At 40.8% G+C, this 144,179-nt stretch overlaps 3 protein-coding genes across 5 annotated transcripts in view; 1 reads left to right on the top strand and 2 right to left on the bottom strand.

Annotated features, from left to right (window-relative positions):
- The window catches only part of WDFY2 (WD repeat and FYVE domain containing 2), a 67,155-nt gene extending 17,692 nt beyond the window's left edge, over nt 1–49,463 (bottom strand). The window contains exons 1-4 of one of the 2 annotated variants that reach the window (XM_074566408.1): nt 49,200–49,463; nt 15,180–15,247; nt 9,880–9,953; nt 3,255–3,309 (exon numbers count right to left, since the gene is read on the bottom strand). In XM_074566408.1, the coding sequence (XP_074422509.1) occupies nt 3,255–3,309; nt 9,880–9,953; nt 15,180–15,247; nt 49,200–49,336 (334 nt within the window). In that variant the 5' untranslated portion in view covers nt 49,337–49,463. Of the gene's footprint in view, nt 1–3,254; nt 3,310–9,879; nt 9,954–15,179; nt 15,248–26,989; nt 27,024–49,199 lie in introns of those variants that run through there. The other variant, XM_074566418.1, reaches the window with a different exon arrangement.
- A 19,744-nt stretch (nt 49,464–69,207) lies between these two features.
- INTS6 (integrator complex subunit 6) lies at nt 69,208–115,565 on the top strand. 2 transcript variants are annotated; one of them, XM_074566389.1, is made up of 19 exons: nt 69,208–69,271; nt 69,640–69,800; nt 70,076–70,153; nt 70,954–71,103; nt 89,883–89,972; nt 97,927–98,110; nt 99,111–99,236; nt 100,099–100,253; nt 103,137–103,289; nt 103,426–103,558; nt 104,068–104,162; nt 104,575–104,685; nt 106,321–106,536; nt 106,645–106,771; nt 108,085–108,227; nt 108,890–109,124; nt 109,875–110,246; nt 110,735–110,828; nt 114,980–115,565. In XM_074566389.1, the coding sequence occupies exons 2-19, from the start codon at nt 69,690–69,692 to the stop codon at nt 115,071–115,073; spliced, it is 2,667 nt and encodes an 888-aa protein (XP_074422490.1). In that variant the 5' UTR covers nt 69,208–69,271; nt 69,640–69,689; the 3' UTR covers nt 115,074–115,565. The 2 variants fall into 2 exon arrangements, with proteins under 2 accessions (XP_074422490.1, XP_074422499.1); XM_074566398.1 differs by lacking the exons at nt 69,208–69,271; nt 106,321–106,536 and having other exon boundaries at nt 69,337–69,800.
- Nucleotides 115,566–116,975: 1,410 nt separating this feature from the next.
- SERPINE3 (serpin family E member 3) lies at nt 116,976–138,514 on the bottom strand. Its single transcript, XM_074572576.1, has 8 exons — nt 137,800–138,514; nt 133,261–133,494; nt 131,759–131,956; nt 125,839–126,037; nt 124,687–124,787; nt 121,655–121,741; nt 119,252–119,335; nt 116,976–117,019 (listed from the first exon to the last, which is right to left on the bottom strand). Exons 1-8 carry the CDS (start codon nt 138,059–138,061, stop codon nt 116,976–116,978), a joined length of 1,209 nt encoding a protein of 402 aa, XP_074428677.1. The 5' UTR covers nt 138,062–138,514.
- Nucleotides 138,515–144,179: the final 5,665 nt, after the last annotated feature.

Below are 144,179 nucleotides of genomic sequence, written 5' to 3'. Positions count from 1 at the left end.
GCGCTCCCCTAGCAACACACAGGGTGTGGAGTGGAGAACGAGGAAGCACAACTCTATGGATGGGGATGGTGGGAGGCACTGTGCTGTGGAGCAGCAGCAGCCTCAGGTCATCTGTGTCCTGCAAACAGCAGGGAATCTCTGCTTTGTTTTCCTTCCTTGCACCATCAAAAACCTGCCTGCTGCAATTGCCCCTTGGGACTTTGAGTAACACTTTCCAGTAGAGCTGAGGCAAGCTGAGATTGTCCCTGAGTTGCTGTAGCCTACTCAGTGTCATGTCATTGCTGGTCTGGACAGAGGAGTGGCCCAGAAGCGTTTGTGTAGCTCATCATGGGTTGCCAGCACTGCTGGTAAGCTGGGCAGAGTGTGTCTTCATGCAGAAGCTCTCCTCCATCCCTGTGTCCTGTCTGGCTGTTATGGCAGCTGTCGACTGCTTTTGCAGGGAAAGTTTCCTACCGAATCTGAATGGCCCTTCACTGAGTCTTGTCCCTCCTGTAGCAATGAACTGGGACCTGTCTTTCCCCATCTCAGGTCACCATCTCCATTTGCAGCCCAAACAGCGGTCTGGCTTTCCTAATCCAGAAGTGAGGGGAGAAAAAAGAAAAGAAAAAAAAAGCATCTCCAACAGTACCTGAGGGTGTATTTTTCCAAAACCAAACTTTTGTCGACGTGTCCAGCAATGTGCAGAAAGCAGAACACCAGCTCTAATGCTTCACAGAAGGGATTACTATACAGACACCCCTACACACATGAATTTGGGTGATCCCAGCAGCCTGGGATCACCACGCTTTCTTTCCACTCCCCAAAATAGGTCACTTGCACACTGCCACTATTTTTTAAATTAATGGAAGAGAGTTTTCATCAGCTTAAAATGGGAAAAGAGCAAACATCAAACTCTGGGAGTGAGGGAGGAAAACGTGACTCTCAGGAGTGAGTGTCACATGCACTGGCTTAAGTGCCTGAAGGCAGACACCGTCTGCTGTCAGCAATTGGTATGGTTTGGGCTAGAACTGAAATGATGCCTATTCTGGGCACAAGTATTGCTTCTCTTGACCTAAAATAAGTCCACAGCTTTCAGATAAGATCTTCTAACACATCATCTGACAGTCCTAGCACAACATAACCAGAACTGATCAAGAGCCTTCCCATGCCAAGACAAGCAGCCTAGGAAGAAGATGACTCCAGCCGGGACTGTGATCAGTTGTACTGCCTCTCTGCTGATGTTAATGGATCCTCATTAGTATCCTCTGTTGTCCACCATTTAGGGGATTCCATCTGAACTCCTGGGGTTCTCCCACAGGACAACCCGTGGAGATTCTCTATAGCATCTTCCTATACGAAGGCCTCCTCCAATGCTCTGCAGCAGCAGCATATCTGGCACACTGCAGGAGACGGACATGAGAACAGCCTTCATTTTCCTTTTTTTTTTTTTTTTTTTTAAAATTTTATGTAAGGGTGCTCTCCAGGCCTTGGGTGGGCTGCCACAGTGTCCTGGTTTCAGCTGGGAAAGAGTTAATTTTCTTTCTAGTGATTGCTTTCTAGTAACTTTCTTTCTGGTGATTCCAGGAATGTCAATAATACCTATTGTTTTTAGTTGCTGGTAAGTGATGTTTACGCTATTCGAGGACTTTTTTCATGATGGAATGGCCAATGAAATATTGCATACCATAGACGTCATGCTCAGTATATAAATGGGGGTTGGCCAGGGGGTGGGAATCTACGATCCCTGTTCCAGATGGTGCCAATTCACCGGGCGGTGAGAGTGACCCGTGTCATTATTATTACTGTTATCATTCTAGTTGCCGGTTGGGGTTAAACCAACACATGGTCAACTGGCTGTTCTGCCGTACTGGCAAGATACATGTTCCCACTTCCAAAGTTTTCAGCCTTTTCCCTGAAGAGCTCGGCAAGAAAGGTGGTGTCTCATGCATGTGTTGTTCTGCATATACAGAAGAAAAGACTTCATCTCACCCTTCCTAGGCTGTGATTAGCCTGCAAGACTGAATCCAAGCATGCAAATGGATGACCTAATAACAAAGGGGGTGACAGAACAGTCGGTAGGACTCTTCAGTGCAACAAACCTTAAATGTGAAACTTAGCTGTGTCAAACCTTGGTGACTGCGGAGCAATCACAAATTCGGATACTAAAGATTTGTACTGTCAGACTGCAGCAATCTTATTTAAGATTCACGTACATATTTTATCATCAGTGGATGTTTTTCTTCAGTTTTTACAAGCCAAGAAAAAATGCAGGCATTCTAGCTTAATTTTACAACACACCAGGAATTCATGAAAGACCTGAAGTAAAACACTTGAAAGTCAATGCATGTTAGCCATGCCCTGCAAAAATCAAGATTCTCTTCATACCTTAAAATCTAAATGTTACAAAGTGATCCCCAGAGCCTCAATTTAGACATTTAAATTATCCTCTCAACCTTTCAAGGTATAAAACCCAAAATACATGAGTAAATACATATTTTAAAATACATGTGAGAAATCTCAAGCTAACATGTCAGAGGCTTCTATACAGAAACATAATGCTTAGCATATAATACGATATGATAAATATAATATCATACCACCTCTTAGTCTAATAGTAAAAGAGATACAAGAATAAGTTATTGCATGTGTTTGTTACTTTTACAAGAATACCTGTCCCGAGTGCAGTGTCCTTTCGAGGTTTGACAGGATAAATAGCTAAGTTTCTTAAAACATCACATTAGTGAATATCAGAATATAATTAGAAAAGGTATGGATTAGCATTTCTTGACCTTTTACTACGACAGGTATTCACTGATAATCTTGAGATTACCGAAGCTGACAATTATTGAAATATAAGCAGACTAACCCCCAAAGCTACAGTCCTAAATGCCTCATCCCTAAAAGATGTGTTAGTTTCCTAAATTGTTTAGTTAGATACACTGGATTACTAAAGATTAAAAATTAACACTCTTCTTCTCAAACATGGTCTGGACAGTTTTCTGTCTAGAATGATATTCCAAAGGAACATTTAAAAGGAGAAACAGAACATGAAACAGCTCTTTAGAAGTCTTGCAATCTCAGAACAAAACACATGATTGATCTATTGCTAAAACCAGTATTTACATTAGTTTAAAAAAAAAAAAAAAAATCACTGATCTCAGCAAGTCGCACATGGCTTCAGTGAATGGAGTCAGGGTGGCACCACAACTCCTTAAGAGAACATTAACAAAAATTAATGACAATACAAACCAATTAACACGGATCATGGTTCTTACCCTGGTAATTTTTCACTAGTGTCATCTTGTTGTAATCTTCCGATAAAATGAATTCCTGAGGGAGCGTAAAGAAAAAACAAAAGAATCAGGGTTTAGAGATGTAAAGTGTTTGAGAGTTTTTATTTGACTTTGTTACAAAGGTAAGCTCTCCCTTCTTTGCAAGCACAGCCCTATCTATAGTTTTGCTAATTTTGAGTGCCTCCATCTAAAAAGCTAAATTATTTCACTTTTTAAAGCTGCCTAAGGAACAACATCATGAGTGCTTCTGAACAAAATGATGGAGATAAAAGAGGAACTATTAAAAAAGAAGTCAAAAAAGCTGACAGAAATGGCTGGCTGTGAGGTCGAGGTACCACAAAAAGAGGCCTGAGGTCTGTCATGCAGCAAACACCTATTGCTCAGGACTGCCTGGGCAGAAACCTGCATGTGTGCACAGCTATGTGTGGCACACGCGGGTATGTGTGTATACACACAGAATCATGGAATGTGTGGGGTTGGAAGGGACCTTTAAAGGTCATCTAGTCCAACCCCCCTGCAGTAAGCAGGGACATCTTTAAGGAGATCAGATTGGTATGTATCCAAGTGTGTGCATACACTACACCCACGTGTGGTGTGACCCAGCCTGTGGGCTTGCTCTTGCGGCCAGGGAAGAGCACACCTACAGGGACAGGCTCAACAGTGCTGCTGCCTTGGTGCTGCTGTTTAACCGCCGATATGGCTTTGGCACGAGGAAATGATGAAAACAGTAGCTAAGAGTCTGCATGGCAGCCTTGGTTCCTGGAAAAAGCCTATGTGGTTAAACTGACTGAGCACCTGGATGTCCCTGCCACTGGTTTTGAAGAGGGGAGGCTGCTCAAAGCAGGGGAAACGGAGTGGCCACAACAAAACTCCTTCCTGCAACATCTCTCTGGAGGAAGCACCCAGGCAAAGGGTAGGCTCTGCAGCACCGCCGCATGAATTAGCTTTCAAACTGCTGTCAGGTATCTACGTGCGTACACCATGTACTCAGAGAAACACAAAGGAAGAAACAAGGAGTGCAAAACCACATTATATTAATAATTTATACCTAACTACACAGAAACTCCCTGAATCACATAAACTTCCCTAATCTACCTCAGAGACAGGAGAAGTAAAACCTAACTCATTTAATCTGGAAATGGAGTGAAAATAAGAGAAGAAATATAAACATAAAATAAGCCAAATTTTAAAGCATACAGTTGTGAAATATTAATGTATAAGCACTCCCAAAAGCACTATGCAACAGTAGAGAAGACTGGACTTCAGGAGCCTACAAACCATATCTAAGGCAAACCAAACCTTTAGTGCAAAAGAGCATGAAAAGACATTCTAACCACCAAAAAGCCGCTGTTTACCCACAGTTTCCAACCATGAATTAAAAAAAAAAATAGTCACTCTACGTTTTCTGTGGGGCCACTGTAGGTAATCTTTCCAGTACCAGGATTACCCTAACACATCCTATCTACTGCTTGGAACCAAGGTGGAGAAGCTACAATACTCACCTGCAGAACATCTACAGATCCCAGCTTCCAGGAAAACAACTGTGAGTGAGTTGAGGCAGCCATGCATTTTGCTGTTTCTAGGTTTCTGTTCCTAAATTAGTTATAAATATGTTCTCTTAAATTGCTCTACTTCATCTTCCTTTCCCTAATCTGCTCCACCTCCCATTAGCTTTCCCCAGCAGCTGAGGACTGCAGTGGGGAGTATTATTTAAAAAGCAGTAACAAATCAATTAAGTCCACTGGATTTCTATACCAGGGTCACCTTAACTCTACAAAGCAGAACGTTAAAAATCTGCTATACCTCCCTAGCTACTTACAGGGGAAATGGTTTTCATTAACCGCTGCCTGAAGAATGCTAAACCACCACATGAAATGCTTTACTACAAAGCCTACTTGAAACAAGACCCTTCGCAATGAATGCTAACTTTCTGCTGCTCTTACCTAAAGAAAAACATCTTCAATTACTGCAACACATGGCGGGAGAATATGTCTGCCTTTCCCACCAATTTGTCTGTCCTGGTACTGACCCCAGCTTTCACTGTGGTGCCACACAGATGCTGGTGACTTCAGGGGGGATGAAGAGTGTGGTTTGCATTCTATTTCATTAGGTTTTTTTCATTTTTCCCGTGATAAATTTGATGTGGCCATTCTGTCCCGTGATCTGAACAGTCCCACAATTTCAGTGGAAGACTGAAAAGGCTTTTGAGTCTCTCCATTATAATAACAGTGAATCAAACACAACGGCAGTTTGTAAGGTTTACCCAAGTATTGATTAGCTCTGTATGCTCTAATACAAACCACAGCTATGTACTACTAACATTCTTCTCCATCCAAAGAGATAAACAAACACAGTACAAAATAAACACAGCTCCATTAACCTGAATACTGGATATAATTTTTTTCTTTCTTTCTTCCCCCTCCCCGCCCCCCGAAGACTTCTTCCTTCTCATTTTCTCTTTTGAAAGCATGAGATAATTTGCGATGCATTCTCTTGTTTTGCATTTTCTAATTTTCCTCCAGGTATTTTACTCCCTGCTCCCCTTTACACTATCACATGTTCTTCCATTGCACACATTCCCCCCTCCCTCTCAAGGCCAAATGTTTTAGTTGCGTCAATAGACAGGTATTTTAGCACAGGGCACCTTGCTCAAGAAATTCATGCCCTATTGCACATACATCATGTCATCTGCACTACAAAAACACCGACTACATCTCTTTAACATTGTACCAGTAGAAACTGTTCTTTTTATCCTTCCATACATAGATGTTTTGCTCCTCTCAGAGCTGCTGATGCTCGGTTCTCATTAGGTAGCGTTGTGGCTCTTTTTAACGAGCTAGAAAGGCTGGTGTCACCCACCCAGCTCAGTCGGTACTTGTTAACAGAACAGAGAAAGATTTCCAGTTCCCGTGTGAGCCCTTTTGCACAGGAGGGGCTGGGATATATCAGAGCACTCAAGATGGCAAAACCAAAACGTCTTCTTGCAGAGATTAAAAACATTTTTTTCTGGCAAGATCATTCTCTACTCTTCAGAGGGTGTTTTTGGAGCTACTTTACTACCTTTTTTGCCATACTGAAAATGTTAGTTATCAGTCTTGGCTGTTCCAGGTAAGCGTCTTATTACAACAGTGACTTAGTACCATGAAAGCCTTTATAAAGCAGTAAGGAGAAGTCCTGAGCGTCTGAAAAGACTGTCCAGTCTAAAGCACACTGTTGTACAAAGGCTCAACTATACCTTCATGGAGCACACTCCTTTCACACTGAAATACACACACCCACCACAAACATCTCTTGAGCCTAAGACCTCTGTAAATCCTCATCCTGGCAAAATTATCAGCATCTTGTTTCAAATTACTCTAGTTAAGGCAAACAAAACCCATATTCAAGTGTGTGCCATTTCAGAATCCTTGGCCACAGGGATGGCTGACAAGGCCTAGGGTCTAAGAAAGACGCACACCTTTCCAGAGCTGCAGGTGGATGCCAACTGATGTATCCCCAAATACCACTACAGACCTCTGCTTAGGCAGCTGAATCTATTTCTGAGAGTTAATAATCTTTATTTATTCGTTAGGTGTTATCAATTCACAATCTAGTTCCCGCCCCAGGGAATTTACAGTTTGTACTCTAATAGATGACGCCATTTCGACAGCACACTGCGGATCTCCTTAAAGACTTGACTTTGTCCTGTTAGCACAAGTGAGCAACAGCACTCTCACCATGCCTTCCAGAGAACAACAAACCTGCTTCAGAAATGGAAGAGAATGAAGACTCTTAAATACACTGTCAGACCCTACATCTATGTCTGCTGCAAAGAGAGCTCTATAAAACGACCACAGCATTTTCATTTCATAAAATATAAAAACTGGGAGAGGAACTGGCTGTGGAATTCTCTTGTCTGTTGAAAATAATAGACATTTCCTTCGTTTCTTCTTGTTGTGGTATCTTGAGAGACTTGCACCCATTAAAGTATGTTTTTTCTCCACTTCCAAGCAAGTAATTTATGACCACGATAAAGTCTTTTGGCTTCCAAAAAGGACCTCAGGCAGTCCCTAAGACATAAAGTAACAGAAATGCAATTTCTTCTCAAAAAAGTTTACAAAGTGTAAAAAGAAAGATCATAGAAACTTTTTTTTTCCTTCAGGTGCCACTGCTCTTCAAGCAAGATGCTAGACAATGTTTCGCCCAAGAGAATGGTCTACTGTGCTGCACAAATGTGCAGTGCAGCTTTCATGTTGAGAAGTTACAAAAGGTTGAAAACAATCCCTTCATCTTTGTAGAAGCAAAAATTGTCACCCTGCTTCACAAGGAAAGGTGTCCATACAGGGTCACTACATGGTGGCTTTGCTGGAATGTCTTTCTTTGACAATAGCATTGCTGCCCCTCCTTCTCAAAATGTACCATACACATTTCTGATGTGCCAGGCTCATAAGCAAAATCCATGCAGCTTACAAAAATTTCATGTAAAAGAAAAAAGGCAGTTCCACTTTCTTATCCCCATTTACATCCAAAAGTAAAAGCAGTACTTCCTTGCACTGCAAAAAAGATTAGTTTGAGATTATGTGGCAGTCTCATGAGTATTATATCAGCTCACAGGCCTTGCCAGGAGTCCTTTCCTTCTACACAAAGCAAAGATGCAGAATGATTTTCAGCATTTTTTTTTCATCCTGCACCCAGCATACACAAGAGTGCTGGGCATTACCAGAAGCACTAACATGGAACAGCTGACTAATTCCCAGATATTTTGAGCTGCTCAAGTAAATTGCCTGTACTTTCCCTTTGAGGGCCACACAGTTCAAAGTAAGGGCACTAAGGTCACCTTGTTGGAGTACTCTTATTTTGTAGTCAGTGTGCCCTGCTTGTATACTGCTGTGCTAAACTGATCATCATAGCTGTACCCAGGAAGCAAAACTTATCCTTTCCTCCAGAGGGTGGTTGTAACCCACTTCCAAGTACTTGGGGATTTTATCTTACACCCCAATATTACTGGGACTTGAATATGGGGCTCTTGCTCTTCTTCCATTCCCACCTCCACCACTTCTTGTAGCACATTACACTTGTGGCTTCTCTTACAAGCCTTCGGTTTGCTACAAAGGGAGACATTTCATCGCTTGTGGAAGTTTGTGGAGTACATTTTCTGCACTATCTTCTACCACGCAACTGCCTGCAGCTACAGGGGACTAAATCAACCAACATAGACTAGCCTTTCCCCCCTCCTACGTACTTGTGTCCAGAAGACTGGGAAAAGAAAAGCCCAGTTTAGCAACAAATAGAACCTGCCTTAGACATGGCAATATATACCTATAAGTACCAAAAGTCACATGTTGGTTTATCACCTGCATATCTCATTTACCTTCTTTAGCTTCAGAATGGAAAATATTTGACTCCATTCAGACTCAAGCACGCTGTGGCTGTGACTCTTCAAGGCAAAATTCCCCGAAGACAAAGGACACATCTCTTCCATCATGCCGGAGTATTTAAATACCTTATTTACAGTCCTCACATTCCTCTACATTCTTCAAAGGCCTAGTGAAAACAAAAGTCTCTAGTAGGACTTGCAAATTACAGCTATTTCAGAGTGGGAAGGAGGGAATTTCAGAGGTGCAGGGAATTCTATGGCAGCTGTCCCATCTCCTACATACAAAAGGAGAAATCTACAGGCACAAAAAAAAAAAAATCTCTGCTACTAGCCATTAATAGTTTTACAAGTCAAAACCTTCACATCTTTGATACAGTTCACAGGCAACAGCTAAAAGGGTCACACAGCCTTTTCCAAATACCATCTTGGCTTCAGTGCAGACAGCTGCCTTTATGTCAACCTGCAAACACTCATTCAGTTATAAAGCCCATAAGGCAGAGACAATAGTAGTAAATATCTGAAATGATGGTAAAAACGATCTTAAACTGGAAGAGGAGCCTATTGATGAGGCATAGGTGAAAAACAGCCCTCTGACCCATGACCCTTCCACAAAGTGATATAGCTCTTTAACTCATCATACCACAAGAAAAATTCAGTGAATAAGGTCAACTGCTACCCTCTGTCCCAGATCTAAAAGACAGACTCTTGTTTTAACACCCAGCTTCCTTTCCATGCACATAGATCTCTCTTAGATGTTAATGAACCAAATCTTTCAGCAACAGCACTGCCTGTTAAGAGCAACTCCTCTGAAGAAAGTGAGAAGAAAACAAAATCTGAACCCTGAAGTTTGGGAAAGCAGCTAGACATGGTGCAGAAATCCACTTTCTGCCTCTCTGAAGATGATTTTTCCCCTCTTCATAGTTGCTTTCAGAAATCTTTGGTATGGTATGATTAGCAAGGCAGTCAAATTTAATTAAACAACAGTGGTTTATCGGCGTTATTTTTTTGAAGATATGCAAATTGAGACAGTTTGTTTAATTGCCTAATAAATATTGTAAATCCCACTCAACCTCTTTGTGGCAGCTGGAATGAAATTTGTAATAATCTGCCATTTTCTACACCACAGCTTCAGTTCCACTAGCAGTAAAAAGTCTCTCTCCCAAACACTAGCAAAAATATCCTCACCACAACATCACACATATACTTCTCAAAAGGGAAGCATTTCAACTAGAAATCTTTGGATGTACTTACTGAGATTGTACCATTGTCTAGACCTATGGACAGCCTTCTGGTTTCCGGGTTAAAAGACATGCATGAACATGGAGCTGAAAAAAATGAACATGTTGATGAAGTTAACAAAACTGTGATTCTCATTTTCTTGAAGTTCTGGAAATCCTAAAACTAACTCGCATGCTTTATGATGCTGTTCAGCATTTTGCCCCTTCCAATAGACAAGCATTATAAAAAAAAAAGTGTTCTTGCAATTCATTCAACCCTATCCTATTAGGACACGGAACAATGGCTATTTCTTGCTCCAGCTCCTTCATTTTTTCTTATTAGTTATCTGAAAACAGGCATGTCATACAAGAGCAATGGTGGTGTTTTGATATGAGGAGCCTGACATTTCAGTATAAATCTGAGAAATTACTTAACTGAAGAATTTAGTTTTTTACATTTGCCTGAACTTTACCGACAATAAAAGAAAACACTGTATTATGTCAGAGGCTTGCATCCTATACCTGCAGTAAGAAAGTTAACTTGTAGGAATCAACATATCAGCCAATATTAAGGACTGTGAGTCCGACTGTCCCACAGACAACGCTATGACAGTATCACATACTATGGCCAAATTAAAAGACTGTATTGAAAACTAGCCATTGTTTTATTATATCACTTTCACTCTAATAAACATCAGGATACACTCGTAAATTGCACACGTCAGTCATACTATGTTCCCTCGAGGATCTGGCAAGGTTCACATCAAGGGTAAAACCAGAATTTTCTTGCAAGGATTCAAGAGCTATGCTTGGTTGAATTGAGAAACTGTGAAGTTGCATTCAGAAGGTGGCGATCGTTTTTACTGCTCAACACAGCAGCACGCAGCTGGGAGTCCTGTTGTCCCAACAGAAACCTTCTGGAATCATTTTTCAGCAGCAATTGCCAAGTGCAGCTAGGAGCAGGCATTTTTACTTCTTTGATAGTGATAAGAATGTTTTTTTAAAGCATATTCTTGTGATAAATATAGGGTACAGTCAGATGTGCTTTTAGTTCCGCTTTTCTGCCCCGCCTTCTTGGTTCCTAGTCTCCACTGTGATTACACACAGTGCTTTTGTTACTAACAACCTCGGAGTCCTCTCTCTTTTGCAGTACTATACATCTGGTATATTCTCAAATTGTGTAATGTCTCACATAGGATTAAACAGTCCATAGCTCAGCAAGTCCTCCTTGATAGTTTAGTTGGCAGCAAAGCTACTTGAAGATGAAGACAGTCTATGTATGTTGGCTGTTTAACAAAACTGGTTCTACCTTCAGTATTGACTCCCCCTTGAAACATTTCCTAAAGGACAACCAACGGCAAGCAGAAAGCCTACCACATCCACATCCAGGCAGGCACCTCGATTTATTTATTTCCTGGCAGGGCTGACTGAATTAAATCAAAGAAAAAGCTTCAGTTCAAGGAAACTGCCAGAAGGGAAACACTTAAATTAAGGCTACTAACAGTGACAAAATTGCTGCTTCCTATACCTCTTCCTCAGAAAAGGCAAACTCGAATCATGTCTTCGAATGGTGGGGCATTACTGTTATATTGAGGCTTTGAGGGTTGTATCAGAATGAGACAGGTGTAGGAAAAACAGACAGGGAAAAAAAGGGGGAAAAAAAAAAAGGCAATTCTAAGCAGAAAAACCCATCAAACCCTTTTAAAGGCACTTAATGCCAGAACAGACATATTCTACCTATCAGCTTTCAAACACTAGACACTGTGCATACATTGAAAGAGGTACCAGTAACTCTGAAGGCAATAAACAGCTCGCAGAGAAAGTGTCTCAGGTAAATTAGCTATTTGAAGTATGCTTTTCCCAAATAGCCTGAAACACTTCAGACACAAAAGGTGCAAGCAACTGCTTGACACCGGCTGATTATAAAAAAGTCACTTCTAAATTTCAGCCCTGTGTGTACACAGCCATAGCAGTGTAAAGATACTTATTTTGCTATAACTGTTTTCCTAAGGGAATTCTTCAGTAACACGTGCTCTTGGAAAAATCATTATGTCAGCGCTAAAACTATGTCTACACTAGCTACGCTAATGTCGTTAAAGTGATGCCAGTTGTAACAAGACTGCTGCAGCTTATGCTTTAGTGAAAATAAGATGACATTCAGATACTTGAGCACTTAGACTCACTAAGAAGAGGGGGAGGGAAAAAAAAAAACAACAAAAAAAAACGAACAAAAAAACCACTGAACAACCCCAAACCCTAAGCTTCTGAGATGTTTAAGATCCTTTTGAAATAATAGCCATGAAAAAATAACAGCACTCTGAAGGCCCTCTAGGAAAAATATTGATCTGAACTACTACAGAGGACAGGCAGGATATTACTGATGCAGAAGTCTGACTGCAGTCTTTATCTTAAATACAGGGCACATACACACTGATTTTAGCTTTTGGAAAATTAATTATGGAGGAAAAGCCCAACTACATACCTCATGCTCTCAACAATGTGTCACCGTTATTAGAGGCTGACAGAAGTAGAAGAGAAATAGAAACTCTGTACCTGTGGTTTCAAGGACCACCCTTTGAAGTGCCTGAGGACCGAAGGAGTATGTTTTGCTTTGCAGTTTTTTTAACCTCACATTCAAAGCATAGAGTTAGCTAGGAAAACCATCATAAGACAGTGTATTGTCTTCCTCAAAGACTGCATATGGATACTCCACTGTCCTTCACTACAATAAATCCTTACGCTGTTTCACATCTGTGAGAGGTTTTTGGTTGGTTGGGTTTGGGTCTTTTTGGGTGGCTTTTTTTTTTTTTTGGACAAAGCTTACTTCTTGTGATGACAATTCCTTTCCCTTTCATAAATTTGTGTCTACTAAGTTGGCTTTTTTCTCCTGTACAGAAACTGCTCAAAAATCACACATCTAACCATGGTTACACGTCTATAATCTGTGTTGCACATGTGTAACCAAGGGTACACATCTAACCATGAGGAGGGTTAACCTGCTCGTCAGAGGTCTGTTGTTAATGCAGCTGTTGAGACAACGCTGGCTAGCGTGAAGACAACGCCTTAGCTAGGTTTCCGGCTTACCTAGTTTGCCTTACCAATGATTTAATAGTGTGTGTAACGCCCACGACTCGCTCTTTCTCATGGGCTAGAGGAGATGATCAAATACATGGCCACTGTGTTGTCTAGAATTTTCCAGCTACTGAAACACACATAGGTAGGGCATAAAACTTCATAACTGGGGAAATCCCACCTCTTAACAGCAGCAATTGTCCCTACTAAGAGGGGAACTATAATCTTGATCTTTTTTCCAGGCATTTAGTGGGTTTCACATTCAGAATGCACTGATGGACTCATTTGGGTGTAGAGCTTGACTAAAGCACATGGCTGACTCAGCCCAACTCCTCGTCCTCATCTCCCAGAGTACCCAGAGCACAAACGCAGTTATTAAGGCTACCTGATATCAAATCATGGAAGTGTGTGGGTCATGCATCACCATAACTAAAGTCACAAGTCATGCTAACAGCGTATATATAGTGGAACTACCACTCACAGCTTGCTAAGCAGCACAAAGGCCCCATTGTGCCTACTACATTTTTACACAGAGAACCTCTGTGCAGTTGTTGTTCTCTAGACAACAAAAAACAATGTGAACCTAAAGCAGAGGACCATCAAAAAGGTGTTCCACACAGAAACAGACAGAATGATCATTTCAAGTCAAGTGCAGACTTGTGCAGAGGCTGACTCAGAGCCCTTCCTATGATTTCCTAGCTTGAAGCCATGGCTGATAACAATGTAATTGGCATTGCTCCAGTTGTTAATTATACCTGATCATTCTTGAAATTGGTGAATAACACAGCATAATTTTAATATCTCTTGGTTTAAAAGCTCACCAGCCTTCTACGTGAAGGAGCAGTGTCAGGTGTTCAAATTTTATGAAGGAGCTTTAAAATAGTCCCCTTTGAGTGGATCTGGATCTGCTCCATCATTTCCAGTGAAGCTGTTATTACTGGCAATAATGCAGCCTTGCTAAGATCAGAGGAGGCCCTAACAAGATTTTTAAATGCAAATGTATGCAAAAGCATCACATGGAAAAAGAGAAGTATCATTGCCAAACTGCTAAAATAGCAATTTCATAACAGTTTGACTGGGGAAAACAAAACAGGCCAAGGGAACTCAGGCCACTGCTAGTGACTGTGACAGAGCTCCACAGACTGCCACATCATTAGCTGGTTTCCAATACCTTTTTGTGCAAATTATTGAGCAGGAAGTACCTTTGAGGCTGGACATACTCTTATGAGCTAATCTATCACCAAAGGAAGAAGAGAGGATCCTCCTCTCTAACAAATGAACACTCTCTTAGAGCAGGCAATCAAACACCATGGCCACTCTAGGGTCCCAAACTGATGTTGTGTGGTATTAAAACTTATATTTATTAAATATTTTATGTATCATGGAGACAGATGTCTCTTCCAAATCTAGACATCTTAATTTAAAATAATTCTTTCTCCAGTAAGAATGCCTCTATGGGACTTAATACATACTGCCAAAGCTGTGAATTTAAGCTTCATAAGCTTCCCAAAGACAGGCTAACCCAGCACATCTGAAGCTGATTGAGGAGCACCAGCATACCCCTGCTGCTGGTGACCTGCAGAGTTATACTCCTGCACTCAGCCACAGGCGTTATGGCAGCTAGGGCTGTGATTTCTTCAACCGTCTCTGGCAAAAAATGGACATCGATCTGCAGTTTCTTTTAAAGCGTGAACACTCTCTTTGGGAGAGGAGACAAAACAGCAGATCATACTGGAGGGATCCATCAGGGAGACTTGGTTTTACACATTGAATTCCAGGGGCAAAATGATTCTACTTCTTCACTGGAAGAGATGCCTTCCCTGTCTAGTATCCTCTCTATGATATTAGCTGCCACAGGATATTAAGTTCTTATCAAATAAAACCATTTACCATTGCACTCTAATGGACTGAGCACATGCAGTAGGAAGGGCAGAGTGATTTATACTGGAGACTTACAAAGCTTTATGGCCTCCATTAATGGCAGAATGTAAGCCTACTTTTTGAGCTCCACATCTTTTAATCTATGTTTGCATTAAATGCCTTGCTAGCGTATCTGTATCCTTTTGCTGTTGTAATCCCTGATACCTCTCCGAAGCATTAGCGTGAGACTTGATAAAGCTTCACAGAAACCAAGAGGACTGTTCAAGAATAATATTTAACACAGAATGGTAAGCTTGTATAACATAAACGTGAAGCTTCATCAAAACCAGAAAAGCCATTTTGCAAATACACAGTAGATAGTGAACATCTCCTTATACTTACATGGCATTGCATGGTATATGCTGGGCCAGTACTGCCCACTGTCTCTCTTCAGCCAGACACGAACTGTTCTACAAAAGAAAAAAAACACAACACAGACATGAGGAAAAATGAAAAAGTAACCACGAATGAAAACAAAGTGGTGATGATGAATACACAAGACCTTCTTCAAAATTAAATTATTTTGCTGAGAGGAAAAATAAACATGCAACCTTCTAGAGCAGCCTTATACATCAACCTGATTAACCTCTGTAAGGTGATGAGGGTAGCCCATTCCTTGGTTCCACATAGTACGCAATATCTTGGCTGAACACAACACAACACTATTTAGAAACTGCTATGGGTTTTTGTTCTTTGCCTTTCACAAGGACTGGAACACCACTGTTCATTCAACACCTCAGACGAGGATTTGGGACATCCTAGGTAGCCCAGGAAACCACATCTGTACCAACCCATCCGGTCCCTTGCAGAAGCCTTCCCTCTGCTCTCAGGGTAGGCCTTGGTCCATCTGCTGCCTGTTGTTTTGTTGTTCTGCCTCAGGAAAACTTCTAAGCAAAGGAATGAGGTTCTGAGATTTTCAGCTTCTATTTACTAAGATTATGTCCTTTTGTGACAACAATGAGCTCTTCAGCTTCAGGACCTTCCCCTCTCCTCAGTGTACTCAGAGTGCTATCAGACGCCCATTGAGCATTAAACTGACAAAGCCAAACTCTTATCCTTCTCTGAAGAGGCTGATCAAGGCGACAGGCAGCCTGGCAGTCCTCCTCTGCCCCATCAGTTTGGAGTTGCCATCCTCGAATAGAGGCACCTTGAACCGCACTGTGCTCCAGGTCTCTACACAAACACATCTCTACCAGAAGAGAGGAATATATCCCAATGTATCTCAGAATTACTTTTGCTTTCTCATAATCATGTCATACTGGCAGCTCCCTGTCACTCAATCCATGCCCTTCACACACTTGAGACACCTGTTGCTCGTTTCCTGAGCGGAGGATCTGGACTGATATACCATCTGGGTCATTAAACATTTATTATTTCAGTCATCAGTGTCATCCCCTTGTTTTGGTCCAATCTCTGAAGCCTCTTTCTAATTGAAGCTCTCTCTTAACTTTAGTTCATCAGCTAATTTAATCATAACATGCCTAGTAACAGTGTCATCAGTTAAAGCAGCAGGCAACCAGTAATTTCCTGCTTGTTCCTGCATATCCCACTGACGTCTCAATTACAGCCAACTGTTACCTGCCTTACTTTTCCTCAAATCCTTATCATCGCCAATTTTAACTAGTAAACTTTCCATAGAATACTGTATTCCATGCGTTACTGATTTACACCAAATGGATTAACCTTCTCTAGAAAATTTAGTTATCCAAGACAGCATCATGTTAGCGTAGCACAATCGATTTTAACCCGTCATCCACTTCTATTTAGTCTTTTCCACCAAAGTTAGTATGCAATAGTAAATACAAGAGGGATCTAAAAAACTATTGTTAAACATAAGCCTTATTTTCCTGTAGAAAATTTATAACTTGCACTTGATAGTATTAAGGAGAAAAAAAAAACAACCAAGGATGGCTCTTTCCAGTTCATGAAATGTGGAAATATAGCTTATGGAGAAGACCGCATGGTCATTCCTACTGCTACCTCATTTTCATGGAAAAGTAGATTTCAGCCCTTTTTAGCCAGCAAAAGTTTAGAAAAATAGGTTAATATAATATAATAATGTAATATATTTTTATCTAAGACATCACACACACAAAAGGAATCTGAACAGAGATGCCATGCGATATAATAAAGTAATTAAAGAACTAGTTATCTGTCATGCAAACTTCAAACTAAGGGCTACACCACTATGTGTTCCTGGATTGTATATATCCAAAATGAGGTTTCTGCTCATCCTGCCCTGCATCCAAATGCATTTTTCAGCAAATATTTCAGAGACCTGCGTATTGGGCACTACACAAACTTCATCATTTTAGAAATGTCTCAAATGTACACTTTGACACGGGATGTGTCTCTAAAAACTATTTCACTGGGTCAGCAAGTCCCATGGTTACAAAGCTCTCGAAAATTACTCAAAAACATATAAAATTCAGTATAATTACCTCCTAAGTCTAACGGCCTTTTTGCAGCAGCTCTTCAGCAGATTTGAAGCAAAACCACCAATACTTTTGCAGGGACATTAAATCAGCTGATAACAAGGTTATCGTATTGTTGATAGTGATAGGGCCAAATCCTTCTGTCATTTCTTGCTGTAGCTGACCATAGCTGTTGTCAGAGTGGTACTCTGCATCCAGACCTTAGCACACAGGTCTGGGAAGACGTCCACAGCCACATGGTTGTACACCAGGTTTGGGACAGGGTCCAAAACTTTTGGGTACACCCAAAGGCGTCCACCTTTGCTAAGGAAGTGGTCACTGTAATTCTGGAAGCAGATCAGCTGCTCTGTTTCCCAAACAGGCAAGCTCTTATTAATGTGTTTATCCTCATCAAGTGAAGTTATCATGGGAATGAATGAGCGTGCATAAAAAAAATCATGGGATGAATCACAGAGAGCTGAAATAACTCAATATGAAACAGCCCTGAGGAAGCGCACCAATATCCTGTGAGAGACTTGTCTTTCTTGACCATCCCAATCTATATATTCAGTGCTACCTGTTTCAAGAGTCCCAGGCTTTGACAAAGTTGCCTCTCCTCTCCACTTTAAGGCACTGGCAGATAATAAAACCAGTACAACATCTTACAGATAATTCTGCTTGTTAAAACAGGACTATGTACAAGAAAAAATTCTTTCAAAAGCTGCGGGAAATAAAAATCAATTTTATTTGCAAAAATGGCAATAATTTGGATGCTTTGGGTTGGTTTTGTTGTTGTTTTTTAAACTGTAGCCACTGCAGACTTACTAATTAATTTGACAATTACGTCAATGTTAAGACTGTTAGATGAATGGTATTAAAACAAAAAAAATATTTTCTGCTTAAGTTTAAAAAAAAACCCAAACCTGGTGAAGGTTCCTAGTTAAGAGTGAAACTACTTTTACTAGTGTAAGCCTCTTCTGTAGGCACACAGTACGCTCATTTCTTTACATTGTCAAATATATTTCCATTCAGTGACTAAGTCATGCAAAATGAGAAACAAAGCATTCTAAGAATAAAAAGACTATGAAAAGATGTTATCTAACTCTAAGGTGTGTGAAAGGGAACATAACCAGCGAGTCAGTTCATGTAACTCATTACAGAAATACTTATCTCCCCAGTAAATCATTTTAAATAAAGGAAAACAAAAGATCTCATAAACAATTTATTTTAAATTAAGGACGATTACTATGCATATCTTCAAAACAAGCATCTGAAAGTTATGTTAAGTATTATAATGGAATTCCGATATCTACATAGAAGCTGACGTAAACGTAAAAATTCTTCCTCGTGTCAGAAAACAATGACTCATGATTTTCTTCTCTTAAGATCAGTGGATTAGATAAGGCGTTTTATTGAAAGAAGAAAATCTCACCTCAGTTCATTAAACTTTTCTGGGTAACTTTTTCTCAAAGTAGATTTGGGCTAAAGAACAAACTGCACCAACAGCTGAACTTGGGAAAAGCCAAATGGTCTTAGAAGAAAGATTTTCTTGAACAAAAATAAGATTTTTAAGGATATATGTCACAAAGAGTACTTGCTAGCTGTATGGTTACTGGACTTAAACACGGCACCCACCCCAGGTCAGGATCTGGTCTTCAACTGCTCTAGAGTGATTGAGTTGGCATCACCAAGGAAATGAGTTGTCCCTTCATTTTGTTGCCCCTTCATTTTGTTGCCAGTGAATTGGCTTGGAAAGATTTTTAAAACCTGTCAAATCGATGGATGCTCTTCTAGTCTTTTCGTAACAGAAATGATTTATTTTTAAATGAGACAGGCTATACAGAAGTAATTGCACCACGCAAAAGACAGGCTACGTCTTCATATATTAAGGGGATGTGAAAATGTATATTTTAAAAGAAAAATGGCTTATCTCTGCTATGCTCAAGAGTGTGTGTCTCAAGTCCTGGTGGCTGTGGTTGTACCAGCACATCTCAAACACACTGCTAGGCTGTGCAGGAGGTAGGCTTCAGCTGAGCAACTACGACTCATGGAGGTGCCTATGTCAACAGCAGCATATCCACCTCAGCATGGCAGCTCTGCGCTTCACCATCTACAGAAACTTATTCAAGCAGCGGTACGTGCCACGGTATCTTCTTTCCGATAAAGACATTTTGCTCATACAAATCCTAGCTTGCAGCGTGCTCAATGGACACCTGCAGAATGCTGTCAGGCAGGATGCAAGATTCTCTACTTGATCCCTAGTCTGACCTCAGCATCTTGTCATCTCACGGCTGGAAAACTCAGTGTCGCTTGGAGCTGTGAAGTTGAGTCTCTGTGACTGACTCATAGGCAGGGCTCTCGTCTTTTCTCTTTGGTGCCTTGTGTGAAATTAAGGCAAAGGGAAAAGAAAATACTGGCATTACATAGAGTACAGACATATTGGACATGTCTAAGCGTTGTCCCAAGAATGTCTGCGTGTTGCAATACTGTCAACTCTGTTGTAGGGAGATCCAACACCACCATTACCTAGAGAAACACATTATTCCTATTCCACTTCCTCCTCCAGAATATCCATAAAACTACCAGTTCTAATTGTGAGTGAAGAAATCCAATATATCAGTTCCCACAACAGATCCCTCCTGTCCTGCTTGTGAATGTTTTCCTTCCTCACTCCTGCCTTTTCAAAACATTTATCTTCGCTGAGGTGCACTTGTGTAATGCACTATCGCCTTCATGCCCCAGGCATATGCCAGCTGTATAACAGAGCGGAGGTAACCCTCAACACATACAGTTTACTACAACACTTTGTAGGTATTCTTGGGCTTCAGGAAATTGTTTTAAATGGCATTTTAACATACTCCTCATTATTCTTTATACCTTGGACCATATATTGTGGGTATTTTTGATCTCCTGTCTTGCCAAGGTACCAAGAGGGGTAAGTATCAAACCCAGTACAAGCTTCACAATGAGTTTTATTCCTATTTGTAGTGAGTACCTGGTACAGAAATTTTCATCTGTCACTCTCTAAGTTGTATGAGGCTCATGCAGAGAGCAATGCCTGCCCCATGCGCACTACTGCTCCTTGGGAAAGGGGGGCGGGTCATCAGTGCAAATGGTTAAAAATAAAGACATCCCCTTCTGATAGCTGTCCTAACCACAGAGCCAATTTAACACAGTTACAGAACAGTTTCCAAATAGGAAAAGGAAGACACTAAACTATTCTGGACAAGTCTTTAAAATGCTCATCTAGCTATTTAATTTATAGAAAAGAGATTAGGATAATACTATATCCAGGGTTAGTGCAGTCTGTAAGGTTTCAGGCATAACTAATAGAGTATTAGCACATATTCTCACCATAAATATATTGAAGTCTCCTTTACTGTTGAAACAAAAAAATTAAAAATCTTGCCTGTTCCTAAATATCCAATAATAGACAATTGAGAAATATTCAAAAGCCATGTCTCTCTGGAAACTAAATAACTGCATTGGAAACAGCAAAAGCTTTATCTGCTGTCATTAAATAAACATGACAATAGCAGCATTTGAAGTCCATGTACAGCACTGACAGTTTTACTGCCTTTAACAGAGAGGCATTGTCATTAGAAGTGGGATAAGGAAAAATATTTAACAACTACATTAAAGACACTACAGTACTATAAACCCCCCAACTTCTCGGGGGACTTTTCTGGGCAAGGGATGTGAAGAGATTCTAGCTCCCACCAATTAATGACATGAGCTGCTACTGGGATTTTCTGAAGATCTTTCATGTTCAGTGGCAGCTCATGAACCCCTGTCAGTGTACTGGAACCAGCAACAAGGAGTTTCGTTTCTCTGATAAATTTTGAAAGAAAACATATGAAAGCAAAAGTCAAAACCTGAACTGATTTCTGAGACAGCCTGTGTATCAGGGAAAACAAAAAGAAATTTAATAACAGAGTGTCGAAACCTCAGGCACCAAAAGGACTTTATCTAACAGGTTCCCATCCTATGTCCTCCTGAAACAAACAAACAAACAAACAAACAAACCCAAACCCCCAACTCCTCCACACTATCACCACTCCCAAAGCCAACCCCAAAGACTCAGGAAAGTGTGTGTCTGTGTCTCTCAGGCTCACCCATGCTAGTCCCCACAAAGCCCATCACACAAATCTGACGGAGGGTTCTGCATAAACCCTATGATTTTGGGGCAGATTTCAGGTTCTATTTCATTTTCACTGATTTTGATGAATAAATGTGCAATTTAAAACAAACTAATCAAGGGTTTACTCACTGGACTTTTTCTACGACTATGAGACAGCGTACAGCTGTATACAGTATACATCACTGTAGATCTGTTCAAGGTTCATTCGTATTAAAAAAGGGTAGGTTCAGTTTCTAAAACGAAGTGCAAGAGCTACTAGTTCAGAGAAGGGGAGAAAATATGTGTAGAAAAGATTAAAGAGTTTTGAAGAACAGGCTTTTTTAGAGAGGTTCTCTCTTAGCAGCGATTACGTCAGGGCATTTCTAGAAGATACAATATCTTCATTGTAACCTCAGTCTGTAACTCAAGCATCATGCTTCCTATAAAATAAAAGCCCTTTGAGCAATAATTGCGCTCTACACTCTGTATGCCTCAAGCCCTGCAACAAAGCCATAGGAGCAGTATGGTCGGCTTCAAGAGGAAGCTGGGCCAGCTCCCAGCAGCCAACATCTTTGACATCCTACTGTTGTATCCAAAATGCCACTGCCATTGCCACCAGGCCAGCAACCCTTATGCACAAAGCTCAGAAGCACCAGAGAGACACGACAGCTGCAAGGGAGCCAAACCAAATAATGGCTGCATGCAGTCCTAGACGTGACCAGCACAGGGAGCATGCCAAAAACTCCATGGACCCAGCTGGATCTGGTAGTAGTTGCATAGGCACCAACTGTACTGGGGGAAGAAGTCTGATGAATCCTTGAATGTTAAAGGGCACTGTCAATCCCATCCAGTGATATAAAATCCCCCTGCTTTGAATTTATCCATGCCTAGGCTAGTAGAGAATGTTTTTGGTGAGGTTCATCACTACAGCAATCTCCATGATAATGATCCATGCAGCACTTGTCAGACGTGGTCGATAAAAGTCCAGACTTCTCATTTCTCCTCCTGCCACAAAACGATGATGCCAGATGCAGAATTTACAATGCAAGCACCCACCTGATGCTGAACAGGGACCTCAGGAGCAACTCTACAGCCTGGTGCAAAGAGTAGGGTAGGGGGAAACGCACAAAGCAGTTCACTCATGGGCATCTTCAACCATCAACTGCTGACAACGAATCTGATTTTTGCTACCGTTGATGATCCTCCTTATTAAATCTAAATAGTCTTATTTGGTCTCCTTCATAATCCTCCCCTATGAATGTCTCTTGCCTCATCCATTCTCAAGAGTCACTAGTATAGTTTATTGGCATGGACCCCAGAGAAAGACCCTGATCCTACAAAAAATAAAATATAAAACTTTTGATCATGAATAATCTCATTTTGAGGCAACATCTTCAGTGAAGACAGGGAATGAGCTACTGAAGAGTTGTACAAACAAAGCTCAGAGGTTAATGATCTTGCAGAGCACTTTGCTAGTTCCTTTCTGCGTAGAAGGAACACAGTGGAAAAGTCTGGGAATAAAGCTCAGCGTAAAGGTACACTAGGGAAGAAACTACAGATTTAAAGTGCTGTACAATTACCATCTATCTACAGAAAAAACATTGCACAAAACAGTATGCCAAGTAATCAGGCAGACAGACTGAAAGGCAGGAATTTTTCACCCAGAGCTTACGCAACATCCTAACTCAAACCATGCTTTGTAAGATATTTCCTCATTTAATTCATGCTGCCATAAACTAAATGCAAATGCATATTGCATAACAGGGAAAATGTCAACGTTTTGGTAGGTTATATGCAGCTATAGAATTGCACGGGTTTGTCAAGGAAAAACTGTTATAACCATCAGTGGTACTTAGACCTAAGAGAAAGAGACACCACTTTATTTAACACAGTTTTGGTTTACATAGAGGGCTTTTTGGGTATTTTGTGGGAAGTGACTAGAAAACAAAGATTCACAGGAGACAATCTCAGGAGAAATGGATTTTAATGACTCAAAACCAAATGATAGCAACACAACAGTTTTACTACTCAGCTGTGAAACAGTTTCCACCCATTTTTCAGTTCTCTGGACAATGAGCCACGCAGTTCAGTGATTTTTTTCCAGTTACCCGAGCACATATGCCTAGAAGCAGTGCATGCTCTGCTGTTCAGGCACTGGACCAAAATCAGATTCTGACCATTTTCCACTGCGGAAACTTTGGGCAAGTAAAGAGAGATCCAAAAAATGAACCAGAGGTCACAACCACTGAAAAAAATATTGTGTTACCTTGAGGTTACTAGCACTGCTCATCATGCATCATATAAAGCAGTGCAGTGAGTACACCACATTCCAGCATAAATGCTGTAGGGAAGCTAATTTTATCTGCAAATGCAGGTAAATGCAGGGCTGGAGTTCTCAGTGAGCATCAACCTACAGCTTTGGAAATTATTAGACAACGAGTGTTATATCACACTAGGATTTTTTTTCAAGCAAAGTCTTAAAATTATCTCCTTCATTAAGACCCGTGCATCAGTCTTCCTTACAGAGCTTTGGGGTAATAAAATGATCTTCATCCCTCCCTCTTGCCCACAGACCTCACCCGCCTACGCCCCACCAAATGTGCTTCCAGAACAGATGCAGCTTCTTGTACTGATTGATTCCCGTTTGCATTCGGGAAGCATAAACAGACAACCTTTTGAAGGTAATTGCATTGGATGATTTAATTATTGCAATCCAATTACTTTCACCTCTTTCCCACATTCAAAAGTTTCAGTAATGGAAGTTATTAGAAAGATCCTCATTAGATTAAAATACAGGCCTGCTATGCAATAAGTGACTCAGTGGAACCATGCTAAAAATACCTAGTGGATCAACAATTTGCAAGAAAGCAACTCTCCAGCTCCCCTCTAAATTGTCCACATAGCAAAGGTGAAGAACGAGAATGTACCAGGCCATCAGCCCGCTTCCAGCTGTCCAGTAGGAACATCTGTCCAGAAGAATACAACCCTTTTTTTTTTTCCAAAGCTGCGATGAGCTATCAACTAAGTTAGTGACAATTTTTAAGTTCTGCATGCTTCACTCTGCATAAAAGTGAATTCATTACTCAACAGATGAAAAAGTAAGCTTATGCTTTTGAATCTATGAAGCGAAATCTGGACCTATCCATTTTCAATATGCATAACACCAGCACGACATTTCTTAGAAATTGTATTCATATATAGGTTAATTTACAGGAAGAGTTTGATATTTGATCCCAAACACTAAACTAAGTCCCTAGCTGGAATTTACAACAAACATAAACGCTAGTATGTTGGAGCAGAAAGAATTTCCTTGGATTTACTCTTCTTTGCCGTTCTGGTCTGAAATGATACCATGACATCAGTAAGAAAACAGAACAGCACCTGGGAGGAGAGATGAATGCAGAAGAAAAAAGTCTGCAAGTAATAAAGGGATACAGAGGAAGACAAGAGATCCTGGCTCAAACAGTCATGCCCTTAGGCCTCAATCTATTTTTCATATAAATGTTTTCCTTGGTTAACTATACACTGCAGCATCTAGTAATTTATGCCTTTACTGCGGGGGAAGGAACCCACATTTCCACATCCATAGGATGATGCTCTCTGTCAGCGTTTTAATTTCTGGATGTAAGTCATCTGCATCATCCATTGCTAAAGACTAAATTAAATCATTAACTACTTCACTGCTTCTTGGAGGATATTTGATGTATTAAACAGTATAACCATTCATTGCAGATATTTGAGAATCTTAGTGTAAGGAAAATAGGGTTCTAGCTGCAAAAAGACAAGAGCATGCACAACCTGTAAAAGTGTTATTTTCCACTGACAATATACTTATCACACTCAGTCAGAAAGCACCCAACATTTAATTTATGCAACACAAAGTTGTAGGGGAAAACCTGTTTCCTGGATTTGAAAAGAACATCAATCATATCCCGATGCAAATGAACCCCTTTCCAAGCAAGAAGCTGTTAAGTCCCAACATCCGCAGTTACCATAAAGTTGTTATCTGTCAATTTATACATTTATTTCTGTTGCTATGTGAACTTTCACTTTATTTTCTCTGGTTTTGTACTTCGTGCAAAAAAACCCCAAACAAACAACCCACCAAACCCAACCCAACCCTCACACCGCTATGGTATAGGTAAGTTCCTTAGCCGACAAATAGGACAATCAGCCGGTCACATGCGGCTGTAGATGCTGAAGTCTTACTGAAACACCCTCTCTAAGAACAGATAGGCTATTGTATTTCAAATATTGATGAACAATTATGGCACTGTTTTTCCAGAGACAGCAAACACATCTACTTGGAATGTATTTGCGTACTCTGCACCACAGCAAGGCGCCTCTGGAAATGCTCTACTTTGAGAAGGACTTTCTGCAGAGGAATCCCATTTCCAGTTCCTCCAGTTTACCATTGAACTTGAACAATGATTCATGGGTGATAAAATGTTCCCTCAGCTTTTCTGCTCATTGCTATTTTCCTCTCAGGGCAGCCTGACTCAGAGATGTTTTCACCGTCCTCGCACAAACCCAACTCTCTCCTACCTGCTTTGCTCTGCTAGAGGAGGCAAGAAGCCACCCTGTTGCTCTGACCCAGCAGGACAGCTTTGGTTGAGGAGTCATGGTACTCTCCAGGAAGGAAAGCAGCAAGCCTAGCAGCTTTAGTGACAGCAAAAAGGGACGGAGGAAGGAGGGCAAAGCAATGCAAACCCAACCCTGTCCTGAAAGGTTTGCTCTTCAGCTGCAAAGGAACTGCAGCCCTGAAGTGCCTTGCCAGGGGTTCTCAGATTTCTTCTTATCACACATACTGAGGAGAGTGTCGTGAGGTGCCAGCAAAGCCCAGAGCTCTGATTCTGTAATTTAGAGGTGATCTGGCATTTCAAGGGCTTACAAGACAGTCATAGTTTGTCACCTCTGCATTTCCATAGGAAGATGGAAATCAACACAAGTGAAAAGAAAGGGTCTTCAAATCTGTATCACAAGCCTAAACTTTTGCTTTTATTATTAAAAAAATTCATCTCAAACGTGTCGTCCCTCTTCACATCCAGCTACTTCTTTCATATAACCTCGTTACAGCCTTCCCATTGTTCAGCATCAAACTCCATGCTGTGCTAATTTTATTCTATCATCTTTAAGGTAGTTAATTGTTAATTTCAATGAACATCCTCTTGCTCTTGTGTTACAAGCTTAGAAGTTTCTTTTGTCTCTACTTTCTCCCCTGATTAGTTGCTGTGTATACTCCTATCATTTCTTACATGCTTCCTCTTTAAGGTAATCAATCTTTCCAGTCTCTTGGGAAAGCTGTTCTTGTGTCCTGTTCTCCTTACCTGTCTTCCAGTCCCTCTAATGAGACAATATCCTGTCTGAACTGGCATCTTCTGTACTAAACACAGCAATCCAGACACAGACAAACCTGATGAATTATAAGAGCATTATCATTCTTTTCTTTATCCATCTTCTCCCTGTACATACCCTAGCAGTGTTTGCTTATTTGGCAGCAGCTTTACATGTTTTTTATTCACACTGGCATGATTTAGAAACTTACAAAATATGGGTGAGAGAAAAACGTATATTTATCAGTATTAGATTTTCTCTGCAATACACTGCTGTCCACTTACTATGTTCTCCTGCAGTTCTTCACATCTCTCCAGACCCAATCAGCTTATCTGCTAATTTGGAGCAGACTGCACTGGTAGGGGAGGGAACAGAGGATTTGCCAGCTACAACTTCTAAGGGCAATCCCAGAACCACATGTTCCTGGCAAAGAGAGGTAGAAAGAAAATGATAAAAGAGAGAAATAGGCAGAGGCAATCATGGGCCACAGAAAATCTTGAAGGTATACAACACACTTTCTCCTTGTGAAGATGGGACAGGAAAGCCACATCTACTACATAAGTGTAGGGAGGACACAACCAACTCCCTGCCCAGGTATGGAAAAATACACTATTTGAATGTGAAAACAGTGCAATATATTACAATGTATGACAATAAAGACATCTGATGGAATTGTGTCCGATAGGAGGCCACTGCTTAGGTGACTGCTACCCCTCCACCAAACCCGTAAAGCCTGTAGCAGCTACTGTTTATTTATCTTGTCATTGCCTTATAGGTAACTTCTGCTTTGCAATAAGGGACAGCTTCCAGTTCATGGCAAAAGCATCAAACATTATTAGAAACCCTCTTCTAGCACCTTGTTACTAGCTTATTTCACAAACTTATTTTTGTCTAGAGGGTTACAAGAAGAGTCCTCTGCAATTCCTGTCCAGATGCTGTCTCAGCTTGCATTCTCCAGATCTTTATTGCTGCCATTCATAGAGGAAGTATCAGTCTGATCTTGGAAGAAACAGAGTTGAGGTCTTGAGAAAAAAAAAACAGCTCAGCTGATTTGCCTCTGTTTTGCAACCCCTCACATTTAAATCTTATTCCAAGCTAATACGAAAGGCAACATCCTGAAATTCAAAAGCAGAAAGTTCTTACTAGGTCATGCTATTAGGCATGGTGATGACAATAAAGGTCTTAATATTTATATATTCACAGAAATCAGTGATTTGAGGCAGAGTACTTTCAAAGCAAGGACTTTATATCATTGCTGATTTAACTACTGAGCAACTGTACACATCCACTGGAAAAAGCTGATCAGCTTTCCCCATCCTGAATAAAGACAGGATTCCTTCCTTTCAATAAGCTCCTGCACCAGCCTGCCCGAATTCAGACAGGTAAGGATTCTTGAGCTCACATAAAAGAACACTGACAGATATGGAGATTACAGCAGATGCAAACCACTTCATAACACGTACCACAGAGCTGGCCTACAACAGCAGCACAGCAGGTATGAAGAGTACATCATCCACTGTGCTACACCATCAGAGACAGCGTATGCTGCATGTAAGCACTGTACCACCCACCCCTATCACAGTCAGGATGGTGCTGTGCCTGTTACTACTATTAGCGAATCAGGCAATCCTTGTTAAAGTAAAGTAAAGGTGTGAAGATAATAAGCTATTCTACTAGCAACAAGAGGATGATTCGTATGGTTTCTTTTTAGGAAAGGATAACTTGGTGTTAACCAAGATCACACATCACCAACCTTTGAGTTAAGTAATATTTTCCCAGTGGCCTGAGTTACGTGCGGAGGGGTTGCATGCACATGAACACAGCTTGTTCCACCCCACTTAATCCAGAGATGTTGCCTTCCAGCAGGAGGCCATTAGTTAACACAGGCATGGACAGTGCGAAGAAGGTGTCTGAAATAATGACTTTGGGCTATTGGAGGGCCATTGAAAGCAGAGGATGGCAGCAGATTAAAGCAGACTAGATCTATCATTGACCTTGGCAGAGGACACAAGATTTTAAATGGTAATACAAGGTAGAAGACAGCTAGAGACCACCCATTGGGCAAGTAAATCCTTGTGCTATTAGTTAAAGCGTAAAATCAGATCACAGCATCTGCCAGGGAAAAACATGAGCTGAGATGGGTAAAGGCAGTACATAAGGGAAGGGTCCTTTATGATCCTGCTGCCTTGCAGGCTCAGCACTGCCTGAAACGCTAAATCAGGTTTGTAATTCTGGCTCAGCTATTCACAGGTCAGACAGGATTGCTTCTTACGCGGAGGGCAGGGAGGGGAGGAACAGCTTTCCTTGCAGACAGTTAAGCTACTATGCAAAAAGGCTGAGACGATACATCCAGTTACCTCAAGCCACGAGATACGCTTTCCACAAACTAAAGCCCACTCTTTTGGTTTCAAAATCCATGTGTGTTCTGCTGTGTCAAGCAGTTCCTCCTCCCACTCTCCTGCTCTGGTATCTGAGACATGCTGAAAACATCCAGGTGGAACGACCTGACAGTCCAGTAAGTCTCTTGCACATGTCATATCTAATACAAATGAATTGTGTCTTCTTATCAAACACACACAGTGAGCTTTGGAATACACAATTTGTGAGCAGTTATCAAGAAATGTAAATCATTAACAATCTGCAGCAGTTATAGCAGTTTACTTAATTCGGAGATGTCCCAACTACTGAGAACCCGGAGGGAGGTAGTACACACGAAAGGCAGTATTTTAAAAATTTACTCAGAGGCCAGTAGCAGGTAACAATTTTTATAATCAATTTTTATTTCAGTTGGAGGGGAAGAGGGAGAAGAGATTAGACAGAGCTGTCCTGTGGACAGGGTCTGGCCCCTAAAACAGATCAGCTGGACAGCTTGCTCTAAATCATGCCAATAAACAGGAATAGCAAGTTTACAAGAAAGACCCAGAACAGTTATGACCTTGAACACTGCAGTGAACAAAAGGGTTGTTTTGGAAATACACACAAATTTTCATCATCTGTGCTGCACCATATAAATAAATGCAAGCTAACAAAGGCTCTTAGAAATGCAACAACCAGATCATTTCACAAATGCATCTTTTCCCCCCTGGCACTGCACCTTTAAAATGCTTCATTCACATAAGTCTGAAAGACCAAGGTTTGTCTTTGCTTTTCCTATTGACTATTTTTTGTTGTTGTGCCAGAGCATTTAATAGTTTTGTTTGATCAAATTTTCAAAAGGAAAATATTTCTGTAGTCTGTAGAAGGAAAAAAAAGCTCATGGCATGGCAGCTACATGCTAATTAGATGCCACTGAACATTGGGGATCTACATCCTAGCTTTCCCAGTGGTCAACCAGTAACCCCTACTTCAGACATAGGACCCAAAAAGACAGTCCAGTAGTGTAAACTCCAAATCATGCACTTAAAAGCTTAGAGAAATTTTTCCCATCAGTTCTCCCAGTCATCCCACACTGTCTGCTCCTCTGGCACCCTTCATTTTTATGCACATTTGAACCATGCTATTTCTCTCCCCAGAGTTCTGGCTCCAGCACTCTGGTTCAGCAAGGGATGACAGTGATTTGCAAGTCCTGAAGACTTGGCCTTTTAAAAATACTCATGCTATTGGCAAGAACATAAGCTTTAGATGCGTATGTGTGTGTGAAAGGTGCAGATACTCCCTCTGCATCCCAGTCCTTCTGTTTTCAGGAAACACCTGTTAACCAGCAGATACCAGGCTACCAAGGTCACCTCTCCTTGGCAGTAACAAGCCTTCAGCATTTGTGCACCCTCAAGCAACTGCAGAGGTAGCCCACATACCTGCTCAAGCAGCTGTTGTCTCTTTCCTCACTAAGTCAAACATGGCTTTGAAACGATCAGGCAAAGGCAAATACTGCCATTCCCTCCGTTGCAAAAGAAAGAATCTCTTCCCATTTGATTTCCATTTCTCTACTGCTTGCAGCATCCCAGCCCACTCCCCATCACCTGAAAGGCATCACACATTCACCGTCTCTCAATTACTCAAAACAATTGAATGCATTTTAATAATATTTAAACATGTTTAAAAAAATCCATTAACAAACTGGGAATTATTATGGGCTGCTGATGGGAAAGGAGCTGCTGGAACACAGAAGGATACAATGGGTACTTCAGGTTTTCAGAAGACAACATCTGGCAAATAAAAACTGCTAAACATGCCAAACACCTTTCACATCACCAATGCTCAAGATTATTTTAATCAGATTTCTGGTGCCAGTGTTTTTCCCAATCCAAGCTGCCCCATTTTAACTTTTCATATCAGACGACTGCTTGATATTGGTATTTAACAGCAGTCAGCATTAGGATGTGCAGCTGCTCCAAGAGTTCATGCAGGAAGGAAGCAGCTGTCCTTTTTTGAATTTCTAATTAATAAGACAGGGTCACCAAAAGAATGAATAAACAGGAAGGTGAGGAAAGGAGAGAGTGAGTTGAAAGGAGCTGTGTTAGAGATAAAACATGAATGGGAAGAATAAGCAGTAGGGAACAGGTTATAAAGTATGAATGATAAAAAGCCTGCAGTAGGGACAGCAGCGAGCAGCTGGCTCGGTAATCCCTAGAGAAGAAAACTGAAACAGCACAGTATTTTGGTAATAATCTATCCAAATTGAGGCAACAGGCTGAAGATGAACCCTTCAAACCTCAAGACTCTCCATGCATCCCAGTTACTGGGGTGGGGTATCAAGAAGTCTGCATGAAGTCAGCCCAACCCCAGAAGGGAGAAGTCCAGCTTCATACTTTGTATTTATGAAGCACTGAGGCGGTGTCAAGAGTCAAGAGAGGGTAATGAAAAGCCTTCCAGTTGCACTTGACACCTGAGTATTACCCTGTGAGCAACCTCCAAATATCTAACATGGAAATTGTTTCCTACATTAAGGCTTCTCCAGATAATGCACTTCCACTTACCTTGGTACCTCACAGATAGGATGTTCTGGCTGTGCTACTTGGGACACTAAATCCGTTAGGCTGTTATCACTTTCCTGTTAACAGGATTTTTTTTTTTTTTTTTTTTTTTTGGCATTTAAGGCAAACAAAGGTTCACTATCTATCATTGCAAAATAAGCATAGAGGAAAATAAACGATAGTTTGAAAAAGGAAGTCATGACCAACGCAGACTATCTGAACTCAGTTTCAAGTGATCTTTTCCCAACCGCATACTGCAAAATTTGTACTTGAAATAAAACATTTTCACTGTATATTTTTTCAGGGAGAGAAAACGTTTCACTTCAATTGCCTTCCTCTGAAATGCTCATGGAAAGTTTCAAGTCTCAGCACTGGCTCTTCACAAGTTTCTCCTCTTGTTCCCTCCCCAGCTTGAGTCTCAAGAATAAAACATTTTTTTGGTTCAAAGAAGCTTAGCTTTTGAATAAGTAAACACACACCACAGAGTCAAACTAGGTCCTGTTCATGGATTATTTACAAAATATTACTATTAGTCAAAATTAAAACCCAGATGTTTGAGACCCTTCCAAATCAGTCCTGGACAGGTAGAGAAAGCAGCGCCGTAACCCAGCTTCACAAGAGAACTTAAGGACAGGGATACCAAACACCAGCAGGTCTAAGGTAAGGGCCCAGGTCTGGGAGCGTTGCTCCTACTGAAGAGGTAGGTACTCAAAAATGGGACTTTCGTTAAACATGGCAGTTCAAGCCACCCAACGCAAAATGCCAAGTGTGTGAAATCCCATATCCTCCACAGACCTGGACATACTCCTGCAATCCTAATTGGGACTGTGTAAACACCTGGCTCCCAAATGCTCACCTCCTGACACCCATTTTTACTCCGTAACACTTTAGCTGTAAGAACAGTCAACTAGGAGGACAAGGCAGGCTATAAGATCTCCTGAGCATGCAGAGATTGACACCACCCTCCCCAGAATCAAATCTCAAATACGAGTTGGGGCAGGGGGGATAATTAAATAAGCGGTTGATGCTGAGTCAGCTGGTAGGATGGACATTAGCCTGGCCATTTTCTCCCCAGGAGACTCAGAAGTCACCTGTACCTGCTAAGTTCTTGCAACAGCAACTAACCACTACAGAAACTTATCAAAGCCACAGCAACTAGTTCAACAGCAGTTAAAAACATAACATCGAGACTGGATATGCACCAACAAGAATTAAACTTCTCTGCAAAGGAGGATGGATGATCATATGTTCCCTTCCTCTACAAAGAAACTTTCAATTTCTACTTTCAGCTTCAGCAATTGATTTTTTTTCCCCCCAATTGCCTAATTTTTTTCAGATAATACATAACCATAATGTGTCGCCAAATGACAACACCAGTGTCACTCCGATCTGTGATTTCAGGAAACAATATCAATTTAGTTGCATAGGAGGAAGGGGAGCCAAGTTAAACATCTTGTTCTGTTTATTTCCATGTTACTTCTGCATAATTGATAGCTATCCATAATTTAAGTTTATTTGACTCCAAATCTGCCTCTGTCTCTCTCTTAGTATCTGGTTAAAATTGTTGTTTCCATAAAATTTGATGCAATGGAGGCCGAGTAGAATTTCTGTTTGAGTCCAGAGCGAGAAAGTGCAATCTTGTGGTTCAGCAAAAGCAGTAGATTTTGTAGAAAAATACTATAAAGACTGCTATAAAACCTTTGCGCCCTGAGTATTCAAAGTACACATGATTCTAAAGAAATCTTGTTGCTTTCTTGATCCTCTTATCTTGGACCTTAAAAAAGCAATAATAACCTTATAACAATTTAGAGCTGGGCTAAAATAATCTGACACAATTTCCTTAGTATCAGAGGATGCATACCAGAGGATAATTTCAGACCAACCATCCTGAGAACAGTCAAAATTATATTAAAAACTTACCAAGAAACTTTTCGTAGAAAAGGAGTAAACACAGAAGGCTCTTATAACAAGACATTCCACACAAGAAACCCAAACTAGAATATATAATTTTCCTCACAATGCAGGAGGGAACAATAACGCACCATGAAAGATGAGGAAAACCCAACACTCTTCACTACTGGAAAGCCTGGCTCCAAGACACAAAACCCAGCTTAGCAACCTGGGCCAAGCTCAGGAGCGGGAGGAGAATGCAACCGCCATGGGGTAGCGCCATGCCAAAGAGTGTCAGAACAACAAGGCTACATCCAACACATATTTTCTGACTCCACCACTGCCCCATCCCACTTAGTGTGTCAGTGACAGGTAAGGGATGCCGATCATCCTCCTGCCTACCGCAGCAGCTGTAGATGCACTTCCCCAGTAATGCAAATATCAGCTGCGCTTCTGGAGCGCTCATCTGATCCGCCTCACAATGAGGTCAGCAGTAAAACTCTCAAATGACCCCGGAGCAGGATGAAACCAACCCCGATAATTTTAGTGTTTGCTTATATATTGAAGCAAAAGCAAATTACTACTTCTTCCTAATGGGAGACACATCAGTGTCCCCACATTAGTGGATAAAGAGGTGGGAAAAAAAAGAAAAAAAAAAAAAAAGGACTGAAATAAATACCATATGAATCCTAATCCTCAACCAGCTACCCAAATGGAAACAGCCTGTACAAAAATAAGCTATGCAAGACTACAGAAGAGAGACTTTCTCTCCACAAGCCTTTGCCCCAACGACATATGTAATTTCTGTTACATTATCAGTGTCAGGTAAACTGGACAAGGCAGAAAGACCTACTTAATAGTTACAGAACAAGCATCTCAAGCTGTACAGTGCTTTCTACTGCAAACATGTTTTGAAGATTCCTATACTTTTCTCAGGTAGAGAGCTCACAAGCTACTGAAGTAGCACACTTCCTCTTCTTGGTTCCTTTGTGGCATCACCAGTTTTATTAGGAAATGAAAGTTTCTTATCTTCTGTCCACCTTGAAGCTTTAATACAACCTTCATATCCTGTTAAGAGTTTTCTGTAGTCATTTGGCAGCAACATCAAAGATCTTATTGAAGCATTCATTACATGAAAAGATGTATGTGTGGAAAACAATGCTTGGAGTAAGGTCTGTGGCAACTGTATGCTCAATTTCTTTCAAGTAGTTTAGGGACTGAAAGGAGCAGAAATGTCATTTTTATGACTGAAGGTCTTTTCAAAGATGAAAAGTTTAGGTAAAGCCTCCCTGCAGAGGGTCTCTGGACTTCCTTGATCTTCTCCAAGCTTTTCTCTATATTTGGATCACCTCAATGAAGAATTCTCTCTTCAGCACATAACACCCAACTATATATGTGTTTCAAAGGGGTAGATGATTAGTGGCTTGTATTTCAAAATTGGGCATTACTACAGCTTAGCTCTATGACTTCAAAAATACAGGACCAAAGCTTTCACTTGGCCTGAAACAGCAGAGGGACTGTCACACTTATCAGAAGTGAAGCCTGGACTCTTCTACTGGCAGTATGTGGAGCAGCTCCAGTGCAGATGCATTGGCACCAAGCCCACTGTAAGGATGTCACCCTAGGACCGTGTAAGCAGGGAACAAGCTGGTGTGTAAAGAAATCCACGTCCAGTCTCCCAGACCTACAGGACATGATGAAACAACGTGCTTCTCAACCCAGTCAGAGATACATCCCTGGGTGTCAGAAACAAAGGCTCATGGAGACAAATAATCTTGACGGCTGTTGAGGAACATGAGGAGATGTACTCAGACAGGTTACAGGTCCAATGCCTGGGCCTATGGAGTTGCAGCAAGAGAACACAGTGGTCTGACCAGAGGACGTGGCCACAGAGGCCACGAGTGCCACTTCTGTGCTCCAGCTGGGTTCCAACCCTGGCTGTGGCCTCATGGGTTGCTGGCCGATGTCCCACGCAGGAATTTGGTGGTGCATGCATTTCTTCTCAGTATTGTGGCCCTGGGAGACCTGCCCTCCCCCAGACATCTGGTTGAAGTCAGCCTTAAGAATCTCAAACTATTTTTGGTCTCAGATTCAGACTTTTTATTAAACTTATTGTTACAGATCTCAAACCAGCAGAAATGTTTAGGCAGGCAGACCACTTTTAAGGGCTGTGTCTTGTTTAAACTAGCAGCTTTGGGTTGGGTTGTGTTTTTTTTTTTTTTGGTTGGTTGGGTTTTTTGTGTTGTTTTTTTTTGTTGTTGTTGTGGGGTTTTTTTGTTTGTTTTTTTTTTTTTTAAAAATCACAGAACCAATTTCCCATAGGCAAATCTGACTCCCCACCAGCAGGGACAGCCACGTGATCTGGGTGCCCTGGAGATGTGAAACACACCTGGATTGATAAATGACACAGGGCTGGGACCAGTCTCTGGCAGAAAGGCCACCTGGCGCAGAAACCAGCAGCTGCATCCCAGCTGTGTACGAGGAATGGTCCCTGGTCCAAGCTGACTCCCAGACCCTGTCTGGGAATTGTTTGACACTGTGGGAATTGGCTCATGGCGACAGCAGTGCCTGGTACCAACGAACCATACAGTACAGCCAGCCAGATCTCCGTGCCTGAATACATGTCCTCATGCTACTTAATTTGTTAGAAACACAGTCATTATAGCAAGTGGCCCTGGGTTCAGCTGCCTGTCTCTCCCAGCTGATTCATGCAGTCGTTGAGAAGAGGAACAATATTGATCCTGCTGAAGTCTGCCCTACATACACCACCCTGTGCAATACGGGGCTTGCTTAGAAGAAACAGAAAGTCGGAACAACAAGGGGTTTTCTGTTTCTGCTCACAAGAGTCCTCCTTTCTCGTTATCTTGCACACCGCAATAATATCTCAAGATGGTCCATATTTTGCCATTTTCCACCCTTCATTTTTATTAGCCTGAAGTCAGAGTAAAGGTATTGGCCAGCAACTGAATAAACAGAAATTTCTGGCTTAACTACAGTCATCATACAGCCATAAAGGGAAATCAAACTACGAACAAAAAGAGGAGCATTGCCAGGATAATTCTTCACAGTATCACAACGCCTGGCTTTTAAATTAGGAGCACGCCTGCAAACACAGGCAGTATCATTTATTTCTGGAAGAACACCATTGAGTCTGAGGTGTCAATACATACATACACACCACCTTTGGAAACCACTGTTTGCACTTTTTAATCCACATGCAACACTCTCGAACACAGATCACTAAGCAATTACCCATGTCATTTGCTTTACCTGCATCCAGAATTTTTGTCAAAATGGTTATTTACCTACTTCTCCCACATGACACTGTATACAAAATACTTACCTACATAGTTAGTAGTCCTGTCTTTGTGATTAAGAGCTGAATGACAATTATACTTGTTTCTAAAAGAATCTGGCTCTTTAAACTATGTAAAAATGTCTGTTCGTGTCAAAAAGTGCATGTGAACACAAGCTCAGTTGTAGAGCACAGGAAAGACCATGGAAGACACTGAACGAGGCACACCAACCCATTTGTTAGGTTTAGCCAAGCTTCCTGCTGGTCACCTCAACCTTGGCACTCCTTGGGTTGTTCATTCAGGTGTGTTCACACCTCATAAAAAGCAGACAACAATGTTTATTCCTGATTCCTCAAAAAAGAGTTTCTAAGTCATCAGGTTTTTAGAAGGATGAATATAAGCTGTGACTAAAAGGATGCTGTGGATGAAACTAGTCAGAGATGGAGACTCCTTGGCTTGGTTTCCTGTTAATGAAAACTTATTAAGGAAAACCTCGCCAAGTTTATCTCTTATCTACCAAAGAACCTACTGAGGAGGAGGGAAAGGAGGAGTAAAAACATCCTAAATCACAGAAACTTTCAGAATTCAGATAAAGTTCACACATTTTCAGGCACTACAGCATATAAATTTTTTTTAAACAATCAGTACATTCATAACTCCCTTTTCCTACTGCTTTTTCTGATATCTAAGATTGGTTAGCCAAAGTATTTGAGGAAGAGTCAACCACTGGAAACCTAAAGACCATAACCACCAGCATTTATAGCATTCCTTGTTTAACAAAAAAAACCTACCTTTGCTTTTAATCTTTCACTCCAAAATTAACTTTGGAACTAAAGTGGCAGCACAAGCTACCACGGGATTTCCTACCTTTCTGCTTGTCCTTTGCTCCCTCACCATACAAGCAATGATAAAGAGTGTACAGAGAGGAAGATGAGGGGATACGCAACAGAGATCCCAAATGTTCCCCAGAGCAACGTCCACAGCCTGCAGAAACTCTGCCCACAGCAGGGCTGAGGGCATGTCTCTGCAACAGCCCACCACACTCAACAGGGCTCCTCATCCGCCAGTGCCTCACAGCTCAGCCTGCCATGGGACTCCAAGCAACATAGCATGCTCTCCAAAATTTTACATGCTTTTGCTTTTTGGTTACAAATAAATCTAGCAACAACAGGACTCAGAACATGAACCTGAAAGTTCTGTGTTTGTATGGGTCTGAGCTGATGTCCCTGCTGAAGTCCAGCAGGATCACTTCCTAGTTGATATTTTGAAAGCATGATGATGGATTTATCTATTCCCACTCATTTACTGGCAGTTGCAGAAGTTAGCAAGAAGAGATTTGCTTATGAAGTCTGATTCATTTCCTGAAGGGAAGAGACTGTGCTCTTCTTTGGAAATGGATTAGTACCTATACATTGTGTAACCAGCCATTGCTATGTAATACGCTGTGCCAAGTACAGTGGTCTACCGCCCATCACAGCTGATACTCTCAGGCTAGCTGCTTCTCTTGCTTTCTCCTGCCTGAAGACATCCAGCATATGTCCACTCTTAGCCGTCAATGGCAGCTAATGCAGTCTCAAAAACTTCTATTACTCCCGACTTCAGGTGCAACGCGACCTAGAAAACATGAGGTAATATCAGACAGGCTTTTGCTCATCAGACAGGGCTAAAAGCCTCGGCTACTAAGGCAAGGCTCTGATAGACCTGACACACACTTTTGGAGCTTAATTATAGTTATTCTGACTGAATGGGACATAAAATAGGGCTCAGTGGACAGAATAAAATGTATAATTTCACTTCAGCAAACAGCATCATCTTTTTAATTCCTGTCATTAAATAACTTTAGTCCAGACTTTGGGTACAATAAAGCCAAAGGTGTCAATTTTGACTTGATAGATACATTATCTTCTCACCTCCCACCCTCAGCACAATTCATGTTGGGCCAGCTTTAGTCCTCTCTTTCCCCGTTAACACCTACCATAGCGCTCTATTTCGATCTCTAGCTTTTAGTACAGGCAGAAGCAGGTACTGATGAAGAAAACCATTACCACAGCACACTAAAAACAATCCTTCAGCTCTGGAAGCCAATGCAGGGCTCTTCAGCAAAGGCCCTTCCACCTCCCCTTGAGCTCCTGGCTGGCAGAAAGCAGGCTACACTGAAGCCTGACCAAGGACTCCTGTGCCACAGGAGTTCGAAGCAATGGGGCCAAGAGGACAAGAGCAGGCACAAGGGCTGTATGCCTGACGTTGGAGAACAGGACAGGCATGAGACTTCCAGTAATGACAGAAGTGCAATCGGCCTTTGGCAGCAGCTTATTGCTGGTGAAGCTGCTGAAACAGCCAATAAAGTAGAGCCAGTAAAGGCAAGTCCAGCCAAGACACCATACAGAGGTGTTTCCCCTGACATCAAAACGCTGCAGCTGTCTTTAGTCAACCCTGCATGCAGTAAAAGCTAGGTTGGACCACAGGCTATGTCCTTACCATCAAAGCAGAAGATTTAGAGATCATGGTCACTGTTATAGATTGAGGCCCAATAATTGACAGGAACCAGTCCAATTAATCAAATTACTTTATTAAGCAAGCGGCAACAAGCAAAACAGCGCTGGGCGGCCGGGGAGTCTTTGCTCCGCCAACGGCGCACACCCCTTCCCGAAAGTAGTTGATTATATATACTCTTCTGGTTCCCGTATATGTGTCAATCCTGGTATATTCCGTGTCTGAGCGACGTGTTGCTAGGGGGTCGGTCTTGTCCCGCCTCCTGATGGTCGTGAGGCTGAAGGCTCCTCATCTTTATCAGTGTCCTTGGGGAGACTCTTTTCAGCTTAACTCACAACTTAGCTCTTCCCTTTGAAGTGTTAAAACACACCAGATGCCTGTGATTTAGGCCTTGAGGTGTCAAAGTGCCCCAGACAGCACACCGGATGCCTGTGATTTAGGCCTTGAGGTATCAAAGTGCACCAGATAACACGCTGGATGCCTGCGATTTAAGTATGTGAAGAGTCGAAACAGTGTAAGTTTTCACCAGCCTTTAAGAAAGCCTGATTTGGTTAACAAACATGATTCTATCTATTACAATCACCTTAGAGATTTTACTTTCATCCTGTGCCACGCGCAGGCTACTAGAAAACATGAGGCCTTTGCAATGTCAATTTGAACCACTCATTGGCTGACTCCATAGCCCACATCTGCTCTAGCAAAACACAGAGCTGAGGGGGGGGGTGTCAGAATTTCCTTGTATCAAACAGGAAAACAGGGACAGAGTAGGGGAGTGAGAAGATGCAGCTTAATAACACTAAGTACCAAGCGGAAAATATTAAAAGTGAGGCTAATTCAGCACATAAGTAACTTGAGTGCAAACTAGTTACAAATAAAATCTAAGCCACCATTTCCAGTTTCACAGCGCTGAGATTCCTGAAGTTTCCAACATATATGAAGGGGGCAAAATACTTAATGAGGACCTTGTCTCTTAAAAGAAATAAGAGGCTACTGTTTTAAATGAAAAGTCAATCCCTTCCAGATCTTTGTGCAATAAACTGGCCCCAAAACACCTTACAGAATATTGAGTTCAACACTATATTCAGACAACATCTGCAAGGGAAGAAAACTCAGTGTATATGTTCTTGGAGAAGCGTCCAAATCAGAGGAGACATTTATAAGATAAGCTTTGCTGTTCTGCTTCAGAAAACCTAAACAGCAACAAGAAAGCAAGCAACAGAACAGACTAATTTTCAGTGCTCTCCTGGTTCATCTCATCTTGCATCACAATAAACCTACTGGATTTCCTCTTTCAGTCACTGTCTATATATTTTTTATTCCAAGCCGTGGATAGTGTGGAAGTCGGAGACTGTTGATACCTATACATCTAAATCTTGAAACTATTGTACTAAGAGGATACGTACCACTTATCTGAACCAACTGCAAAACCCTCTCTCATCTCCCATTGTCTAGCATGCATTAGCTTGCATAAATGTAATTATGTTTTTGCTATACCTTATTACCTTTTAAGCTAAAGTAAAAACTTTAGCACCAACTCATGATTAGACCTTACTAGAGCTTTAAAAAAAAAAAAAAGCTGTTTACTTTAAGACCCTAAAGTATTCCACGAGGCAGATGCACCACCTGCTTAAGAATACAATTAAGCCTTTATTTGTTATTATAAGTGAATTTGAAGCCGAAGGTAAATTTATCAACTTTGCACTCTCTGCTGGAGGTGCAAAATCTCATTATCTGTCATGTTCTAAACATAGGCAAGGATCTTCTCTCCACATCCCTTCAAGGCAGGGCACTGTATTTGCTCTATCACCTGAATCCAGATAATTCTAATCCAGATAATTCAACCTAGTGGCAAAATAGGCCAATTCACATTAGGACAGATTTTTCTTAGATTTCTCTCCATGGGACTCAACTCCTATTGAAACTGCTATTACAGACTTGTAAAGGTCAAAAGCATTGCCTTCTGGGGCTGATCAATCACTACCGTTATTTCAAAAACCTGCTAAGAACATCGATCTTTTACCTCACAGTAAGAGGGAACAGTACAGGATTTGGAGAAAAAAAAAAGACAACTTTAGATCAAACTTCTCAGTAAACTTGGCAGCAGAACAGCAGTGCTCTTCTACCCAGAACTGTGCTTTGGCATCGCCTTCGATTCGGTGCTCAAAACCTTAAGAGTTCCCTGAAAAACTTAATTTAAGTGGTGAATACACATGGTATGACAAGCAAAGCCCATATGTTCAAAGTCTGGCCAAGGTTAGTTACACAACACTATTTCCTGCAGCCTGACTAGGAAAAAAATTAAAACACAACTTTTTTTAACCCAGGCTCCACAACTGTTCTCCCTTTTATGAGGATGAAGGCTGCACTTTGTCTATCTAAAATCTCAGTACAGTCTAATTTGCAAAATTTTTTACTTGCTTCCTGATGGCCAAATATCCATTTTGACCATTATTTATGCACAGTTTCAAGCCATCAGGCAGACAGACTGTGACATATGAAGAACCCTGAGAGATGCATATGGTTTCATGATTATGTAAAGCTCCATCCCTGGAGGGCTGCCTTGTAAACTTGCCCTCTCCTGCTTCTCCTTTCACAAAATTGTCCTTTTTCTTCTCCGGGCTTGTTCCAGCCACTCACCCAACCTACTTGCTGGGGTACGTGCTGGTCCTGTGCAGATGTTTGTTTTATAGTTTCCCCATTTACTGCATTTCATACTTCACCTCACAGAAGTATAAAGAAGGAAGTTTTATTTTCTCTTTCCTAAGATGACCCATGCAGGACAAGGCTTTGCTGAACAAGATGCATCCCGCTGCCTGTGGCTATTCTCAGCACCCCATGGCCACTGCTCCCGTCCCCTTCCATGGTGCCCCACCCCAGCCTGCTGCATCCTGCGGCACCACGGCTGCATCCATCACTCCCTCACGCCATATGCAGAAGGGAAACAGCTGTGGTTTTTCTTGCTCCTGTCTTTGCAACAGACTATGCTAGGGACTACTGCAATTCTCATCAAATCTCTGGGCAAATACACGCAGATACTGGCAGAGTTTTATATAAAATGAATCATATTTGACAGGTGTGTGACAGAAGCACCATGGGCAAGGCAATTAAACATGGTTTCTGGGGGGCTTTAATGCAAATGGCCTTCCAATGTCTGAGAGGTTACAGGGCACAAGAACACAGTGATGTACATAAGAAACTTGTGCAAAAGCCAGTTGCTCTCCTTAGGGCATTGCACGTCACTTATGAAGCTTTTAGAGCTCCTGAGCAGAGGAGCAGTAGTGTGCCTGCATTACGCCTTCCCATTTTCTCCTTCCCATTTGTTCTCTTAAGGCTGTTACAAACAACATTTTACAAAACTTGTGCCACTTTCCAGCAGTTCTCTTGCATGTGTTATCACATAGCTGAAAGATGTTGCTGGGAAACCTGTGCACAGGTCACTGTCGGCAGATACCATGCAGAGAGGGAAAGAAAAGAAGAGTCTGCCTCAGTAACCAAAATCCTACAAGGTAGGTCAAACAAGCTACTGACAAATTTCTGTTGTGCTACAACTTCACCTGCTGTTTGAGACCTTCAGTTCACTAAGTGACCCTCAATGAAAAGCCAGCCTTACTGAACTATCCTGCTAGCTTCAAAACTGTTGCAATACCTTTATTTTAAGGTATTGCAGCCATTTAATTCTGTAGCATCACTGCCTCTTCTAGTCATCCTTAGCTTTAGGAGAAAACGCAACAAGTTTCCCGCAACAGTACATTTTTACTTATATGCTGTCTCTGTGTTGCGCATAATCCGTAATCAGCATTTGTTTTTCTTCCAGGGGCACAGGGCACACACAGAGGTGGCATTGTGCAGTCTCCTCTCAGCGAGGAGCGTTGTTCAGCTGCAGAACTGGAGAGGCTGCAGGGGAAGGTCACCAAGCCTGACAGATACAAGACACGCTGATGAGAGAGCCAGTCTCTGTGTAAGCAGATGCCAGTGAAATTAAGACGGGGTCAGGGAAGACAAGAAGAAAAACAAGAACTGGTTAATATGGGAGGCGGATGCTCCATCCTGAAACTTGCTGCAACTCAAGAGCATTGTTCAGCAACGGGCAGAAAAAGAGGCTGCCATAAGGCAAACGGAAGATGTATTGAGTAGCTCTTCTTATTCCAAATAAAGCTTGTAAGATATGAATAATCTCTAAAACACAGAGGTGAGTAAAGTAAAAACCACCGCACCTCTGACTCTACAACACTCGGGCATCTAACGTTCCACTCTATTTTGATGTCTAATTCTGCTGCTGAAATTGGGTCTGTACAAGTCGTGGTCCAAAGCCACATCATATCACATTTTTGCAGCTGCCACCTTGCAGTTAAGACATGAACTTAATACAACTGCAGGAGTTGCACCAATTAGTGCATTGACCTGTATGAGCTAGCAGTTGAAGGATAACTCAAATCAGCAAGGCAAGACTAAATGCTTGTGCTTTAAATCTTTAACTGATACTAAGTACTCGGGGGAGAGCATCGTAAGGCAAGGTGCTTTGGCAAACTTCAAGAAGTCAACTCCTGGTGGTACAAAGGGACACAGGGGGTTAAAAAAAATACATTGAAAGGTCTGCCACAAGATACTAAGTAGAGTTTATCATCCCAAACAAATACTCAGAAAAACATTTTATGTGCTACTCCCAGGATTTTGGCATCTCAACAGGATACATGTTAGTCAAATCAAGAACAGTTGCTTTTCAACATCTGCAACAATTTCTGACTCCAAGAGCTTTTGGACCTTCTGTCTGCTCTTAAACCTCTTGCCAGTATCCACTTCTTTAACTCAAACAGCCAGCACTAACCTCCACCCTGAGCTTCATTCCAAACACAGTCATCAAGTTGCAACACATGCATTTAAAAAAACATTCAGAGCAAACAAGCTGCATCTACAGCAATACGTCTCTTACGAACCTTTGCACTGTTCATGTAGAGTTCCTTCATTTCCTCTCAACAATTTGATCAGTGACTGATGTTTTTATAAAGATTTAAAGAACCTTTAGGCAGGGACATGTCTTTTTACACCTGTGAAGAGCATCCACACCTTCTGTGCTGCTTGAACTACTGCTCATGCTGCAATAACCTGGGTGTGAAACCTACAGGTTTGGACTGATGAACATACACAGAGAGCCAGCATCAAAATCAGTTCTTGCATCACCTGCACCTCTGCTGCAAACCAACAGCCACACACAAAGCAGAGCAGCTGTCAGTGACGGAGCTCTGTGCTTAGATGAGAATGACAAACCTGTATTGAAACCATAGCTCTGCAAAGAAATCACTCTCTACCACTCCACCACAGGAGAAAGGAAACCCAAAGAGCTTACGAACAGGTTGGCAGTTCCTTGCATCCTGCTGGGATGCAGTGCTGAGTGAAGAATCCCACCTTCCATTAGAGGTATTTCACAAGCATGAACAATAATGCTGTATGTTTTATGTTCTGGATCTGGACAAGAAAACCCCCACATTTCTTGTCACACATGCACATTCCCTTTCCTAGTACACCATTAGTTTAGCAAAGTTGAGATTTCACCTACACCAGATGGTCATTCATTTTTTGTACCCCCTAGTATCTGCTAGTTAACCTACCCAGAAGACAAGCCTTGGACAACAGCTGAAGTGCATATCTACATTTAAAAACCTCAAACTGTAACTCAAACCTGGCAATACAAGCTCTGCACAGTTTTCCCTCTGTAAGATGAAGATACCAATATGCACATACATGACAAACCATCCAGGCTCACTGTTTATACAGCAATCCATAAAGAAGCTGAGACATCTCAGTTCAAAAAGAACTTAAAATGACATGAGGTAGGGGAGAAAACAAAGGTCTCTGTTCCCTTATTTAAAATAAATAAATAAATAAATAAAAATCCTATGGCATAAATATTTTTCTCCTAGGTTTTGTCACCTTCTAGGAGACTAGAATGTCTGTTTTTTAAATGGAGAGGATTTTGACCACTTTCAGTTAACTATGAAAACTTTTACCTCCCATGAATACTTCAAGGAGAACAGCTCTTGACTGCAACACTTACATTTCCAAGTTCTGTAGCATGGAAGTGAGCACAGAACTCCCACCCAAAAGAGGGCACAGACCAGAGCTCATAATTATCAGGAAAGTTTCCTACACCAGCACGTGTCTAAGATTTCCTCACCTACAATATAGCTAGTGGAAAAAAAAGATGGCTAGTGGCAAAGCGCAGGTTTACCACGATGACACCTAGCCCCCTCCTGCCAGTCTTGCACGGTGACACACAATCGTCACATAGGACACCCAGCTGAATGAGCACTCACATCACTGGCAGGCTCTTGGGAAATACAGAAGTGTATTTCCCAAGCAGAACTGAAAGCTGTGTGCGTCAGTGCACTTCTCCCACCGTATCCCCATGCTCAGGTAAGATTAATGACACTAAATCTGCTCTGGAGCACAGAGTTGATATGTCTCAACTTGACATGCCAGTGACCTAGTTTTCAGACATGCCCAACACCCACATCTCCCTCTGAAGTCAACAAAAGACAAGGATGTTCGGCAATTTTGAAAAGGTAGTGTATGCTTTTAACACACAGGAAGCTGATGACAACTTAGGGCCAGCTGTGCACATTAGGAAAATCCCATTTTAGCTTCGCATGTAGCACCTAGGGTACTCAATGCTATGGATCACTCAAGACTCTACACGTTCAGATATATGTATCTGTTAGTTCCACCCATTTGCTGGCAGGTGAAAAAGCATGGATGAAAGCTAATAATTTCATTCTTATAGCCCTACTGCATCAGATTTATACATTCTTGGATAACAAATGCTGCCACTCCTTTAACTCTCACCTGCCTAGACAGGTGCATCCCCTTTCCTTAGAAAAAGTTACATGTTATCCCTTCCAATGCACACCAGCTGTACTGTAAGGAGATAGAGGCTCAGACTGTTTTACCCTAGAAAGGAATCAGCCAAATTAATTAAGATTAGGACACAATGCACACCATTCAACTAACATGACTGACTAGGATTCAGAAGAGGAAAAAAATGTAGAGCACAAAGGTGATGCACACTGAAGAGAAACTCCAACCTTGCAGGTTACGTAAAGTTTAGATAATCTAGCTAAATATGTACACACCCCTCCCTGCCCCCACCCCCCCTCCATCCTGGCCCTGCCATGAGATTCTTTCTTTCCCCATCTATGTCATCCTTTATGAGGAATAACCACACTCTCTATTATCACTTGGTTTTCATTTTATTTCCTAAAATATGTGCATGCATGTACAAATACAACGATTCAGGGCTACATAATGCATGACTATGTCTGCAAGCTATAGCTGAAACCACTTCCGTGGCTTTTAAAACCAAATAAAACCACCGGTGTCATAAAAATAGACTAGAGATGGAGCTCCCGCCTTGAAGAGTTTACTGGTATAGAGCCACATCACGCACTGAAGAAAACCTTTAAAGTGGTATCTAGTTGTTGTGTATGTTAAGACTACTAGCAACTTCAACAATGATATATATGTTCAGCCATTAACTAGCAAACCAACGGAGAACTCCTTCCTCTTCATCTCCAGAAGACCCGTCCTCCCCAGCCTGAAGCAAGTGCTGGAGATGGACAGTCATTCCAGCTGAAGTTCCCTGCAAAAGTTTCAGAACATTTCTCTCATATGAGCAGTACATATCACAGGCTGGGAAACACTAACAAAAGACAGATAACATCTCCTGAACCATCCCTTACAGTTTCCAGGAATCTCTAAAAGCTCTCCACATTCCAAGGCCATTAAACAACCGCGTCAACAGTAACACTAGGAGGCAGGTCCAAACAGGAAAAGGTACCATAAGGATCTGCACAAGCCTAACCATAAGTCACAGGTATTGAAAATCTGGTAAACTTTGCTTTCACCCCAGGTATCCCGAAATCTCCAAGCTTAACTCCCAGCCTGCTATTCCAAATAAGTTTTAGACTCTGAACCTTTTAATTACAATAAAAATGCTAATGCAGGTGGAAAAATGAGAGAAAAAGCCATCAATCAACCTCCTCATGCCTAAAGAAATAAAAGGCACGATCGTAGCTTATAGCATCTCAAAGACACTGCAAACCAGCCCCACAAGCAGGCAAATTACCTGGTTAGTTCCTTCAGTCAGAAAATAGCCTGGGAACCTCCAGGCTTACTACAGTATTTTAGTGTCTGTAGAGCTATCCTGTATCATGAGCAAAACTTCAGGTATCTATCAGCACATCTAGCAGCAGATTTCTTCACCCAGTTTCGTCAGCAAGCAGGACCTAACTACACCAGGGGTTTGCCCTGGGATGAGAAGGAATAGGGATGGTTGCTTATGAACTAGCAAGTTTCTTAGTGTGAAACCCCTGGCTTCCACTTCACCACTTGTTTCTTGAACCTGACATCTCAGTTATTGGTGAAACAAAGATCTCTGATCAATCCCTTTCTCTACATAGAAATATCAACTTGGAAAATCAATCTATTCTCAACAAGTCACATGTGCTAAAACAGCAGAAGCTACTTATTTTTTCTGAGATGAGAGGAGAGGCAGAGATTGAGAGACAGACCTATATGAGAGCAAGTGAATTTCAGGAATACTTCACTACAGAGAAAAAGAAACAGCTGAGCAAGCCTAACAAACTAAATGTGCAAAAACACACTGAAGCTTTATTCAGCTTCACAACAAATACATAAAAACCGTAAAGACAATAAAATCATGAACACATAGCAATATAAAACTCTGCTTTAAGTCCCTGTGACAGCGTACTTGTTTTATGTAGCTCAGTTTCTCTTGCTGTGATGCAAGAGAGTTCACCTGAAGACCACAGCTTAGATGAACTTAAATGATCTTAAATTTGCACATATTTGACAACTAGCTGAAGAGTAACTCACAGTGAGGACAAAAACAAGATGAAAGAAATACTGACAGTTTTCCAGAAAGCTAGCAGAGATATAAAAGCAGACACTCAACAGGATAACAGGCATCCAAGAGAAACAGTCCAAAAAAACCCACAAACCCTTGAGAATCAAAACATATTCACACATTTTGGGCAACATTTGTCTTTCAAGCTGGGGACACAGGTTACACCATGCACCCGAGTTGCAAAGAAACTCTGCTTAAAATAATTACTTACGGACTCCGCAAGACAAATAAGCTCTTGCTTTAAAGGAAGGCACCTTCAGGATGGAGTTTTGAAGCTCCGGCTGCAGGGCTGAACGAAGTTTGAGCTCTTTCAGAAGAGACAAAGCTGCCTCTGGGCAGCCTCAGACCCCGGCAAAACGGCCTGAAAACACTCTGCTCTTTGGCAGCTTTACAACACGGGATTTAACTCCAAGATCTTATCACTGACACATGGTATTTTTAAACAATTACCAAGAAACGCTTGGAGAGGGGAAAAGGGAACCAAAACTACTGTTTTAGCCAATGCCACGGCAACCTTTAGGCAAGGTCAAAGATCTCCACAGTCTGCCCCCCGCCCCCCGGCAATTCTTGTGATGAAGGCGATCTCAGATCCCATTTTACCCACGTTAAAGAAGTCACTCAAGTCCTGCAAGTTTCAGCAGCGCCCCAGCCCACCCACCGCCCTGACCCACACGGCGGTGGAGGAGGAGATGGACACCAAGCGAGAGACCCCCGTCCCAAGCTCCTTCTCCTCCAGGACCAGCTGTGGCCGCCTAAAGCCACGTCCCCATGCGGGAACACCGCGACCCGCCTGGACTCCGGTGGTGGAGTCTCCCGTCGCGTCAGTGATGGTGGTGGTCCGTCACCACCACCGCTCGCCGGCGACGGTGGTGGATCACCACTGCAGGACCTGTCACCTCCCGCCATCCCTCGTCGGGGATGGCGGGAGGTGAGAGACCACCGCTACGGCCCCACAGGACCTGTGGACGCCCGCTCCCGGTACCTGTCCTCGGAGACGCTGATGACCCCATCCTCCTTGGGCACTATCGCTGCCATGTTCACCACCTCCTGCGAGCCCTCCACTTTGTTGAGCAGGAGGGGCTTGCGAGTCAGCGCCTTGGGCTGAGGCTCCGCCGCCATGGGCGCCGCGGGGCCGGCGGGCACCGCCGCTGCGGCCGGAGGAGGCTGCGGCCGAGGGGGAGGCGGCCCGCACTGCCGAGGCGGAGGAGGGACTTGCCGGAGCCGGGCGACGCCGTCCCTGGGAAGCAGGAACCAGCGGGGCAGTGGTGGAGGCGGTGGCGGCACCGCCCCCGAGCCGGGCCGGGCCGGGGCGGGGCGCAGCGGTCTGAGGGGAGGAAAATGGCGGCCGTCCGCCGCCATGTCATACGGCCGGGCTGCGGCACCGCGCTTTTGCGAGGGAAAACCTTCGGGCAGACGGCGGTTTAAACACACGTCTTCTTCAATGGCCGCTCTCCCAGGGGTGTGCGTTGTTCGGGCCGAGCGCAAATACCCCTCAGGGGGCAGCCGGGTAAACGCGTCCTGCTTCTGACAAGAGGAGCCTTGTGCTCCTGTCTTGGCACGGTTCGGCTGCCTCGCTGTCCGCCCTGCAGGCACATTGCTGTCAACCCATTTGCGAAAGAAAGGGGAGCAAAGATTAAAAGGGGCGATTTCTTCCCTCTTCTTACATTACTTTTTCCTGTCCGAGTTTATCTTGGGACTGATGGTCAGCACATGAGGTAAAGACGGGATTCCTGCCGTCACAAAACAGCAAACTTGCATTAAACTTTCTGTAGTACGTTCTGCACCATGGAAGGTTTACATGATTGAAAGATTTCTACGTGGATTTCAGTATTCGGTGTTGAAAAGGGGTGAAATAGAACACGGGGCCAGCCCAGGCAGAGGTGAGGGCCGGTAGAAGCCTCGGGCAGGCAGGGCCTGGTAGCAGGTTTGCAGTTTCTACGGTAGTAGAAATTCACCGTCGGAGAGTTTATTCCCAAGGGAAATGCAACAGACTTCCAGCAGCTCATTTTCAGCAAGATGCTACTCTTCACTCCCTTCTTCTGACGGATTCACTGAGGTCCAAGAAGGTCGGATAACTTACCCAAAGCTCTGTGCTAAAGCCAGTGAAAAAGCACTTCCAAAGCACTTCCTCCTGAGGTATACGCCAAACTTTCATAACCTGTCTCAAAAGATTCTGGAAAATCACGCTCAATGTCTGAACTGTTGTCCTACATCGCAGAAGTCGTCAGCAGATTGGAAAGCGTTATTTCAGCTGTAACTTTAAATTTACCCACACTAAGCCGACGAGCAGCAGCTCTCCGTTAAAAAATTCAGTGCTCTTGCCCATCAGCAGAAAAACTGAGGAGACTTTTAAGAGTTCAGGTATGAAAAATTCAAAGATCAAAAGTTTACCTTTTCTCTGTGAGTAATATACAGCAATGTCAGCAACAGAAAAAATCCTGACTGCCTGCTCGGCACTTATGTTGCCTATGTAGTAGGTGTAGGCAACAGAGGAAAGATACAGTAAATTCTTTGGGGCAGAAACAACATTTTCACAATGTTTAGTAATCTGTGTTATACTAAACAAACAAGCAGTATCTGCAAGACTCAACTAAACTATTTGAGGTTCACAAGTGTGCTGTGGAGGGAAAGGTCCGGTCAGCAACAGCCGATGGCTGTATAATGGCTTATAGGAAATGAATCTGCAGTCTCAAGCTATTTCCCAGAGGATGTGTGATTGCACTAGATAACATCTCTTTCTCACAATTCTTAGAAGGGAACTACTACTATAGAAGCAAAGACCAGTCCTCTTACTGCTATGGATGATCCTGCGGTCCTAGGCTAGACCTACAGAGAGAAATGCTTGTCTCACTACTTGATGAGACATGTGAGAGATTCTTTGAAGATGCCCATATACTTGATAGTTTTCAGAATGGATGCGTATCTAAAAACGTCTTTTAAAAATGAAGTCTGGCAAGGTCTGCTGTCTTTGCAGTTGCTTGCATTCAAGACTGGGCACTGTGCATCGCTGACAGTTAAACGGAGACCGACAACGTGCTGGAGACAAGAGACTGCTGGCTCTTGGGAGACCCAGAATACTCTTTGCCAAACAGGCCCTTAAGGAAGCAAGTAATGGAGAAAATTTGTGTCTTGATAGGCAAAGGCGTAGTGTACAGGACTGGAAGTAGCTCCTACATATCCCCCAAATTGGCTGTATTTTCTTCAGTTGCCTATTGAGACATATTACATTTCCCTATTAACCTTGTCTCTCCTATATCCTTAAACAATTTCAGGTTTCACGTCCAACACTATTCCTTCGGGGTTTAAGACACTGTTTGGAGGAAAACACTGAAAGGGGACATGCATTTTGGACCAAAGCCAAATAATAATATGCTGAAATCAAATACATGCTTTATATAAAGGTTTGGAAATAAGTTACCCTTGAGGATAAAAGAACCAAAACCAAAAAACTCAACCAAAAACACAATGCAAGAGAGGCTCCAGCAGCCAGTCAAGATAAAAATCTTAAGGGCATGTTTTAAAGCTTATCTGTAACGGTGACTTCCTCCACAAGACCAGGAAGGCATCTGAATAATAGAAAGGTGTCCTGAGGTCTAGTACATCATTTTACCAGGTGTCTAAGTGTGAGGTCAGTGCTCTACTCTCTCTCCTGTATAAGATTGGTAAACATGGTTGGGAAATTACTGCACACAAAAGCAGTTTTGCTGTGAGTGAGGGAACAAAAAGTAACGCATGGAAAACTGGGGAGAGGAGAAAGGGAATCAGAGAAGAAATAGAAAGATTTCAAAGCGAGACAGACACCTGGAGCTTCCTCCTGCATTCTACCTGACAGGCTAAAAGAATATTGTTGTAATGGTGGAAAAGGCATTGAAATTACTAACAAGACCTGAGTGTTCTCCCAGATCCACCATTGCCACAACAATTCAGTCAAAAACTTAAAAAACAATTTTCCCCTAATGACAAAAAGTAACGGACTAAAAGACTTCAAGTTAGAATCGCTGTAGACATCAAGTTTAATGAGTACCTACAGAAGCAAAATTAGGGTAGTTTAGAAAAGTGTTTCCCCCATATAATTGAAAAAAAAAAGGAAAATGCAACAAAAAAATAAACCTTACAAATACTTCTTAGCAGATTTTTTTCATTTTCTGTCATAGTTTTCAGGTTAAATTGCATGGATTAAAACATTGCTAGGACCAAAAGCAAGATGACTTCGTAACTGAATTTGAAGCCATGAAAAGCAAGCTTATTCAGTTCTTTTTCTACATTCAAAAAATGGTAAGGTTAAGAATTATATGATGCTCCTTTGGTGTGTGCCTTTTGCAGTTAATCATAAAAATTACATGGAAGGAAATACATATGACTACTTCTTTTTCAGGTTCTTTTTCATAAATTCTGCATCAGTAGAAAGTGTGGTTACTAGTATGGTATACTTGTATTATTTGAACTTTCTTGCAAGAAAGTTCCATCCGTAACACGGAGTGAGAAACAAGCTGGAAAATGCGGCTTACTTTATATTTGAATTAATATTACCACCTCTTTGTTTCTTAGTGTCATTTCTCTTACTCCGTGTTTTGGCTTGCCACCATGCTAAATGAAACATCCTTCCCTCTGTTAGTTTTGGCTTGTATTTTCTTGATGCGGGTTGCCTTTCACTCCTTTGATTTGATAGAGCAGAATTAGACTGCCTGCCTATGAGCAATAATAGCAGCTGATGGATTCATGTACAGGACGACGACAGAAGACCTCTGGGAAGAAGCAGCGCTGCTCTGAACCGATGCGTTCACACACTGTGGAACCACTTTCCATGCCCTTGTACCGCACCAGAGTCTTGGGGGACTTTCTCCAATTCCTCATCCGCAGTCTTGCTGGAAGCTTAGGAGTTGGAGGAAACTGAATTCCCCATCTTCTCTGGCAATTTGCTTGAAAAGCTGCTCTCTGGCTCCATCTTCTGTTTTGTTGGTTGGTTGGGGGTTGATTTTCAAAATTTATTTATTTTGGTTTATCAGGGTGAGATTCTTCTGAGTTTTACAAACTAAATTTGTTTTAAAAAGTAGGTAATCGCGTCTTGTGTGACAGTTGAGACGAGCAGGAGAGAATCCAAACCCGCAGGTGAGAGGGTGGCCTAGAGAGGAGGGAGCTGGAGGGTCTCCAGCTCTTCTGTCTGCCTTGTGTTTAGATACTCCTGTCTGCAAAACTGTTACTTCTGTTACAAGAGGAGGGGTAATAAATCCCTTGGCCAAAAATCACAGTAGCATGTTCTGCATTGGCGCAACGTAACTTTCCTGCAAAATTATGATCATTACATGATCTGGCAACATAGTGACATCTTGCATACCTTTCACCTAAAACTGGCAAGCACAGGAGCCACTGAGTAGGAGTAGGACAATTTAATAAACAGGTTGGCCTCTTTGCAGCTACTAAGAAAAACATTCCTTTAATGAAGTGCTCAACAATAATAAGGGTAATATTAATAATCCCAAGAACAGGCCTTTAATAAAGAAAAACTATTTTATGGCGATTAAATTTTAGGCCCAAACTATTCAACCCGTGCCCCTTTGAGCCATTAGGTAATCTGATTCCAGTTGCTCTCACTCTGCAAGAAGGGAACTAGTGTGGGAGCGAAACTGCACTTTGACTGATTCAGTGCTTAAATTTAAAACTGCTCTGTTGACAGCGAGCCAGATTTCGGCTTCTGAGGCCTCTTCCTCAATCACCCATGCAAATCCAAAGAACTTATATCCACAAAAGATAACCACATAAAAAAGGTAAAATCTCCTGGCAACAAGTAGAGCTGCCTCTCAATAGCTGTTGAACATGGCAGTGTTTTATTCCCTCACATGCTTTTCTCCTGTGCCTGTTTGTAAACTAAATGTTTTCCAGCTTTACAGTATATGGGATTTACAATGTCTTCAAAAATTGCCGTTTCATGCAACTGCAAAAATGCATGCTTAAAATTCTCTCCTTTTCCTGTTTGTCAGCAGGGATAGCCTTCATAAGATAGTTACTGAAAAATATTTTTAATTTCAGATGCTACATCATTCTTGGAAGCATGTGGGAAACAAATATAGATGAGCTCTTTATATAGAAAGGCAAACTTCACAGAACACCAAAATGTTCTGTGGAAAATTCACTTGTCCATCTTGCTTAAAAATATGAAACTTGCTGTAAAAATGCACCCTCAAATTTAGACATTGCTTCTAATTTTTCTCCAGGTATTTATCAGTCACACAATGAATAGTACTGCCTATCACATTTCTATTATTAAGCTCTACATGCTCATTATGAGAGGTTTTTTTCTATATTTCATTAGTTTTCTTTTATGTGGGCATTCAGAAAAAGAGGACCTATGAGAAACCCAGTTTGAATCTGCTGTATATCAAAGTTATGGAGAAAAAGATTAGCTTTAAAAAATATGCATGGCAGTATCACTGTGTAGCACCTTATCGAGAAGAAATACACTCATTTTTAGCTGCCATGCAACTGCTGTTGGCTTTATAACTGTGAACATGTGAGAACAAAAAAAGTGATGCTGTGTCAGTGTGTGGGCCGCAAATGAGAACTCCTGGCTCATACATTTTGCCCCATAAGCAATTCTGGCATTGTATGCAGTCTTATTGCTGTTTCCTTTGTCCTCATTGATCCTGCTATAGTATTACTCACACTTTGGGCTCCCGACTTGCTGTAAAAAAACTCTGTAATTTAATTCACTGTCTTTTTGGTGGAACTTTCTGACCACTAATTCTTCTAAGCTCATTACTCTTGCATTTTTCTAGGCCTTAGGACTTCAGCATTTTTTTTTTTTCCCCTAAATCTTCCTTCCCTCTGTGATATTGAAGAATCATGGCATATGATCAATAAGTAAATTTTCTATTTGGAAAATGTATTAAAATCACCTATGTAACCTGATTGAAAGGTAAATAAATTTCTCTTACATAATGCATGAACTATATGAAAGCCTTTAAGTATTTCCTTTTCTTTCATCTAAACTGTACAATTAAGAACAAGTCCAGGGAATATCAAAGAACATTTTCTTCCAACAACTTTTGTCTTTCAGCTATTTTTTAAAATTTTATTTTCTCACCTTTACCACATATGGGCCTACAGTGGATGTTATTAGGTTGACAAAATGCTTTCAACCATCTGAATCCTCATGAAGTTCCACAAGGCCAAGTGAAAGGTCCTGCACCTGGGTCAGGGAAATCCCCAGTATCAACACAGACTGGGGGATGAATGGATTGAAAGCAGCCCTGAGGAGAAGGTCTTGGGGATACTAGTGGATGAAAAATTGGACGTGAGTTGGCAATGTCCAATTGCAGCCCAGAAAGCCAATAGTATCCTGGGCTGCATCAAAAGAAGCCTGGCCAGCAGGTTGAGGGAGGTGATTCTGCCCCTCTACTCCACTCTGATGAGACCCTACCTGGAGTACTGCAATCCAGCTCTGGAGCCCTCAGCACCGGAAAGACATGGACCTGTTGGAGTGAGTGCAGAGGAGGGCCGCAAAAATGGTCAGAGGACTGGAGAACCTCTCCTGTGAAGGCAGCCTGAGAGAGCTGAGGTTGTTCATCCTGGTGAAGAGAAGGCTCCAGGAAGACCTTATTGCAGCCTCTCAATATATAAAGGGGGCTTATAAGAAAGACGGAGAGAGACTTTTTACCAAGGCCTGTAGTGACAGGACAAGGGGCAACAGTTTTAAACTGAAAGAGGGTAGGTTTAGATTGGACATAAGAAGAATTTTTTTTTTTTTTTTTTTTTTTTTTTTTTTTATGAGGAGGGTGGTGAGACACTGGAACAGGCTGCCCAGAGAAGCTGTAGATGTCCCATCCCTGGAAGCATTCAAGGTCAGGTTGGATGGGGCTTTGTGCAACCTCATCTAGTTGAGGATGTCCCTGCCCATGGCATGGAGGTTGGACTAGATGGTCTTTAAAGGTCACTTCCAACGCAAACCATTGCGTGAGTCTATAATCTGAGCATATAAAGAGAAAATCAAACAAGAAAACTACTATTAAACACTGTTTTTTGCTTGCTAATATTGGAAGTATCTTAAAAGTAGGAATGAAGGAATATTTTACAAAAGAAAAAAAAGTCTGATACAACATATGGCCAAAAGATGCTATCAGTGCTATTGCTAACAAAGCTCTGGCATTAGTTTACCATGCATTTTTCCATAGAACATTTTTGGACCTGGGCAGTTTTCTTGAAGTCAAGCCATTTTGTAGATTACCCCTTACTGCAGTTACATGGAAAGCTTCATGTTGTACAAAACAAAAAACTGAGTCTTAAAAAAAAATAGGTAGACCCTCACTAAAGCTGACAATTTTTGTCGACACAAACCTGTGACAAAAGATTGCTTTAAAAACTTGTGGTTCCCGAAGCAGAGTGGCTGAACTCATCCTTTCTGTAGAAAACGATTCCTGAGGAGCAGCTTGAGAGCAAAATTGCAGAAGTTTCAGTGTATACAGGGACTTATGACTCAGTACCATAGGGCTGTTCAAGGAGTTAAAAAAGAATCCCAGACTGTCTAATCAAACTTTTTCATGTCTTATTCTGTGCAAATATTATGAGTCACCTTCGCTTTAGCAGGTAAGTCAGCATTTCTGGCCATCACCGCAGGAAGGGGCTCCTCAGCCTGCGAGTACATATATACGTCCCAGTGATGCCACATTTAGACAAGCACAATCACAGATGGTGCTGTGGAGCATTTGGTTCCCCTATTACCTCATGGCCATTCCTGATAAGCATGATTTTTATTCTAGATAGATTACAGCCAGAATGTCTGATTTGCTTTGAACATCTTGCACAGTAGTAGGCCCATATGTCTGTAGTCAGAATCCACAGAGTGCCCTTTGATTTTGAAGAGAGAACCATATCTGAGTCAGGTTTAGCTGCCTTGGGGAGACATCCTTTGGGACAAGAGTGGGTGTGGAAGCACTGGCCCATTCCAGGACAGCCATCAAATGAGAAAATTCCTGAAAGTGGGAGAAATACTCTTTATTTGTAAAAGAGTAAATGCCCTAGAGACAAGAGGCCACACACATTTGGAAGGGAAAGCCAATTATTCAGTCATGTCCTCATCTGTAACTTGGTGACCTCCTTGTGTAAAAATATTATCTGACAAGATAGTCGAAATACCTTTGTGAAGACTGAGGAACTAGTGAATGTACATCTTGTACCTCTGAAGGTGGATGAGGAAACTCCAGACGGGAAAACAAAGAAAACCCCTGAGTCAGCCCATGTGGAACTGACTGAGAAAAAAAAAAAAGTCTGCCATTCCCAGTAGTTTTGATTAGCCCCTGATGTTCAGGCTAACTGACCCCAGAACAGCCTCTGTATTGTATGCTTAATATGAGCACAGGACAATTTTCACACAGAGGCTCTAAATCAGGTATCAGTCTCAAAAAGAAAAAGGTGCTCAAAAGGCTCCGTATGAGGCCAAGTGATGTTCTTGAAGTCAAAAGAACTTGTCTGGTGTGTTAGATCAGTTACCAGTAATAGGAGTGAGCTAGGACAATAGTTGTTTTTCACTGAACCGCAACAAGAACCATTGTACGTATTGGCCATGTTAGTGCTCCCAAAGTGTTCAAGTGAGAAGACACTGGAGGAGACACGCATGGAAAGACTTTCAATTTGTAAAGAATGAGTGCTGGATTTAGGTTTCTCTATCTGAAAAAACGCGTGGGTAGGTATACATGTATGCACATACTTAAACACATTGAAAAACACCCCAAACCCCCACAAAACCAAATTAAAAAAAAAAAAGAAAGAGAAAAATAAATCTTTCCCTAAAGATAGAGAGTCCAAGACCAAAACTGTAGCAAGAAATCCTGGTACTTGCTCCAGGATGAATCCAGCTCTATTAGCTCATAAAACAGACCAGAGATTGTTCTTTGGGTTCTGAGGATAAACAGCGTGTCCCAGCTTGCATCACAGAAGTACATTTTCTTCTTCCCCCAAGAAAAGAATCATGATGTAAAAGTGCCTTTGGGGAAATGGTCCCTGCTGTCTGCTGTCCTCCAAGCCATGTTCAGGTACCATTTGAGAGCTTGCTAAGACTCGCGTGCCAAAACTGCCAGGTAACGTGCTTACAATTCAATTGTAATAGCAGTGCCTGAGTGTTGGCCTCTGAACCTTACCAGTGTAGATCCAGGTGATGAATCTTTCTCCAGGGTTTTAGTACCTTCCAGTCCCCCAGTTTGGCCACAATGACCCTCCCACTGTAGGAGCAGGTACCAACAAGACATCTAGCAAACTTCTTGGCATTTAGGAGCTACGTGGTGGGAGTTCCAGGCAGCTGCTGGAAGCCTGACTGCCACAGGAGCACTTCTGTATGGGCAGTCCAGCTTCTGTCCTCCACAGTGAAACATAGCGAAGTATGAGCCATCCTCTCAAGCACTTCATGGTGCAGATTTATGTTCTAGGGAGTTTGGCATCTGGCTTGCAGAATCCCTCCATAGGGATGTCTGACTGGACCTGTATCAATCAGCAGTCAATTCCTCAACTCCTCCTGCGAGAGGAGTGCTAGATGCTAGGGACTCTCTTACCTTCTCTTTGATACGATCCTGCCTGGTGCTTTTCTTCTCCCAGGTGCTGATAACTGAGAGAAAAAACAGAAGAGAAACCAGGACAACTTTCCTATGCAGGGATGGGCTCAATCCTGATCTGAATGGGGAGGAGGAAAGAGGGAATGGTTGTGCAGCTGCCGCATGATTTTATACTGTGAACATATCACTGGCTGGGGGTGATGATCTGGCTCCGGTGCCTCCAAATCCTCTTGTTAGACTACATTTGTCATATGTGTGAAAGTGACAGTCGAAGAGGCTTTCCTACCAAGGACCTTTCTAGGCATCTGCTCCTTCCCCAGTTGAAGGCTAGCAGTGTCAGTTCTGACTTGTATTTATGTAAGCGCTTTTTCTTTGAAATTATATTTTGATTAATTTCAGGGGGTTTTATTCATGTAATTTGTTTTTGGTGAGAAAAATATGGAACTATGCGCATTTATGCATGCACACATTCATGAACATGAAGACTCAAAAGAGAGGAAGGGAGAAACACCACTTCTGACTAGGCATAACAATTCTGAAGGGAAAAATTATACACATTTTATGCTTTTGTGTTTTAATAAGAGGTGACATGTTGCCCTAGTGCTGACTTGTAGCAGAAGAGATTAAAAATTCTTGGACCATCAGTAGTAAGAAATCACAGGGCTGCACTTACAGAGGTCATTAACTGTCCAGACATCTGTTGGGTAACAAATTCTGCTAAACATAGATCATGAAACGGTTCTTGAATTATGCAGAGGATAATTTCACAATCCAGAAAACAGGGAATTCAAGCAGAGAAAAAAAGTCGTGTAAGACCGTTCTTATTGCCAGTTGGGGAGGAATTCACTACAATGTCAGAATTACAGGGAAGTTTGGTGCTAGTGGCAGTGGTCTGCTGGATTGCTACCAGTGTGATAAAGAACAGATTTAGACGATGGTCACAATTACAGTTACATACTCCACAAAGTGACTGACATTATAGCAATATTGGCCATATTAATTAGAGGGACACTGTGACAAAAGTCTCCAGCTAACTAGACAAAAGTAAAAACTCCAAATGTCTCAGTGCAAACTACTGTAAAACATGTTAACACGCAAGTAATAGATTTCAGTATAAAAAAGGGAGTTAGGAAACAATGAGCAGATGCAGCAATGGAAAAATTGGTGCTATGGTGGAAACAGGCTGGAGCATTCCAAACAACGTATAAATTACAGCATAACAAACCCTAATTCCCCTTGAAAAAAGGAATACTGTCCCATTCCCCATAAATTAACTGTAGTAGCCGGTTGTGGACTCAAAACTGAGTCCAATTATGCTGCACTGGACTATAATTGGGTTAAAGGGCTGTCACTTACCTCTGAAACAAGAGCTCAAGTGATATCTGTCAACCTTTGAAATCAGGAGTTAGTCTGGAATCAGGAGTTACTTATTAGCTGCTGCAGAAGTCAAGCACACAGCACAACCAATCATTGAAAACGTGGAGAGTGAAAACACTTGTCAGGGCAAATGAGTAGTTTTGGCTTTTTTCCCTTGGCCAGCTGAGGAAAGCCGTACTGAATATCTAAGTAGAAATGTCAAGAAAAACATATTGTAACTTTTGCTGAAGGAAAAAACAAGATGAAGAGGATCTGAAATGGAAGACACGAAGAAAAATAAGAATTGATCAAGGAAAATAAAATAATAAAAAAAATGCAATACCTTGGAAGTAAATGGAATGGATATAAGAGTTAAAAGCCTGATTTTTTTGTCGCCTTTACATTGTTAAGTTTCATCTTCCTTCAAGACCCCAGTTATATAAATCACTGTTAGCTGTATATTCACAACTCAAATGAAACAGCCAACATTAATGCATATAACAGTATCAAGGCCCTAGGAAAACAGAAATAACAGAAAATAGAAATACTTCAAAGGAGGGAAGGAGCAGGAGAATCTCAGAGAAAATCTTACATTCATCACACAATCAGTGTACACAACACACTCTGCCAAACCCAGAGAAACGTACACTTAGTGTCAGCCTGAATTACGGGATGGGCTTTCTTGGACTTGTTCATTTGGACCCATGTTTGGAAAATAACCGTAAACCGTATATTGCCTTAAAAATGGCTTACCAACAGGAAAATATTAGAACTGATCCCGAAACATTTGAGGCTTTCCGATTGCAACATCATGAAATTGAAAGCCATCTCCAACAACAAAAGAACTCATCACTGACCAAAACAGCACTGCTTGGTGAAGACTGTTGTTACGAAAAAGGTTACACCTGTAATTCGGGGTTCATTATAAGCTGATCTCAACTCAGTTCTAACATTTTCCCAATGAGAAATGCTTTTGTAACCACAACTCAGTAAGAATTATCCTTCTGTGCTTTTCAAAGCCATGTTTTAAGTGTCCTTTCTCCCTGATTGAAGTATTTCTAAAACAAGACATTATTTTTCTGCAAGTTGATACAAGACAGATTTGCCCATGGTGGCATCCATTCAAGTTCTCTGTAACAAATAGGCCTTATATCAGGGCTTCAATGTGTGCGTAAAAGTAGGAAAAAACCCTCTCACTTCATTTTAGCGGTATCTTTTGAATAACATGCTCAGTAGACAGTCCCAAACACCTTGCCAAAGGTGCTTGAAGTCAGGGAATACAGATTTCTTCCCTGGATGAAAGAGGCTTTATCAGGTTTGTTTTACTCTAGAAGCCCTATGTCTGTGCTTTATAGATGTCTTTTGTAGAGATTTCCAATTAGCTACTAGTTGAGATTTGGTAAGTTTTCATTAACTGCTGAGTGGCAAAAGACAGACCAACTGGTCTATATTCCATTTGACACCAGTCATGCCAGCTGCTTTGCAGACAGCAACCAAGTGCATCTTTCTTTTAGAGTGTATTTTGATTTTGGGCAGAAGATGGCAATGCATAATAATCACATTTAGAGTAAAAGCTGGATAATAAACTTCTACAGTGCAGTAATATTTCAAAAAGAGAGCTCCCAGCTCTCAAATACCACACGCAGGTGTGATACCTCAGTGGGAAGCAATTTAGGAATGAATGAATAATTCTGTCCTCTTGTTTACCAAGACTATACCCATTACATTGGCCATTAAAAAAGACAAAAAAAACCCAGAAGAAAAATACACCCCATCATTTTTACCTTCATGGGAAGTGCTTATAGAGTATCTTTTAGTTGTGAATGCTTTATACTCCAAGCTGACTGTAGCTGGAATTGGTGTCTCTTAGCTGCTCGATTAGTTAGATAAATTCTGCACGCCTGTGTCTGGGATCCATGGTAATGGAGTTAACGTTGCTATGCTATGAGATGTGCGGGAGGGCCCAGCGCTTCAGGAAGGATATGATTTCCGGGGCTACTGAAACTTGGTAGTGTAGGCAAGAAGGAATGCTTGGAGGAACAAACAAAAGAAATGGCTGAAACGGTGACAGGCGATCGCTCAGGTCAGCGGGTACGGGAAGGGCACCGCCGCCCCTGGGAGGGATGTAACAGCCATCAGAAGGATTGTTTAAAAGTGGTTTAAAAAGCTGGGAGGAGTATCCTAGTTCTGTTCCTGTCATCTCAAGGAGAGCCTGCATGGAAACGTTGTGTGTTACAGGTACTTGTGCAAAGGATTGCATTAACCCCTTCCCATGCACGCAGGAGCTTTTGACCAGGGCTACAAGAAGAGAAAGCTAAACAAAACCAAGGTGGACTGCTACAAATGATCTCTCTCAAATTGTCCTATAGATGTAACTATTATCTCTGGCCATCCTGACAAGAGAGGATTTTTTTTTTTCCCCTGGCATAATAAGCAAAGGTCACCTCAGACCTGTTCTGGCAAATGCAGAGGACTCCTCCTGTCTTCGTGGCCTGGGGGGCTGGAGGGACGCCGAGAACTCTGTACCAATATTTCCCTGGACACTCTGATGTTATCAGGAATCAAGTGGACTGCTGCTGCCTGCTGCTACCAGCATTTCTCTGCTCTGGTGAGACCCCACCTGGAGTACTGTATCCAGCTCTGGAACGCTCAGCACAAGAAGGACATGGACCTGTTGGAGTGGGTCCAGGGGAGGGCCACAAAGATGATCCGAGGGCTGGAGCACCTCTCCTGTGAGGACAGGCTGAGGGAGTTGGGGTTGTTCAGCCTGGAGAAGAGAAGGCTCTGGGAAGACCTTATAGCAGCTTTCCAGTACCTGAAGGGGGCCTACAGGAAGGATGGGGAGGGGCTGTTTGCAAGGGCATGTAATGATAGGACGAGGGGCAATGGTTTTAAACTAGAGCAGGGCAGGTTTAGATCAGACGTTAGGAAGAAGTTCTTTACAATGAAGGTGGTGAGGCACTGGCACAGGTTGCCCAGAGAGGTGGTGGAGGCCCCACCCCTGGAGACATTCAAGGCCAGGCTTGATGAGGCTCTGAGCAACCTGATCTAGTTGAAGATGGCCCTGCTTACTGCAGGGGGGTTGGACTAGATGACCTTTAAACGTCCCTTTCAACCCAACACATTCTATCATGTCAAGGATGAAAGTTAAGTGATAAGTTCAAGAGAAAAGAAAGAAAGAAAGAGAAAGAAAGAAAAAGAGAGGGAGGGAGGGAGGGAGGGAGGGAGGAAGGAAGGAAGGAAGGAAGGAAGGAAGGAAGGAAGGAAGGAAGGAAGGAAGGAAGGAAGGAAGGAAGGAAGGAAGGAAGGAAGGAAGGAAGGAAGGAAGGAAGGAAGGAAAAGAAAAGACAGGTAGAATACCTTAGCTTTTGTATGTTAGAGGGTGTTTTCTGTGCTCTTTGGGTCTTGACAGGCCAGCTGAGATACCCAAGAGATGGAATAAATTTAAAGGCCTGGAGCTGAGACGAGTTTTTTGGTTTTGACCAGAATCCTACCTGAAGTGATATAAGCAACGTAACACCTCAGGAAGTATATATAAGAACTGTAAATCTGTTTGAATTCTCACATGTATTACCTTATTACAGCTGTAATTTTGAAATGTTTATTTTAAGCAGCTTTCTCCATGTTAGATTTAATATTCCCCCAAGGTACCAAATAGGAGAGGTCCTGCTCTGTTAAACACTGTTCGATGCATATGGAGATAACTCATTGCCTAGAAGACCTTTCAATCTAAGGCCACTAATATTAAAGGAAAAGCATGTATCAAATATACAGTTTAATTTGATTTTAATGACAAAAGCCTCCTTATCTTCTATTCAGGTGCCTTGCAACCTCTCCATCATTAATCGACTCACTTCCACTGTCACAGCACAGATGGTCCTCAAAGAGGTTTGTTTTTCCTCTGAAAATAATCTTACCGCACACTTCTGTCATAACTTTCTTTGAAAAAACCTAAGTACTTCACAAATATTCATGAACTTAGTCTCCCAGTACCCACATTCACTCTGTACAGTTAGAAAACAAACTATATCAAACTACTATAATACCCGTTTCCTTGCAATTCCACATTAACTAGTCTTCCCCTGGATGGTACGCTGCCTTCACTGCGGTTCCAGCTCCCGAGGCAGGAAACAGCAAGGGATTTGGATGACTGAAGGCGTGGCGGGGAATGCAAAAATCCCCAGGAAGCTTCAAAGGCTATCCCTCTGGGTTTCCCGACGGACGGACAATGACAAGGAGGCTGTCTTTGAAGATGGGCCAAGAGAAGCCAGAATGCAACTTCTTTTAGAGGTCATCGTTCTGCAAAGGGATGTAGTTTCACTGTGTTCTGGTGCTGGGGAAGCCAAAGTACAGATTTCTAAAAGGTGCTAGACAGCTTCAAAGGCAGGCAGCTGCCTCTGCAAATTTTAGAAAAATAGGCACCCTCAGTGCAAGTCCTAGAATATACATAGAAAACCTGAGCTCCAGTTATCTTAATGCCACCTTTCTGAAAAATTTTGGGGGTTAGATCTTATCTGATCCCAGACTTCACAGTAATTACTCAGTCTAGGATGATCTAAGGTACTTGAATTATGAGACTAAATCAGTTTTGTTTGGTAACAATTTCAGGAAGAGAAACCCCACTGATCGAAACTAGTAAAAACAACCCGAAACCCCAACAATATAAGTTGTTGTGTTTGCAAGACAAGTGAAAAATTAAATTTTATTTATAAAAAAAAGCAAGTAAGTTGAATACACAGAACTTGGCTAAAGGAAGACTAAAAGGAATAGGACACAAGTATGAAAAGATAATAAATTGAAGCTCAGAATGCTGTGTAAAGATATATATTTTAATGATAAATAGTAACATAAAATTAGACAGTGGAAAATACAAGACTTCTAAACAGGAAAAAAACCTTTAATGGTGACAATCTACAAGGCTACAGAATGGTATTCTAAAGAAAGCTCTGGAAAATTCACATATTAAAACCTGGACTGACCAAGTTCTTGAAATATTCTTTGTGAAACAGATCTCTATCGAGAAGGACAAAACCAATCAAAAAAAAAAAAGAAAAAAGTTATACTGTTAATTTTAGATCTCAGACCTGCTTGAAGGTCTTTAGCATAACATCTTCTATTGAAGGCTGCAGTTTAGGCGAAAGCAAGGCTAACACTATGTGATAACGCAACAAAAATCTCACAAATATCAACTGGGAGAAGAAGCTGTTTAAGGAAAAACCGCAATGACAGCAAATGATACCAAAGTATTTTTGGCATCAATTTTTTCAAATTTTTTTTGGGGGGGTTGTATTTTCATACTCAAATATGAGTTTTGATTTATTGACTTAGCATTCAATTTAACGTGAAATTTGCATTTTTAATACTGTCTTATTTGTCCCCAAATGGATGACGCCCATTCTGAAGATCAGAAAACAGGTATTCTTAGACATGCATATGTGTTCATGCTTCCTCATGGATGCATGACAAATAACATGCATGAAAGTAGCTGGAATCCTTTGTGTCATCAGGACAGTGAGAGCATTCCTCCAGACAGAACCGTGCCGAAATCATTCAACTAGATTTAGGAGAAAAGGTAGAACTGTCTCATTTAGACTACGCATGGGGTATAACTTTGCCCATCACGTAAAAAAGCTGAAACCAAAGAAAGATCCATCTGTTTTCAGTGACAGTCTCCAGCTCTCTCCCAGCTCAGCTGTGTCAGCTCTACCAGTAATGAGCATAGAGCACTAATATCACCGGGTTTTGCTCCTTTGCAGCAAATCTCTCGTACAGATTTATAAATGTGACTCTGATGGCAGTACTAGCCATTATGCCGCTCACATCAAGAGGCTGATACACATTTAAGGCTTGGGTTGATTATCTATCTTTGAAAGAATCTTTCTCAATATTAATCAAATTGGCCCGCTCCCAGCGGAGAAGTACTAATGCCTACCACAGGCAACACACACCCAGCCTTGATTCTGCCCTACAGGGGATCTAATATGGATCTAATGTAAGATGCGCAGGAGAGGGAAGAACTGAATGTTCCAAATGGCTTTAAAGGTAACGGTAAAAAGCAGGTACGTACAGAAAAGTAGAGCAAAGTGGTTTTGCTTGCATAAATCCCACTGGAGCTGCATATAAGTTTTGTCTGTGGGACTCCTCTATCAGTGATAATCACCAGGGCTGAGGGGACTAGAGGTAGAGCAGGGATAGCTGCTTCGGTCCCACCTTCCTCTTGTGTTGGTAAGAAAATTACAGCGTGCCTACAGCACTGTAATTCAATTTCAAAGTTGATTCAGAATTCATGCTGGTTTACGACTGATCCTACCACAAAGAGTTAACATGGCTTTTTTTTCCCTCCTCTCTCTCTTCACTTACTGGCAACAAAACTTAAAAATTCCAAATGACCCTCCAGGATTTATGCAAAGTCTCCATGGCCCAGGCTGCCTTTCACCACAACATTTTCCTGGTAAGGCAAGAACTGTAAAATGCCTTTTTCCAGCACTTTGGAGAAGGAACCATTCCAGAAGTTTCCCATTTTTAGGATGCTCTCCAAGAAGACACACAATGCTTGACACAGAAAAGTGATGCTGTTTTTATTAGGATGGTCAATGAAACATTAGCAACATACAAATAGGAGAGAAGATGGCATGTCTGAAGAATGTGCTTATCTCAGAGATTTAAAAGGAAGCCAATTAAAGGCCAACATCATATGCTCACTCAACATTACTCCCAAATGAAGTTACTAATCCCAAGGCATGATTTGTTAATGCAGCACTGCAGCCTTTACTTAACAACTTGAATCCCACTGCCGTAGGGAGACAATTACTACTCTAGCAGCAGCCACTCTTGCTGACCTTAGGAACTGCAGAAGATACTTTCTGTGGGGAGCCGAGGGCAAGAAAGTTGTCCCAAAACACCTCTGTAGAGAGAAAATGGCTGTGAACCAAGTCTCTCTGATAGTCCAAATGTTTTACTGTGTAACCGGGGCTGGCATGCAGCTAGATTCCAGGGCAAGCCAGCAGTGTGGCCTCTGCAGCACCTGCTGGTTTGCTTCCTCTGACAGCAGGGATTCAGATTAACCAGGAGAACCTGGACCAGAACAGCCTTGCTGCCGGTCACGAGACATGGCACCACGGCTGGAGCTCTAACACTGGACTGCTGGGAAGATACAAGCAGCTCAAGAGCTAGGTGCGCACAAGCTTGGCCACTCTTATCACCACTAACAGGATCCATTCCAAGCAATACTCATAGTAAAAGATGTGGCTTCCAAAAAAACCTAGCTGCCATATTTTGGTTTGCACTGACTCCAAAGTCTCCTTCTCAGCTTACACAAGGTCCTTGAGATTGGAGATTCCGTAATGGCCTTGAACGGTGAACTGGGCTGAAAGGAGCATCCCTGACTTCACCCCAGTGCCTGAGAATGCATGGCACAGGTCACAGATGCAGCCCCAAGAGAAAAGCCAAAATAAGCTGCTCGCAGGCATAAGAAAGTATAACAACCTGTAATGGAAGTATGATTCTATCCCTCTCTCTTCCTAGAAAATAAATGCTAATCTTTCATTGGTCTTAAAAAAACAAAACAAAACAAAACAAAAACCAGCCCAAACCAGCTCTTGCCCAACAACACAGAAATCTTGCCTGGAAGAGCAAGATGAATCAAACCAATTTTATCTTGAGAGAACGAAGGAGGACAGTAGCCTCATACCTTATAGAGCAGTGGATGGGGGAGCACATCAGCTGGATCAGACAAAAAAATATCAGATAGGAAGCAGAGCAATCTCCCAAAGAGATTATGCTAAGAAATGGCTCCGGAGTTTCTGCTCCAAGGCTATGAGAGCAGAAACGGCAAGAGACTGAACTACTGGAGAAAAAAAGCCCAAACAACCAAACAACCAACAACTGAGAACAGAGATCTTCGTCATTAATTGGCTGGAAACACTCCACGGTTATATGATTTATAGGAAGGAAATGTGGAGTGCTTTAGCGTGGATCAAAGAAACATTAGTGCTAATCTCTGTCTGTATGTAGGGGAAAAGGTCACAGTTAGGGCTAGCCAGGTTTTTTTTTTTTGTCTGTTTTTTTTCCCCGTAATGAACGAGTGAAAGGCCAGACGTCGTCTCTGGGAATTCACCACCACCAAAACGGTACCGAACGCCGTTTTCAACATCCCAAACCCCATGGCTATGACGGACAAACGCGAGGGCTGCCCGCCAGGAGCCCAAGTTCCCATATCCAGTGACACCCCCCTCTGCCCCCCCGGCCACAGCAGGGCCGGCGGGCTTCAGGCTGCCCTCGGATTCCCTGCCCGCTCCCCCGGCCTAAAGGGCAGCCTTGTACAGCTCCCTCCCGCTCTCCCAAAAGGGTTCCCTTCCTCCGGGGTAGGGGGGAAGGACCCGCCGGGGCAGGCGGGGACTTCCCGCGGCCCGGCCCCGCGGCAGCCCGGGGACCTTCCCGCAGTCTCAAGGAGAGCCGCGACGCCCGCCCCTTCCCTCCCTCCCTCCTGTGACTCACCCGCCCGCTCCCGCCGGGGACAAACCACCAGCCCCGGAGTCACCACCCCGGCTCCCCAGGGGGCCTCCCCCGCCGCTCTCTCTCCCACCCCGAGCAGGCCGCCTCCCGGCCGCCGCGCCCCACAGCAGACGGGTCGGGCAGGCCGCTACCTCCCCGCGAGAGGCGGCACCCCCGAGCCCTAGGAACAGCCCGACCCGGGCAGCAGCAGGTCTCGGTCTCTCTGCCGCCCTAGCCCACACCACCATCGACCCCCTCAGCCCCTCTCCTGGGCGTCTGCCCCGGGAGCGTTCACCGAAGGAACAGCGACGGCATCGGCCCCCGTCCCCGTCCCCGTCCCCGTCCCCGTCCCCGTCCCCGTCCCCGTCCCCGTCCCCGTCCCCGTCCCCCCACAACCACTGCGCCTGCGCGGCGGCACCACCGCTCCTTCAGCGGCCCCGGCAACCCCCCCACCCCGCTGATTTGAATATGCTAATGAGGCGGTTATTGCCAGCCCTATGGCGGGTCCGGGAGGGGGTCACGTGGGGCGGGGACGTGTCCCCGGGAGGCGGGGCCCGACCTGCCCAGCCTGCCTTAAAAGCGGGCGGCGAGCGAGGAAGCGCCTCAGTCAGAGCGAGAAAAGTGCCGGGTTGGCGGGGCTGCGGCTGCTCCGCCTGAAAACTTCTGAGTAACATCAACAGGGGGAGGGGAGGGCGGGCGGCGGTGGAGGAGGAGGAGGAGGAGGAAGGTGGTGGAAGTGGTGGTGGTGGGGGGAAGGTCAGCAGCAGCGCAGCCCTATCCGCCTCTCCCTCATAAACCAGCCTGTGTCGGGCTGAGCAGGCCCCTCACACAAAGGAGGGCAGGGCAGGCAGGGCTGCCCCCCCCACACCTTCCCCCCCCAACACCTTCCCCCCCCCTCCGCCTCGGCAGAGGGGCAGCGGGGAGGCGCCCCTCCCCGTGCAGAGCACTCACAGCCACTTACTCCTCTCCTGTCCCCCGTCTTCTTCTTTTCTTCCTCCCTTTCCTCCCACCCCCGCCCCGCCGCTCTCCCTTCAGCCCCCCGCCCGCTGTCCATGTAGCCGCCCGGCCGCCGGCCCCTCCGCACTATGCCCATCTTACTCTTCCTGATAGACACGTCCGCCTCCATGAACCAGCGCACCCATCTGGGCACCACCTATCTGGACATAGCCAAAGGCGCTGTAGAGACTTTCATGAAGGTACCGGGCTCTGCCTTTGCGAGAGGAGGCGAGAGAGAGCGAGAGTGGCTGCGCGGGGAGGGAGGGGGGGGGGCAGGGCGCGGGGGGCTGCCTGGGCCGGGGGTGCGGGGCGAGGCGGGCGGGCGGCAGTGAGTGTGTGTGCGGGCAGGGAGGGGAGGGCCGCGCCGGGCCGTGCCCAGCCGAGCCTGGTGAGGGGGGGTGGTGGTGGGGGGGCGCTCCGGCCTCTCGGCTCACCCTCTGCTTTGTCGCCCCCCGCCCTCCCCACCGCGCCGCAGCTGCGAGCCCGGGACCCGGCCAGCAGAGGAGACAGGTACATGCTGGTCACTTTCGAGGAGCCACCCTACGCTATCAAGGTAACCCCAGCTCACCGCCCGTCCTCCCGTTCCGCCCCCCCGCCCCCGGCCTCCTTCCGGCCCCTCCGCGCCGCTGCCGGCGGCCGCCCGCCCCGCCCGGGCTGCCGGCGGTCCAGGGGAGCTCGGCACACGGGGGCTCCGTCGGCGGCGGCGGCAGCGCTGACATCAACATGGCCGACATCTTTTTTTTTTTTTTTTTTTTCTCTCCCCCTGTGTGGTGTGTGTGTGAGAGCGCAGCAATGAACTGTGGGGGATATTTATTCAAGTTGGGAGAAGTGACAGCAACTCCCAAGGAGAGTTCAGCTTGGAAAAGGGAGCGAGCCGGGGGAAGGACCGACTTCAGCCCGGAGAGTCCGGGCTCGGAAGGGGACGGGACTTTCCTCAGCCCCGCCGGGGCGGGGGAGGGCGGGGGGAGGCGGACCCCGGGAAGGGGGCGGAGGGTCCACATGACACAGGACCGTGAACCTGTTGGAGGTCTCTTCACAACGGAGTCGACTTCCACCTCGAAAGGGCTGTGGGGGAGCAGTGTAAATACCTATAAGGTTTGTGCATCGGTCACTGCACAGAAATTTGTCCTGTGGAACAAATCAAAAATCTTCATCTGACAGATGGGAAGCTCTGAGGTTTAAGAGAAGTATGCATTTTCCAGCTTTATGGAACAACACTAAATATTAGTAACTTCTCAGGTGTTTTGTTAGCATTTGTAGTGAGCTGCGTGCAGCAAGGCGGGCACTTGGTAGCCTAACAGGAAAGCAAAGCTCATATCTGGGGAATAAGTCTTCTCACGTTTCTCTTTTCAGGCTGGCTGGAAGGAAAACCATGCAACGTTTATGAATGAACTGAAAAACCTTCAAGCTGAAGGCCTTACGACTCTTGGCCAGTCCCTAAGGACAGCTTTTGATTTATTAAACTTAAATAGATTAGTAACTGGCATAGACAACTATGGGCAGGTAGGTTAACTATTAATAGGTGGAAAAATCATAAAACACAAGCTTCCCAGAGGCAACAATTAGCTAGTTGTCCAAAGTGGTATCGTCATGAAATACTCAATATGGGGTGTTTTTCAACAGTAAGCAGAGCTCAGATAGTTTGAAGAAATGCAGTTGCTGACTGTACCCAACTTTTCTTTCTTTTCTTTTTTTTTTTTAACTTCAGTTATTCCTCAGTTTTTAAACTGTGATGTAGTCTCAAAGTTGACCTTCTCAGTTAAACTTTGGGGTTTTTTGTATCAACTGTGTGTTTCAGAACCTTAGCTGGTGAGCCTGGTGGGATCATGAAAACTTTGGTTTCTTTATACAGTGCTGTATAATCAATTAAGTACAGTTTGGGAGATGAGCCATTTTTCTAAAAACAGTGCACGTCCAAAAGTACTGGATGGAGCACAGGTTTTTAGAAATCCTTTCTTTCCAATGAGTTTACTACAACTCTTCTCTTCTGGGAGGACAGGACATCTGCATACCTTTATTTTTATAAGCCTGTCTATTGTATCAGAGCCTTGAGAAGCAGTGCTTTTCTAATGTCTGTATTGCAGCTATCCCTTTAAAGCAGGAATTCTTTTTGGGGTGGGCCAGCATTCTCTTGCTCAGTAGTATGGGTTGCTAAAAGACAGAAACTCTAGGTTAAACATGTGCTTTAGGAAGCATACCCAGTTCTTTCTGGCACTGGACCAAATCCTGGATTTGTTTGGCATGAAGGATGTTACTAGTATTGGGAAAAGTGTATCGTGTATTTTTCATGTGGGGCGTACTAACTTGATTCACCCCTTTTTCATTTATTGTTCTCATGTAATGCTTCCTCTACTATCTGAGGATTAGTTACTGCTCTTGGTATTGGGAATGTGGTTGTGAAAATAAGTCCCCTTTTTCCCCCCTCCCCTTTCTAGTCTAAGCAGAGTCTATGTGGTACCATGCCATGTTTGTTTGGGAAGAAATTTCTCTCTCTCATGTTGCATTGTGTGGCTTTGCCACTAGGTGATCAAGTGAGCCTAAACATTTTTAAAATGCCAGTTTAGTGATGAAACTTAAAAAAAAAAAGTGCTAATTCCACACATGGTTATTTTTTTGTATATTACCATCTGCTGTCCTCTTATACATCTGTGTGCTAATCTTTCCCATTTTCTGATGTTTTTGTGTAGTTACATGAGCTATGTGAAGCTTTTTTGAACACTTAGCACTGTAGGCACACACACGAAATACTTGCTCATTCCCATTGCTGCTGATTATTATAACACTCTAAACCCCTGTCAAACACATTCAGCCCATGTCAAATAATTTGCTCAAGTGAACCAGCTGTGCTCAACTACTCAATCAAGTGGGCAGTTGAGTTGTCATGACTGTTTTCACTCACTAGTAGTGTTCATTACTGCAAATAGCTGCTCTTTTGTCTGTGGAGCAATGACTTTTTCTTTGTCTGATCTGTTTTGGTTACAAGTCTCTATGGGGGCTTGAATCCACCCTTGCTTACACATGTGTTTTGCTCTGTTCCACATGTGGAGCTGGCTGTTCAAGAGGTGTTCACATGTGCAGTCAGGTGACTAACTAGAAATTCTAACTCTGTTTAGTGTCTGCAAAAATAGATGAATATATTGCAAGTGCTGGGTCATCTGCTGCTGAAGTCACAGGTTCCCATTTTGGTTATACTAATCAAAGTAGTGTTTTTTTCATAAATCAGATCAAATTATCGAGCGCTTAGCTGGTCCTTCAGTGCTCGCAGGATGAGATTCAGGGCAGTTAACTTTCCTCAACTTCACATTGGCCTTTGAGCCATGTCATGTTATCCTGTCAGCTTCCTGTTCATGTCTATTACCTAAAACTTGCTCAAGATAAATGGGTATTTAAATGCATGTGGTATGTGAAACTTACAAGTTCAGGACAATAAAAGTGATCAGAATGCTCAGTTGCATTTGAAATAGTTTTCACTCAGAATATGAAATGCCGATGCACTTTTTTAAAAGCAGTTACAGATATTAAGACCACAAAATATTTAAGTAGTGAACTAAAGTATAGCAGATAGATGTTTGAAGAGTGATTATCTTAGAGTGGAGCGAGAAGATAATTTTACAAAAATGCACCATTTAGATGATCTTAGGTGTGGTATTACATGAAGTAATAAATCTAAACTTTTATTGAGCTTTGCTCTAGAAAATTTCTCTGGCTTAACATCTTTTGACTAACACACTTGTGTTTTGGTGTATTGACAAGCTTCTAAGGTATTTGCTAAATCCACTTATTTCATATGTACGAGTTGTAAAACAGATTCTTATTATACGTGCAAATGACAAGACCGTTGGGGTCATCTGGTTATGTCATCCAATGGCATGATGTCTTGTCCCCCTGCTGAGTATGAACTGTTTGTTTAAATGTCAGCGTGACTCACTCTACTTGATTTCTTTCAAAGTAGACCAGAGTTCTCCATCAGCTGACTTCCTGAACAAGAGTGATGGCTGAACGGTCATTCTGAAATGGAGGAAAATCTCCTGCTTCATATTTTCTTGCAACATTAATGTTAGGATTTTTAACATGAGTATTTATGATATTACTTTTTCAGTAAATAAGTACTGACGCAGTTGCTCATGAAGATTGAGTTACCAACCATACAGCTGTATTACCTGATCACAGTATCTCATATTCAAATCTTAAAGGGACACTGTCAACACATTTAGATTATCAAGAACCTTGAAGATTTTTTTCATAAGCTGTTTCTGATATTAATGCTAAGATATGGCTATATACACCCTTTGTCTTACCTGGAGTAGTTAGATGCACGTTTTGGTGAAGGTGTTTGTCAACAATGAAAGATTTTGGAAAGTACACATATTTTAAGGTAACTGTTCCTTTAATTTTTAGTGCACTTCCAGATTGATAAATTCTGTATTATATTGTTTGAGTCCAATAATAGTTGCAGTGTTTTTTTCCCCATGTAGTATGCTGTGTGCTGATTATGATAGCAGAAGAATGAACATTCAAATAGGTTTGTCATCTTCTAGCGTTCACTAAAAATAGTGGTCCTCTTCACCTTCTGCATTTTTGTAGAGAGCTTAGGAAAAAATACAGGATTTGGATGTCTTCAGGAAGAAAGCAGTTTAAACACGTTAAGTTCACTAAGGGCTCACTGTCATATCACACAAAACATCGTACTTCATTAGCCCAGTTTGCACTTAGCTAATTGACTTCTCTTCGTCATATTTTCCCCAGTTCAGCTTCTCCATTGTCTCAGGTAGTCTGAAATACCAAGCCCTTTACTAGCAGGCTTCCTGTCCTCTTGGAATACACTCCTAAATCTTACAGCTGTGGCTTGTTCAGCAGTGCGTGTGTAGTCACAATTTAACTGAGTAGTTTTGAGTGAGGCAAACGTGCAGCTTCTTATAGTTGATGAAAGGGTTAAATACTAATAGATATGTTTCTCTTTCTGTGGAAATAGAAAACATGAATAATGTATCTATTTTTATAATACAGCAAAATTATAAACAAATGGTTGAATTGAACCATCTATGTACTTCAGTTATTTGCAGTTTGTAGTGAAGTTTCTAAGACTGAGCTCTGAAATCTAAGGTAGGTAAAATATATACCAATGGTATTTTGATACTCAAGTGCAAAGGACCAACACAGCACTACCAAAACTTGAATCTGATGGATGTTTGAAGTAGATAAAGCTCTGATTCTCTGATACCCTGTCTGTTTCACCTCGCCTATTGTTAATTGCCTAACAAAGGTCTCTTACTATTTTTTTCAGCAGTATTGCATAGAATGAGGTTTGAGAGGATAAAATGTACTTATCTGAGTGGATTTCAAAGTGGTTGAGTTGATGTATCACGGTATTTTTCCAGATTTTTTCAGGGTGAAATTTCATTTTAATATTGTGGCTAGAAACAGCACTTTTCAATAACATAAGCTTTTTATCTCACTGGAGTATCTTGCGCAGACTTCAGAATCATAATTATTATTGATATGGTAAAACTGGCTTAGAGGAGTTTTTGACTTTTAAACAAATTTGATGTAACTAAAGCACATACTAACTTAGTTGTTTTGAAACAGAAAAATCAACTATAATGTTTTTGTAATCCAAGTGGACTTGGGATAGGTTTTTTTCATTCACAGAGATGAACAGGGTGCCCTCTGGACTTAGACTCGTACAAGAAACACTGTTTTGAATGATTTACCAGGCTGTGTGCAGTCTTGGTGAAAGTTTTTGGTTTTTTTTCCCTGCAGTGCATTTCACATATGTACAAAAGTATAACTAAGGAATATTGAAGCAAACTAAAATCCAACTGGAATTCAACTGATTAAGAATAGACTTATTTCTGACCTGGAAGGTGTCCTGCATATAATGGCATTGTTTTTAAACACCACAGTTTTTCTCCAAGGGTTTTATTCATACCATGTATGACCATCAAAGAATCTAATCTTAGGTTAACTACTACTTTACAGTTCTCTCCATTTGTAGCTACAGTGATAATTTCACACAGTAAAACTTCTTGTTGGTCTGTAGAGAACAGTGTGTTTTGCCATAATGACTTAAATACAGTAGTATTCCAAATACATGTAAATAGCATACGTAGGAGATCAAGTCTAATTGTGCTTATAGGCACGACAGCTTTATTTTAAGTGACACATTGTAGACTGACTCCTTGCTTATGCGCTTACCTGTGTCTAAGAGCTGCTGAGCTTAAAAAAATCGACAACGATCACACATATTGTCCCCTAACATTGCAAACATTATGCTTTTGCAGTTACATGTACTGTTTTCTTTAAATTGTTGAGCAGTTTTATTTTCCAATTGGTTTTTGGAGCTTTGTTACTGCATTTCCTTGCTTTCAAAAGTCAAACTCCTTCAAGCATGACTTTTGTCTTGTCATTCTGGGGTTATAAACACTGCACTGGAATGGCCTGTGTTGAGTGTGCATCCAAATTTGGAACCAAAGTTTGGGTTAGCATTTCCTGCTTTGTCATGCTGGCATGGTGGCACAGGCAGTTTGCTTCTTATGTTGCTAGAGGCAGAAGTTTACACTTCTAGAGCAACTCCCCCATTCTCCCGCCCCCGGGCCCCCAACAAAACCAAATAGGAGAATTTCAGACAGTAGAAAACAACACAGCAAGCTTAAGTGTGGTAATGGCAGAAATACAGATAAGAAAGGATTTCTCACAAGCTCCTGTTTTCTGTGGAATAGAAGTGGTTTTGACATAAACCTATAAGCCTGTTATGTCAAAGATCTATATGTGAAGTGCTGGTGAAAGTCAGTCTTTCTCACCTCCTACACGATGAAATTAAGCATATTGCTTCTAATTTGTACTTTTTAGGCTGTAACCTTTAAATATGCCATCTTGTCTGCTCTTGAAATGTTTGTAATTTTTAGTTTTGTTTTATAGTATCCTTTAATGAGAATTATGGCAGGCATTGTTGCAAGTGTCTTTTTGTGTTGTGAGGTGGAACTACATGTCTTTCAGCCTTCCCAGAGTAACAAATTTCAATGAAAAGTCTCAATAATAATAACTACATCAGATTTAAGTGTTCTTAAAATCACTTGTCTAGTTCTAATCCAGTATATTTTTAAAGAAGAATTCAAAAGTTAAAACAGGCTTACTTTATTTTTTTCAGATGAAAATGATCTCATCAATCTGTTTCACTAGCAGAAAGAAGTGAGATACTTCCTTGTGTTCTGAATATCAAATATACTTTGACCGCTTTGAATCTTTAAGTGCTCAGTATTTCAATAAATTTGATTTGGAAGGGGCAGTGCCATAACACGTTCATTGTGGCTTTGATTTTTAAGGGTCGGGTGAGCGCATTCGTGCTGCCAAAGCTTAAGCAGATGATACAAATGTCTGTCTCTGGCTGATATTCTTGGATTCACAAAAAAGTAATCAGAGAGAGTCTAAGGCCTGTTAGGTGTACCAAAATTTTGTCTCTTGGCTTGACTTTCTATCTGGAACAGTTCATTTGCCTCAGGTCGTTATAGACTCCTTGGATATACTAGCTTTCTTATTTGGGTGCTTAAAGGCACGTGTTCCACGGTTGAAGTATTCTTGCTTTTTTGAAATGTGTTTGCACTTCATCACAGCCAATTGTCAGGGAGGCCAGGCAAATACACATAGATAGAGAGCCAGGAGTTTGGTTATGGTGTGAAGCACAATTATTTATTTTTTTCCCCCCAGTGTCTCCATGGTTATGTTTATTCTCTTTAAGCTTGTTTTTACTTTTCTGACTGAATAGTTACATTCAGTCTTGTATTTCTGTTGTAGACAGTCTGTACCTCTGAAGCCTGAAGGGAGCAACCATTACTTGTGTATATGTCTGAGTTTTAATTCAACTGAGGCTCAGTTGAAACTGATTGTGTTGCTTGAGAGTCTTGCTTGCTGTTGCTTTTTTCGTGTAGCACATTCTGTACCTTTAACAATGCAGTGAGTCTTTTAGTTCATAGAATATTCCCATTTCTGCATCTCCCACTTAAAGAGCGTGTTAGTGTTTCCACTTCGTGTTGTGATTTTTAGCATCGTATTGCCTGTCCCTTGTTTCAAGTTGTTTTCACTTGTTGTTTATGCAACAGATTGGAATTTCATATAATCTGTGAGTGTTAGTATCTAGCTAATAACAGAACTCTTATCAAATGCCCACTTTGCATTGTGTAATCATGGTGCTAATTTTAATTGTCCAAAGTGTAGACCAGTCTCATTTAAAGAAAAATTAACACTGCAGATGGGAGATCATGGTTAGATGTGTATTTAGGATAAATCTTTCATATGTATTAAAAGATCTTTATCACTTTTTTTTTAAGTGGGCTAGCCTGTGAGCCATAGGAGATTTCTGATGATCCTGTAGTATATTTCTGTGATGTCTATGAAGGATATCACGTTTGTGAAGTATTTTCCATGTATCAGCGTATTTTTACTATTATAATTCTGAATATTGACAGCAAATAGGATTTCAGGTTCTTTATTATTGCCTGCATATTTTCTTTAAAAAAAAAATATGTAAGGGATGTATTTAATCACTCTGGTATTTTTTTCTAATAGGTGAACTAGGTTAGTGCCTACAGCTGAATTTAGGTAAGAAGTTGCTGGCTGCAAAATATGATACGAACCTTAGTCAGGAATCTTGAATGACTATGATTGGGATACTGAATATATAAGATTTCTGGTTGTATGAGAGGACAAGAGGATTTGTTAAAATCTGATCCTACTCTAGTTACTCTAGTACGGGTGGTACATGTGCATCTTGCAACACTGCACTGGTAGATAACTAGAATAGCAGATAAACGTGTTGATTATGTCTAACATAGTCCTGTCTCTTTAACATCTGAGGTCTTTTAGAAGACTGGTCTAGCAGGAACTGTGGTGCAGATGAGGTCTCTAGTTCTGGGGGTTTGACAGCAATTCGGAGACTTGTGTATTGAAAATAATGCTTAATGTCTTCTTATTGACTTTGCGAGGAAACTTCTACCCGAATAATGACATTTGATGTTTGCTCAGTGTAGCCACTCCCATTTCTTTTAATTTATAGGGTTTTGGTTTTTTTTCCTATCTACACGTAACTGCTACTGCTTGTGGAGTGCAGGGTGTTATTCTGATGTCATCTAATAGTAACGTTTGAGGATAAATTACCTGAATACACTGCGCATTTTGTCAATGTCTCCTTGAGCCAAAAAGCTACATTGAACAAATCCAGAATATTTGTCATTGAAATCAATTTAGAACCCTGATGCTCTTTTTTGCTGTTCAGCATACAGAATATGAGGGAAAAGTGGCCATCTCTTTCTTTCACCAATGTCCCCCAAGCTCCCGAGGGCTTTGAATCCAAGAATGCTGACTTGATTGTATACATCTGTATACAAGATATATCCAGCGTAGCTACCTCCTATGCTCCTGAACTTATGGCCTCTCATGTGCTCACAGTTGTGCCAGACTTGCTTCAAGTTGTGAGTGTGACTTCATGTAGTAAAATAAATCAATGATTGATTCAGATCCTTAATAAGCTGGACTGTGACCTGTAGTGGTTCAGCATCTGTTTTAAAACAGCTGAGTTGTTCCTGCTGTAGTGGTGGTAAACTCCAGGAGGGAGTGGTGGGGAAGTCTTGAGGCGGTTATTCAGAAGAATTGCCTTATGTTTGTGAGTCAGTAAGCTACTTCCAGTCAGGTTGTTAGTACTCTGGATTGATGACCCCCAAAAAGGTCGGGAGAATTTTGTATAGAACTCTCTTTTCGTTTTTTCACCTTGGGTGGTGTGTTTGGTTTTGGGGGGTTTTTTTGTGTGGTGATGGTGGTGTTTTTTGTTTTGAGGGTTTTTTGTGTGTTTTCCCTACGCAGTGTGCTGGCAACTGTGATATTCATTACCCTTCTCCAGTATATGGAGAACAGAGGCCTGGCTTAGTACTGTGAATTGCACTGACTGAGCCAGGACCAGCTATGTAAAGTCATTGCTGTGAAGCAGAAAGGCTGCAGTAATTAGGGACTTGATCCAGGATTTGACAAGGTCAATTATTTTTGGAATAAAGCATTCAGAAATGTTTTTAGGAAATAGGACCAAAATCATCTTTAAACCCAGATTCTTTGGGGCTGACTTTAAAGTTATGTTTGGTATGGATGTTTTGTTTTTTTTTTGAAGTTTATAAAAGCTCAAATATAACCTATTTTTAGCAGCTTGCATTTACTATATTCAGTCAAATAACTTTAGAAACCAACAGGATTTGTTAGTTGATTTACCCAATTTCAGATGATTTCAGTAGTGATTCATTTACTAATCTGTAGCTGAGAAGGTGCATGTTTTTAAGTGACAGGTTTCCATTACCTTAAAAATAAGGTACAAGTTTTGATCACAGTTGCTTTGCTGCTTATATATTTCAGTTTATTTAATGTAAGGGAAAGTTTAAGTTCTTCCCTTTTTGGGATTATTGGGTATCTGTCACATCAGTGCTTACATGTTTCAAGTGTTAGTGGCTTTTTGTTCTTCATTTCATTGCTGTTCTTCACTGTTTAGTTATTTGCTGTAATTCACTGTATATGAAGTCCATTCTATGTTTAGTTTTTTTTTTTTTTTTGAGAATGTCACATAATTGTGGAAGATTTGAGGACTCAATTGTTTTTGAAACTTACCAAGGACCTTATCTAAATTGGAGCACTTAGAAGTTAATCAAGAAGTTACCACTTATATAATCTGTTATTTAGAACTCAATTAAATTTGTTCTTAGATGAAAGAGACAGGACAAACCTTTATACTAAATTGGCATTTTTGAAACTCTGACTTAGTAGTGTTGGGAACTCTGTGATTGAGGCACGTGAAGACATCTTGAGATTTTAAGTTTGATGTCTTAGGAAATCCTACCATGTATTCATCATTCCTTTATTGTTCAGTACGAACATAGTCAAAAAATGCTTCCTTGACACACACATGCACTATTCAATATGGAGATTTTTGTATACCAAAATGGTCACTTCTTGCATTGAATCTCCTTTTCAGACTGCTTTGGATTGCTCTTTTGGTTTTCTTGCAGTTAGTTTTGGTTTTGTTTTTGGCACAAACTTTTTGAGTAGAATTTCAAAATGATTGAAGTTATGCAATTAAGTAGTCTTTAAGCAGTACATTCAGTGCCAGACTTGGAAACCCAGAATGTGTAAAGATATGAACGTCTATAAAAATGATACTAAGCACAAAGACTTTTTATGTTACATGTTTCAAAATGGATATGCAATGAAATCATTGCCTATAGAACACAAACTTGCAAGCTCAGGCAAAGCAAGCAGCTGATGTGCTTAATTATATTTTTGTGTTTTTTCTTTTATTTTTTTTTTGCACAAAGGGATTGGTGTGTCTTGCGCAATTCAGCTGTTTTGTCTCTGTTAGTATTTTTAATTATAGAAGTGATATCTGACTTGATCTTTGATTTATTTTTTTTTTTTGCGGTAGGATTTTCGGACTGGGTAGGACAAGTATAAGATCACATATGTTTGGAGCTCCAGTAGTTAATTGAAGCCATAGATAGTTATTTGTTTAGAAGATATTTATTTTTTTTTAAATGCTTAGGAGAAAATTACTTTTTCCATCCCATTTATTTTCCTAAATACCTTACATTTTCTTTTCTTAAATGGAACTTACGTAGCCTATGTTATGGAGATAGCGGTTGTTTCAAGAATGCTCCTTTATTCTTATATTCTGTAACTGGTGTGTTGAGGAGTTTAATTTCTGGCTCGGCTTTAGGAAAAGTCTGCTGTTGTGCTGGTGTTCTGCTTTGAAAACATTTTGCTAATTGCTTCTTTTTTTCATTTTTTTTGGTTTTTGGGGTTTTTTGTTTTGTTTAAACCTGCAACTCATTTGTTCCAGTCACCTGAAATACAGAAAAGTTCAGTCACCAAATCAATGTCCTAACTGTGTATGCAAAAATAATTTTATCTACTACTAATCTGTAGTGCCAGTAAGGGATGAAGCAAAAACCATGTAACGACCTTGTAATCCTCCATAGACATTCCAAATAAGAACCTGTGATTAGTGCATGTCTTGGGCATTGTAGTAACTCTTAGGTATTTGTAATGTAGTTAACTAAAGAATTGTCTAGGACATGAAAAATTACTTTGCTTATAATAACCTTGCTGTAGTCTACAGGGAAGGACGGCTGTACATAGGTGAATTTAGGTTTCAGAATCTCCTTACCTCATGGAGGAAAGTTCTTTTTTGGTAGCCATCCTTACTGCAAAATTGTTGCCATTGATATCCTGACTTTGAGTGTGAATGAGTGTAGCAGAAGTCATGACTGCTTGAAGAGCATTTTCCATTTCCTTGGGGGAAAAGATGGTGAGTTAATGGAAGTGTGAGTTCAGACATTGATAAATTCTAGTAAACTTTCTTAAAGCTCTGTTTTTAAGGTCTTCTGCAAAAGAGAAAATAATTTGAGTGAGTGCTGTTTTTTAGCTTCAAAAGAAAAGGGAGAGTGTGTGTGTAATACAGTTGAATGTTTGTAGCTGAGCCTTCCAGAAGATGTCCAATCGTCAGCAAAAAAGGGAGAAGTGGAATGATAGTATGTGCTGTCCCTGGTGTCAGAAACCATGGACTCTTGGATTAAACATAGAGTTAGATCAAGAGATTAGGGTTCAGCGACTGGTTACTTCTTATTTGTACTTGCACAATCATTTAGGGTTTTTAAGGTATACACGGTTTTAAAAAAGAAGTATTTACCTGTTTTTATGTATTTTAAGGTAGTATTCTAATGGAGCACGCCTCACGTTTATCTCCTTGTTACTCAATCACCTAAACAAGGATAGATTTTATTAACTTGTGCCCCCTCTGCCGGCTAGTTTTCCAATTACAGAGTAAAAAGACAAGTTTATGTAGGTGAGGTACTCTCATGTGCTATTTTGGCCAAACATCAATTTATAAAAGTCCCTTTTATGAGGGTAAAACTGCAACAAAAACTGTGTGAGTCCCAATTTGTGAGAGTCAGTGGTGGTGTTGAGAATTGGTGTTTTCATAGTACATAGTTATGGGCTCAGTTAAGACTCTTTCAGCATTTGTCAAATCTGTTTCTTGCTCTCACCCCTCGTTTGAAGAGATTTGGTGTTTTTACCCACCCTGTGTGTGTATAGTGTTTCATATACAGAGGAACTAGATCTTTATGGTTCTTGGGACTATGGAGGATTACTCTTCAAGCTTCTAAAACCTGCTAAATCACCTGCATTTCTGATAGCAGTCATTTTCCTCTTAAGATGCAGAGCTCTGTTCTTTTGGGTTTAGTAAGGGGCTCTCTCAAATTACCTTTAGCAGATGATTAATTTACTTGTGTTCTTCCTGAAACCTGTCTTTGTGGGTGAGGTTGTATTTCCAGCTGCCTGGCATGCCTGTCTGCCAGGGGAGGTAGAGCATAAGTCCTTCCATCGTGGATACTGCAGGGAGAGCTAAAAGGTTTCAGTGTTATGATAGAGAGTATGTGTCCGTACTGCAGATGTTTGTGGACTAGAGTAAGAATCCTCCCACTGTCCTGCAGCCCTTTCAAAAAAACACTGGGCATTTTTTCTTCGTGGTAGTGTAATTCCTAGAATAGTGTTTCATTAGGTTGTTTCGTAAGATTCTGATCTGTGAATGATCTGGCGTCTGTCTTTGCCATTAATCAGGCATCAAGGGAGACTTCTGGTTTATATTAAAATTGCTTTCATTTCTTGAGAACTTCATAACAGACTTCAAAACACATCCTGTGTAAAACTCACACTGGTTAGTGTAGCTTTCATTGAACTTCTGGGGCTTCTGAAAGCGATCTTGAAATATATCCGCTCTACAAATACCTGATCATCTAGTAGTAGGACAGAATTGCTACCACTGCAAAACTGCATTATCTATTGAATAATCACCAGCATCAAGGGAATATGTAACAATCTTACAGACAGCAAAACAGAGATGAGTTAGCAGCTTTCTTTGTGCATGAAGCCTGGCTTGTCGGTAATCCCATACAGAATTCCAGTATGTTCTTCAGCTCTTACTCATTTAGGCTGAAATCACAGGAGTCTCTCTGACACTTCAGTGGTTCCCATTCATGGGGTCGGTTTGTATTCTAAAACGGCCATAACAAATAAATATAGTTTCAAAGCTGTTTTTATCGTGCAGGTTCAGTCACTCGGATAACACCGTGATACAGTTCAGAGGTGCTGTACTTCTCAGTCTGGCCACAGAATCATAGAGCTCTTGTGGCATATCCTGTGAGAAGTCAGATTTATTAAAGTGAATGTTCTGGTGGAACCTGGCTGGCCTTCTTGCTCTTTTTCTCCCTCAGCGTATTCTTGCTTGCGTTCTGGTAGGTCACAGAGTTTAATAGTGTGTTTGTGCTAAATATTAATTAAGTGATATGCAGCATAACTTCATCTGGGAAAGCTTCCATCTAAAGACATTTTTTTTCTTATCAAATAGTAGGAAAGAATTTACTAATCTGTTGAAGTAGAAAGCGCATTCATTCCTGAGTACTATAATGTGTACATATATGTGCATGATTACTGCGCATGTCTACATATGTTTGAAAAAAATCTTAAGGGAGAAGTAGTTTTTGTGAAGAGTTATATTGCCAATTATGAATTCACTGGAATACCATTATGATGCCAGTGTACTCAACTGTGCGTGTGACTTGGGAAACAATTGTGTGAATGCATAAAATACAATTGATTCTATAGGTCTCCACAACTACATTGCTTGGTTCTGGAGGGATAATAGAAAATAGTCAAAATAGCTGAATATGCAAGTGGGACAAGTAAGAAGTTGCACAAGATGCTACAGTTCTTGTGTCGCCGAGTATCAGAGCATAGAGCAGCTGTTAAATACTTCTGTGTACTTGACTGTTAGTGTTCTGCCTTGATCAATGAAGGGGAAAGCCTCTAATAAATGTTGAATTAATGTTTTAGACATTTCACGATTTTGCTAAAGCATAACTGAAGTTCCTAAGATATAAAAAGTAAGTGAAACCTATGATGGATTTGGACAATCTGTTTTACTTTGTTGAAATTCAAGCTCGGTGTTTTGGTATTTTTTTTAAGCTATCATCAGCTTAAAAAAATAGCATTAAAGCTAATAATTTTGCCGTTATTTTGACTTCAGATTTAATTTTAAACTATTGTTTTCGAACAATAGTTGCTCACAGATTCTCATGAGCATTTATGAGCATCTTGACCTTTTAAATTCTAAAAAACCTGATTGAATTGAAAAAACTGATAGTGCGCTTTTGTATTTACTGGCAGTGAGGGCTGATACTTCTGAAAATAAAAAGGCTCTGCTGAGACAATGTAATGTGTGATGGATGTGCAATAGAACTTCTGTTAAATGTTGCGATTTACTGAAATGAAAGTGTATCTTTTAGACATTTGATCGTGATCTGAAAATGTGTTTTTTTTTTCCCAGTGATTAGTAATGTGCTCTGTTAAAAATACGCACTTTATTTCAGTTTACATTTATTTTCAACTTCTAGCCTTTCTTGGGCATGAAGTTTTTGTACTACTAAATACTTCTTTCTTTTTATAGAAGTTGCTTGTTGAACATGTCATTTTTAGTCTCTGACTTGGCGTTTTTTGGTCATGTTTTTACCTCAGCTATTTCTCAAGTTTTTTCAAGACTTCTGACTCTGAAATTTAATGTTTAAATGTGTGCATTGAGATAACAGTAGTCTTAAATCAATTGCATGTGTAGTAGCGTATACTTGCACATCTAAAGGTCACAATAGCTCTTGAATAGCTTTACCTGTGCACTTCGAAGAAGAAAAAAAAATAATCATCCATTAATGTATTAATCAGTCATGCTGAAACGTGTTGCTAAGCTTACTTGCCTATGAAAGTGAGTTCTTCGTTTTGAGAGTCTTAACCAGACAATAATGTGTCTTGATAATTTGATACACTACTGGCTGGATCTGGGGATCCCTCTCAGAACATCCTGCAGGCTGAGGTGGGCTGAGGGTGCCTCTTACTGCAACCCCGTTTGAGCAGCGCGGAGCTCACTGGTGCTCACAGCTCTCTATTTGTTTCGTATTTGAGCACAGAACTGCTTCAGCTGGAGGCTGGAGAAATGGCAACCAGTGTAGCTGAGCTGCTTTGTGATTTGGAACAAATAGTCGTGAAACTGTCAAATTGTTCAAAAGAATGCATGTTGTGTAACAGATAAGTTAGTTTTAAGCCTTTGAATCTCTTGCTTGTTCCTTTTTAGCTTAGCAAGCTTGCAAGATTGATGCTGATTTTTAAATAACTTTCTTTCAAAAAGAGGTATGTGGGTTTTTTTGTCTCCTTGGTGCATATCTCCTTGAAAATGCAGATTGCAGGCCGATGAAAAAACCCTCTTGTACGTACCATGTTATGATACTTGGTGGTTGGACAGAATGGTCAGCCATTAAAACCTTAGGTCCTTCTTCCTTAGTGCTTTTTTCACCATGGCTACAAACCTTCAGAGGGAAAAGCATATTATTGAAAAGAATTTGCAGTCAGATTACACTAGCAGCTATTTAGACTGAAAAGGATACCAAATGAGCCACTTTGCCTACATGACGCAATTAGCTGTAGTCTCTGTGGGGGCTGGTTGCCACTGAATTTTCAGCTGGAAAAATAAGTAATATTATTTAGGTTTTCCAAAATACATGTTTGCAAGCAAATCTATTTAAAAATAAGGGTTTAAAATAAAACTTGAAAATAACTTTTCAATTTAGTGTAGCCTGAGTGGTAAACTAGGACTCAAACTGCCACAGCAGTTGAGTTTCTAGGCTCTAAAGTGTCTATCCATTATCAATGGTTATAATCTCTCTGAAAACAGATAACACGAGAACAGAAGTATCTTTGCGTGTACGTTTGTTAGAATAGGCCCATATAATGCTAGCTTAAATTATGAGCGATGCTTTTTATGTTTCCCAGGGTGTTGGTACTGAGGCCCAGTTGATCTTTACCCTACTTACTTTAAGAACTCAGGGTATCACGCGCTCTATCTTTGACTTTCCTTTGTGGAAATGTAAGATGATACTAAAGTTAGCTGCTGGATTATTTTTGCTTTTGAAATGAAGAAAACCTCATGGTGATTAGTTAGGTGTCAGAGTAAGTTGTAAACAGGCTTATTATTTACACCTTGGTATGCTGAGCTGATTTCCAGTGCATTCCAGCATACCTGTAAGCTGCCAAAGAGCTGGTAATGTGTGCTCTGTCACTCACCGTTTCACTGTGTAACTAAAATAACTAAAATAATTGAGATGTGCTGAATTGATTTCATATGCATTCACATATGCATCCACTATGCTGTTGCTACATATTTTGGAAGAATATGGTGTTTCTAAGATGTGTAAATTCATAGTGTTGTATTTAAATAGTATATTTCTAAAGGAAGAGCAATAGAAAAAAAAATTGATTAGATTGAAATAGAGTTCTGAAATGGTAATTGACAAAACTGCTGAAGTTTATTTTAAAAACTGGTAAGTGTAAGTCTTCTGGAATTTCATTTTGCCAAATTTACTAAAACATCTCTGAGTTTTGAGATCTTCTATAAATAAGAGTAATTTGTTGTTGATTTTTTTTGTGTGTGTGGTTGTTTTTTTTTTTAAGAAGGGGTACCTGACAATACTGTTTTTCCATGCCTTCATATAGCTAAGGTAAGGAGTAGAGTCAGAAGAGTCAGTGGTGTTCTTTAAGAACTAATGACATGGAAATTTTTAGCCAAAACCAGTAAACCTCCATAATAGACATTTCATCTGAAATTCTTCCTTGATATATTCTAATTATGTTTCTGCTCCTTTAGGTGGAAGGTAGATACTTGTTTCATGTTTCTAAATTGCATTGAGCTATGAACCCAAGTGCAACTAAGTGAACTCAGCTCTGTTAACTTCTCCTTAAATAATTCAGTGGTGAATTGTGTACTCTGTGACGTGGTTTCTTAAATTCCTTCTGGAAAGCATAATATTTACAGCTGTATTGATGAGCTGATGAACTCAAGGTTACTGTATCTTCACATCTAGCTAGTGAAGAAGAGATTTCAAGGGGAAACTTTCCTTTATTACTTAAACAGGTGTGAAGCACTCTGCAACATTGCAGTGCTAGTGTTTCCACAGTTATTCTGTAGATAATACATGTGGAAGTGTGAGTTACTTTGTCTTTGGGGTCTGAAGTTCTCAAATCAGTTGTTACTCTGGCTACAAATGAATGTTGTTATTGTTCTGTTAAAAAGAGTTTCTTGCTTTTGTAAATATGTTGCTATGTTGGTTGATTCTTGACTAGTATGTTGGAAATCATCGTCATACAGGTAAAACACTTGTGAAATTATGAAAGATAGACTGAGGATGAAGTCATTTCTCCCTCAGACTTTTTTCGGGGGGGGGGGGGGGGGCTCAAGCTTAGAATTTCTCGTTTCCTTCCTTATAATTTCATAATAATTCTGAGCCCAAAGTGTTTAAATTTAAGATTTAAATTTTAGATGAGTAAAATTGGTAAAGCTTTTAGTTGAGGTACAAAAAACTGTTTAAGATAATAAGGATATCTGGATAATAGGGGATGCCAGAGACTAAATTTTCAATGCTTATATTTCAAATGGGACCAGAATATTGACCTAAAGAGCATTGCTTATAACATTGTGAATCTAAAATCCTTTTATTTTTATCAATTGTCAATTGATTTTTATGATTATTTATTAGCAATAGGATTAAAGTATTTTTATGTTCAGTATTCATGAGAATAATATCCTTTTCCTCTAGTTAGAAACCCTGCTTTCAATATTATTTCAGTGCAATGTAATTAGCTTCCAGCTGAGGTTTTGCAGTTGTGGTGAACTACTAGTTGGCAGAGAATAACATGCCATAACTGTTCTTCAGAATTAAATAAGGCTAAATATTCTTAGGAAATTATTTTAATTAAAATTGAGTGTATTTTGAGAGTCCTTAAATTCTTTTGAGTAATTGTTCAAATTGGATTAGCTTTGCTTTCATGGGAGAGATTGATCTTCACTGTTTAATTTTATTTTTGCATATTTTTTTGTCTGTAGCAATGGTATGCTGTTTTAAAAGAACATTTTAGGATTTTCACTAAGGTTTGAGAAAATATTGAGCAAATAACTTTTTAATTTTTCTGGTGGCATGTAGTAAATTATGGATCACTGTAAATGAGGTGTTGCCACTTCAAACTGGACACCCATCACCAAATGTATTTCAAATTGTTAGGTGATATTTCTGTTCTAAGCACACAATTAGTAGGTGATCTTTTATATTAAATGGGTTCTAAAAAATCGATTTACGAGGTCTTTTTCTTAAGACCGATTAGTTCTCTCTCCATCTTTTTAAGAGTAATTTATAAGCATTCATGAGAGAGTTTGTCTTTATAAGCAGAACTAGACTGTGGGTCTAGTTGTATTTTTCTTTATTGTTATTTTCTTTATTGTTTTCTAAAGAAGAAAAATGAGGCCTTAAGCTTAGCAATAGGAGGAGAGTACGACCCACTAAACCAAAGCTTGTGGTGGCTTTTATCCAGTTGGTCTTTAGAGTGGAATGTGCAGCCAGGCATGGAGTTGACATGTGCATGGATTACTTTGGTATCCCCTTTTTCAGGAGGGACAGAAGGCTCTTAGCGTACTGGCAGGAGGAAAAAGAAGTGCCAATAGCAAACCCAAGTTGTTTTTTTTTTTTTGATACAGCTAAACTAGTTGAATGTCTTGGTGGGATCACAGAATGCCTTACCTTGTATGTGTTTCTATTTTAAATGATTCATATAGAAAGTGTATCTATTTTTCAAGTATTTGTTTCTGAAGTCTTGCATGCATGGTTGAACCACCTTGGTCAAAATGTAACTGGTACTATTCAAGTCAGATTTTTCCTTAAAACATACGAGTATTTGTTCTCAACCCGGGGAACATGATCACAAGATACTATGCAAATGCTTTAGTTGGTCACAGTTACCGAATGATGCATAAAATCAACCCTAGGATAGGGGGAATTGGAAGTATCTCTGGTTTAAAGAGACAGTTGCCCCTCTAAACAGCTGCTAGTTTGTTGGAATACTGCAGTACACATTTTTCTTCAAGTCCCATGTTAAGCATTTTTGCCATGTTTTTGTATGCATTTGTTGAATATAGATATATTAAGTGTCTGGCTTTATATGGCCTAACTGCAAAAAGACTGAAATCCATAGCACATAGTACTTAGGTACTAGATAGTACTTCAGGCCTCATCGTTTTGTTGGTGGGTATCAGTGGCCATTTAATGACTGAACAGAAGCTTATGAATTTATTACAGCATTTTAAATGAAATTGCTTTTTTTCCCCGTAGGGACGAAACCCCTTTTTTCTGGAGCCAGCAATAATTATAACAGTTACTGATGGAAGTAAATTAACTACTACCAGTGGGATACAGGAAGAGGTAAGATCTGACCTCTGTTTACAATGCTGTGTACTAAATGTTGTGCTAGAATACTGTTTACATTAGGAGCATAAATGACTCCTCAAAAGTATGCTCCTTAATAGCTTGATCTTGCATGGTTTTTTCTTTTATTTTGAGGTAATTTTATGCAATAGTACTACAAAATCTGAATAGCACTTTTTCCTTATCACATATGACAGAAGCATGTAGTACAACTGTTGGCCGGTTTAGTACACTCAGTTCACTATTTCTGTCCAGGGAGTTCATGGCTTTTCAAAATCATTAGCAGAGGAAATTGATTTCTGTAAAGCATGTATGCCTTTAACTGGTCTAGGTATAAGTTCTTTATGTATAGACCCAAATTAACGTAGTGATTTCCCAAAGGATGTGGCCACTAGGAAGTATGTGAAATATGTACTTCTTTCACACTGGGCTCTTAAAGTGATTATAATCAAATTGATTGTGTCCTTATAATCCAAGATAAGAGCTGAAGAAATGTATTTCAAAGTAAATCTGTAGAGCAGTTTAAAACACCAGATCTCAATATATATCAGATTACCTGCTGAGACATCTGGCAAACTCAGATCTATAGCAAATACTGAGGCACTGAATTATTTTAACTTACTGGCCACTTTGAAATTTATTCCTTAGAAAGATGGAAGAGGTCATTAAAGATAGGGTTGGTCTGACCATCTCAGTGCCTGTTCCACGCAGTAGTAAAAAAACCAAACAACGACAACAAAAAAATCCCTTTTCAGGGAAAAGGTTAATATCTAAAGGCCTGTCCTAAAGCTTAAGGGGACAATTTGGACTTTTCCATGTGGTAAACCACGCTTGACTATACAGATTAACTTGTACATCACTGGCCATTAGGTACTCAGATTTCTCCTTATATTCTTTTATATCGCATTCTCACAACACTTGCAGAAGTCGTTTGTATGGAAAGTGGTATTTGAGTGGTTTTGTAATGTATCTGACTTAGGGGAAGAAAGTTGAATGACCTGATAATTCTATGTGGACTTCTAACAAATAGACGTAGCCAGTAACTGAAGGGAACACCTGGATCCATGCTACCAAGTAGATTGTCTGTATAAAACCTCACTTTCATCATATTTTTTTACCCAATAAACTATTTTCAGCTTAATGCAGTGATTGATTGGGTGTGGGCCAAAATACTGAGTAGAATAGCAGCCTCATATTTGCAGTGTTTGTAAGTGAGCAAGTGTTAATTAGAGGGTAGTGTGACACTTTTAGAGCCTTCTACAACATTTAGTGCTTTTAGCAGCAGAATACTGTTTTGGGGTTGGTTTTTTTTTTTAATAGCTAATTGGGTAATCATTTAGCTGTGAAAGTCCTTTCTTGAGGACAAGCAACTACTTTGCTGTCAGATGACTAACTTTTAAAATCTGACATTGACATCCTGGAATGAGGGACACTAAGATGCTCAGGGAGTGAAGTATCTTAGTCAGAATAACATCTAGGTGTAGGCTGAGAACTGGGTTTGTTCAGTGTTTGGAAGAGAAGCCTGTGGGGGCTGTCTTACCACCATCTGCAACAGCTTAATGGGGGAGGGAGTCTGGCTTTTCTTGGAGGTGCACAGGGCTGACGTGAGAGACAACAGCTGCAAATTGTATCTTGGGAAATTCTGATTGGATATCAATAAAAAATTTAATTGTGTTGGATGATTGAGCACTGACATGGGTTGTCCAGTGGTTGTGAGATCTCCATTATTGGAAGTGCTCAAAACTGAGTTGGACGAGGCCCTGAGCAATCAGAAGTCCCTGGACTATGACCTTTGCATGTCCCTTCTAATACACAGTTCTATGATTTTACATCACGTTTCCTTTCATCTTGTTCGTTTCTCCAAATGATTTAGGTAAGAAAGCTCTATTGGCTGTCATGAGCAGCTTTTCTTACAGCAAGAGTCAGGATTTTTTATAGCTAGCAAGTTTTTTGTGTTCCTTTTCCTTCAAATATGGGTACAACTTTTTTCACCTTAGTCTTCAAAAGAAGACATTTTCTTTGGTCACAGATTCACACCTTTAAATTGTTGTAACTTCTGTTGAGAAAATGGGTTTTCTAGTGGCTGCTTTAATCTACTAAATTTAAGCTTGGCTCATGACCGGTGCTGACTGATAACTGTGCACTGCGCCTAGAGTTTTAGTGTCATGATTAGGACAAATTTGAGACTTACATGATGTGATGATTGTTAAACTACATTCTAGAGATTCAGAATCTGCTCTACTAATGATTTCTTGGTAAATGATCAAATTGCCTTCTGGAGGAACTAAAAGTTACCACTGCTCTTCCTGCAAGACAAAATGCAAGTTTCTTTGAGTGGTCTTCCATATGTATTTAAAGGGTATGTATTTCATACCCAGCAATGGATGTGATTTTTTTTCTCTTTCGCCATAGCTGTACCAGTAGGAACATCCTTAATGCTATCAAAGATTGGGGGAACAAAGCATCCAAGGGTGCTTCTGTCTTTCAGGGATGATACTTTGCTTTTGTCAACATGTGACCTATTGATTGGAATTTTTCTTAGTGTAGCTTGAGCATCCTTTACAGTTGCCTCTCAAGTTGGACACACAGAAAGGAAGCAGAATTAATACAGTAACACCACCCTGGAGATAAGGAAGTCTGTTGTTCGTCTGTTCAATAACAAAGCTTTTTGGTCACTTTCAAATGCCTCTTCTGTTCTTTGGGTTTGACTTCGGAAGGACTTTTCAGAGTTGGTGTTGGAAGTGATGATATCCCACTGGCCATGACAACAGTGTTTTTACTTCTTGTATAAACTTCTTATCGTGGGCTAAGGCAGTATATTTTTAGTTCTTTTAAATTTACATACAAGAGAATCAACAGAACTTCGTTTTTGGAAAGCCTGTGAAGCCAGCATGGAACCTGGAGGCAAGTTTTCTCAAAACTTTGTCAGTCAGATGAACATTTTATTCTTACCAATGAAATCAGCTTTATCACTATGGGAACACTGTCATTTGCCCTAGTGTGAAGCAGTCAAGCTTAAACCCTCTTTCAGAGCTCTTGCTGAATTCTTCAGATGTTCTCTTCCTTTGTGGAATTTAACATGGGTTTTGCAGATAAAGAGCCTTACCTATTCAGCACTACCATGTCTCTTATTGTATGTGGTTCCTCAGACTGAAGACAGAAATGGTGCAGTCTATGCAATTATAATCTCCACCAGCACAAATTAGTAGGATTTTCAGTCCTGTTCCTTCTGGCACTGACTTTTAATGCACCAGTGCCAATGTACTGGAGAGTGCCAGCATCAGTTCTACAGTCAGCATGGCACGTTGACCAGATTCTTCCCTGGATTCACTAGTGTCAGGCATAATTTAAGGAAGGGATCAGCTCATACTGTTGGAATACCCTCATTAATTATTGGTCTCATGCTATGGATTCCTATGGCTTTCACTTCTGGCCTGATACCTGAAATTTGGTCTTAGCCATTTCCCGATCTTTCCTTTAACAAGTGTTTAATTGCTTGAGGGAATTTCTCTTATTCGTCTTTATATTATGAAATAAAATGCCATAGTTCCCCAGTTTTGCAGCTGCTGGGCTATCTTCCCTTTTCTCTCTATATATACCCTCTGTTTTAAGAGGAAGCATTAGATTCCTGTTTGCAAGACTGAAACTGGGTTATTGAGCAGTTGATACGTTCTGGTGAAAGGTTTTGCAAGCAAAAAGCGCGAGCAATGCTGCTTGGCTTCTGTGCGTTGCCATTCTTCCGATCTTCCAGTTATAAGAGACTTGTCTAGGACGAATTGGTGATTTTTTTTTATTTTTTTTTTGTCTCCTTGTCATGCGACTGTTTGGCATTGTCACATTGATCATCTTGCATCCAGGGTTAGTCATCTTGTATCCCTGCTGGGATATTTTTAATTGTAGTTCCTCCAGCTAAAAATCTCGATTTCCAAACAAATTCTGCAAGGAATATGTGTCAGATCTCACTAGATCTATGTTCCCATCCTTCCTTATCCATGTTATTCCTGTTAGCAGCAGTTGCCAGGATCACAGCGTTTAGCACTGAGCCGCAGAGCTCTTGATGTGTGAATTCTGTATGACTGTCAGCTGGGTGTGCGCTTGCTCATGGTTAATGCTGGCATCAGAATGGCCAAGTATATCATGTCATTGACATGGTGTGTCAGTTGACCTGGTGTCTCTCTGTGATCCTATTTCCTATGGAAGAACAATTTGTGACTTTCTACGTCTGTGTTATAATGCATATGATGGGATGGAAAAAGACAGGAAAACGTAATGCTGTTGTTAACTCTAAGTAGAGTTTCTCAGTCTTATCCAGGGCTTGTTTTCTCAGCTGGGCTTGAATTTTATTGTTCGTTCTTAGTCCTTCAGTCCTCTGAGGATGAAATGCTGCATTTGCTTGGAATGTTAGATGTGTCTTGTCTTTTTATGGGTACCAGAAAAGCCCGCAAGGAACGTTATTTCCACATAGATATTTCTTTTTAAGATACAAAAGACAAAGTAGTTGACTGTCTCTGTATGGATATTTTTATTGAGTACCTAATAGTGTAAAAACATGTTGTGAGCTCCCAACATGGAGCTGCCTGTAATTACCTGGGTATTAAAGCTTAAGCAGTGCTTGTGCTGCCATTGTAATGTATAAGCCTGTATGTGCAGTCATTGCCAGAAGAGAATTGCAGTCTTTCACCAACTACCACTCCACTGCAGAGTTCTCTGTTCCTGATCTAGCTTTTATTCTGCCTAGGGTTTCTAGGATGCTCTGATATTTTTTGAGGATTTTAGACTGCGCTGCTGCTTATGATTGCATAAATGTATGTAGAAACAAGGACTCAGAATAAACAAAAGACCAGCTCACCAATAACAGAATTCTTTAAGATCTCTTCAGTAACAGGTTGTTCTTCAGCCTCTCTCAGTTCTTGAACATTTTAGTGGATTTAAAGGCAGGGAAGGGCAGCGTAAGGCACACACTGCTATCTTATTGTAGCATTATGGCATTTGGGAATGGTAGGGTTTGTGAGTGCTCCTACAAACTAGTGTTGAGACAAACCAGCTATTTTCTAGTACTAAGCTGAGAGGACATTTTTGTGGGATTATATATAGGCAACGTGTTGAAGACCATCACTGGTAAATAACTTCCCTTTAAATTGTCCAGTCTGTCTTTTTCTCAACAACCAATATGAAGGACAAAGAGGAAAAGATGTGCATGCCTTCATACTGAAATATGCGTGGGGAAAAAGGAACGAAATGCAAGGTGCACATTTCTAGGCCGACTTTATTTTCTGCTAGGTATGCAGTTGCTATGGTAATACAATACCAGTTTAAAAAAAAAAAAGTAACTGGAGGTGAGAAGACCAAGTTACTAATGTCTGTGGAGAAGGAGGCCTGGTTTGAATCTGTAACTTCTCCGGTAACATGGATGTTAAATTTAACTGGAATTAAACTATGAGAAAGAAAGTGAGGACATTCGACTTGATGCTGATGGCTTTGCATGTTGTCTTATAGTTTGAAAACGCTTCTGATAGTAATATGTACATAATGCAATGGCCTGATCCTGAGTAGTGTTTGGTTTTGGGGTTCTCTCAATATAACCAACTGAGCCAAAGAGAGGTTTTGTAGTTTGAGATAAACTGGACTCAGGATAGTGTTGGTGCAGTGTCTAATGGGATACTTATATAGAAATATATGTAATATAAAGATGTAAATATATCTATATTTAAATTATGTATATATGCTTCCTGAAGAAAAAGAGTGCTTTGACATAGGTATGTTTTGCAGATGAAATCTAGTATCTCTTCAGAGATACTAAATTTTCTGTTCAGTCAGATCTGAGTAAGAAAGTTTGGTGAATGGCATTTCTTAATAATAGCCCCAAGCGAGGGCAGTGCAGTGCTTGCAATTGAGTTCTTTTACAGTCTTTTAACTGAATTTCCTTTGCCAGGCAGGCATTGCTGGCTCTGTGTGTGAAAAGGGGAAAGACATACATGTGAATCAGTAATAAACCAGGTACATAGCTGAGTGCCCTTTGACCAATTTCACATGAAATATTTGGGGAAAATAGTGCTCTTCTCACATGCCCTCTTTGCTTGCATCAGCAAAAGCAGAAATTCAGGAGGGAAACGTCAGGTGCACTGGAAAGTCCAAAGTGTTCTGATTCTTGCTCACGTGGTATGAGAGTGAGTTTGTCGTGTTTGTTCCTAGCTTTGAGATTGTATCAATAAATTTATTATTTTTCAAACAGAGATATGTGTTTTTCCCAATAAGAGATACTTTCAATTATGTAAATAGAAATAGCTGATGTTTCCAGTTTGGAAATTGGATTTAATGCTTTCAAGTTCATCTCTTGAAAACAAGGAAACAAAAAAAACTTTTTCAATGGCTTGTTGCAAACTCCTGAACCATATCATTATGAACTAAAAATGAAGCCAGCTTGTTGTGAGTGCTTTTGTGGACTTGCATCAAGTTTTGGAACAGACTAGTAGTTTCCTTTGCTAGCATGGAATTGAAACTGAGAACTGGGATTTTTTGAATGTTGCATGAAAAGGAAAGTGTTTGAGAAAGTGTTGAGTTTGCGTCAGCTTTTGTGCTTAACCCCCTTGTATTTATCTAGGTAATGGAACTGTTTCCACTACTTGAGTCATTGCTTTGGGGACTTTTTCCCCCCTTTATGGCTGCAATGCTCCAGATGAAATGAGAATTTTGCTTGTACTGGCAGTCAGGAATCTATCAAATTTTTCTGAAATTTGTAATTACTTGTTATAAGGCTAGTCTATCTGTTCGGGGCTTCTGTAGTTGAATGTTGTGATAAGCTTTCTTTTTCCCCACTAATCTCTGTGTTGAGGTACCTGGATGCAAAAAGAGAGGCTAGAGTCTTCTGGGTGCCGTGTGCTGTCCCTTAGAAGCTAAAGTATTGATTTTTATTTTTTTTTTATTCCCCCACCTTGTTTCAGTTAACTAGTTATAAGATTACCGCTAACCCTGGGAATTTTAGATGTTCTATTAGTCTCTCTGGTGGTTGCTGTTAGTGGTTAATAAATAATATCCTGAGTGTTGCTGTATCTTGGTAGTGCAGCATGCTTGAAGCCTGAAATTTGAATCTCTCTGCTGTCTTTTCTGGGACTTAAAGCAAAAAGAAATGCTCCCATGTATTGTATGTCCCTGGATGGTATCTTCAATATTCTGAACTAAGACTTTTGTGTAGTTCTCTGCAGATAGAGGCAACACAATGGCAGGTAGCAAGCAATTCTTCCTTGTGTGGGTAGCTCTGGCTATTGTTTTCTGTTACCTAAAAGTGAGACTTGATTTTGCATTTCAGTGTTGATTTTAATCTTAATCTCTGTTTCTCACTTAAAGCACAGGCATGAGTTTAGTTGTGGGATATACCCACGTTATGTAAAACCTCTGCCTTCTGGTTCTAAAATATAACTACCATATTAGTTCACTTGTTGAAGCTGAGTTATTTGGAGTAGGAGATCCTGGCAGCTAGATATTTCTGAGCAACTATACCCAAGTTACAGTTCTTCTGCAGGAGTCTTAGATTAACATTAGCTTTTCATTCAGTTGTGCTTTTTATCTTGAACAACTGAGGAAAAGACTGAGCTGAGAATGGGCCTGCTCTGCAGAAAATTGTTTGAACAAAAGAACGCTGCAGTGAAGCAGTTCCTACTGCTGAAATTAAAAAAAAATATTCTATTGATTCTGAAGTGTAGATTGGTTTTAAAAAGTAGTTGTTCCCACTTGGTTTGTAACTCTCAACTTTGTGCATCGTGTTGCCCTGAAATATTTGAAGTGCTGACTAAATGATGGGTGTTTTGCTTGTAATGTACAGTACCTGAATCAAATTATAAATATCTGTGGGAGAGGTTATAAGTGTGTGTATATAGAGTGAATTGCAATCGCTATGTAAGATGAATTTTATTTGGTTTAAGTAGTATATTCAGAGATTTAAATTCCTTTTCAGCTCCATTTACCTCTCAATTCCCCTTTACCTGGAAGTGAGTTGACTAAGGAACCCTTTCGATGGGATCAGAGGTTATTTGCTTTGGTTCTTCGTTTGCCTGGTATTACAGCACCGGAGTCGGAGCAGATGACAGGGGTACCGGTGGATGACTCTGCAATCACACCGATGTGTGAAGTCACAGGAGGTGAGTGCCCTGGTTTCCTTTGACAAATCAATACTTCTGAAAATGAAAATGAATTCAGTTTAGCTCTATTAATCATATACATGTCATGCAGTAAGTATTTCTAAGTTCTTATATTACTTGTAAAAACTCAGAACTCTGATATAATAAAACTAAAGACACTTATTGCATTAAAGCTACAGACAATTTAATGTAACCTGTCTTGGAAGAATGGGAATCTACTTTCTTCAGCAGTTTTTTAGAAGAGAAAACTTACTTTTTTTTTCTAATGCACCTTGGCATCACAATTAGAAATTCTAAGAATTGAGTCTGTTCTGCAGTAAAGTTTTGCTAAATTCCTGTCATCTAAACAAGTGAAAAGTGAAGGAATGCAGAATGCAATGTGGAATTTCTGCAATGCAGAATGCATAATTATTCTGCAAAATTGATACTTTTCTCTCCATCATAACTCACATTCTTAATGTCTTCGAAATGATATTCCAGATCAAACTCAGGCATTAATTTTATCATTTGCATGTAAAAGGTTTTGATTACATCACATATTAAAAACATAATGATTCTTCTGACGCATCAGAGGGGATGTGATAGAGAGCAAACAAAGGGATTTAAAAAGCATTCCAAAAGGATTTCATTCCACTGCTTCCTGACTGTCATGTAGGCCTGTACTATAGGCTGTACAGTGCTTTGACTGAAATTCGTGGACAGTTAAGTGTTGGTGTCTGTCACAAGGGGGAGCCCATTTGCCATGTATGCAACTAAGAATTGGAGTTAAAAGTCATTAAGGGGCTAAAACCCAAACATTTCCAGTGAGGTGCATGTAACGCAATCACTGCTTCACTAGGCTGCCTTGCCTCTTAAACAAAGAGGGAGTGTTCGGGAGAAGCTTTAAATCAGTGATCCATACATAAATCAATGTGTGTGGAGGGTGAACAGTTTTAAATGATCCAAGTTTAAATAAGGGCAGAAACACTGAACAACCTTAACCTTGGCCGTTTTGTTCTAGGTCGATCATATTGTGTGTGCTCTCCAAGAATGCTGAATCAGTGTCTTGAGTCATTGGTGCAAAAAGTGCAAAGTGGAGTGGTAATAAATTTTGAAAAAGCTGGACCGGATCCCTCACCAATTGATGGTACTTGAAATTTTTTACACCGTGATATCAAATGGCAGGGATGACTATCAATATAGTTTAGTGAACTTAATGTAATAGTTGCCAAAATAAGTGAAAAACTGTTGCAACTTAAAGACGTTACTACAAAAAGGACCTGCTAGGTCTGAAATTCTGTTGTGCTTTTTCAAAGTACTGGCTATAGCTGCTAGACACTATGTAAAACCTTTACATTTGGTTATATCACCAGGTGGTCTTAAATGCAGTTGTTCATGTCAAGCATAGTTAAATGGGTTCATGAGTTTTAAGTGGTAGTTTTCAATCAACTAGAAAGGTAAATAGCTTGATGTGGAAATACTGTGGATTTATACACTTACCCTTTTTTGTTTAATATAGTAAAGTGGCTTTATTAAGAGTTGAAATAGCAAATATGACTGCAGTCTTAACCTCATACTAAATGGCTGAGCTAGGCCCTTCTTTAGAATGTTACTGGGAAGTGTTTGTGGGACTTCTTGAATCTTGCTTTGCTGCAATAAGAGGTCCGGCAGCGTTAATTGTCTGTACTGGTGGGGTTTTTATGCATGGAGATTTGAAGGTTATCTGTTAATAACAATGGGAGGAGAAAGAAACTGATTATTATGAAGGGTTCCAGATAATTGGCTTTCTCAGCTCTGATCCTGTAAACATTCAATGCTTATTTGTTTTCTCATGGTTCTGGGTTTTTGTGGAAATGTTTACTGACAACTATCTGCTATTCTTAGAAATAATATTAACTCCAAGAAGGGCTTCCCCGAGGGTATAGTTCTTAAGCTCTTCACATAAATTGTTTAATATTCTTTAAGTTTTAACACTGTTTTGACTCATAAAGCTTTTTTTTATTCTGTAGATGGGCAGGTGGATATATCTAGACCCTTTGGACCCCAACCTTGGCACAGCTGTCACAAACTTATTTATGTCAGGCCAAACCCTAAAACTGGGGTTCCTATAGGTCATTGGCCTGTTCCTGAATCCTTTTGGCCAGATCAAAATTCTCCAACGCTGGTATGTACTGAAGTTAGGTAAAGCAAAGGGTCTGTTTGTAAGGGAATGTTCCAGGATTTCCTATTCACTGATTTTTTTATTATTTTCTTTTTTTAAATCTTGAGATACGTACTTCGTTGTAGGAACTGTAAAAGCAGTGTGACCCAAGAATGAAAGACACATATGTCCCGTGTTGCAGTTATCTTGGATACATTACTGATGAGCAAATAATACTATGGGGTTTGGTTTTTAGTAACTTTGAAGCATTAAGAAGCTGCCTGTAACTGATCTATTTGTCGACCTAGTATGTGCACGTAGTGTTTCTGTTTGAATGCTGTTAAAATAGCAAACCAGAAATAAGGTGGCACTTTGATAATACCCTCTCAAAGTCATTGCCTTGCAGATGGTATTAATAGAAGATAGTATAATCTTCCCAATTGTGAATCCTTGTAATAGTTATGTCTTCATTTCTAGCAGGTGAATGTAATTTCATCTGCTGTTTTGCGGTATAGCCATACCTTCAGCTTGTCCCAAATAGAGTCACTCGCCTTGCCTTTTTAAATGCTATCCACAGAATTAATTTTATTTGTTCTTTTTTGTAAAAAACTGTATGCCACTACCTTTTGTTTGGTCTGAGAACTAATCATTAGTATAGTATAATGTATTTTTGTATTTCTGCTAGTCTTTGAAAATCATTGACGTAGAAATAATACCATGGTATAACTGTTCCCTACTTTCGTGATGATTTTCATTGAATTTTTTTTTTTCCTGACTAGCAAACTCATTGAACTTTCCATAAATTTTATCTCCGTTGTTTGAAAAATATATAAAGTCCTTTGAAATACAGGTTGTTGAGGAGTGATACAAGTACAAAATTTTAGTCATATTTATAGGTTTGATATTGCTGGCATCTGTGGCCACATTCATTGAAGGATGTGGATGCCCTTCTGAACTACAAAACAAGCTAGCATATATGAATAAAAGTAAATCTTCTATAGTTATTTAAAATCCAAAACATTGTGTACTTGATATTAAAAGGTTGCTCTGTAGGAAAACTGTCCTGTGTACTCCTTGTAGTCATTATCAACGGCATATCTGTCTCCATTCACTTTATAGAGTCAGTACAGTTTATCTGCTACTGCAGATCTTGATTGAAATTGCTGAAATAGATCTTGCCAAGTGAAGAGTTGTTGAACTAAATCTGCTAAAAACATGAGTTTGACTTACCCAAATGGTGAGAAGATGAGAAAAAAATTTTCTCTCGCTTGTAGCATGTATAGCTCTCATAACTGCATAAAGCACTGGATTATTGCATGTGTGGCTAAATTCCTGTTGTCATCAATCGGAATTCCACATTAAACCTTCCTTATGCAATTTTGGGGACCTAAGTTTGCTGATAGTGTTTCAAGACTTGTATTTCCTTACTCTTCTGAAAACATAGTGTTAAAACTTAGCATATGTTGTAACACTGGTTTGCTTAAGAGGCCATAGTTAAGATATTTTTCTTTTCCTCCCTGTTACCTGATCCACAGTGGAGCTGTCTCAAACAGTCCTTCCATAACAACTGTCTCGTGTACTGTAGGTAATGATACTATCAAGATTTTCTTAAATGTATACGGAAGTCTGCTAATAATTATGTTGGCAGATCAACATGTAAATGGCTGCTCCCATTGCTCTGTGGTAAAAATAGTTCTGCTGTCCAGCCAAGGGTTATTGGACTTCTCAAGTCTTAGCATTCAACTTCTTTTGCAGCCTTTGTATTTCTAGTATAACTGCTTCATGGCTTGGTCAAAAACTCCACCACAACTGTTTATTGGAGGCAACTTCTTTGAAGAGAATTGCAGTTCCTTCAGTTGGTTGAGCCTCCTGTTTTGTGTGCACTCGGACAGTACTCCTTCCTCAGAGTGGAGACACTCAAGGCAAGACCAGCTCTGTGGGCAGATAACATTTGTGTGGCTCATCCTAAAAGGAAGAGGCTAGAGCTTATAGACATAGAAAAATTACTTTCAAGGTGAGATGGTAGGGAAGGTCCAAGAAACCCTGTGTTTCCCTAGTTCATCTTATATATTTATTAGTTACCTTCTTGTAAAGACAGTAAATTGAAGGAGACTTCCCAGTTGAGCTATTCCCCAGATTCTAGTGGCCTTGGAGGAGGCTTAGGGTAAGTATAAGAGTTTACGTTCCTCTCCTGAAAACCCTTCAGTGGAAGGTGTACAGCTCCAATTTTCACCAAGCACAAAAAATCGTCTTTCCCTTTCAGCAAAAGAGATTTCAAAAATGTTGTTAACTTACTCTTGAAACTCAAGGCACAAAGGCCTTTTCCCTGTGATGAACATTAAAATCCAAACACTGAAGTTGCTTGAATTTAAATATTTTTTCAGAGGTCTAGTTAAAATGCGAGTTCTTCTAAAGCTTGTTTTTTCCGAATTCATGCTGCTCTTGGTCATTATAATTCAGTTTGAATTTTGTAACCATTAAATTTGCCAAGAAGGAAAAGTGCTGGAGGAAGTCAGCTAATGCAAAAGTACAGTGCCTGCTTCTGTGGGGGACAGAAGCGTGCATGCCTCAGAGTAGCACTGAAGAATTTCTTTTGGTCTCCACTGGGATTTACTTCCATTTGCAAAGTTTTTTGTGAATATGCAAGAAGTTTTACTTGCATACTGTTCTAGACTTACTAGGTAAAATAATTGGCGTTTATTTAGAAAATAAGATTCCTTCAGATTTTAAGACAGTGCTAACATCATATATTAATTGCTTAGGACTCAATGATAAGTATGAATCCTGTATTGAGTAGGCTCCTTAAATATGTCTGTTTTTAAAGAATCTGTATTACTTTAGTTGTCATAGCACAATTGCATTTTAATTGTCGTGCAGACTTACTAACAGTGGAATGCTTATGTTTAGCCACCTCGCACATCTCATCCTGTGGTGAAATTCTCCTGTACTGACTGTGAACCGATGGTCATTGACAAACTGCCTTTTGATAAATATGAGTTAGAACCTTCACCACTGACCCAATTTATCCTGGAGAGAAAATCCCCTCAAACCTGCTGGCAGGCAAGTAGAGTGCATGCTGAACTGAGGTTATTTATAGAATGCTGGTTTTTATAGACTTAATTTTATAATCAAAATAGGATGTAAAACTTCACACAATATTTTTGATTTCAATACAATATACTGTGTTTTATTGCAGGTATATGTGAGCAATAGTGCAAAATACAGTGAACTTGGTCATCCTTTTGGTTACTTGAAAGCTAGCACAGCGCTGAATTGTGTGAATTTATTTGTGATGCCTTACAATTATCCAGTCCTCCTTCCGCTGCTAGGTAAATACCACTTCATAAAAATTTTCTTAGGTGGTAGGCAATTGAAAAATTGATCTCATCTAAATAGATTACTGCAGTTAATGCCAGTATTAATCACACACCTGTAGAAAGGTAGAATGTTGAGCAATGTATTGTCATCAGTAACTTGCTTCACTTGTCACCAATTGGCTGACCTTCGTGACCCAGTCTCAATGTGTAACATGATTTACTTAATCATCATACTTTCAGGTATCTTTTGGTCTCACTTCTTTCATTATTTTCAGAGCCTTTTTTCCTAATCTGTTGTCTCAGTTACCAATTCAATTTGATAAGTAATTCATCAGGTGCCATCTTTTGGCTGCAGCATTAATCTTGTGTGTGTGTTTATTTAGTTTAGTGATATGTTAAAATACATATATTAATTTAAGCATTCAGGAATTGGCATTTCTTTGAGAGTTTCTTTTATTAGAAAAGAAGGTACAATGCTATGTAGAAATGTCTTTCATTTTGTCTCTTTTTGTAACCATCAGATGACTTGTTTAAAGTACACAAGGCAAAGCCTACGTTGAAGTGGCGACAGTCATTTGAAAGCTATTTGAAGACAATGCCTCCATATTATCTTGGGGTAAGATGACTTACTGTGTTAAAATTTCTATTTTGTGATATAACTGTATTTATCTTTCCATTATGGGTGTATTCGCTATTTCAAGTAGAATGTGTATTTAAGAAAGAATAGCTGAACTTCAGGCATAATGATACTTACTGTTTTCACTGGAGTTCTGTGGAAGGCTTGAGACATGACTGTTATGAAAATTTCATTAGCTGTGACTCGTATATAAATGATATCTCTGTTAATAACTGATTCTGTATGAATGGACCAATGCTTTAAAACAACAAAAAATGCTGCCCTGAAAGTCTTTATTTTTCGTCTTTCCTAACTTTGAGGACCTCAGGTTTTATTTGAAATGGATACAGTTAGTTGAAGTATGTATACTACGCTTGTTAAATATGACTGTACAATATATTCCGTGTTTCAGCCTTTGAAGAAAGCTGTGAGAATGATGGGAGCACCAAACCTTATAGCTGACAATGTGGAATATGGACTTAGTTACAGTGTCATTTCATATCTCAAAAAGTTGAGTCAGCAGGTAATGTTGAAGCAAAAGTGCAGTAAAAACTTATTCTAATATCAGGATAATCTTAAAATACTCAAGTTCGAGGACTTTGAAGGAAAAGAGAGCAGAAAGATGAAGTTAATACTTTCCATAAGCAATTAGCAAAAAAAGGCATTTTTGTTTTCTGAATTGAAGGGAAACTTGACATTTAAATATAGACTTTATAGACTGGACTATCAAGATAGATATGGAGGTACAAACTGATATTTTTTTGTATTTAAAGAGCATTTTTACTTGTACACACAGTTATATAGTTTTGTCCAAAAGAAAACGTGTTGTCTTACCTTAGATGTTAAAGATGTTCTATCATTTTTTAAGAAACTAGAGATTTGTACTTTGTGCATCTGAATCAGAAAGTGTCCTTTCTTTGGCTTGTGAAATTAAATGGAAAGTGTTCAGTAAACATGAAGTAAACTGACATAATTCAGAATCGTAAATAAGGATACGGATGTAGAAGTTGCAAGTGACCTTTTGAAATTGTTGACTGTGTTCAGAATAGTGCCCGTATCTTTGACTAGTCTCCTGCACCAGCTAAAGCATTTCTGCCCTGCTACCTCCACTTTTATTTTGTTGAACTGTGCATGTTAAGCTTTCTTGTTCAAGATAATAAAATGATGCAGTAGGCTTGAAACTTCAAGAAACAGTAGTGCGAGTACTTGTAACTTAGCTAATGAGTTCTTATGGACCAGCTTTTTCTTAAAACATTAATATAAATGATTATTTGAGGAAGCAAACCTCTTAAAGTTTGCAGTATATCGTATTAAATCATAGTCATATTGCTCAGTATTCTGTGAACTCATCTCTCAACGTAGACATCTTAGACTCCTAAAATGTAATGACATGCGCTGCAAATTGTACTTAAAGCTTTTCTAACTTGTGAAAGGCTTTGCCAGTAGAGACTCAGTATTCTTAATAAGTACATATTCAAATTTTGAGTAATCTACAAATTTACGTGAATCTGCAAAACCAATGTTGGCAGGTGTATTACTAAATTACTTTTGGCTCTTTGTTCAACTGTATTCTGCCAAAAAGCTGGTGTTTATGAACATGCTTAATTTTGGTACAAATCTAACATAATATTGGGGGCTTAGGTCTGTCTAATCAAACAGAATTGGGTATTACCATGTATTTCATATTTATTAATGTTATGACTATTCGCATTGAGCTTTAAAATAGTTGATACCATTGTGTGACTGATCGCAACTATAGTTGTGGGTGAATCGGTCTTTTGAGAGGTAGTGTTCAGCTGTTATCATAGCAAACAATCTGTGTGAGTACAGATAGATTTGCAGAGAATTACTAGTTAAATCATGGCATTTTGTGAAAATAAAAGCATTGCATGCATATTGGTGCTTAGATACCATAATGGGCAGCAGAGGAGAAATATGCAGAAGACCTAGGCATGAACTGTTCACTATATTTAAAATGGTAGTAAGCATTAAGTGGTTATGTATTTAAGCACTCCTTAAGCACTTATCCTGGTTATGGTCGTCATAGTGTGTTAGCACATTGTTGAATCTTCTAGGTAGGAATTTAAAATGAATAAGTCTGACTAATCCTTTTAAGAGCATATTGTCAATTTTATTTATTTATTTATTTCAAATTAAGGCCAAAATAGAGTCCGATAGAGTCATTGGCTCTGTAGGCAAAAAGGTAGCGCAAGAGACTGGAATTAAGGTCAGAAGCAGATCACACAACCTGTCTATGGCACATAGGAACGATTTTCAACATCTGCTACAGGGGATTACTGGGGAAATTCCTCATAGACCTCTAGACCTCAATATGAAGGAGTATGCTGGGTTCCAAATAGCTTTGCTGAATAAGGTAAGCACCACTGTGTGTAATGTTGTTATTTTCAATATACTTCCATTGAAATGCTAGATACTGTTTCATACACGGTATTAATTGCAACTTTATTTACTGGAACCATAGGATTTGAAACCTCAGACTTTTAGAAATGCTTATGACATACCCAGAAGAAATCTTTTGGATCAGTTAACACGAATGAGATCTAATTTACTGAAGAGTACTCGCAAGTTCCTCAAAGGGCAAGATGAAGGTTAGTTAACAGTTTATTTTTTTGCCTAACTGTGATATGATTGGTACTAAAAAAATGAAGACTGTAACAAATAGTGTAGTTCTTTAAAACTTACTGGATACTGCATTTAAACTGCATGGTTTCTTAAGTTTTTTTTTTCTCCTTAAATAACTTACTGGAAGAAAAAATACTGAAGATAGAGAAGATGCAGATTCACTGCATCTTCTGAAGAAGACTTGGAGAAGCCCACTGAAGACTTGGGCTTTTACATAAGATTCTTTGTTCAGTTTGTTTTTTCCCAACTTTCATGATATATCTGAGAAAAAAATCACAGGGCAGTTCTGAACATTATGATCTCTCTCCGTAGAAGTGGATTGTGAGCAGTGGAAAAGTAAGTTCGCTCTCTGGGTGCTGCCAATGTGATTCTTTTGCCCTTTAGGCCAACAACAAATAGTTCAGTAGTCTGCTAATTTATTCCTTTACCTTTCTGCTGTGTCTTCTGGCAGTGCTTTATGGCATCTTAACAAACAGAAGATCATGAAATAAGTGGAGAAAATGAGAAGGGCAACGCAAATCAAAGTGTGTGTTACATTAGTCCTGCCACTACTTAGGTCAGATTAACGTCTGTGATCAAGTGATAATGTCATGTGAAATGCAGAAGAGTTGCTCTTTGGGAGCACATAAAAACTAATGTTAAACCACATAAAAATTAAACCACATAAAAACTAATGTTAGGGTCTTTTCTGCTATTTCTGCTAGCATATGTTTTGCTTGATGAAAGGCTTGGCAACTTTAACTAAATCCATAAGAAGTTCAGAAACAGGTCCTATGGATTTTAAGAATTTGTTGATTCCAGTGGTCAAAAATCACTGTTGCTTTGCGAAAGTGCTAGTCTCAACAATTAAATTTTGTGTGGCTAAAATGGAGCAGAGTTATGTCAAAGCTGTATGCAGCACGGCATTACTACTTTGCATTAATGTAGCTTTTGTTTGTAGTAATGTTTTAGTTATTTGTTCCCAGTCTCAGTTATTTCACCCATCTGCCCTGTTGAAAAGTTGTGGGACACATTGGAAAACTAACATCCATCCACTATTGCTTATTTCTGTGTCGTAATGATAAATGTACAAGATACATACTGGTTCATTTAAGCAAGTTTTCTGCACTCAAAACACGATGTTAAAAGTACCACTTAGGCGAGAATAATGGTGAGTTTTGCACATCTGTTTTGTTAATGCATTTGATAAGACTGAAAACTGGAGGTGTGAAGTGGATGTAGACTAAATTCTCATAAGGTGAGCAGTATCATATATTAATAAACCCTTCTGTTATGACAGATCAAGTTCACAGTGTACCTATAGCACAAATGGGAAACTACCAGGAGTATCTAAAACAAATACCCTCTCCGCTTCGAGAGCTTGATCCTGATCAACCACGAAGGCTCCATACGTTTGGAAATCCATTCAAACTGGACAAAAAGGTGACGTTTCTCTAATGCTTTTTTTAAAAATGTGCTAGTGTGAGTGCTATTGATCGGACCATTCAAAGAGCAATGTATTGGAGAAACACTTTGAAGTATTTGGAAAAGTAGTGCTTACAAGAAAGTCTCAGAGATGTTATTCTGTAAATAGTAACCTATGGAGGGCAGTCTTTACCGGAAACCAGTATCATGCCTCTGAATTGCATTGTAAACGAAATATGTGTATCACTGCGGTGTAGCTAATACCTAATCACGTTTCCTTTACCAAACATCCCATAAAAAGCTTCACATAACTTTGACAGCATGGACTCTCCCCTTTGTCCAGATTGGTCTTGGACTTTACCAAATTACCAGTATCATTGAGAGCTCTTATTTTTGAGTCATTTTGCAATGACTGAAAAGGAAGTTTGACAGCCCACTCGATTGTCTTACTTGGCAGACTGTTGGATAAGGGCCTTAAGCACATTGGTTTAGTCTAGGAAGTTTTGATACGGTTTTCCTGTATTACTTTGGTTGACAGTTGAGAATTCAGTGCATGATGGCATGTAGAACATAGTTGCCTTATAAACGGTAAACATCATAACATCAAAGCGTTTGTACTATTTTATATTTTGTGGTTTTGGCTTAAAGTTTAAAAATTCTCCCCATTAAATTACTTACAGGGAATGATGATAGATGAAGCAGATGAGTTTGTATCAGGACCTCAAAATAAACATAAAAGACCTGGAGAACCAAATATGCAAGGGATTCCGAAAAGACGTCGTTGTATGTCCCCCCTGCTCAGAGGTCGACCGCAAAGCCCTCCGGTTGTGAATAACCACATTGGAGGAAAAGGGCCACCAATACCAATCACACAAGCACAGCCTGACCTTGTTAAACCTATTCCTATTCACAAAAGTAAGTGAATCTCCATCATCTTTAGGGAGTTTTGTTTTTAACTTATGCAAAAAACTTGTTTATATGGAAATACCATTGTCTAATTTCCCAAATATGGCAATTTTGTCCCTCATTTTTTTGAAAATGAAGTACTTAAGTGTGTGTCTGGGCTTAATTACAGAAAGAGTTAATGTAGTCCTCCAGAGAGAAGTCTCTTTCATATGAACTTCCCCGTATAAACAATGTATTTCCTGTATTGGATGAGGAGACAACGCAAACAGTCAGAAGGGTGTTCTTCCTTTGCCTGGGAATTCAGATGCTCAAAAAGTATCACAACATGAAGTTCATTTGAATTTTGCTGTAGTGCAGTGAACTCAGTTCTCATAGTGCGGAGTTGAGGTGCTGTTGCAGGTCTTGCTCGCTGTTCCGCACTAAAGTAAACTTTGTCAGTTGAATTTAACGGGGAAAGATAAGCAGTTCATAAAAGCACATTTTCAGGTGCTTTTTCTTTTGGTGGTAGTCCATGTAGCAATTTCCCTTTTCATATAAGGAATATACCTGTAATTTTTTTTAAAGCCATTATTGCCAGCAGATATAGTAATGTGCTCAGTGTTACAACCCACAAACACATTTTCTGATACCTAGCGTGTACTGTAGACTATACAAGCTGGAGTGTAGCTTTACAAGAGTTTAATACTGAACTGACTTGTAGATTTCTATCAGATGATAAAGAATGTGAAACTGGCAAGTGTAATCTTTGGTTTTTTTCAGCATCAGAAACAAATAATGAGGTTACAATGGATGATGTGGTTGAGAATCATGTTACAGACCCACTTTCATCAGACGTTTTCCCGAATACTGTGGATTCAGAGTTTTCAATGTCCTCTTCTCCATTCAATTCATTGGATCGACCGGCAGCTCATACAGAGGATGTAGGCCATGAACATTTAGGGAATAACTTGAATGTTGATGGATTTTTGGAGAACCATGAGGAATCAGGTAGTAAAGAGCAAAGTACTGAAGAAAATTTGCCAATGTCTTCACCAAGCAAAGGGAAAAAAACAGTGCATTGCAGAAGTACCAGAGAGATTAATATAGAGATAAGAGCACAGATTATGAAAGAGATACGGAAACCAGGAAGGAGTAAGTATACCAAATCTCTCTTTCAGATGATTGGCATGAGAGCTAGACAAAGAATTCATATTAGATCACTATTTTAGAAAAATACTGAACCATGAGACTGAAGCAAAATAAATTTAAAGCTGAGAAGATTTTTTTTAAAACCTCTGCTAAAAACTTCCTATATGAATGATTGGAACAGTGTTATACCTATCAATGTTCATGAAAGTCATGTTTTTTGCATTATCAGTATTAGATAATATTAGTATTAGCTTGTTGGGTGTTCTGGTAATATCCTAAACCACAGTATCCTGTGTTTTTGAATGTTAGTGTTCATTTAGCAGTATGTCATTGCTATCAGCCTGGCTGACAGCAGATAGATCCTAAAAGCTAGCAATAACTGAATGAAATCTGTTACATTTCACTCAGACTTCTCTCGGATGTATTACAACAGATACTTGTATAGTCCTCTCTTAAGTAACTATGATTTTGCTCTTCTCTTTATCTTTAAGAGTATGAAAGAATTTTCTTTTTACTGAAGCACGTACAAGGAAGCTTACAAACCCGACTGATATTTTTGCAAAATGTTATTAAAGAAGCTTCAAGGTAGGTAACTGAATTGTATTAATCTTATAAAACTGCACCATGTACTGCCATGCATAGCTGCTTGACAGCTTGCTTTGCACTGAAAGTAAATAATTCCCTAGAAAAAAAAACAGAAACATGAACTTCCTGATGTGTGGTGTTTGCAAAAGCTTACCTTTTTGCCTCAGATTTTGTCATAAAAATGTTAGCAGCTGTAACTGCCAAATCACCGTAAGTGTAAATGGACAATGGTATAGAAAGAGAAGACAACTTTAGAAAATCATTGAAGTTCCGTAATTCAAGCGTGAGTTTGAAAAACTGATTTGAAAAACTGATGGAACTGCATATTACTGTGAATTAGACTTTCAGAAATAGTTGAAATTCATTATTATGCATCAACTCAAATTCTTGTCCTAAAAATAGTTTTGAGATCAGGTACGCTCCATAAAAATATGCCTCTGCTCCTCAGATTTAATTCCTGCAGAGGTATTGTAGTCCTGTCTGAGGCGGTGGAAATGGGAGGCAGTTTGTCACTGGTGTAGAGAGACTTGCTGAGGTTTTAAACCCCGCGTTGTTAATCCAGGTAGAAACTGTTCCTTACAGCATCCTTAGGCTGACCGTACTTGCTCTGCCTTCTACATGTTTACTAAGAAGAACGAAAGCAGAAACATGTGATTTTGATTGGAACCAATAGTGTTTGAATTGAACTAATAATTCCAGCATCTTGCTTGGATCATAAATATAACTGCAACTTTGAGGCTTATTTCAGAAGCCTCAAAGAATTGTCGATTTTTATTTTTTTTTTTGCCCTAATCTGGTTTTGTAGTAGTCAACTTTTTTTTTTCCCCTGTGGCATTATTAAATAAATTTTACTGTTAAATAAAAATCAAAGTAATTTAATTTTTGGATAAAACCATGCTGAGAGTTTAAGGTACACTGAGTGTTGGACATTCACACAGCTCCTCTAGCCTTCTACTGCCAGCACAGTGGGGCATATAGATTTATATAGATCATGGTCTTTCTATAGCAACAGTTACTTTATCATACTTCTGCTTGATCTGTCTTTATTGTTGTATCACCTGTCAGAGTTGTTCCATAGCCTATAGCTTATACATGCCTCCTCATGTCTGAGCACACCAAAACAATATTATTGCTCCAGGAGTCTGTGGCAGCCCTCAGTGGGGCTGGAATATTTTTGCGTCTAAAGTTAGGGTCTTTAGATCATTTGTAATTCTCTTTTCTATTGCACAGCCTCTCTATTCCAGTTGTCTTGGGTTGATTCTTTCCCTACAAAATTTGGCAGCGGTTGGGTGTTGCTGTCAGATGCATCAGAATTAAATCCTGTCTCCCACCATAGCCAACAGTTTTCTGTATCTACCGGTGGAAAAAGTTGGCAATTCCATTTTTCTTGACTGTTGTTAAACTTCAATTTTAATTGGTTTCAGTGTAGGAACAACGTAATCTCTCTCCTTCCTCTTCTCTCCTAGGTTAGATTTTTATAGAGCGGTCATTTTATCCGCCTGGATAGTGCTGCCTACAATCCCTATGTAGTTCTCTGCTTCTTTCCTTGTCCAGGCAAGCTATCACACTTAACCCTGCAGGAAACATCTTTAGGCTCTTCAGAGTTGTCAGGATAGTCTTTTGTTAACTGATAGCTGACCTTTGTAATGCCATGGAATGCAATCCAAATTTGGGATGCCTGCTCTCTTTCCCTGCTCCAAGGAACTCTGACTCTGAACACAGACTTAAGAAAGCTCTTGAGCATTTCAGCAAGGAAGTGTGTGTTTAAAAACAGTCCCCATTCGGTTCTGGAGGTTAATCCACCAGAGAGTTGTGAGGGGAGAGGAAGACTTCTAAAACAATCCACAGTTTTCAGCTTTTTTGGAAACCGACTGCCCCACAGTTCCTCTTCTGATAGCAGAAAAGCTGTCATATTTGAAAGGCAGAAATGAAGATGGGGTAGACACAGTGGATTACTTTTTTTTCCTTACAGTCGGATCATAAAAATATTAAGGATGAGGAGATACCACCTCTCAATTTCAAATTCTTGGTTATTTCTATTTTGACAAAGACTTTTCCTATGCTTAGAAACACAGATCTGGCTCAGCCTGTGTGGGTAGTATTAATGCTTACAAGGAGTCCTTATTGAACACAAGAGACATGACTTCCCAACAGATGACTATAACTTTAGATGCACTAAATGAAGAGTTATTTAGGAAAGGGCTAAAAGAAATTAGCTTAGGTAGTGGAAAGGTCTTCAGTATTTCTGGAGTTGGCATAGCCGTCCATTTATGGTCCTAGCACTAACAATAAGTGGAGGGTTTTTTTTATTCTCTGCTAAGTAGTCTAGAGCAAAACCTGACAAAACATGGGTCAAAATTCTCAAAATCAACCAGCTTCTTAGTATGAGAAATCCAATTCCCTTTTATTTATTCTCTAGACTAAGAACTTTAAGCGGCTAATACATGTAGCAAAGCCCGAAGTGTGTACCTAGACAAAATGCTGAGAAATATCCGCTTGGGATAAAAGTGCTGGCAAGAATTAATACAACCAATTTCAAAATAATAATGAAGTTTTATGCTCAATAGCTAGAACTACTAAGAAAGTTTTATTAAGGGTACTAATTTCCTAGCAGAGTGAACAGTTGAATTAGAGTCTGTTAATTACAGTATTAGTTAATGTGGTAACTTGTTTCTGTTTCCTTGAAAAAAATTACTTGCTGTAGGGTTCAGCATTTGGAAAAGAACTTTCAGTGAGATGTACTGAGGAGCTGGACATAGTGCACTGTAAAACTGAATTCATGTGCCAACAGTAATGTGAGAAGAGTCAGCAATGTGTTTTTTCCCCACCTTCCACCCGGTTTTAAGTTTCTAGGAAATGTCTGCCATTAACTTGTACAGCTACTTCAGAGGGGCTCGAAGGTATTCTGGAAAGTAACATTGCCCAGAACATAAGCATGTTAAATTTTCACTAGGATATACTTTGCTGTTACTTAAATAATTTGACTTTTACTAGAGGGAATGAGAAGGGATAATTAGCTATTTCCCAGGTTAATACTTTTCAACAAGCAGGGAGTGGTTGTGAAAGCAATGAGGAAGAATGGAGGGGAAGCAGTACTTGAAGTGTGGGTTTTCTGTGGGGTTACTGAGGAGAAGTGGGATGAGAAGGGTGGATAAGGGCCCAGAGCGTGGGTATTCACTGACATAGTAAGTGGCTGGAAATGGGAGCTTGTTTCCCCCTAGTCAAGCTGGGATTGTGGGGAAATCTGTGGTCTGGGAATTAGAGATGATGCCATGTTTCTGTGAGCCAAGAACATGGACCGGGAGGCCTGGCTGGGACTAGAGGCTTTTGCCGGGGTTTAATAAGGTCATAGGACTGAACTTGGTGTGTAGTTCAGAATAGTACTGAGTTGAGAAAGTGGGTGATCTCTTCATTGCTGCTTATCTTTGAGCATGTGTATGGCTGCCAGAGTACCGATCAGAAGTGGCTTCTCAGATGCAGAAATGCTGGGATGGGGAGGGGTAGCTGGAAACAGTAAGGAGCTGTGTGTGCTGAGGCAGGGCTGTAAGCAAAGGTGACAAAATGGTCTGCTGGTCAAATTTATGTAATCAATATGGAGTAGAACTGCAGAGACTCCAGGTATGGATTACGCCTGTACTTTCTTTAATTTCTTTCTCAAACTTTTAATGTGTATTCCTTATCAGGAAATCTGCTGTGCACTGCGTGTGTAATGGCTGTTCCTTCACCAGAACAAACTTCACTTAGCTTTTGTGAATGCACCATGAAGGCATGCAAATAATCCCTAAAAGCTGTTGCCAGCTTTAGGATTACAGTTCTTTTGGCATATGTTTTATTTCTGTACTTCAGAAATTTACTTCTGGAAACAGCAAACACTTAAAGTTCCTGACTTTGAGGGCTGAGTGATGTTCATCAACATGCTAGAATAGATTATAGTAAGCACAGTTTTGTATTCTGTCATTAAATGGAAAAGAAAGTTAGTAGTTTACCATAACTTTAGAAGACAGCGTAATAAATATATGAGGTATCTGTAACCTCCTCATGCACTGGACCTAAAATAACAACTGAAGTTTCCAGGGTTCAGTAAAAGTTTTGTGAACGATGTTTCATGTGTTACTGTGTGCATCCATTATTATCCTTTCTTTTAAATACAGGTTTAAAAAACGAATGCTGATAGAACAGCTTGAGAGTTTTCTGGAAGAAATCCATCGCAGATCCAATCAGGTCAATCATATCAACAGCAGCTAAGAAACACTGCACAGAAGAGAAAGCCACAGCAGGGCACTGCTGTCCTTACTTGCATTCATTTTTGACATGCACTCTTATCTCAAGTTCTTATACCTGAAAGAATGAGAAGCTGCTCTATAAAGTGATGAGAAAAGTATCCATCATCTTTTTTTTTTTTCTTCACTTCTGTTATTTTTGTAATGTGAAAAATATCACAAAAACATTTTTATTTAACTAAATGGAGAACTTCTTGCTTGTCATGGACTTAAGTGTCACTTTCCCTCAGGTTCTATTTTTCTTAATCCAACCTTCAAAACTATCACCTCTTAAGGTTGAACTTTGCCAAAAAGTTGCTTTGTAATTTTAAAAAAAAAAAAAGCACATACATTAAACAAGGTAATGTTTTGTATATACAGTTATTTTGGATATATTATTGTAAGTTGTATAAATGTATTTTGAAAAATATTTAAGAAAAGCACTTTTGTTATTCCATCAATAAAAACTCTATTTTAATCTTTGTGTAGGACTGAGTACAGTTTTTATTGGAATGGTTCATTTTGCCTTCCCTTTCCAGAGCTTCTGTACTCTATTATCAGTGTTAAAGGATGAAGAGCGGTTTTGTATCACTGGATATTCTGTTCTTAATCTGCGAACGAGTCGAAGGAAGCTAATGCTGAATCACAGTTACGGTAGGAAGATACCCTGTGACCTTGTGTGCTTTGCGTTTCGCTATTTGGTGACTGGCATAACAAACTGATGTACTTTTTGCACATCTACAGCAATGACAAACCTCACGGTTTATGCGGATGCAGTGTAGTAAAGCAGGGGTCAGTAGCCTTTGAGGAATTGTGCACAGTGTTTTTCTGTGTCAAGTTTTTGTGTGTTTACAAATGCTGTAACAGCCAGAAGGTGCTGCTGCTTGGACGCAAAATATCACTGAATGTTTTATTGGCCGTGTCTTTCATCTGTTCTAGGTGCTCCTAACTTCTGGAAAGCTTTGTTTGATTTGGTGGGAGCAGCCTCCCCTCTGATGCTTTTCCTAGGTGTCAGTGGTTTGCAGTCTTCACCCAAAATATATATGGGCCTGGTATTCTGATGCTTGTGCCACGAGTTGCTGAATCTTGTACTAAAACACTCACTGTATCCCAGCTTTTGTCAGGATGCTGAAAATAGCATTTTTCTAGATGCTTTTAGCCTCATTCAGTGTTCCTCAGGAATGCCCGTTCTATGCTGTGTTAATTTAAAAAAAAAAAGTAGAATAAAAGCTAGTAAAGGTAGTAGTACTACCTTTTTTGGCAATAACATTTGTTTGGTCACTGATTGAGTAGGTATTTCTGCTTGCTACCTGTTCGGTCAGTTTTGAAACAGCCTCTCAACTCGACTTCCTTTTCACAACATTTTGCTGCTTGCTTGTTACGTTAACAGTCTCAACTGGATTATATCCAAGTCTAGGACCGGGCTGAACATCAATTTTGTTAGTAAGTTTTTTACTTTAGGACAGAGAAATAAAGTTGTGCTTGAAAAATAACACATATCACAAAGTTTTCTTGTAGGATGCTTTCTTTCAGATGACCTACCTGCTTAGCAACAGTCAAGCTGACTTTAGCCATGATGAAGTAGTTGAGCAGCTGTTGGCCCATATTCTTAAACATTTAGGTGGCAAAATCTGTTCAGTTTTTTCCTGAAATGGTTATATGCTTACTATCTTTGCTGAAGTCGTGGTGCTAGAGATTCCCAGACAGCTGTTGAGTTTCCAACAGTGTTGTATAAAGGATTAAGGTAGTTGAAGACTTGCGCACTCATGTTCTTGCAAAAGTGATACTTTTTAAAACTGTTTTAATAAATAGATACAATCTAGCCTTTAATTTCATTGAAAGAAAGTTCATCATAGGAGGAACAGAAGACGGTGTATTTGTCTAGTGTTTAATATGAAGGATTTGTAACTCTTCCTATAAAAAGTACTGAACCTGTAAATGAAAACAATATTAACATTATTTCAGTTTGGGACCACATTTTCAACATGTAGTACAGTTTAAATACATAAATTAGGCACGGAACTATCATATTTGTGATGATCATTCATTGCTTGTATGGAAAAATAGACTGCAATTGCCTGCTTGCCTTAGAATAATTTGAACATTTCTGTATTAAAAACAAAGGCCTTTCCAAACAGCTGGTAACTCAAACCAGAAATTCACCAAAACTTGAAAAACTTACATGAACTATTGACTAAAGAATCACTTTTGAACTGAGCAAAACAGAGCCTAAATGCAATCTTTTGTGTTAATATTGTAGTTACAGAAGAGATTATTACAACCCCTTGAATGAAATTACTGCCTCAGTCATTGAATCTGTGGTTCAGTTGTTTGTATCGCTGTTAGCTTCCCTGTTCTTCCCAGGGAATGCATTCAAACTTGGAATTCAGATTAAGAACCCCCAAACTTTTTCAATAGTTATAGGAGTGACTGACATAGTCTCTGGTTTAGCCACAGTGTGTCTGTTGGTATGTTTTCCCTTTCTTTTCCCTGAGGGTTCCGCATAGGTCGATTGGAAGGTATATATTTTGTTATGCTTTATATAAAAATCCTGTTTTACAATCTGATTTCCTTCCTTTGTATATAATTTTTATAATTTATGTAAACTAAGCAATTTTATTCACTGAAATAATTTTGTTCTTTATCCTGAAGAGTCTGTGGCTCACGTTTCACAGATGAGCTTTTGGTGCCTTTTTGTTTTTTTAATTCTGTGTTTGCCAAGTAAAAAGACTTTTATTCACTGAATGGTAATGATTGCCAAAGCATATTTAAAACAACCTCCCCACCAAGGTAGTGCTTTTTTCCTTGAAAAGATTTGTTTGTATTTTGGTCAAAATGTAAGATACGGTTTTATAAAGCAGTGTTGCATACCCAGGTATGCACCAACTAAGAGAACAGAGCGTGTCGCTTGGAAGCAGATAAAGAAAATGATTCTTCAGTCATCTTGCCTTAAAAATGGCCGTATGTTCCCTTGAAATCTAAACAAATGTGACCCCAGTTATGAGAGAAACTTGGTGGTTTGAAGGATTTTTAGGAAAGTACTTAATGTGCAAATTTCCTGCGTTGCTAAGAATGGTTAGAGTCATTGGAGATGGCCTGATGCTTTGGAGGAGCAAACACCTGCTAAATGTTGCATAATACAGTTCTTCTTTATTATTGCCAATGAGCTATATGGTATTTTCCTTCAGCAGAGATTCTGGAGTAACTTATGTAATTGGACATCTGAAATGAGCGATGTAGCCTAACGCTGAAGCTAAAGGAGCACTGGGATGCTTTGCTCTTTTCAGACATGCTCTGCAATTTTGTGTGTTTGTTTTGGGGGCTGCGGGAGTTCATTCGCAAGAAAAAGAGTTATCGGTTGCAACAGAAACATGCTTTTTTTTTTTTATTGTCAGTTCCTTGCAAAAGTGAAGATACAAGTTAGGCTTTTTTCAGAGCTGTTACCTGATTACATAGAATGAATACCCATGGCTTTTGGTAACCTGAATGTCTCGTGAGGATACTAAGTAGTGAAGAGTCCAGATGTATAAAGCTTATCCCCTTGAAGGTGTTGATATTGAAGATACAAGGGAAGAGAAACTTACTTCTGCATATTCTGAGCCGTAGCTGGGCAAAAGAGTGTTGGTCTTCAGAATTTCTGAGCTATCCCCCTAGAAACTGCTGAGGTAGGAATTAGTACAGGGAGTTTCAGGCCCTGGAGTCCTGGTGCCTACAGGCAGAAGTCTGTTTGCTGTGTGCCATCTGTGTAGGCATGGATACGTTTCATTTATAGGGAAAGATTTATCTTTTAACTTCTTCGGATATGAATTCAGCTGATCCAGCCCACTTGTAATTTGAATTGTCCTGTGGAGGTCAGTCCCTAATCCTGGGGCATTTAAGATCTGTAAGATCTTTCTAGTGCCTATAATTATGGTAGAAATCTCTTTGAGCACATACTGCATATACACAGGAGAGGCTAATCTGGCTTCCCTGCCTTCTTTGAGTACCATGCGTTCTTTTTAAAGAAATTAAACTATTCTTTATGCTTTAAAATCCCTAAACCCGCTGTTCCCATGGTTGTTGAAAATTCTGGACTAAAGAATGGCACGCTATTTACAAAGAACTTCTTATTGGTTTCAGTGCTGCTTGTGAAGGATTCTTTACTGAAACGGAGAGCATGCCTACCTGTGTTAGCTTGTCTCAGGAAAAATGTGAAAGGTCTGTCTGCTTTGAAGATAGGCGTTCGAGATCTTTTTAGTAATACCATTGCTGTAACGCAACAAAGAAAACGTTAGTAAAATGTGTCCATTTTCATTCCATCTTCTGTACAGTGCCCTCGAGCTCTGATGTTTAGTACCTTGAGTTTTGAGTTGCTCCTCTCCTTTAAGAATGAAACAACAGTTTTATCCAACAGTGAAATCAGTCTGAGTGAACGAACAAGTCAAGTGACTCCACGCAACTGATTTGTGTGTATTTTGTTGCTGAAGTGAGTCTGTCTGGCTTTGGATTTCAAAGGTAGTACAATTTTTGTTCTTATCACAGCCCTAACTCTGTTGAAGTCATACCATGCTATTGCCTAACCTGTCAGCCCATCCTTAGCTGTGCTGTTCTGGTAAAAAAAGATAAGAGAGGCACAGATGTAGTCCCTTGTCTAAATGGGAGACAAACAGCAGAGAAATATCTACATCATCTTGGAATTTCTCTGTCAGAGCTCTCAACAAAACCTAAGTGTCCTCGATCTCAGTTTATGACTGTCCTTCCTCTCTCTGGTTGTGGGCTAATTATTAGATTAAATAAAGAGTCCTTAAGAATTACGATGGTTTGGCTATTATTAAAATACATCTTGTTTAAACAAAATCTTCCTTGCTGCTATCTAGTATTAAGAACAGATTATCAAAAAACCCCCAATACTAAAATACCCAGATTTGGATTATTTTTTAATGAGCAGTTAAAACAATGGAATTCAATTGAAAATTCAAGTAAGATTCTGTAAAACTAGTTTGAGTGGTACTATTTCAGTGCTCCTAAGAAAAGTGCCTATTTTAGCTTTCAATCTGTGACTAGATCCAGAGCTTTTAAAGTAAATGATAAACATAATTATACCTTTTTAAATCGGCTTCTTAGCTTGGTCTGACTGGAGTTAAGGGAAGTTTTGGCATTGGTTTCAATGGGATAAAGGTTTGATGTCTGATTACTGTTACCCTTAGTGTTTGGTATATAATTGAAGCCACCTAAAAGCTTTTATTTTGTTTGGGAACTACCAGAAAAATTACTAAAAATATTAATGCCCCAGTGGAGATGAAAATTGTCATAAATTAAAACTACAGCTCTGCAGAAAGGTTAACTTCTGTCAAATTTTCACTGTACACCCACGTATGTACAGCATGTGCCTTATTCAAAGTTGTTGCTAGAAGAATGCTACACCGAATTAGGTGTGCTCGGGTTCCTTTTAGCATCGTGACCGTGGGATGTACTGTAGTGCTCTCGCCACGTGCTTCTTGGATTCCTTTCTGAAAGAAAGGAGGGCAAGCAGGAGAAATGGGAGAGACCTGCATCTTGCCCTGATCTGCAGGCAAGGACCACCGGCGTTTGCCACATGTGTGTGGAGCACATCTACAGCCAGTGCAGCCCAAGGAAGCAGCGAGGTGAGATGCGGTTAACCATCACCCTTCTGCTGGGCTGATGTTTGAACAGCCTGATGAGGACACGTTCAGCTTCTGAAGAGAAGCAAGTGGCAGTAACGCCTACGGTACTCCATGCGCGGGGGTCTGGGGCTGCTGCTGCTTTTCACGCTGACTTGTAGCATCTCCACAGCGTCTGAGGCTTCCAAAAGGGAAACAAAAAAGCAGGGTCCACCTTTGATAAAGCTTATGTGACAAAAATAAATAGAAAAAAGGGGATTGCACAGCTCAGTAATTTTACTTCCCCTGTTTTATGTAAGTTGTGACGGAGGATTTCTATTGAGATGTCATTCAGCTTATGAAGGTCACTTATTGACTCTGTGGTCCATAGCTGAGACTTTGCTCTGAATCTCCCCATTCAGCCAGCCCAAGCTGCTCGCTTGGCAATGACCTGTTAGCAGAAACTACTGCACACGAAGGTCACACCTCAAAGTACATAAGAAACAAGACTACCTTCATCTTCATGAAGACAAAACTTTCTAGTCATGACCTTCAATGCTACCAGAGAGATCATCTTCAAATAACAAATCCCATAATGGTTCAGGAGCCATGGACAAAACATTAGTAACCCTTTTTCATTCTTTGCTTTTATGATCTGAGCAAATGTATTTGACCGACAGAAAAAGAAGTGGTTTTCTTCAACTGGATTTTCCCTGGGCTGGTAAAGCTGGTTTTCACTTGAATGTTTATGTTAGTCTAAGATCAAACGTGGAAAGGGAAGAGATTTAAGAGTTCTTATGAACAATTACAAAGGTGAAATGGAAGTGTGTTAAATATAAAAGGTTTAGGTAAGGCACAGATTGAAATAGTACCATGCTTTTTTTCCCCCCTTAAATAAAAGGCTGGTACTTGTTTCTGTAGTGATAATCTTCAGAAGTGAAAAGCCAAGTTTCTGTATTTGATTTACCTGTAGTTCCTGATGCCTTCGTACCGTCTTCTGTTACTTTGATCTCTGCTTTGTGAATAGCTTCTGAAAGATAAAGACTACCTTGCTCTGCAAAAAGACCAGAAATGAATATTAATAGTTATTTTCTGAATTCCATTGTGGACACCATTTTTTTTTTCTTAATTCAGAATGCTTTCACCTTTTTTCTGACATAACTGTTAGCTATTTCACCCGGGCAACTAATTCAGTGATAGCATACCGAATACAATGAGTTGTCACACTATTAGTTTTTCTTCTGTTGCAAATTCCTTCCATTGGTTCCTTCACCACATCACGTTCAGAAAGACAGCGCAGTATAAACCTTCCTTTCAATGGCTTTTTCTGTACCTGGCTTCCACGTTAGAAGATCCTCAGTTCTAATTTTGACTCAGCTCCTGATTTTTTGCATGTGTGCCTAACATGGATGCACACAAACAGTCTGAACATCTCAGCAAGCTTGATGTGGAGGACTTTTTAGCTCAGTATGTAGTTGAGATAGTATGACTACATGGCTTTTGGACCAGTGTGACCTTATGTGCAGACAACTTGGAGAATAAGCTAAAACGTTCATGTGTGTCTTGAGTCTGTCTGCCTGAACACGTTCTTTGTCAGAGTGCAGCTTTCTTGATTGCCCAGGTGCCTCGGACTTCTATGTGAAGTGTGGCTCCTGCTTTCAGACAGGCAGTGAAGTTTTTAGGAAAAATTCACTACTGTGAATGCAAAGTTGGAGTCTTTTTCTGCTTAAAGGCCTTTCTGCTATTGACTTCTCATAATTCAGATCTGCTTTCTAATCTGTGGGAAAGACAAGACTTGGACTGTGTGTTGGTGTAAACCTGGAAGAGCTGTGAGGTGTCCTCATATTTCTGTTGATGGAGCCAGCTGCCATCTGGCCCATTTCTACTGCCGTCCAGTGGTGGGATTCGGGCTGACACTACAGAAAAGCATCGCTTTGATAATAGGAACATCATCTCCCTCATTTCTACCCCTATTTACGTATTGGACAATAGCGGACTGAATGCTGAATGGGAATTACTAGTTTGAGAGGTCTCCAGCTTGTGGTGGAAAGCAAGGTGACGTGGTGAGAGTAGAAACTAATTAACATGGTGGGGACAATGAATGAAATGAGGAACTGTTGGAAGGGAAATTGCAGGAAAAAAACACTCTTCAGGAATAAATGGTGGGACCGTGACTTAAAATGGAGCTTGGAAAAAATTAATTTCAGAAAGATGCCAAGGAGAGTGTTACAAGTCTGCTTCTTCCCAACTGACTGCAGAGGGCAGAAAGCAGGGAAGGTTGGGAGGTTTTTTCTTTCTTGTCTGAATCAGAGGATCGAGCTTGACACATAAGTAAAACCAAGGAAATACTAGAAGACCGTTTTATCTGTTCCTGTATGAATTTTGACCAGTCAAAAATCTAAGGTGAAAACAAGCAAGACAAAGCTGGGGAGAGGCAGAATTTTTTAAATTAGATAAATCTAACATATTTTGGAGGGAAAAAAATAGAAGCTTTCAGGCATAAAGAAGCTATTCCAGGTCTGAAATGAAGATTTTTATTTTTTTTTTTGCTAAATAGTATCTGAGAGTAAATATTCTGAAAATTATGGCTACTCCTTCATATGGAAGAGGAACTGAAAACTTAACTTTTTCCAAGTGCCTCGCTTAAATAAAAGATAAACCTTCCTTATAAACTTTGCCTCATGTAACTTTTGAGTCGTCATAGCTGTAAAACTACTATTATGATACATAACTGTGTAGCGTAGGAGTACAACTGAGAAGGGTCTCAGAATATCCTTTAATCCATAACCCTGCCACAGGCAGGATCAGCTACTTCTACAAGCCTTGCCCTGTGTGGCGTGAAGCAGAAAGCCACTGAGTTGCTTACATAAGAAAGAAGCTGCTAAATGAGATAATTTAGGGTGGAGTTAATTTCCTCAAAGTATTTCTCTTATTTAAATAGGTGTTAACTTCATGAAATGCATCCTTGTGCAGTTTACCAGTATATTATTTGCAATAAACAAAGGAGCAGGCTTTAACAAATAAGTGGGCAATGACAAATTATTTTAACGGGCATCTCTTTGCAGTGTGAGATATGTACTGCAATAAAACAATGCCGTAAAAGGGGTATAAAAACCCCCACGTAAGTCATGTGCCTTCTGAGGTTTGTTCCAGGAAAGCAACTTTTCTGTAAAAGCAGCTTTGTTTAAATTGGAGGAATTTCTTCTTGTCATACCTCCATTTATTTACTCCCGCGCGCAAGAATTGCATGAACTCTGCCATCTCTCTGGGCAGTTGCCACTCTCGGTCTTTGCTATGAGCAGAAATGACTAAGTTAAAATAATTTGTGTTACTGGTACTAGTCAAAAAAAAAAAAAAAAAAAAGAAAAAGGAAATAGATAATTTGTATTTTTTTAGTATTTAATATTAAATAGGGATAAAAATTTTCCAAGAAGCGGGATAATTTCGGACTGCCAAACCCAAGAGAGTTTACAATCATAACACTAGTATTTTAGCGAAGGGAAAGTATAATTTAGTCCACTGGTCGCTGGATTAACAAGACAACAACAGCATGGGCATATGTCAACGTTGTTTGTGGTGTCAAGAGTTGAAATGCAGACCTGTTGGATCACCATCCCTAACTGTTAAATGACTATTTAAAAACCAGCATAGGAATGCAAGTTGTGTTAAAGCATCCTAAATCTCTGAATAAATAACCATTTTCTGGGCCTACACTGTCATGACAGTTTTAATCTTAAAGAAAGAAGAAGACAAAAAAAAAAAAAAAGGAGGAGCAAGAGCAAAATCAGCCCTGTCCCTTTCAGATTCTTCTTTCCTACAAAACAACAGCTCAAAATGCAGTTGCCAGTAACAAAGTAGAACAGTTGAGTGTGAATTGTGTTTGAGAGGTCCACAGAGAAGTACAATCAATTCAGAAGGCCCGGGTCTACTGAAGCGTTCAAATGTAAGAGTCTACAACTATTGGTCAATGATCATTTTTTATTCAGTCAAGCCTCTTACCTGAAATACCTTTAAAATTAGCAGCGAAGGGATCAAATGCGTCTCTAATTCCCAAGGCAGAAAAAACTGTCTTTAGGTCAAAAAGGCTTTGAATACTGAACCTGAAATTAACACGATAGATTTTATTTAAATGTGGGATTTATAGTTTCATAGAGCTAGAAGGTGGAACAAGTGCAATTTATTTCAAGCCTTTGCATTTCATCCATCTGTTTCCTCTGTCTGATTAAGGGTACTTTGCAGAAAAGCGACTCATCTTCACCTGAAGACATTAACAGAAGGAATCCCTTGCCTCCCTCTATTGCAATCAGACCACCTTTCAGTCTTCTTGACACGTGAACTCAGCGTTTTTGCAAGTGTCCTCTTTTTAACAATGTTTTTGGCCGTAGCAAAGGGCCCTTTGAAACAGTTGCAAAAAGATTAGTTTGGAGAGAGAGAGCATTAGTGTACAAATTGTTTTTCAGCACTTCATTAACGTGGGGAATGTATTGTAAGAGATGTGTAATGGGGCCCTTCCATGCTGATCCGTACAATAGGTACAGCCACAAAAGGCTCTCCTGCACCTGATTCCTCCTGCTGTGCAATTTCATTTGAACAGCTGATAGAAAATAGCTCCGGGATGTGCGCGTTTGCTAGCAACGGCGAACGACTAATGTGGAAAATGGATGGCTGAAACTTGCTTTGAGCACAGAAAGATGGATAGGACTGGTGGGGGGCCCTAAATTCTTTGTTGAGTACTTCTGTTGTATACTAGCAAGTTATAAAAATAAGCTATTGCCTTTCTTTTAAAGGTTATATATTTACTCTTTTTTAAGCAAACAGAAAAATGGAGTGTGGGAAAGGGCCAGGAACATTTGGGTCTTTTTAGATCTTTAAAGGGTCATTATACCCAAACAAATTTTAAGTAAAAGCTGTAGAATCAACTGAAATACTTGGGTTTTTAAACAGTACAGAGCATACCAGAGAGTTTTGGCATTCCCAGCTCACCTCTTCACGGCTTAAGAGAGGGTTAGAGCTTTTCTGATCATGTGATGAATAACAAAACCGAAAGCATCTCATTTGTTTTTATCTCACACATTGCTCTTGTCAGCGCTATCACACAGAATTCCGGCAACCGAAGTAGTGAAGCTATTTTGCAGTACTAATATTGCTTACCTAGGGAGAAAAATGTCCATCTTCGTTCTCTTTAAGCTGTTGGCCCAGACGTTTATGGTTTTGGCAGAAAGGTGAGACTCAATCTGGGACAAAGGTGTTCTTTTGTGGCTGGGAAGCACTAGGACCATGCTGAGTTTCTCCCCCAGGTAAGGTAACTCGAGCACGTTGAAGGCCTCCAGAGCTGCAGTCTGGAATTGGCCTGTGGGTGGGAAAATATACATCTTATTTCATCATTCAAGTGGGGAAAAAAAGCCCAAACCCACAACCTAAGCCTGGGTCAGCAGACGGTTCAGAATAGCAGTGATGGGGTATAAGGGGTTGTCTCGAGCACATAATAGTAGCTGAAGCACTGTCTCAACAGGGAATGGATATTTTATTACTTTCTCATATAGTAGCTCTCCTCCTTGCTCAGAGGTTAAAAAACATTACTGAGGCAATGACAGTAACTTTATGGTGACTTCTCCTGCAATGCTTGTGCTATAAATAAACTTACAATTTTGTAATATCTTTCACTAAAAGTTCACTACTGATAGAAATTGGAAAAACAAAATGAAGTGTCCGGTTTAACTAAGTGAAACCGACTTTGCCTCCTGTGTCCATCTTTACCACCTTTAAAAATCAGTTTCAACCTTATTTCAAGAAACAAATAGTTACATTAAACAATAATGTAATTAAGTTTATGCTTATTTAAGCACCAATTTTATTGTTTTTGAAAATCTAGGCACAAAGACCTATCAAAATCAGATGAAGGTAATAAAAACTAGTCTCAAAAGTAAAAGCTGGGGGGCTTCCAAACTCGTAGTTAGTTATGCAACAATTTGTAACAGCCATATAAAAGTATCATTGTAGTTCCATATTTCGAAGAACAATTAATCCAGGCGTTTCTAATGGACTCTGTTATACAGTAAAATAGATTCAATTATCACAATTCTACGTGCTTATTTTTTAATCTGTTAATACAATAAATTCACCCAGCTGTAGTAGTTGCATCTTCAAGGGTAGATACGCTTTTCGAGTCAGGGGTTATAAATAACAGAAAAGACATTGAGGTGCTGGAGCGGGCCCAGAGAAGGGCAACGAAGCTGGTGAGGGGTCTGGAGAATAAGTCTTATGAGGAGCAGCTGAGGGAGCTGGGGCTGTTTGGGCTGGAGAAAAGGAGGTTGAGGGGAGACCTTATCACTTTCTACAGCTGCCTGAAAGGAGGTTGTAGCGAGGTGGGGGTCGGTCTCTTCTCCCATGTAACGGGCGATAGGAGAAGAGGAAATGACCTCAGGTTGCGCCAGGGGAGGTTTAGACTGGATATCAGGAAAAATTTTCACACTGAAAGGGTTATCAAGCATTGGCACAGGCTGCCCAGGGAAGTGGCTGAGGCGCCATCCCTGGAGGTATTTAAAAGACGGGTAGACATAGTCTTAGAGATATGGTTTAGTGATGGTTTTTGTCAGAGTTAGGTTGATGGTTTTTGTCAGAGTTAGGTTGATGGTTGGTAAGGTCCCTTCCAACCTAGGCGATTCTATGATTCTATGTCTGTAATATCTAAATATTTGCTATAGGATGTCTCAAACGTTTAGTGTACAACATTTGTTAGTTTTGCAGATGTGGACTAGATAGAATTCATTAAGTGTTGATTATTCTGCTAGATTAAATTTTAGGCTCTTAGATTAGCCCTTCTGCCATGTAACGTGGAGAGGGAATTGCGCTGCTAAAACCACCTCCCAGCATGGAGACAGTTTGCTGGGAAAAGACCTTCTGGTTTGTAACGGGCAAGCAGGGAAGTTTTACATTTGTAGCGCACTGGACATGAGTGGTTTAATTTGTGGGCATGCTGATATTTTGAAGTGAAAATGTTCTGCACAAAGGTTATATAGTCCTTATTTGTTAATTGGAAAGAAAAATCAAAGACTTGAAATTATTGAGTCAGAATTTGGTGTTCGTTACTTGAACTGATTTTGAGCATCCCATAAGGATTATATATATGCTAAATCAGTATTCAAATATAGTTAACAAATCGGTTGGAATAATGAATATGTAAAATAGCTGCAGTGTTTAAAAGACATGTGTAAACAGTAATGGTTACATTTTCTTAGAGCAGTGTTAATTGTCCCCAGGCTGATTTGTTCTGCGTGGCCATGTTAAAAGGATAAATAATTTTGTAAATGCTGAGATAATAACAGGCCACAGCTAATCTTTCTTGCTCTGTGTTTTGGATCCTGTTGGGAGACAGCTGCTATCATTTAATAATGAAGGGAAAGTTATCTCCCGCCTCTGTTTTGTTGTACTGAACCCGTCTTTTGTATTAATTTCAAACTGTTTTGTTATAGATGTTTCTAGCATTTCTAGTTACAAAGACTGAATTGGCGCTATCAAATCTGACAACCAGCAAATTTCAAATGATCCCTCTCATTTCGACTTCCCTGAAAAGTCTCCTCAGCTGCAGAGAGCTCACACGTTTCAGATTGGATGAAAATGTAATCCCATTATGTTGGTTAACTTTTCTGTGCATGTATTTAACACTCCAGCTACCTACTTAAGGACGATAGGATGGAGTTCTTGTGTTTAGGCAAATGGTCAGACAAGCAAGCAGACAGACAAGCATGGAGATACATGGATTTGATGGAAGGACCTCTCAATGGATAAGGAATTGGATGGATGGTTGCATTCAAAGAGTTTTAAACCAAAAGAGGGTAGATTTAGGTCAGATATTAGGAAGAAATTCTTTAATCTGAGGGTGGTGGGACACTGGAATAGTCCCAGAGAGGTTGTGGAAGTCCCATCTCTCAAAGCATTCAAGGCCAGGCTGGATGGGGCTTTGAGCAACCTGGTCTAGTTGCTCTAGAGATGTCCCTGCCCATGGCAGGGGGTTGGAACTAGATGATCTTTAAGGTCCCTTCCAACTCTAAACATTCTATGATTCTATGTTTCTACGAATGCTCCAAGTCAGAGGTGTGAATGCACTCAGGAGCTGCCAATCCCAGCAGGAGGAAGAAGCATGGTGGACGCACCACAGATGTCCCAGAAGAAGAAATACCATAAAGAAAGATGTAACAGTAAGGACAAGCTTGCAAAGAGCAAAAAAATAATTCCTTAGCCAGGCCAATTATGGTTCAGAGATAAATAGGCATAGAAATAATGAGTGGCCAACTGCCCACTTCATGTGACTGTTGCACCAAAAAGGAGAATGTTTTAGCCATATAAACAAGAGAAAAAAGAAGGAAGAATGGTACTGCTGAACACTGTGAATTTAATTTTTTTAGATTCATCCCAATTATTTGCTGGAACTGATGTGAAAGAAATAATCTGATGATATAGCAGAGGATAATGGTGAGGTTCCTAAAGGAAACGAGGAAAAAACAGGACGTATTACACCACCAGAGACCGAAACAAAGTTTAAACTACTTGAGAGAGACAAATAATAATCTGGGGCCTGGATGATCATCACCCCAAATACAAAAAAAACTTGTGTGTGAAATTGCAAGTGTGTCAGCAAAGATTTTTAATAGACCTGTAGATTCAGTTGTGTCCCATGACTGGAAAACAGGAGTGTATTTATGAAGAAAAGAAAGTGACCTGGGAAATTTCAGGTCTTTGTTGGAGGAGTTTTAGAACGTATCCTGGAGAAAAGAATAATCAAGTCACGGAGGGAAATGGAAAGTGAGATAAGTTACAACATCAGGTCGACCCTAGCAAATAAATCTACATGCTTGATAACTAATTTGACAAAAAGGCATAGATCTAGCCATCTAGTTTTAAGTAAAACATTATACATAGCTTCACTGTGGCACTATTTACAGGTAGAAGTGATGGCAACTAGAGCAAGAAATGAAAGGCAGCAAGCAGCCACTTGTTGGGGAAACTACAATGAGCTAAGCTAGAAGTGGGGGTCCCAGGTTGAAAAGAGGTTACTGGTGGCTTTCCAAAGTATTGCCAACACTCCAGACTTTCCTCAAAGACAGTGAGGTTACCATCATGAGTGCAGTGGTGGAAATCAAATGATGGTTCAAAACCACAAAAAAAGGTATATACCTGTGGAGATTTCCCTCCACTTGATTTACCTAGGACACAACAGCTGGAAAAAAACAGAGAAAGGAAAAAGGCCCAGGTGGGGTCGACCTTGAGTAACCACCCTGAGCTGATTCTGCGGTGCACTATGCAAGGTATTTTTAGCAAGTCATAGAAATACTAAGAACATTTTATTAAGCATATATATGGCCTCATTAAAAGTATTATGTACGTTCCTGGCCACTTATTTTCAAGAAAGGTTAATTTAAATTGGAGAAGTGCAGAAAAGGACTACTGGAGAATTGGAGTATCTGTTTCTTGAATAGATTAGAATCATAGAATGTTTAGAGTTGGAAGGGACCTTAAAGATCATCTAGTTCCAACCCCCCCGCCATGGGCAGGGACACCTCACATTAGATTGGGTTGCTCAGAGCCCCATCCAGCCTGGCCTTAAAAACTTCCAGGGATGGGGATTCCACCACCCCTCTGGGCGACCTGTTCCACTGTCTCACCACCCTCATGGTGAAGAACTTCTTCCTAACGTCCAGTCTGAATCGACCCATCTCTAGTTTTAATCCATTCCCTCTAGTCCTACCATCACCCGACATCCTAAAAAGTCCCTCACCAGCTTTCTTGTAGGCCCCCTTAAGATACTGGTAGGCCACTCTAAGGTCTCCTCGGAGCCTTCTTTTCTCCAGACCGAACAACCCCAACTCCGTCTGTCCTCATAGAAGAGGTGCTCCAGCCCTCTGAGCATCCTCGTGGCCCTTCTCTGGATACGTTCCAGAGAGTTCTAGAAAAGCCTGGCGTCTTCAGCTTAGCTAACAGGAAACTGAGAGGCAGCTTGGTGACTGGTAAATACTTTTGGGAGTAAATATCAAAGTTGAAGAGAAACTATTTAGGTTAAAGGACAAAGCTGTCACAATGGTGAGAGATATAAATTTGTCCTGAACAAGTTTAGACTTGGAATTAGAAAGTTTTTTACCCTAGTGAAGTTTTGAAATTTAGGGTAGAAGGGAAATGGGTTTTTTATGTTTTGAAAGGGATTGTAGAGCTAACTGGAAGAATTCCTGGTGGTAGGAAATTAAGCGACAGCATGAGTCCTTCTGTCAGCAACTCACACACTCCAGGCCTTTGAAAGGAGCATATACTGTATTCATATATTATACAAATAAAAGTTTGATCTGTATTTATACTCTTAAGCCCGTGCTGAAAGCATCCACTGATTATAAGAGATTGAAAAATTCCTCTCTCTCTTTTATTGCACAATTTGGCCCTGAAGATTTGCAGTTTTACCATAAAGCCTTGGAGACTGGCTGTGACAGGAGGGATGGTGCTCATGGTGATATCGTCTCTCTGGTGCTCACACCCTGGATGGGCAAACAGTGATCAGGTTGAGGGGCTGGGAAATTTCTTACCCACCCCACAAATACCATTGGTAGGGGCTTGTTCTTGTTTTAGTCTTAACTGCCCCTCTGTCATGGGATCAGATGTGCTTTCTATGGTCCTCCCTTCCTAGGCAGCTTTATTTAACAAGCTCCCTGCTATTGCAAAGGACTTTGTATACCAAGGTGTACAGGTCTCTCCTGTTCCCTTCTCCTGGCACATTCTCTTGGAGCCTTTTGGTTGTTTGCTATAGCTGACAAGTTAGTTGTGGAGTGCTGGGAGATGTTGGTCTGTGAGGGATGGGGCATGGACAGTAGATATTTTAGGAACCATTTTGAACCCAGGATCTGCTTCGTGATTGCCTGCAATTATAAGGATCCAATTCAGTCACCCATGTGGTGTTTTTGTTTGATGGGATTTCTTCTGAGACTTCTCCAAGCTGGAAAAATAGCACATCCTAGTGTGGTAGCTGTGGAAATTAAACAAAACTGTTCCATGTTGTACAATAGAGCAAATCTGGATCAAGGGCAATTACCGTAGTTAACGTCGGCTGTGTGATGCATTGTGGGCACTTTCAGGGTTGAGCCCTCTGCTGTGGTAAAAGGCAACATCTGGGTATCCATAAAGGAAAACTTCTTTTGCCACGTGCTTTTGAAGTACATGGTGCTCACCAGGGTGACCTGGCTGAGTGGTGACCCAGCACTCTCCAACGGAATGCCATGCACATCCCCACCTGCACGGAAAGAGGCAGGGAGGAGGACACTTGCCATCCTACTCACCCAGGCCTAAGGGCCAGGTCTGTGTGAGTAAATAAAGCAAGTTGTGTACTGGTCTCTGTCCCCAAAGGCAAGAAGCACAACCCACAGGGCACTGTTAAACCCTCTACTTTCCCCTCCCCACCTCTACATGGACCACATCACGGTTGCCTCTTGGTCCATGTTTTCCCCCGAACTGAGCTTGAGTTGGCCAACATTGAGGGCCAAAGTTGTGCCAGGACTATGCTACACGCTGAATAGTGTGGATGACAGCAGCCCAGTGCTCAGCACCATGCCCTGGTCCTAACTGGTTTTCTAGGTTAAATGTGCCCATGTGTATCTTGGAGTGGTTCATTGTTAGCACTAGGTATCCCTCATGAAATGGATTCATGATTGCAGACCGCTTTATGAAGTAACTAAGTCAACTGAAGCTCATATCCTAATTCTCCTTCTCTCCTATTTACTTGGCAGTTCAGCTGATCCTTCTTTGGGTGTCTGAAAGACTTTTGAACGTGTGATCCCCTTTTAATTCATTGATACGCATGTGAGCACCACAATACGAACTCCCATTTTAGTACCTTCTTCTAGAGAAATACTTTTCTACCATGAAGCTGGATCACTTAGTACAGTTAATTTAAGAAGGATAGGGTTTTTTTTCCAATAGTAGCTTTAATGTTTGTATTTAACATCACCTCGCATGTTGATGGCCAAATTAACACTCACATAACTGAAGCTGAAGGGGCAAATCAGAGACTTATTTGCTCTGCTGCTTCAAATGATTTGCTTTTTCAATTATTTTTTTTCATTAACACAGAGTTTAATTTCATTCATTTTGTTGCTTGTGTGGAAAGTGAATTATTTTTATTTCCCATTCTGACTTTTTAAACTCGGAGTCTGACCGCTGAGCTTATGGCCCTGCGTGTTCCCCACACCAGCAGGAAAGCTTTTAACATAGTGAACTTGGTCAATGGGGATTTTGGCTGCTTCTCATTAAAACTGAAAACGCGGCAAGTACTGCCATTTTAAAAATTAGAGGAACAAGGCCAAGCAGTTACCAGCTTGATACTGCAAACTTATACTCACAGATTCATGCCTATTCCAGCTCTTTCCTCCCATTAGAAATGAGCGTCAGCACAAGAATTAGATTTCCTGGCTCTCAGCCTTGGTTTGGACATCACAGAGTGTGGCAAAAAACTTTATACTTGGTTAAATGCAGTTTCTCTCACTACTCTTATTTCATGTTTTATTCGTATGCAATCATTCTCATGGGTTGTTACGTTACCCCCAAGGTTACTGGCGATCCATTCCTGTATTTGGGCTGCGGTCCTGTTGGGGTCGGTGAAGTTGGTTTGCTGCAGGCTGCTGTTTGCCCAGCGTGCAGCACGTGCAGCGAAGCGGGGTGAGAGCTGCACCCCGGCGTCCACGAAGAAGGAACACGCCAGCTGGACCACGGTGCCTTGGCTGAAGTCAGTGGCTCCTTCATACACCGCGTGCAAGAAGTCCTGCACACTTTGATCTGCCGGGCAAGAGAGAGGGAAAACCTGCAATTATCACGTTGAGCCAAGGGACAGCAGAGATTGCACCAGGGCTCCGCAGCTCTCAACTCCAGTGCTGACACCCGTGGCCTCTGAAAGTTAAAGCACTATAACAACTGAAGCACCCTTGACTTTATGGGATATTAGTGTCAAGCACTACTGTCAAGGACGGTGACGCACTGGGCGCGGGAAAGCACTCTTTGTGTTGCTGTAGAAATCACTCCAGTGCAGATACATCAAGTGGCTGATTTCACATCAGGCTCAACCCTTCTCCAAACACAGCTCTTACAGTTCATAAAGTATGTTATTTTTTCTTGGGTGCTTTCTGCATTCCCATTACTGGGCCGTAGCACCTCTGGCTGTGACTGCCTGAGCTGCCGATGCCGCAGTACCACCATTTCCTTCTCCTGCCATCATCGATGCCACCCACCCCAGGAAAGGCATCTCCCTGACTGCCCCAGGTCTGTCTCTGCTACCCTTGGCTCTCATTTTCTTGAAGGATGGTGCCCCAAGCTGGCCCAGTATTGCAGATGAGCCCTGGCAATGCTAAATAGAGCTGACAGGTCATGTCATGTGTGTTACAAGCGACTCTCCCTTTCATAAAAACCACAAGAGTGTCTGAGTTTTTTTTGGAGTACAATTATATTTCCCATTCTTTATTCATTTTACTAATTCCTAAGAACCCTCAGATCCTTTCCTAAAAACACTATTCTTTGGCTGATTTTTTCCTCAGTTTGAATGGCTGATTATTCCTTCTAAATGTAGAATTTCGCACTTGTCCTTATTGAATGGTGTCCTCTTCACTTCACACATTTCTCCCATTTTCCAGGATCCTTTTTAATTCTATTCGCGCCTTCCAAAATGCTTGTAGCAATGACGAGCTCAGTGTCATTCAAAAATTCAGTAATGTATTCTCTAGTTTGTTGTCTAGTGAAAAGAGTTAAATAATGCCCTGGTCTCCTGTTCCTGGGGAGCTCATGCTAGTTCAATGGCAGTGTCTTCTGTGATGGATACAGTGTTGAGGTGTGGGCCCAAGAGGAACATGAGTCCTGCAAACTTAGAGGATCTTGTGTTTTTAAAAACACTAAGTTTCTAGTAGGGTCCCCTGAAGGGTGATTTAGCAACCATTTCTGGCTGCCATTATTTTGTAAGCTGTAATGGTTGGTGATGGGACAGTATATGCTGAGGTGACCTCCTAAGGCCTGGGACTTGCACCTAGTCTGAACGATGCTTATGGGCTCTGTGTTAAATCTCCTCAAACTTCCTGTGTTCGCAGTTCAGCCCCTTTCCCATATCCCTTGTTGTGCTTTGGAGGAGACTTGCCTACGCCCAAGTCTTGTTGAGATTATGGCTTGCCTTTAAGAATTTTTCAGTAGGTTCCTCCTTCTATAAATAAGTTTTCCATGAGGATTGGGAAACACCTGGGGCATCAGTGCCTCTCAGCTCTGCGGGACCACCAGGACCTTTTTGATTTCCCCACCAGGTGTCCCAATTTCTGTGTGAAATCTTAGCAGCTCACTGTTGTACACAAATTGCTGGCCACCATCTCCAAGGGTGGGTCAGTATTGTGCCCCTTGCTTCTCCAGGTTGCTGTACTTGGCTCAGGTGCTCCTCTGCCTTGGCCTGAAAGCTTGGGCAGCTCACGGGTATCTCACTTATGGTGGGAATAGCTGGGCTTGCTGTTATGGGCTGGCTGGAAATCCTCATTTTGACTCAAGGGAGACCTTAGGCAAAGGGGAAGAATCCCTCAGTTTCTCCAGACGCCTGTGGGTGTAGCAGTGCTGGAGGGAAGCAAGGCTGGTCTGCTGCCTTGGTCATGGGTGGTTTGGGGCAGCTAACCAGGGAAGTCCATCCCACCTGGACTGACCCGTCCCAGGCTGAGTGTGAGGTCAAGGGCAGGATCACTGTGAACCTCCAGCTGCCAGCCAGGTCACCAGGAGACTTTAACTACATTGGTTCAGATTCTTGATGGGGTAAAGGGAGAGTTTCATGACTACCGATTTCTACCACCTGAGAATCTAGTGCGTGTTTTCTAACCTAATAGCGCTCCTTTAATCACCTGCAGGAAGACTAATCACCTAGGGGAAGTTTGGTATTACAATTTAGATCTATTACTCTTTAAGGGATAAAATATTGAACTCCTTGAACAGATGTCAAGAAAACTCACACGGTCTGAGGCATAAAGTGCTTTTCTTGTGTGTTTTGCATTAGTGCAGGAGCATTTGGCTGGCTCTCTGGAGGATGTGAGAAATCAAAGATAGTAAATTGAAAGCAGATGTTAACGTGAGGTGTGGTATCCTGAGCTTGTAACTTCAGTCATATCGAGGTTCTTAGCTAACTAAAGTCTCTTCAATTCTTACTTGGAGAACGGTTCAAAATTGCTTTAAAATTCTCTACAGTTGATAAAATAAAACAGCAAAGAGAAAGCATTTTAAAGCACATCATTTTGTCTGTGCTGTCTAGAGAGACATCCCTTTATACGTTGTTTTTCTCAGTACTAGAATAAAGGTGAACAAATCTTCCAAACATTAAAAGAAGATTACAAGTGCATGTAAGAGCGGATTCTCAGTGAATAGTGAATGAACCATCAATGTTTTCATTGTTTTCAGCCTGCAGGATTTTAACCAAATTCTTCATTATTGTTTAAGACAGACCAACAGAAACATCAATGCAAACACCCAATGGATGAAAGGAATTTTATCAGATATGTACACATAGGTTATTTGGTTTTACTCATCTGATTGGAAATTTGATCTAAGTATTTGATTTTGTTTATTTGATTCAAACCACTTGAGGAAGTGAGTTCCTTCTCCATCACTGGAAATGTGCTGTTATAACCGGTAACAATAGATCCCATCCTACTTTATTTTCACATTCATGCATTAATATTACTGAAAGCCAAAGCTCATATGGCTTGTGCCACAGACGGAGATAAAACGAAGATAAAATGTCTGCTTGATATGATGTGCCACATGAGGAGAGGTAAAGCAATGCAAAAGAGCTAGCAGGTCATTAACAGCCTCTGCACTTCTCTTTGTTACATTTTGTGTCGAGATCTGTGCCTGAATTTCACTGTGCAATATTATTCTTAAGGTTCTTTCTTAATAACCGAGCCCCTAATGACCAGACGTGTCAAGCAAGGTACGATCCTTGTATGAATTAATGTTGTTTAAAATTACCCTATTGAATTTATCGAAACAGGAGTCTTATAGGCAAGACTTCATTACATCAGCTGCTCATAATGTAGATGCACTGTCCTTGTGTCAGTACCTGCAGCTGTATCTGTATGTACCAGCCAGAGTTAGCCCTTCCTGCAGTGTTGGTTTTGAATATCAATGCTATTTAGAACGGTACTGGTGACTAAGGCAGGTTATAGCACAGGACGATGAAATTGCTGTAGGTTTTATCTTTAGTCTTCATACACTGGAAGTAAATTTTATGCTGAGACATAGCAGTGTCATCTCTATTCATAAGTCTTGTATGTAAACTGTAAATTTTGCAGATGAGGCAGTCGTCTGCTTTTCATAAACATTGTGCCCATAATGTAAAATAGTTTTTGACGTGTGATGTGAGATGGTAGGATAATCCAGAGCTAAAATGAAAACAGCATCCTTAAATTCAGCTGACTTAATGCTGGATTTTAAGACATCTGCCTTTTCCATACCCTTTCCAGATTCCCAGCGAGTTTTATTTTAGCTTGGTTTCAGGGAAAGATGCAATTGCACCATCCATCTGTCAATGTATATCTCTCTCTGCCAGTCTCCCTCTAATAACTTTTTGTCTTTTTGGCCAGTTAGAATAACATTAGAAAAAGGTGCAAAGTCTTAAAGATAATTCAATTTCTATAGGTTTCATAAAATTTGTTAATGAGATAGGAGAGAAAACGACTCTCTTCTGCCTGGCATCTCCTCAAAGAGGACACAGGGGAGGCCAGGACACAAAGGACACAATCAGCCCCTGGGAAACCAGGAGCAATTCTGCTGTTCATGGAAGTAGCATTTCTAGATGTAGTTGTATTTCAGTGCAGTAAAAGAGTAAGCACTGATCAAGAAAAAAGAGGAATAATGACATGCGTATCAAATACTCCCTTGAGTTTCCTTTGTCCAGATGATACCTGGATAGCAAAGATAGAGAAAACACTCCTGAGCTACATCTTGTGGTGAGACAGAAGGCAGAAGTCTAGTATGACGCTTGCAATTGCTGTCTCCTTAGTAAAGCTGTGAATTTATTGCAAAATGTAAGGCAAGAAGCAAAATGTAAGGCGATTTTTTTAAGCAGTACATTACCATGAATGTTGTATCCTAGGGCATCCTGCAGCTCTGTAAAGGTATTTCCTTGGGCTCCAAATTGCAGCAGCTCCAAAGAAGCAGCCACACTTGCTGGGGAGATGACCAGATTGGTTCTGTTCTCTGCTTCGGATACATGGCGGTAGAGATTGATGGCAAATTCAGTCTTCAGCTCTTTCAGCTCATCATAGGAGATGCAGTTTCCCTTGGTTAAGCAGCAGCAAGCAGACAGGATAAATGTAGAGAAGAAAATGGGCAACATGAAGGTGAACCGGGAACACTCTCCACCAACTAATCATACCTGCAATTAATAATACAGATATATTTAGAAAAGCAATAGGCTGAGCTGACAGAGGAATTTTTTCTTTCCATCAGTGTTAAGATATGACTTACAATAGTAATGATCACCGTTAAAATACTTGTCCAGGTCTACCCAGTAGGTATTGTCATAAAGAAAAAAAATAAAAAATAAATAAATGTAGGGACTCGCTGGTGACTCTATTGACTAACAAGAACTGAGTTTTCCAGAATGCTGTACCCATATAGGATGGCTGGCCATTACAGTGCGTGGAGACACAGAGTTGGTTAAAAAGTTAGCTACCTGCACGCGTGATGGGACACCTTAGTGCAGTCTCCATCCTGCTGAGCACCCACAGCTCCTTTCTGTCCCCAGGAGAAAGGGGGTCACATCCAGCACTCCCAGAAGGAAGGCCACCCCTCGTGAGGTGCGGGTAGCTAACTGTAGGCTCCCGGCTGGGCTTTAGATCCAAGTTTGCAAAAGGCTGGCTTCAAATTTCCCCTCCAAGATATTCCTTCTATGAAGTTTATCCCAGTGAAAAAAGGTTGTATTTGCAAAAATCTCCAGTGCTTGCAGCATAAAATCACTGCATCGGATTTTTATGGGAAATCAAGCATTGGTCAATGTTATATTAAGAAATACTTAGATTCATATTTAAAGGAATAATGCTCAAATGACAGAATATCTTTCTTTATAAAATTTCGCCTTTTGAACGTTGTATACAAGTATATTTTAAAAAATACTGCACCTTCTTTCACTTCAGGATTTCGTACAAATCTTTCTCCATGCCCTTTGCTCTAGAGAGCACCTCTAATGCCTCGTATTTACTCACAGTTAGCTCTGTTAAATTGTCTTGCCTTTCTGTGTCCTTCTGGCTGTCTGAATGGAAGCTGTCTATGGAGGTCTTGTCTCCTTCTTTAATAGGTGGTGGAGTAAAGACTAAGTCATGAGACTGCATTTAAAGGGATAGTCAGTGATCAGAGTCTCTGTCGGCGATGTCTGTACCACTCTGTCCAAATTCCTGTAGGCTACAAGCTCTATGGAGAGCCAGGCAAAGCGGCATGCCACTGACCAGCAAATCCAAGGCAAGGAACAAAAAGGTACACATGGAGATACAGTCAGCAACTTCCTTGCAAGCCCTGCTCGAGCCTCATGAGACTTGTGACCTGCTGGTACCGAGCAAGGCATCTCCTATCTCTCTTCCCACCCCCCTCCTCCTTTTATATGAATTCCATTGATTCCTCTGCCACAAAGGGGAAGAGAAAGGGCTCTCTGTGTACCAGGCACACAGCTAATTTTTTTCCCCCCACTTTGAAACATTATTCAGAAATCCCATGCAATTATAATGCCTTTATTTGCCATTATTTTTTTTTTTTAATGCCATCCCAAATAGCAAGATTTTCATTCACTCTTTAGTTTCCAGAAGGAAAGAAAAAACAATGATGTGGTGCACTTGAAGGAGATTGAATGAGGAAAGGGTCACTTCGAATGAACCAGAAGCAGAAGAGCTGTGGTTGTGATCGCTTTAAAAGCAGTTTCAGCTGTTCATGGCTTTCTTCATGTGACAGGATCAAATCCTGCCCGTCATATTCACAGGTTCAGCCTCACAGATTCACAATGGCACCTAAGGCAAGCAAGGTTTTGGCTTAAAAATGAGTGTAAAGCTGCAGATTTTTGATCTTCATAGAGTTTGACATTATGTGTACAATTAGTTACCTCACAGCATACATTCCTGTTGCAAGTGGGAAAGAAAGCATGGGGAAAAAGGTCATTACAATCAAGCAGTAGTGTTTAGGTGCTACCGTTTCTTCCTTAGCAGGGAAGGAGTGGCCATGCAATTGAATTAGGTCCCAAACGAGAATGAAGCAATCGGCCTCCCTTCATCTGCCCGTGTGCTGTTCCTCTCTTTCTGCTGTTTTGAGAAGATGGCAGGATAGACACTGATACTGGGGTCTGCCTCAGGGTTTAGACCATATTCCTGCTAGGACAAATGAAGGGCAAGACCTTGGCCAGTCCTAGTCTAGTACAACAGGCAGGGATTTCAATGGCAGTATCCTCACGCTGAAAATTACATGTGGGCTTAAGAGTTTTGCTGAATGAGGACCTCTCTGCTGAAGTTATCATTCATAGTGCCCCCTGGACTGGGCATGCATTCAGAGAGAATGAAATGGATGCCACCAAGTGATTTATTGAAGGGCTCAGAGCTGTCGATAGGTAAATTAACTCTGGTCACTGGTGAGGACTGTACAGCTGGATTTGATGTCATGTTCCCAGAGGCTCCAGACCTGATAAGACATTTCCTCAGTGCCCTGCTTGATACTCTCCTGTGGATTTATTAAGATTTGGAAAAAAGATAGGAAGCCCCTGAAGGTTTTAGGTATTACTGTCAAAAACTGACATTCAATTCTCACCTGGAAAAGATGTTGCTATTCAGATTTGGGGTAAGTGTTTATGGAAGATGTAATTGAAAATTAGACCTGGTATAAATGTGACATAGGACAGCACAGTTTCTGTGGGAAAGGGGAAAAAGACATTCTGTGTCATCTCTTATCACAGACAGGACTTAGAAATCGGAGTGTTAATTTCAAACCCTCCCTCCCTGCGTCTGATTTAGGAAAGTAAAGCTGTGGAGGAATCTTTTAGCTGCAAAAACAGTGTTTGCAGACAAGGAGAGAGGGCTTAAGAAAACTAAAAATGAATCAATGTTGTTCCAGGCGGCCATGGGGAATAAGAAATGTGCTTTGCATATAATAAATAAGAAGGAAAATCCATTAGTGAACGATTAGAAAGTTAAAAGGCAGTAGAGTAAGAAAGAAGGAAGAGTCAGTGAAACTGCTGTCGTTAAAAACAGGTGATAAAATACTAAGAGAATGGTATGAACATTTATCATAACCAAGGCCAAACCAAAAATTCTTGTACCCCTTCAGTTTAGCAGCCTAAGTTGTAAGTTTCTCTTCCCCAAACCGGGATCCAAAGCCAAGAACAGGGTGTCTGAGAGAAGCTGGTGTCATATGGGGGTGCGTCTGAAAACTGAGCTTGTTCCGGGGAGCCAGGAGCTGACGTGTCCAAGTGAGGGTAGTTTGGGACATAACCCAGCAGCTGCAAATCAAATAGCCCAATTACAGAAACTGCAGGTCAAAAAGAGAGGGGTCCTGGATATGCAGAAGTGTTAGGATTGGGCTGCTGTGGAGAAAGGGGGTTTCTGGCTCTTTTTTAGGATTTTTTTTTGGAGTCTTTTAAAGTTGCCTGTGTCCTATTTTAGGCATCACATCCTTCTTTGAGTCTTAATCTGGATATACATCACAAGGTCCTGAGAAAAGTACTGATAAATTTGCTGGCAACCACTTTATTTTTAAGACGCTGGAAACACATTTTAAAAGGAATGCAACTGATTGATTGGTCCCCAAGATAACTCTTCAAAGACAGAAAGGGGCAGAGGCAGAAGCTGTATTTTGAGAAATGCTTCTTGACATCTAGGTAACTTAGGCTGCCTGTGAGGGAAGTGAGAAAAGGCACAGACCAGGAGAAAATACAATCTGGAGAGAATACAGCACAGCAGTGTGTGGGTAGGAGGCTGGAGCATGTGGTGTGTGCCTCTGTGGAGCTCCTCTGGGCTCCTACAGGAACAGCTCTGAGGACTTCAGAGGGAGCCCAACCTCTGTCCCCTCACTGAGCAGAGAAAACCAGCACTCTTTGAGAAGGAAAACTTAAAGAGCTTCCTGATGGGCGAGCAAACCATCAAACAGGGAGCAAAACTGGTGGAAAGCTCTGGAGAGACGCGGTAGGCTGTGGTTCCTTTCACCAATGGATTAGATCCTGCCTGCATTGGTGGTGTTACTCTATGGGCTCTCAATGTCCTCCCGCGTGACTATCATGGTGGGCGAAGGCGCAGACTGCTGAAACATGTCCCGCCGCTCAGCACTGACAGACACCATCATAGGTGGCTTTGCAATGTCTCATGTGAAAAATATGCAGGAATAGAAAGGAGAAATGAAGGAAAGAGAAATGTCCAGAGACGGCTGTTCTCCGGAACTTCATCTTCAAGGTCTTCATGGACCAGATTCTGCTTTCAAGTACAGCAGTGTGAATGTAAACCACCGACATTAACTTGAGTCCTGGAGCAAATGGGGAGCTGCTGGGGGAGTATGGGCTGGGAGGTTCCTCCAGGGAGACAGGGTGCTCCCGGACTGTGGAAAACAGTCTCAGGGTCGAGCCTCCATGGCGGTGGCATTGGGAAGGAAGGTGAGGAACTTGTTCAGCCCTGGAAGCAGCTAGAGGTCACAGGACTGAAATGAGAAACTGGAGGGAAAAGCGCAGCCTGCAAAGGCACTGTGGGGCAGAGGGAGATTTCTTTCGAAGCCTTTTTTTCCCCAAAATGTTTCTACCAGGGAACTGGAGATTTATTCTCTGATTTATTAATCTGTGTTCTGATAAAACGGAGCCCTGGTTTGGTGTGGCTGCTGAGAGGAAGAGGGGAGCAGTTCTGCTTCTGGGCTGTGGCTAGTTTGGCCTCCTGCTGCACAGACTTCAAAGAGCAATCTGGGGCAGAATTTGGCCCAGGGAAAGGCTGGAGGAGAAAAAGGTGAGAGGACCGGGCGAGAAGCAGGTTTTCCTCTTCAGAACCCTCTTGTTTGCTTTCCTGTGTAAGGTCAGTCTCCAGCAATCTTCCTTTCGCTCTAGTGCAACCCTATTATCAGCAGGGTTGCTGTACATTTACCTCTTCATAAATGAGAACAGAATTTAACCTTCTATCTGCATCTGGTTTTTTTGTGTGCTTGCTCTCTTTAACATATATAACCCTGGGGAAATTAAATTGAATCCAAACCAGCTTCCTTCCTGCTTACATCTCTCCTCCAGGAGAGAGCCCACACTGCAAGATACCAACACATTTGCTAAGTCAGGAAGGTGGTTCTGCTGAAAAATTTGCATCATCATTTTGTACAGAGCTGATTCTGCGGGGAGGCGGTTGGCTGCGGAGCTGCGAAACACCCAGCTGGGCAAGTTCAAGTTAATTTGCTTACTGCTACCCACATGCCACATAAAACCCACCACTGCCTCTGCCTCCTGCTGGGGCGTGAGGACAAAATCTGGCTCTTCAAAGGATGACCACTGCAGAGGATCGCCTTCAAAGAAGAAGTCCAGTGATGAAGTGAATCATTTCTCTAGGGCTTTATTAAAAGAAAAAACAGCCAGCTGACCCTGTGATAGCGTCTCAGACCAAACTCCAGGTGCTGGTGTGGCAACAAACTCCTCCACAGGGCTTGGCCTCACTGAACAGATGGCTTGGTGCCAGTGCCTGGACAGCCGGGACCTGCTGGGGAGGACACACAGCGCAGAGTCCTGCAAAAGAGCCCCATCTGACAGGAACCCCCAGACTGCTTCCCTCACACCTCCCTGCCCAGCTCCAGCTGGAAAGAAGCACTGATAGCAGTGATAAAGGCTTTTTGGCAGCTCTCACAGCTGTAGGTAGCCTCCCTGCCCATGGCTGCAGGCTAAGTAGCAGAGGGACAGTGGCACAGGCTGGCTGTGATCAAACTGTGCAGCACTTGGCTCTCAGTCCCCTTCAGCCCCCGTGGCTCTAAAACACGAATATAACATTTTTGTGAGTTCATCTCTAATACTGCAAGTGGAATAACGGAGCAGTGATTTTACAGCATCGCATTGCGAACCAGTGTTTCCTGCCCTGGGACGTGCCCAAGGGCACATGAGCACCTTTGGGGATCCAAGGGCTGATGGGCTGGTGTTGGAGGACTGTGTGGGATTCAGGCTTCTGCCAGGGGTGGGGTTGGGATGAGTCCTGGAACAAATGAACCCTGAACTGTACCCAGGGGCAGTTTTGGAGACAGGTAGTGGGAACAACCCAACACTTATCCGGGCAGTAAATTAACAAGCCGTGTGAACTATCAGTGCTGGAGTCAACTCCTTTTTCAAGCTGCAGGGTGGGTATCGCTAATGCGTTGTGCGACGTCTTCTGCAGTGGGCAGAATGGTGCCTTTCTCTGGTGGAACGCAAAGCAAAGCAAACAGAGTTCCTCTTTCACTGAAGGAGGTTAACATCATAACACTGATGAAGCGACACGTGT

This window comes from Larus michahellis, chromosome 1 (genome assembly GCF_964199755.1).
Source record: "Larus michahellis chromosome 1, bLarMic1.1, whole genome shotgun sequence".
Taxonomy (NCBI): domain Eukaryota; kingdom Metazoa; phylum Chordata; class Aves; order Charadriiformes; family Laridae; genus Larus; species Larus michahellis.
The sequence above is the reverse complement of the archived record's forward strand: the minus strand, read 5'-3'. Positions and strand labels throughout refer to the sequence as shown.

Excerpts from the sequence above, each read along its gene's own strand:
- INTS6 (XM_074566389.1), top strand. The coding sequence starts at position 69,690 with ATGCCCATCTTACTCTTCCTGATAGACACGTCCGCCTCCATGAACCAG. Across the intron at positions 70,154-70,953 it reads AGCCACCCTACGCTATCAAG|GCTGGCTGGAAGGAAAACCA; the intron begins GTAACCCCAGCT and ends TTCTCTTTTCAG. Across the intron at positions 103,290-103,425 it reads CCCCTCAAACCTGCTGGCAG|GTATATGTGAGCAATAGTGC; the intron begins GCAAGTAGAGTG and ends GTTTTATTGCAG.
- SERPINE3 (XM_074572576.1), bottom strand. The coding sequence starts at position 138,061 with ATGTTGCCCATTTTCTTCTCTACATTTATCCTGTCTGCTTGCTGCTGC. Across the intron at positions 131,957-133,260 it reads GATCGCCAGTAACCTTGGGG|GTGGGGATGTGCATGGCATT; the intron begins GTAACGTAACAA and ends CTTTCCGTGCAG. Across the intron at positions 119,336-121,654 it reads GAAGGCATCAGGAACTACAG|CAATGGTATTACTAAAAAGA; the intron begins GTAAATCAAATA and ends GTTGCGTTACAG.